The sequence below is a fragment of the Pinus tabuliformis genome, chromosome Q (genome assembly GCF_031772625.1).
Source record: "Pinus tabuliformis cultivar Carrire ecotype Pingquan chromosome Q, CPIR1, whole genome shotgun sequence".
Taxonomy (NCBI): domain Eukaryota; kingdom Viridiplantae; phylum Streptophyta; class Pinopsida; order Pinales; family Pinaceae; genus Pinus; species Pinus tabuliformis.
This window is the reverse complement of record NC_142296.1, coordinates 890,513,216-890,657,394: the sequence shown is the minus strand read 5'-3', so window position 1 is coordinate 890,657,394 and position 144,179 is coordinate 890,513,216.

Genomic DNA, 144,179 nt, shown 5'->3' with positions numbered 1-144,179 from the left:
TGAATTTTAAATCTCCAACCTCCACTGTTTGTCCATTAAATGACCTTGCAAAAGCTTTGGTCACCTCCTTGTTATAGCCTTTAAACTTCTAGATAAATCGTAGCCATCTGACTTTCTTCAGCAATTCCTTAACTTGAGGATAACCCTCCAAGTATTTCTGTCCTTCCGGCTCAGCTCTCAGTAATTTTCCCATCTTCTGTTTTAAATTGCACTGAGAGTTCTTCTGCGTGTGAGGGTTAAGGAAAAAAAATAGCTATGTTCAGGGTTTTGGATAGACTGTAATGACGGTAGTCAGGGTTTAGAGCAAACTGTAGTGACGACAGTTGGAAATAGAGAACAGTGAATGGTAAATACCCGAATTACGGGAGGAACAGTGAGTGAGCAGCGATAAACGAGTTCATAAAATGAAATGTGGACGCATGCAAGGAGTATGATATAAGTGGAGTATGAGTGGAGTGATAAGCGATGGAGTAACGAAAGGATTCTTTCGAGTTGGATGACTTTGTATGAGATTTTACACATCTCAACAGATCGCTGCGGAAATTACAGCTGGGAAGAGCCATAACACAATAGGTCACGTCTCAAGAGTACGAGTAATGACTAGAAGTGCAGTCACACTTGAGTTCAAACTCAGAGTAATCATGAGACCGTTAGAGAGATAAATGTGAGGTGTGTGGAGTGACATCGCGGAATAAGAGTGATAGTGGGTTAATATATCAAATCATTGCACATAGGAGAGCCTGTTATGGTTTAATAACTATACGTAATTATGACTTGAATTGTCATTTGATAAAGATTTTTGATCATACCTTTGGAAACTCTGTCAATTCTTGCTCAAGGCTTCTAACCAGTTACTCTTCTTTGATATCTTGGAGATGCCCCATGTCTTTAGCTCAATTACACCTGCATTTCATGATTATGGCACTAACAGTTGATTGTATTTTTAAAAACAGAGTGATGCTGGCTGCGGAAATCGTTTCTGGCTGCGGAAACTGCTTCTGGCTGCGGAAACGGTTCCCAGCTGCGGAAACTGAGACAACACCCCTTTAACTGCACAAAGATAGTTAGAGAAGAACTAACTGAATGAAAATAGTCCTGAAAGGGGTTTTTATTAATGAAATGAGATGGAATGAATGGAATGAAGTGAAAATGAAGTGGAATGAAGTGAAATGGAGATGAAAATGAGATGGAGGTGAAGTGAAATGACAAGTGAGATGAAGTGAAGATGGAAAGAGAAGGAGAGGAGATTTTTTTTAGAAAATATAGTGCCAGGTGTTCCTGATTTTCACTCTATATTTTCTGCATAAGACTGCCAATCTGGGATTGGTTTTCAGGCTTATACACATTTTTTTTCTTTTTTTTTTCAAAAACTGAAAAAACAAGATTAGGCTGGTGGGAGAGAAGGATTCTTCTCCACCAGCCTTATTGCAGAATTCTCTTGGAAAATTTTGAAAAACTCCTCTTTTGAAAGTGGCTTATGATAAATTTTCAATTGGTGGCCATTCACAATAAGAGGAGTCTGAAATTCATCAATGGTCTTGATTCTTACTGCTCCATTGTTAAAGACTTTATCAATCTCATATGGCCCAAGCCAATGAGTCTGAAACTTCCCTTTGAAGTCTTTAAACTTGGAATCAAACAGTAAAGCCCAATCTCCTTCTTGAAACTTTCTCTCTTTAATATATCTGTCATGCCACTTACCTCTTTGATGTTGAACTAGATCATTCCTTAAAATTGCATCTTGTCTGATCTCTTCTAGCTCATTCAGTTGCTTCATTTCGTGCTTTTGGGCTTCTGATAGATTCATCCCCAACTGAACTGCCATCTTGAAAGTCTTGACTTGAAACTCAATGGGGAGCAGGACTTCTTTCCCATAAACAAGTTCATAGGGAGAATGTCCTGTTGTGTTCCTCCATGTAGTTCTGTAGGCCCATAAGGCTTCAGGGAGCCTTTCTGCCCAATCTCTTCTGTGGAGATGAATAGTTTTGGTGATGATGCTCTCATGAACTTTGTTTGTAGATTCCACTTGACCATTTTCTTGAGGATGGTAAGGAGTAGATTTTCTGTGCTTGATTTTGTATTCTTCCATCAACTTCTCCATCAAGTTAGATGTGAATTGACTTCCTTGATCTGTCACAATTTCTCTTGGGACACCAAAACGAGTAAAAATATCCTCAAAAAGAAATTGAACAACTGAATTTTCAGTGGCAGAAGGCAATGCCTTGGCTTCTACCCATTTAGTGACATAATCAGTGCAAACCAATATATATTTCTTTTGTCTAGATGGTGGATTAATGGGTCCAATGAAATCTAAAGCCCATTTTTCAAAGGGTTCGATGAGTACCTGTGGCTGTAATGGCATTTCATTTGAAAGAGTCGGTCTCCCAACTCTCTGGCAGCTGTCACACCTTCTGACATATTGCTTTGCATCTTTGAAGAGAGAAGGCCAATAATATCCTAAAGAGAGGATTTTATAGGCCGTCCTCTTGTCAGCAAAGTGTCCACCACATGGTTCATCATGACATGCCTTGAGGATGTCAGGTATTTCATCTTCTCGAACGCATCTTCTGATCACACGATCTAGCCCTATCTTAAACAATTCATTAGAAATCCATGAATAATTTGAACTCTCCTGAATAATTTTCCTTTTCTCATTAGGAAATAAGTGTGGAGGTAGCTTCCCTGTAACCAAATAGTTAGCAATATCTGGATACCAAGGAGTCTTAGTAGTTACTGCAAACAAATATTCATCTGGAAACTTATCCTCTACAGGAGAATCTTCGTTAGTATTTTGGATTCTAGACAAGAAATCATCTACTGTATTTTGTTTCCCTGGTCTATCTAACACAGTAATATTGAATTCTTGTAAAAGTAAAAGCCATCTTGTAACTCTGCCATTAGTAACAGGTTTGTTCATGAGATATCTAATTGCAGAATGATCAGTATGGACAAAAGTTTCATAGCCTGTTATATAATGTTTAAACTTGTTGATTGCATGAACAACAGCTAAGAATTCTTTTTCAGTCACAGTGTAATTTAACTCAGTGGGAGTCAAATTTTTACTGGTGTAGTAAATGGCATAAGGAACTAAATCCTTTTGACCCAATACAACTCCTAGAGCTGTATCTGAAGCATCTGTAGAAATATGGAAAGGAAGTTTCCAATTTGGCCCTCTCAAAATGGGTGCTTCAGATATTCTTGTTTTTAAAGTTTCAAATGCAGATTGACAATCAGGATCCCATTTGAATTCACAGTCTTTTGTAAGTAATTTGAAGAGTGGAGATGCTATTTTGGTGAAGTTTTCAATAAATCTTCTATAATATCCAGTAAATCCAAGAAAACTTCTAACATATTTTTGATAATTTGGAATAGGCAACTTGGAGATGACTTCAACTTTTGATCTATCAACTTTAATCCCATCTCCTGAAATATGATGTCCTAAAACAATCCCTTCAGTAAACATCATAAAGCATTTCTCATGACTTAATGAAAGGTTTGTTTCTTTACATCTTATAAGGACTTTTTCCAAATTCTCTAATGCCTCTTCAAATGAATTACCATAAACTGTAAAATCATCCATATAAACCTCTACACAATCATGAATTAGATCAGAAAAGATTCCTAGTACTGCCCTTTGAAATGTTGCGGGTGCATTACATAATCCAAAAGGAAGTACTCACTAAGCAAAATTTCCCCATGGACAAGTAAATGTGGTCTTGTCCTGATCTTCAGGTGTTACCTGAATCTGATTGTAACCACTAAAACCATCCAAAAATGAGAAATACTTTTTTCCTGCTAAAGTATCTAATACCTGATCAATAAAGGGTAAAGGAAAGTGATCCTTCAAAGTTGCTTTGTTCAATTCTCTGTAATCAATGCAAACCCTCCATTTACCATTCTTTTTAGGTACTATAACCAAAGGAGAAACCCACCGGCTATCTGAAATTGGGTAAATGAAGTTTACATTGAGTAACTTTTGGAGCTCTTATTTCACTATCTCCCTAAGGTTTGGATTCATCCTTCTTTGAGGTTGTCTGATTGGTCTACTATTTTCCTCAATGTAGATGTGATGAATGCAAGTCTTAGGTTCAATACCTTTCATATCGGTATACTCCCATGCAAATGCAGTAGAATGTTTTTGCAAGATTTTGGTTAGCTCTTCCTGTTGTGATTTTTCCAAGTTTTTGTTGATATTCAATGTTTTTCCTGGAAAAATCTCAATGGTGGAACTACCAAACTCTTCCATAGAGAAAAGAGACATTTGTCTAGATGATAGACACTCAATGTCAGAATCCAATTGAAATTGTGTGTGGTCATATTCTGAAGATGGTTCAAAGTTTTCTAATGTGTTCAGAATTTGACTATCTTCACTGATCTCAGAAATGGTAAAGATAGGTTGTATAGTATCTTCATCGTCAACCCACTCATTATCTCCTATTTCTGTAATTGCTTTTGCTGGAGGATACAGATTGAACTTCTTTGTCGAATTACCATCAGAAATATACATATCCCCAGACCTACAACTGATAAAAGCATCAGCTGTGGCTAGCCAAGGTCTTCCTAAGATGAGAGGATGTCCTCCTAAATTACTCTTGGGAGTTAAAATCATGAAATCTACTGGATATTCCCAAGAGTCTAAGGAGACTGAAATGTCTTCTAATACACCCTCATGATGTTGATAGCAGCCCCTAAATAAATCAAAGTATTTGGTATTTCTACCCCATTGATATGTGTTTTGACAATTGGACTACCGGGATCTACATACTTCTGCATAGTAATTTTTCCCATCATGATATCTGCAATTTTTCCTACCAAGTGGATTCTTCTTGAATCTCTTGGTTTCCTTCCTGGTCTTTTAAGACTCAACTCCTTTATTGTTTTTTCTAGAATAGGAATCTCTTTAATGGCTTGTAACAAGGGAATCTTGATACAGACATTCTTCAATTCATCTAGAAAATCATAGTTAGGCAACAAGATTTGTTTTTCTACCCCTTTGTCAATTTGTAATCTTTCAGGAAAAGGAGGTGTGGATGAAGATGCAGGTTGCTCAACTATAGGAGTTGTGGGGGTTAACTCTTTTTCTTTTTCTTTTTGAGTGCTTGGGTTTTGAAGAGATACTTCAGAACCCTTATTGGCTTCAAGAGAATCTTCCTCAGAAATGCTTTGCTTTTGAGCATCTATAGAAGGCTTATCTAGGACTCTACCTGATCTGAGTTGTACATCATTGAGAGGAACAATCATATAGGCAGGAAATTGTTGACCTTCCATCATGTAAGCATTTTGAGGGTTTTTGTTATTGGGGTTTGGCAATGGCTGAGAAGGAAGTTGATTTGACTTTTGTTGGAATGGAAGCAAGAGTTGAGAATTTGAATTCTGTTGAGAAGGTTGTTGTTGTTGTGGAAATGGCAATGATAGTTGTGGGTTTTGATTTGGAAGTTGTGGAGCTTGTTGGTTTTGAAAAGATGGAGGATATTGATAAAATTGAGCAAATCTCCCATAAGGATTTTGCATACCTTGTACCCATGATTGAAAAGGATTTTGAGGTTGGGACCAAGGTTGTTGCCAAGGATTCCAATTTGGTGGGGGTTGAAAATTCATAGAGTTGTTAAACCCTTGATTTTGTTGCCCCTGCCAAGGTCTCCTTGCAACAAAACAGAGAGACTCGATTGTATTTGGATCTTCTTGAAAGACAGCTTTGAGCCCAGGAATTGAAGGACAATCCTTGGTCTCATGATTCTCTGAACAAATTACACATGTTTCTACAACTTTTGCATCCAAGGGACATTCCCTTAGAGCATGTTTCTTTCTACACTTTGGGCAAAAGATGGCCAAAGCCTCAGCTTCTGCTTTCTGCTTATTGTGAATCTTAAGAGTGTCTAGTTGCTCACTAAGACTCCCTAAGATGTCAGTCTTGAATTCATCAAGCATGTTGCCAATCTCAGCCCTACTTACTGATCCAGTTGCAGATTTGTTTGCTCTGATGAGAGAAGGATCTCTAGGCCCTTTTTGAGTTTTAGACTTCCCCCTTGAGAGATGGACACATAACTCTGCTATATCATGAAGTGGAAGTTGAGATATGTCTCCTTTCCCCATCATGTTCAAAATATCTATCCATTCATCTCTAATGGCTTTTAATAGAAGGGATTTAAAGGTCTCCTCATCTAAGTTACTCATTTTTGCTCTTTTCAGGTTGTATTGAAATATTTCAAGTAAATCCTCCAAGTTTTCATCTTCTCTTTGCACCATTTTGAATACCTCATCCTTGTGATTGGTGGGCATACAATAGTCCAGGTAACTATCCAAAAATGTTTGTTTCATATCATTCCAAGTCCTAATGGATTGAGTGAGTAATCCCATGAACCATTTCAAGGCTTCTCCTTTCAATGTTGAAGGAAACAGTTTGAGTTTTTGAGAGTCTTCCAGATAATCATAAGTTCGACACACGACCTCAAACTCAAATAGAAATGTTTCAGGGTCCTCATTTCTTAACCCATGGAAATTTGGGAGAACAGATGGTGAGATGTTTTTCATTGTGGCTCGGGAGTCCTCATCGACTATAGGAAATCCGAATGAGTTATCTCCATCCCTATTTCTCCCAATGTTACCTCTACCTCCTCCATTATTTCCTTCTCCTCCCTCTACCAAATCCACTTGCTCCTTACTTTGTCATGGTAGTTTCCCTGGAGACTTCAGAGTCCTATGGTTCCTCTACTAAGGGTGAACGAGAAGGAATTTCTCCCTCTTCTTCTTCAGATGATTCTACTTCTTCAATTACAATTTGTCTCTCTGTAGAAGGAAGGAAAGGATCTCTTTCTAATTCAGATTTGATGGAAGGTGTGGGAGAGTCAACTACTACCTCTTGAATTCCAAGAATCCTAGGGCTAGGAGTGTAAGTTGGAGATGATGGAGGTGTCTCTTGACTATTCCTTGAAGTAGATGGAGTTGTAAAAATTGAACTCTTGGCTCTAGCTAAAAACCTTCCCCTAGAATCTCTTGCTCTATGCATGTCATTTTTCTTCAAGTCGGGCTAATAATTCTCTTGCTGATCTTCCAGGTCACTCTAGGTGCAAGAAGAGAGCATACTCAAGAAACTATTAAACCAATAACTTTCTCTTTTCTGATCCTCCAGATCACACTAAGTGCAAGAGGAGAGCATACTTTGAGAGGTTATCAATTTTCCTTCCTTGAAATTTTCTTGTTTTTTTTTTAAGAAATTGGCTACCTAGTTTCACTTCCCCGGCAACGGTGCCAAAATGTTTGGTAAATTTAGTGTGATCTAAATTGCTATTTATAATGTCAATCCGGGGTTCGTAAACTAACGAAGTGAAGTGTACTATATGTACTAGATAACCATTTCCTTAATCTTTTGTCGTTTTTGAGTTTTTTTAGTTTATTTTTGGATTTATCTTTCCCTAATGTGTGATGGTGAGAGTGAAAGTGAAGTATGAAGTATGGATGGTGATGGTGGTTTCTACGGTGATTTTCTCAAACTTGAAAGTGCTCAAGAAGAAAGCTTTAAAACAACTAAACTGAAATGAATTCTTAAGAGAAAGTAAATGCATCAAAAAGTGAACTAATGACAATGGCCCAGTATCCTTGCTGCTGAATGAAAAGAAAGTAAAAACTGAACTTAAAGAAACTCAAACCAAATGCAAAGCAACTAATTCACACTACTTAAACTCTTCAGATCCTTTACCCTTCAGCTCAATCTACCTTGTGGGAAGTAATCATGAATAAGTCAAGAAATATGCTATCTAAATGGCAAGAAATTAAATTGCATAAAAGAAACTAGTCACACTACTTTAACTCTTCTGGTCCTTTACCCTTCAGCTCAATCTACCTTGTGGGAAGCAACCATGAATAAGTTTAAGCAATATGATAACTAAATTGCAAGAAATTAAATTGCAGAATGGAAACTAATCACACTACTTCAACTCTTCTGATCCTTTACCCTTCAGCTCAATCTACCTTGTGGGAAGCAATCATGAATAAGTTTAAGCAATATGATAACTAAATTGCAAGAAATTAAATTGCAGAAAGGAAACTAATCACACTACTTCAACTCTTCTGATCCTTTACCCTTCAGCTCAATCTACCTTGTGGGAAGCAATCATGAATAAGTTTAAGCAATATGATAACTAAATCACACTACAGTTAGTGATATTCTGATTTCTTGCTAATAGAGTCACTTCACTATAGAAAGAAATCATAAATTGATGAGCAGTATGATATCTAAATAACAAAAAAATAAGTAAGAGAATCACAACTTGAAAAAGACAGTGCTGAAATTAAACTTCAGAAAATGAAAGTTAGCAGGAAGGAAAAGATGATCTCATATGTCAATAGTTATCAAAAAGATGAAAATTTGCCCGGGCTGCCTAAGAAAACCTGCAGAAAAGCACTGATCAGTTGACAGTTATAAGAAAACAAAGGTGAAAATCTAAACAACAGTGAGTTAAGAAACATCAAACAGTGTGTTATGTACAAGCTAATGATACAAGAACATAATAAAACCAAATGAAAACTTTACAAGGCTTCAGCGCGCATGGGCCCTCTGCCACTTCAGCCGGTCAACAAGTAGTCACACGAATAATGCTCAGAAAAGTCTTCTCATATATTAAAACAACAACATGTATAAACAGTGGGGTGACAACAGTTTAGAATTTACATATCAAGGAAAAAAATTCTTTACAACGTTCATCGACACGTTATTTATAATGACAAAATGCTGAAACTATCTAACTAACTCCTACGCTATTGACTGTGTTGCCAAAGACACGTAGATCCCTTCAGCCAAGATCTAGCGTAACTGTCATCATGTCTATTAAATCTCTGGAGTGGTTGTTGTTAGATTCCAGTTACAGAAGTGATCTCCAGGTGTGCTGGTGTCTTCGTGAGCTGAGGACTATGCCACGTAACGTTCACGTGCTCAAAACAGAGACGTGCCACCACTGAACTCTTTGGTTGGCTCTACCTTTGACCTTCGTTGACCGTGACCTTCTATGGATGATTTGGCTGCTTCGAAGGGACACGTTCCATGTATCCGTCACCTGGAGCTTGCCCATATGGCTCGTTTCTTCATAGGATGCCTGTAGCACAAATTTTAACAAAATAGTTGCGAAATCCTGTGCTGGCTGCGGAAACCTGTGCTGGCTGCGGAAATTGACAAGTTTCCGCAGCTGCATGAACAAAAAAAACTAAACCAAACAACAGTCATAAGTATAGTCAGAAAACCATGTAAAGAGCTCTTTTTAAACTACAATGCAATGATTTAACAGCTGGGTGGATGCAATAAGTGGAATAGGAAGGTTGAGAGGGTGTATAGGAAGGTGCAGGTTTGAGACTCAACACTTATCTGAGAATTGATATGAACCATTTTTCCCTCATGCCATTTGCTACATATTCATATATTATGTCATAGAAACATTATCCATTCATATACAAGTAAAAACATGTTGAGAGCCATACATAACTATTGTCATAAAATGTGCATATAACTAGCATAATAGGAACATAAATACAATAAATATATCAGCCATCAAAATCCATATATACATCTGTACCTTTACACATGAAATTCAAGGGAATGAATTTCTCATAAATGAATGCAATGAATGAACCAAAGATGGGACTACCATGTTCACCCAATCATAGAATGGGTCAACCAAACCTATCTTCATTCATTCATCCTCGTGCCATATTCCAAGAATGAATGTGGGATCTCATAGAAAACATCAATCAAAACTCATACAGGGCTTGAAGAGGCCATCCACCTCAACCCATCAAACAATGATTCCACCTCACAATCAGACATCACAAAACCATCATCAGATTTGTCTACATCCAAGCCTTCCAAGGCTTTGAGATAATTTGTCCAACCAAGGCTTCTAGAACTAGTAACACAACCCACAACTTATATAGGGCTTCCAGAGCGTTTGTCCAACCAAGGCTTCCAAGACTAGTAACTCAACTCATAAGGGCTTCCAAAGCATTTTTCCAATGAAGGCTTCTAGGACTGGTAACTCAACCCAAGCTATTACAGGGCTTCCAGAGCATTTTTTCAACCAGGGCTTCTAGGACTAATAACTCAACCCAAGCTAAGGAAACATGAGAAACAACCAAAATAAAATAAAATAAAGTAACCCACAATCACCATGGCTATCCAAGAAATGTAAAGGCTAGGAAATCCACTATAGATCCAGACAAGCCTCCATGCCAATGACATATCACAACCAAGAAGCCACATGCATATGCCATGCATGCCAAAAGTAGTGAAGAAATCATACATGCAACTTAGTACTTGCAAGAAAATCTGATGTAGTTGTTGATACCGATGCCTTCTTGCACTTTCATGATCTTCCTTTGCCTTCTTTCTCCAAGAATCCAAGTATGCCACACCCTACAAGAGTGCTCCAAGAAAACTCTAAATATTCAAGAGTATGAGAGAGAGAGAGAGAATAATGAGAGAGTTCCAACACTGAACTGACAAAAACATAATCTAAAAAAGGGTTACCAAATGATCCTTAGAAACCTTTTTATGGATGAGGCCTCTATTTTCTTCATTTTCCATTATTTTCCTTCATTTTCCTCCTCACTTGCAACCTGTGACCTTTCACCTCCTTTTTCTCCTATTTTTCATTATTTTCATAAATAAATGTGCCAAACATGCCTTTTTTCCTTTTAATTCCTTAGTCATTGCCTTCGCTAATTTCCTTAGCCATAAACAACCAAATGAACATACCCTAGGATGTCTTGCTCAACATTCATCTTGGAATAAGTGTCCCATCGACTGCGTTATTTTCTTTAACTTTTATTACATGGAATTTTCATCAGGGCTGTTACAGAACCCTACCCCTTGGGGGACATCATCCTCATTATTTAATCACAAATATAACTCAACAACCTACTGAAAGAATACATACTGCTTATGGAGCTTTATAACATAGCTCGATGCAATATTTACAATGAAAGAACTACTCAAGACATAACATCATGACAACATGACAACATATCGCATAATGGAGCTTTTAACAAAACTCATCATGGTATTTACAATGATCATCCTGCTGAGTGCCAACTTCTATGACATCATAACATCAAGATAACATAACCACATGATAACATAATAATATGACACCCATACTGCATAGTGGAGCTTTATAACGTAGCTCATTACGTTTTTTACATCCTTACATGGGTGTACATATAACAACATCATTAAAAATATAGATATCAAAACATATACCAAAGCATAGATCAAAACATATACTAAACACCATGTCTAAGAATATATCAAACCATCATAAAGCATATATCAACCACCATAAATAAAATACCAAACCATCATAAAGAAAATACCAAATGACCATAAGAAAATACCAAACCACCATAAGGAATTACCAAACCACCATATCAAGTTGCTTTGCCTCAACCGGAAAAGAAGGAAGGATACATGGCCTACATCTGATCTGCCATCTCCCATGTAGCTTCATTTGGCCCAAAGTGCTTCAGTGGCACTTTAACTTGCTCGATTGCTCAGTTTTGGAGCATGAGCACCTTTTTTCTATAATATACAATGAGGATTCGACTTTAATTCTCCATCTACTTCCACCCGCAATAAAGACCAATTAATCACATGATCAACATCCTTAAAATACTTTTTAAGAAAAGATACATGGAAAACATCATAGACTTTCACTGTCGGAGGCAGTGCAAGTTGATAGGCTACTGGCCCAATCCTCTCAATGATACTGAAGGGTCCACAAAACAGTGGTTCCATCTTGGCATATGATCCAATCTGCAAGGAGCTATTCTTCGGTTTGATGCACAAGTACACCTATTCCCCAACTTGGAACTCCTTGAACAACCTGTTCCTATCTGCATAACTTTTCTGCCTATCTTGTGTTACCTTTAGATTCTTCTTGATCACCTGCATTTCTTGTTCTATGTTTGCTAACATATCTAGTCCAATCAATACCTTGTTAACTGGATCACTTCAGCTGATGGGAGTGTTACAACTCCCCCATACAATGCCTCAAAAGGACTCATCCTCAATGACTCATGATAACCATTGTTGTATGCAAACAATACCAAAGGGAGATAAATTCCCACTTCCATTTTTGATGCATCACATACATCCTCAACATGTCCTCTAATATCTTATTGATCCTCTCTATCTGTCCATTTGTCTGTGGATGATAAGTTGTGATGAAGGCCAAATCTGTGCCTAAACCTGCAAATAACTCCTTCCAAAACTTGGAAGTGAACTTCACAGCTCTGTTTGATGCAATATTATTTGGAACACCATGTAATCTAACCACATCTATGATGAATACCTATGCCACATCACTAGCTGATAACATAGACTTCACTGGAATGGAGTGCACAACCTTTTTTAACCTGTCCACAATGACAATGATGGAATCATGCTGCTTCATTGTCTTTGGCAACTCTATGATGAATTCCATGGAAATAATCTCCCATTTCCATTCTGGAATTGTAATCGGCTATAGCAGTCCACCTGGATGTTCACACTCTACTTTCACTTGCTGACAGTCAAAACACCTCACCACAAACTCTACTACATCCCTCTTCAAATTCGACCAAAAGTAAAATCTCTTCATCGTTGTCAGTGTCTCCTATTAACTTGGGTGACCTAAATATGGTTTCACATGAAACTCCCTCAAGATCACCTTCTTGAGTTCACTGCTATCCGGTACATATATCCTATCTCAATCTGTCTGATGTAAGACAATAGTCCATGCCCTGTGCACCTGCACCTGTACTTGTATTGCCACCTATACCTATACAACTACACATACATGTACCTGCACCTATACATATACATGTACCATGACCTGTACATGTACCTGTACTATCAACCTGTGCACAATCTCCATATACCTGATATCCTGCTGACTTGCTTGCAAGATCCTATCCTATAAGTCTATCCCATAGGAGCTCATAGCTACCAAGTGATTTACCTATATCCATCTACTAAGAGAATTTGCCACCCTATTCTTTTTACCTTTGATGTACCTGATCTTGAAATAAAAATCACTGATCATGGCCAAACATCTAGCCTGCCTGGAATTCATATTCGGTTGGGAAAAATAAATACCTCAATCCAATGTGATCACTCATAAGTATAAACCTCCTTCCGAGAAGATAATGTCTCCACATATTCAATGGATGTATAATTGCTGCTTACTCAAGATCATGTGTCGGGTAGTTTTGCTCGTGCTCATTTAGTTTTAGGGACTCATATCATACCACTTGTCCATCCTACATAAGGTCTTCACCAAGCCCTCTCTTGCAAGCATTTGTACATACCACAAATTCCTTGTTTGGATATGTAATTTGTAGTATTGGTGCATGTGTCAACAACTGTTTAAGCTGCTTAGGTCTAGCCTCAAACTCAGTTCATTCAAACTTCTTAACTTTCCTCTGCAAGGATGTAATGGGATAAGCAATCTATGAGAATTTCTTGATGAACCTCCTGTAATATCCTACTAGACCCATGAAAGATCTAACATCATCCACACCCTTAGGAGCTACGCACTCCATGATGGCCCTTATCTTCTCTGGATCTACTACAATTCCTTCCTTGGAGACAACATGTCTTAAGTAGTGCACCTCAGTCTGAAAGAAACTACACTTGCTAAGCTTAGCATCCAATTAATGCTCCCTCAACAACCTCAACACTGCTGCTAAATGTTGGGAATTCTCTTCCTCATTTTAAAATATACCAGTATATCATCAATGAACACAATAATAAATTTATCTTAATATGGACACAACATACTATTCATTGAACACATGAATGTAGCTAGAGCATTAGTTAAGCCAAATGGAATAAAAAGAAACTCATAATGCCCTTACCTGGTCCTGAATGCAGTCTTGTAATTGTCCTCCTCTTTGATGCGTAACTAATGATATTCGGATCTCAAGTCAATCTTCGAGAACATTGCTACTCCCTTCAGCTGATTGAACGAGTCATCAATCCTCAGCTAAGGGTGCCTGTTCTTGATAGCCACTTTTTTCAACTTCTTGTAATCAATGCATAATATGAGAGTACCATCTTTCTTCCTCACAAACAATATTGGTGTGCCCCATGGTGATACACTTGGCCTAATGTATCCCTTTTCCAAAATTTCCTTCAGCTGCAATTTTAACTTGACCAACTCAAGTGTGCTCATCTTGTAAGGTGCTTTAGATTCCGGAGCTGCCCTTGGCACTAACTCAAATGGAAATTCTACCTCCCCGTGAGGTGGAAACTATGTAATTTCCTCATGAAATATATCATGAAACTACTGCAATACTAGATATCTATTTAGCACATATGCATCCTCAACCTCCTTACCCTTATCACTAGAAATGTGTACTACAAATAGCTTGCACCCCTTCCTGTAGCTACGCTTTTCTTGCAAATTTGTCACTATCCTAACTAGTGTGGCCTTCTTCTTACCATGTAAGACTCTTGGTTTTCCATTATCATCAACACACTCAATAAATTTATCATAGAAGTCTACCTTGTTCTATGAAGATACAACTAATCCATTCCCAACAAAATAACGTATGAACCAAATGGTAAAACATTCAAATGTGTTGTTGTAGGAATACCATTTAAGTCAAATGTGCAAGCTTTTACCCAATGATGCACTCGCTTCTTTGTACATGTAGCCAACTTCACTAACCAAGAATCTACATGCACCTCCTTATTCAAACCACACTTATCAATCAAGTAAGGATTAACATAGCTATAATTAGATCCAAGGTTAATCAAACTAGAAATAACTTGATCACAAAGTTTACCGTCCATCTCAATGATAGATGCATGGTGTTTTGCCTACCTGTTTTCTACGACCACATAGATATGAGGAATACTTTGGCCTACATCTCCAATGGTTTGCACCTCCTGTGCACCATATATTTGAGGTCTACCACCCTGATTCTATAGATATCTCTCCTGCGATGATCTTTTCCACAAGTCCAACGCTTTATAGGCTTCCAACCTCCATCCTTAGTCTTTTCTTCAGAGTGATTTCCTTGCCCTCTATCTGATGCATTGAACCTCTTAGGTGGTGCAACATTATCCTTATTATGTGTACCATGTGGCATTGCTCGCTTTTTATCCCATTTTCCTTTTTTATTTACATTACCTCTCTAGTCTGGCTTAGCCTCAGTTCTGTACTTCGATTGTTCATAGAAATGCTTTAGCTTTTGGATGGCCTCCTCCAATGATATGGGCTAATTGAATTCAATATTATTTTTGAATGCAACCGATAGTCCATTAAGTAATCTCTAAATCTTAGCCTTCTCCTTCTTGAGGTAAGGCACATACCTCAACAGTTACAAGAACTTACTGGTGTACTCATCATCTGTCATGGATCCCATCTTTAGTTCATAGAATTATTTTTCCCTGTCATCAAAGTATCTCTCTGACAGATACCTTTTCTTGGATAACCACTCAAATTCCCTCCAAGTTAGATCTTCCTCATTTATGTCCCTGACAATCTTCACGTCTTCCCACGAGATGTCTTCTTTACCTTTAAGACTGAAGTAGCTACTCTAGCATTCATGTTCTCTGAGTAATCATGCAACTTGAATAACTTCTTCATACCAAGCAACCATACCTTTGCATCCTATGATCTCTTTTCCTCTCCATCAAAAGTAGGTTACTTTACTTTCTTAAAATCATCGAGCAAGTATCCCCTATCATTCCTCCTGTAAGGATGATAACAATGACGATCATAGTGCCTAGTTGAATCAGAACTAGAATCATACATATGTCTATCCCTTCTCCTCTCTGGAGTGTCCAACAATATGCCATCTTAGATTGTGTCATCTTTATCTAATCGGTGACCACCATGTGCTCTACTACCATATGCCCCATTAGTCTTGTCCTCCTGCTCATGACTGACCTGAAGTGGTCCTTGTCGCTGCAAATCTAACAAGATCCGGAGTATCACTGCATTTACCTCTGCTAGCTTTTCCTGTGTCTGTATGATTTTGTCATTATCTTCCTTACAACTCCTTATCTCTTCCTTTAAATTTCTCATTGTTACTGCCAAATCGGAAGAGTTTCCAACACCATACCGATCTTCGGATTCATAGGGAGAGTCTCTATAGTCAATCATCTTGCTATCCATTTGATATTTCTTCTTGCAAGGCATAATATGTTAGATAAACCAAACCACAATAAATCAATGTAACTTAGTATAGCACGGGGAGGATACCTTGTCTACAATATCACCAAATCAATGTGATACATGTATAACATAATCATAAAATCATATTGACATATGTAAGTAAATGTATCAACTCATAAACATCATTCTAACTAGGGTCCAGTCACTAATGCAAGTCCATATCAACAATGCATGCTATGACCTCATGCATGACAATGTCCATTACTCCATTGTACACATTTCCACATGAAACCAACCATATGCATAAGCAATGCCAAATCAACTACATGTACGCATAAATGCATGTAGTCAAACATAAGTGATAAAATCTTGTAATTAGCCTACAATATTGATACATGTAATCAAAATAGTCAAAACATAACCTAACATACAAGGATGTAAGTAGGTGACACAAAATCAACATATAAGCGACATATAACCATATGCAACCAGTCACATGCTCATGAAAAATATGTTTCATGAAATCAATATCAAGTTTTCTGTGATAACCATACTACAACCCTAATCAATCATCAAGCAAATGTAACAAGTATATAAGTGTAAGAGACACAAATGCAATTGACATGCATATATGACCAACATATTCAACCCATCCAGTCCGAGAGTTGAACCATGCTCTAATACCACTCTATAACACCCTCCTCCTAGGCATACCCAAAGTAACCATGTCAACCAGGGTAAACTTGAGACAAGAGGCTACTACGATCAAATTCGACCTACTATGTGACCTTGAGTAAGTGGAATCGATGGGACATCACATACATTCATCTAACACCATCAAGAGAACTCTCAAGAGATAAGTCAGCCACTTAGATAGCCTGTCCTTGGGTCCCACTATTGTTTTGGACCTCTTAGGCCATAGTTATTCTCATGCTATGGGCAAGGGAGTGACCAGAGACCTAAATTTGCTCTAATAGGCCTGCATGCCAATGAATGTGGACCAAACTCACTTGTTTTTTGCGAGCGACCCCGTGATTTAAGCCACTTTTTCAGGCCAAGAGCCTAGGCCAATGCCCAGAATGGAATGATAGCTTGAAATCAAGGAAAGTACAGGGAAAAAATGAAGAAAAATAAATAAGATCAACAAGACCTTAACTAGAGCCCTACTAGACATGTCATACATTTCATCAAACATATCATCGACATGAAACCTACAAGTCTAAACAACAGAATTAAGTGTAGGGATCTGATACTTATCCGAGAATCACTATGAACCATTATTCCCTCATGCCATTTGATGCATATTCATCTATTAGTTCATAGACACATTATCCATTCATATACAAGTAAAAACATGTTGAGATCCATACATAGTTGATGTCATAAAATGTGCATATAACTAGAATAATAGGAAGAAAAATACAGTAAACATTTCAGCCATCAAAATCCATATATACGTCATTAAATTTACACGTGAAATTCAAGGGAATGGATTTATCATCAATATATTCAATGAACCAACCTGATATGGGACTACCACGTTCCACATGACCATAGAATGGCTGAGCCAAATCTCTCTTCAGACATTCACCCTCGTGCCATATTCCAAGCATGAATGTGGGATCTGATAGAACACATCAATCAAAATTCATCTAGGGCTTCCAGAGGCCATCCACCTCAATCCATAAAACAATGATTCCACCTCACAACCTACACCTGCACCTGTACCACTACCTCTACCTATACCATCACCTGCATCTATACCTCTACCTGTACCATCACATATACCTATACCTGTGCTCTGCTGCAACCTGTGAAAAATCGCCATATGTATGACATACTACTTAAATACCTGCAAGATCATATCCTATAGATTTGTCCCATAGGAGCTCATAGCTACTAAGTGATTTACCTATATCCACCTACTAAGAGCATCTGGCACTATGTTCTCTTTACCTTTGATATACCTGATCTCAAAATCAAACTCACTAATTATGTTATCGTTCTGTATTTTTTAGGTTGTGGGAGTAAATACATTGGACAACGTCGAACCACTTTTGAAGCTGGGATCTAACCTTGGTAGCTTCAAAGAGAGATCTCTCTTTATGATTTAACTTGGTTTTTAAGTCGATTTTAGGCTAGTTATGATTATGCTTGGTTATTTGTTTGAATTTGTTTGATTGGTTTGGTTGGTTGATCTGATCAAATTACTTTCTTTTCATTGGGCTATGGAGTCAAATAAAGCTAGGTGTTGCACCAAATGCTTAAAAGAGTAATCACAGGGCAAGATAGTTACATTTACTGGATCCTTTAAATTGAATTATGAAATGGAGAAAAAGTGTGTTTCAGTAGTGATTGAAAAACATTTAAGAATTTTTCAGTCAAACTTCCGCAGAAAACATACAGATTGTAAAACCAGTTCGAATACGATGTTCAATTAACATATATTATTTTTCACATCTCCTATTTTACTATTAGATTTCATATGATAAACATATAGAGAATAACAGTGGAAACAATAGTTACAATAAGAAAAACATCACCAGTAAATTGCAACACAAGAATCCTGTAAATAGTCTTTGTATTAATGGTGCTCCAGCAACATGGAAAAATGCAGTACTTGATAAAAAGAGTTACAATGATCAGGAACTGACCCTCAATACTTTGAATGAATGAAGTATTTAAACATAATTTACAAAAAAGATTAGAATTATTGCCTCATCGACATCTGCTTCGATAATTGGGATATCTTAACATTTGCAAATCTCTTCCTCTCCTTGAATAAATTCTTCCAATCTCTTGGTAGCATCAGTTTTTTATTTTGAAATGGCACATCCATTATAGGAATTTGATAGATTGTTTCCTTTTGAAGTCAATGCTACACGCATATAACTTGTCTTTATTTAAGTGAACCAGCATTCCCTACTTTGGGAGAAATAATTCCATCTCATACATGAATTTTTCCAAAGGACCTTCATTCAACTCAACCATTTTTGTTGCAAGTGATTCCATCCTTGCAAAATCACACTCTACATTTAATGACCCTTCACCATTGAACATTGTTGAGCAGTTGCAATGCATTGTAACCTGTAAAGAAGATTTTGTCCCGCTCTTTGTTTGAACATTACTGCAAGAATATCCTTTAAAGAAAAGGCTTTGTAAATGAAATGTATAATTTGATGACAAATAATCAATGTTTTTCCTGACCCCTCTTTGTGAGTATTGTCATATATTGCATCTGTAGCAAATCTAACCCCCATGTAATCCATACTATTAATTTAAACTTGAATAGGAATTTGACGGGGGAAATTGAAAATTGGGTATAAAAGTCATTTTTTTTTGTAATACCCTCATAAATGAGCTTGAAACTATGCATACCAAGCATGTCAGGGCATACATTTGGCTAAAATTTATCATGTTCTAACACCTCATAAGGGTGGAATTTTTACCATTAAGCAACTCACCATTTTCGCCTCCGATTCTCATTTTACTAGAAGTGTCCCGCTTGTAGGGAAAACTCTACATTCTTATCAGCATGTTGGGTTTGGATTGCTAAGGATTCCTCACTCATGGGAACCTTTTCAAATTTTCCGCCTCCTATTCTTGAAAAATCATATTCGGTTGCTTATGTCAATATGATATCATCTTATACTATCCAGAATGATCCATGGATTGTACCACATGAAACTATCATCCATAGTTTTGCTGATCAAATGTTGGAATTATGACTAATGTGTTGTCCTTGATAGAAACCTACTTGTAGAAGGATGTGTATGTGTTGTCCTTGATGGAAACCTACTTGGTAAAAGATATCAATGTAATGGTAGCATGATGAACAAAGGCATAGCAGTCATAGGATAGAACAATGATGAAGGTGATGTTTTGAGAAATACATGCAGGTTACAAGAAGCAAAGATGCATATATAGGAGGGTATGGAGAAGAAAAAGTGCATACAATTTCCGCACCATGGTATCCTAAATACTAGTGATCTTTACCATGTTATTGGCCCATAGTAATGAGCACGGCAACGAATATTTGATCTCGTCTAATAATATCATCAGCATTACTAAGGATTTGACCTGTGGTATTGGATAAGGCTTAAGATATATAAGGAGATGGAGATAAAAGTGATTAGTATGCATGTAATGGGTTATTGATGAGTGTTTGATATGAAATAAGTGTGCACCTGGTAATATGATGATGGATCAAATCTAATAGATCTGAAATGACTATGTATTGAATAATCTGCTTATGGGTTGATTTGGTCTATGATGATAATGTTTTGATGTGTGATTATTATGTGTATGTTGAGATATGGGTATGTTTGAAGTTTTTTTGTGCAGCAAAGGGTTGTATCAATAATTACATATCTCTACACAAGTTTGTTTCAAGAAAGGTGCGTACATATGCATATCTGATTTTGTGTACTCGTGTGTTGATTTTGCAGTTTGAATAGATCTGTACGCGGGTATTCTTCCTGAAAGGTGCATATACATGCGGAAGTGATTTGTAAGAAGCATGTACATATGCTAGGGTTTTGCTGAATATGATGTTTGATCAGTTGTTCATGATGATCTGGGTTTAACAGTGATGGCTGAGGTTGAATGATTTGTGGAATGGTTTGTTGGATAGTAATGATGATGTTATCTGTATGTGGTTCAGACATCTATGATTGATTCTGTAAGTGATTCAGTGAGTATTTCAGTATGACAGTGATTCAGTTTAGGGGCTCAATGTTTTGAGATCTGTACGGAGGAAAGCTTCATGGAAAGCACGTATATACACTGATATGTGTAATAACAATAGTGTATATATTTTGATATATGGTTGATCATGGTTTGTAATGAAAGAATCTGGTTTCTGTGATGAACAATATATGGATTGGTATTATCGTGAATGGATTTACAACAATCTAACTACTTTGATCATTTGATATTTATTTGGGTCTTAGTTGGCACAGTGATTAAGTGATTTGATATGATGATTGGTTTCCATTTTATTATTTGATATTGAGCTTAAATGATGGTGGTGGGTCTAGGCTGAAATTTTGATGAAATGTGGCCTATAAATTTAATGTTTTGGTTCAGGTGCATCCAGTATGAAAATTTATGAAACATGGTCCACGAAGGTGTTGAGGGTTGGAGCCTTTAGTGAGCAAGTCGAAGCTTTCTTCCAGTGGTAGTTGGTGAATATGATTAGGGTTTTGGAGCTCCCTTCGTGTGGGTGCCGGTAAACAAGATCAGGGGGTTGGAGCTCCCTTCCAGTGGGTGCTAGAGAATGATAGAAGGTTGTAGCCTTTTGAAGGTGGGTGCTTGCATGCTGGTATGAGTCTAAGCTAGTACAATATTTTAAGATGTTTTCTTTATAATAAAATATAAAGACAAAGATGACAACAATGGCGGTTTTCTCCCACATTGAGTTTTCACCTAAAATCCTGGTGTTCATTTGTATTGATGTGTTTCTTATGTGTGATGGTTTATTCTATTCTTGCTACACATGGTTACAATTTAATTAATTCCTATTGAAGTATTGATACACTAGTTCAAGTTAAACATATGATGAATTAACTAGAAAAATAATTTAACTAGATATACGCTAGTTGTTTGCATATTTGTCACATACATACATAGGTTTACTTCAGTACAGACGTGCATAGAAATATGAATAACAAAAGAAAATTTTAGGTGAGTTTTAAAATATTGAATCACCCCCCACCCCCTCAGTATTTTTCCCAACAATTGGTATCAGAGTAGGTCCTTTAGAAGAATCTTGATTGCTTGAAAGATATTCATCAAGATGAGTATTCAAGAAGGAGTATTTTCTATCAGGTCACCTTTATTTATTGGAACTAACTATTTCTTTTGGAAATTTAGGATGAGAGCATACTTGTAGGAACTAGGAGATGATGTAAGGGAAATCGTTGAAAGTGGATATCAATATCCAACCTCCATTCCCACAGATACTACTAGAAAGAAATAATATGAAATCAATGCAAAGGTTGTAAATTCCATCTTGGGAAGTTTGGTCGAGTCCAAGTTCATGAAATTAATGTAGCTGAACACAACAGAGGGAGTGTGGGATAAGATTATCCAAATTTATGAAGGTGACACAAAGGTAAAAAGTGCTAAACTTCAATCATTTAGAATACAGTATGAGACACTGAAAATGCATGATGATGAAAGCATTGCAACATTTTTTCTTAGAGTAGATGAAATTGTTAATTCCATGAGAAATCTTGGATATTAAATCAAATATGCGATTGTTGTTGAGAATATTTTGAGATCACTAACTCCAAAGTTCAATTCCAATGTAACGACTATTGAAAAAATTCAAGATCTGAAAAGTCTCACACTTGATCAACTCCATGGAATATTGATAGCATTTTAGATGAGGAAAGGTGGTCCTTCAGACATGAGAGAAGCAACCTTCAAAGCCACATATAAAGGGAAACAAAAGGAAGCACCCAAAGACACAAGCTACATATCAGATGAGGAAGAAGAAAACTTCGTAAGAAAGTTGCAAGTGGGAACTGGAAAATTCAGAGGTAAGCTTCCCTTTAAATGTTTTTCTTGTAGAAGAGTAGGCCATTATGAATCCAAATGTCCTTATAGAGAAAATCATAAAGAAAATGGAAAGAATGTTGCTACAAAGAAGTTCTCTGATAATAAAATCTTTTACTCTAATGAAGATAGTCATAGCACATTCGATGACCAAGAAAATTTAGATTTAGACTATCTTGTACTTATGGCTCTTGAAGATAAGACAATAGATGATTCAAAAAGGTGTGAGATAGATGATTTAATGAAAGATATAAAGGAGAATCATAAACTCAAGAATTCTAACAAATAGTTGGAATTAAAAGAAAATAGTACGATTGAAGAAATAAAAATGTTGAAAATGGAATTAAAAGGTACCAATAGAAGGATTGAAAGCATAAGAAAACAACTTCAAGAAAAGGAAAAGCATTGTGAAACATTATAAATTGAAATTATGACCTTAAAGGAATATTATGAGAAAATCAACAACTGGGAAAAGACATCTGAGTCTCTAGAAAAAATTATTAATGAACAATGCTCTCCTTTGATCAAGACAAGCATTGGGTATACACAATGTGATGAAAAAAATAGCACATTGTTATTCCAAGGAAATTTGAATCAAGTCACACATTTCCTAGATCAAGGAACAGATCTATTCCTAGGCACAAAGGATGGTTTTATGAATATTGTTTCTCTTGTAACTCATTTGGGCATAAGGCCACTGATTTCAGGTCAAGTATGCAAAACAAAACCAATAGATGGGATAATTTCCAACAAATAATTAGAAATTGCAAGAAGATTTGGAAGAAGAAGGAATCTTAGTCAGAAACATAGGGAATATTGACCCTACTGCATTCCATTGGTTCTTAAATCCTACTTATCATAGTGACTGCAAAACTGATGTGAGGTACATAACCTCATAAGAGCATAAAATGACTATCAAGCCCTCAACATCAATAATGTGTAATATCAAGGGGGAGTAATACATATGATGTATTAATGATAACTCCCATGGTTGTTTTTGATATTCATGTTTCTTATATTACTGACAATGCATCTGATGTAGTAAAAGTGGACAAATACATACATAACAAGTTCAAGGGGAGCTGTAGTTATGAAAATTCAACATTTCACCTTTTTTACGTGGATACTATTAAAGACAATCATGTATGTACACGAGTTATGATTTAAAAAATCGCGTATGTTTCTCTACGATGAAGAAATAGTGGGGCAAGCTCAAGAAATTTTTTGATATACTTCAGTTAGGTCTTATTTGGCTTTCTAATTATGAATTGATTGATTACAGTCTACTTGATGTTATTTAGAAGCAGTTTTGGATTTTATGAGTTGTTGATGCTTTGATGGATCTCTGATTGATAAATTTTCTTTGATGTCCTTACTAGTGGATGACTTGATATGATTAGACTTGACAATAAACAATTGGCACAGGTTCAGGGGGGGTCATTTTCTATACTTCTAATAATGCATTGCTGGAATTATGATTGCTTGAGAATTCCTTGGTACATAATGATGTTGCTAAAGATACTCATGTTATTGAAGTTTTTGAATGATGTTATTATGCTGTCATAATGCATGAGTTTCTTTTGGTGAAGTGATGGATGATGCTTAAATATTGTTTGAGCCACTGATGAAATTTTTTATGATAGAATAATTTATGGTGATGATATGGATTGTTATTTTCTTAGTAGAAATAACATGTAGATCTCCTTAACTCATGCTATGATTATTTAATGATAATGTTCTTGTCATAGATGAAACCTATGGGATGAGTAGTTGATAATGATGAATGGCAGAAAGGTATTGTTGTCTAGGTAAATCCTCTCTGTGGACATAGATGATCCCTCTAGCCCAATGAGTGGGTCTAGCAACTGAAGTGACAATCTACAAGACACTTTCCTAAGTTACAAATGAAAATAGAGATGAAGAATATGGCCTACCTCGTTCTGATGCTATCTTGATCTCCTTTGTTGAAGACTTTGGATCACTTGTGCCATGGGCTCGTTCTTTTTGCTCTCAGCATTTATGCACCTGCAGGAGAGATCAAATCACAACAAGGCATGCAAATACACATAGCATATTCAAAAGAAACCTACTTAACTGATCAAGGAATGTTAAGATAAATGATACATGAGCATACACATTTAGGGAAAATGAACCCGCAGTTGTATATTAATAGAAAATAAGGGGAAGCATACAACGAAGCCTTGATGTTGATAGGCTCTCCTTGAATGAACATCCAAGTCCAAGATAAGCTCTCCAAGAACTCCTTATCCAAGAGAAATAAATAGAATATAGGCACAATATTAGCATAAGGGTGAAAATAGGCATAGACCAACCATTTAGGAATTGGAGAGGATGAATATATAGGTTGGTAAAGGGAGTTAAGACCTATCCAAAAGATAGGATTAGGCCCTCATATCAAGGAGGTAGCTCATAGGGATAAGACCAAGAGGCCAAGCTAGGAGAATTCGACCTCATCTATGCCAAACAACCTCTAGCTCGCCACTCTGGAAGCTTCTAGATCACGAAGCTTCTCATCCTCTTAAGGAGAGTTTTCTTTTTGGGATCATTGTGGGTAACAAGGGAAAAGAGTGATGCCATCATGGGTCAAGTTCAGTGCAATAGGTGATCATCATTGTTTTGAGTCTCATAAGCATGATGATGTTCAAATTAGGATTTTAGATCTATTCCTTCTAGGGAAATCTCAAGGCATTTTCCAATCAATGACTTAGGAAGCATACGAGCTGCATATATGAATGAGTACACTACATAATGGTCATGTTTCAGGCACTTCGGGGTATGTTAGGGGAAGTGCAGGAGGTGTGCCAAAATAATATGTAACAGAAGCCCCCTAAAGCATGAAGGTAGAACGAGGAGTGATGGCTGAGATGCTTTACGAGATTTTGCAAGGACGAGGACAATCACCATTCGGAGACCTGCAAATCAAGGACGTATACAAATATACATATATGATATCATGAATCCACGGTATGGATGCAACCATCTGAATGATAAGTACTATATGGAAAGACCAATGGTATGGGTGCAACCATCCAAATGAGAAGGATCATCTATGAATCTAAGATCCAAGGTATGGGTGCAACCATCTGATATAACAGGATCATCATAAATGTAAAGTCCCAAGGTATGATCACAACCATCTGTATAACAGAAAAATGTGCACAATCATGAATAAAATATAACTCCACACATCCTGAGTCACATTGAACAAGACTCAGGCTCTTGCACTCCATCCCAACCCGATCAAAGTATGAATTCTTAACATGCAAATAAATGTGTTGAAGTCAAACATGCTAGAAAATCACCTGATTACCAACTAATGATGTGGACTGTTAACAGGCATGATAGAAACCAAAATAATGAAAATGGCTCTCAAGTTATGACAATACAATCTGTGAATATGATAATGAAACTGAAGTTGAACACTCGTGGAATCACCCAATCGAAGGCCAATGATGAAAACCTAATGTCATATGCAAAGAACTTTCAATTAGGGCATGCAAGCTCTAGGGTACTGAAAGGGAGTTTCTAAGTCGTCTTCCTAGATAACGAGTTGAAGTTGACAGGAAGCGACCCATCGAAGGAGGGTAATGATGAGTCCCCCATCATCGATATGAAACAAGAAATAAAGTGGAATGAAATGAATAAGATCCAAGACTATAACAATGGTTCAAACAATGTATAGGTAAATAACTGTAGATAGAACTTCTCTTGAACACTGGTGACATGACTCCAGAATGTGGCAGCATTTGACTCAACATAGGACTAAAGGTCATGATGAAAAAATGGAATAGTGAAGTGAGAGGAAAATGGATCACCCAAACCCGGGAGGATAGGTGATTGAGTGAGGATATCCCAAACCCGACACGAAAGTAGAAGAGTGTCATGTTCAAGAGCGACATGCTACCTATACAAAGGATGTTTCATCTTCATTTGTTCCCTCGCTATTTATAACGAGTACCCCAATTATTTTTATCAAAAGCTTGAAGGGGATAACATATGGTTGTCATGTAAGTTCATTATGTGAATGAATCCATCCTAGTGAGTTTTATGAGCCCTAGGAAGGAGAAACTCAGTCTGATCATGGTGATGAGTCTTTCGTCGTAAAATTTTAATGATTCTGTCATAAGAATAACTCGGCGTCTTTTTCATATTTAGAGAGTTTGAAAAAGATATGAAAATGAAAACTCCATCATGTCCCTTTTTGTAATTTGTCTCTCGAACCCAAAAAGGTAGAAAACAATATCTGAGAGAACCTCTTGACCATGTGGACCAAGGTGTACCTTTATTGTAAATAGTGAATCTCACCCCGAAAAAATGGGTAAATGTATACTGCGGTGATGTCGATTCAATTGATTTAACAAGTTTGAAATGACAAGTACTTGATGATATTTTCAATTTTTGAGAGTTAGAAAAGGGCTTAAATATTACTCCAGGGGGGTTCCTTTTTCATTTATTTTTAAATGAGTTTGAAAAAGAGATAACAAAACAACTCGTGAGAATCAGTAAAAAATAATCACTATCCACCGAAAGCACCTGTAACTACACAAATAAATGCACCCATCACTGATATCGAGATATAATAATAAAAACTATTATTAAGATATTTACAAAAATTACTTCAAAACTTATAAATAACCAAAAATGACATTATTTTTACCATTTTACCATAGTAAGTTTTGAAAGTGCATTTGTGCCCTAATTTTCTCAATTTTCAAGTGACCATTGCGGGAGATCCAGCATGCCATTTCGCGAACCATTTGCATTAGGTAAGTGTGTTGGCTTAGTGGGGCCTGACCCAGGTTCAGAAGTGATTTAGCTAAGCAAATCCCGATACTACTAGCCCTTTCGACAATAGTCTGTGGAGCACGGATTGAGCTCTCACCCGAAGTAGTATGGGAGGGTGCTGGAACCAGGTTTCCACACCCTAGGGATGTGTTGATGAAGTTTTTGGAGGTTCGCGGTCCGACTCTGCGCGCTTGTGCTACTCTGCGCAATTGTTTATCCTTCGTGACCTATGCCACTACCTCCACGCACCTCTATAAGGGAACGAAGAAAGTACTACCCTTATCACTATTCTTACTATGCGATTATATTAGTGCTTAAATTAACTTGTGAGGGCCCAATATTCTTGTTACTTCATTCCAAATTCAGGTAAATGCGCGTAATCATAAAAAATATAAATGCATAAAGATAAACAGAAACATAGATGCACAATATTCTGAATCAAACTTATCTTTATTAGTATTCTCTTTCAAGTACAATCCCACTTACAGACCCGACTCTGCCCATCGCACTCAGCTGTAGGGGTTCTCACACTTAACTACGGGCTCTACTAGGCCTCTGCACACTCAGCTGCAGAGCCTCTTCCTACTACTATGACCCGGTAAACTTTAACTTTTCCTTTATGCTCTAACCATGCCTTCGCATCTATCTATTACCTGCTAAAAATTACTATCTTTACACTTAGAGCCTTGCTCTATTTATACAATCCCATGGTCCACGGACCATGGGTAGGCTGACAAAACTTTACATTATTCTACAATTCTTAGGGTAGATAGCCGTATGACTCATCCTAGACTTTCACGCTCTGTGCCCATACTTTTTGGAATCTTACAATACAATTGACCAAAACGCGGAATTTAAGCCCCAAAACTTGCTGCGGGGGATCCCATGCCCAACAGGCCCCCAACACAATCATCATGAATTGTCCCGAGTCACTCTATTTGTGCGAAAATATTGGCACAGATCCCTTCCAATTGTGCCCGTGTTGCACGAAGGTCTGCAGCGCACTGTTCTGCCATCTGCTGGATCTGCTCTACTCTTTCCGCTAAATGCTCACTTTCAGGGGAAAATCCTTGTCTTAAAGCATGCATCACCTTCATTTGTGCGAGCTTTCATTTGATATCAACTATGATGTGGAAAGCCTCATCAACCCAAGTTTGGATGTGCGCTTTAAGTACTGCTTCTTTCTGTCACACGACATCCACTTGTTCCTTGAATGCCTTCGCCTGCTGTAGCTTCACCAGCTACTGGGTCAGGACAACTGTCTACATCGTTCCACGCACACTGTCATACTATTCTTGAAGCTCTTGCACCTTTGTTTCTAGGCACTATATGGTGGGGTCCTCCTGTAAGGAAGTGAGGACCGTGAAGGATTCTTCCAACATACCCATACAAGTTTGCACTGCCAGTCCTATTTCCTCCATCCCTTTTTGGATAACATCAACACATTGTTCCCTAAATTTTGGGGGTGTGGATGACTGTGCCTTTAATTGCAGTTCGATAATCTGGAGGTTGAGGTACATCTGTATCCTCATTGCTTCCTCCTTTGCCTCGCGGAATCCACTAGCTAATCTGTGAATTCACATTCCAACTGGTAGGTCGGTTGCAATCTCTAACTCTAGAGCATGGCGACATGCTTCCTCTACTATCTGCTCCAGCTGTTGATTCTGCGCCAGTACTTCCTCGTGTTGTAGACTAACTTGCTCAATGTTGATTCAGTGTTCATTGAGCATTTTTACCACGTGTCCTTCCATCACACAGATTTCTGCTGTCGGTCCATCCTGTAGCTGGTACAATATATCCCGCGGAAGGGCAGCCAAGTTTCGGCCAAGTCCCTTGATTCGGCCCACTGCGGCTTTGTCCTCCGTGCTATCTGCTGTCAGTGCTCCTACTGGTAGTGCGACGGTGTTAGCCATTTTGGCTCGCAGACCCTACTCCATTGCTGATGTACCTGCGGCATCATAGGTGGCTACCATTCCCTCTTGTGGGGGCCACACCTAAAGTTGTTGCAACTGCACCCTGAGATCCCCCAACACATTCTGCTACTTTGTCATCGTTTCCTAGAGTGATTCCCTGGTGACCTCACAAACTGTGTCGCCAATGTCATATAGGTCACCCTTTGTCAGTGTAATGGTTTCGCCATCTAGTTTGGAAGCCTTAGTATTCTTCCATGGGCCTGTTCATTCCATTCTGCGCCGCTGTTTTAGTTTTGTAGATGTCGTGCGTGGGTCGTCGCCTTCCACCATGTCCTCTGTCCCCTGTCCTGTGGTTAGGTCCACGTCTCCTTTCTCTTGCATTATGGTGGCCTTGGTTGTTGATGCTGCTGCTGCTTTTTCAGTAGCCTTGGTCTGCTCTGCGGTGGCCTTCGCTACCTCGCGGGAAGCCCTTACTTCCTCGACCAACTGCTTGTTGCGCTTCTGCTGTGCCAGCAGCTTGGTGTCATCCTTCTATTTTTGTATAGCTGTCTCATCGTGTGTCACCAGATCTAGGGTGTGCCAATCAGGTGGCCATGAGTCGAGCACAGCGAAAACGGCATCATCAATTGTGATGAAAGGAAGTTTGGTCCAAGTCTATGTCGGATCCTTACACACCTTGATATACACATTGTGCATATCCGCCTTGAATTCTGCAAAGTTTCGTAAACTGTTGTACATTATGGGGGATAAGCTTGGCCTTTTGTTGATCCACATCTAGTTGCTCGCTTCCATGAGCACCCAAAAAATCTTGGTCTCGTGGATTCGCGTGGTGTTCTTCATTGCCTAGAGCAATGCGTATTTTGCCGGCTTTGGCAAGTCTTGTTCAAGGGGAGGGAATTGACTGTCCTCAGGCAGTTCCCTTGCCACCAATAAAATAGACAAGAACAACCACGCGTAGTGGAAGGTCTTGCCCTGCTCCTAAGCTTCTTTGCAGTTGGTTAGGAATTCCTCACAGAGGAATTTGGCCCAATTGAATTGGACTCCCTCTACGCATTGTTCGGCTAGCACGACGACTATCACTGGTACCTCGATGCTGCAACATTTTCTCATCACATTCCCGGTAAGCAGCTAGGTGGCTACGCACACCCCTTTGTCTTGAATGCTACTAATTACGTAGCCTCTCTACTTCTTTTCCAACTTGTATTTCTTCTTCATGGCCTCTACGAGCGTTAAATCTCTGAATTTTCTAGTTATTTCTGTGGGGTCCCTTCCCTTATAAGGAAGCTGAGAAATCCTGTGAATAAGATCTGCCGTGATGGGAATAGGCTCCTCCAGCCACAACTACCCATCGTGCACCAGGAAAAGTAGTTTCCTGATGACAAAGATCATGATTGATGCCTGGTGAAAGTGTGGAATCCATAGTAGGTGGAGTAGCTTGGCCTCCTCCACACCGCGCAACCATTTCCATGGCTCTAGCACTGTAATTGACCCTTCCTTGCTATGTTTCATGAGTTTGCTAATCTCCAAATGTGGGAAATTTTCGCTGTCCATGAGGTCCCAATATTCAAATTTCATTGTGGGCACGCAACCCAGAATCGAACCTTCAAACAGAATTCCATCTGGGAGGAGCGGGGTTTGGAGTGCGCTCTTAACAGTATCCAAATCCTTGGGTACTTTTTCTTTCCCTCTCCGCAGAGGGACATACTTGGGAAGTTTTGCTGCAGCACGCACTAGCTAAATGTCTTCCTCCATTTCTTCATCCACCTCAATTTCTTCTATGAAAGCTCGGAGATCCTCCTCCTCATCATCTATCTCAAGATTAACATTCTTGCCCTTGTCTTCCATAGATAGTTTACCAAATCACATATTTCGTGGATATTGTTAGTGTCAGTCTTTCCAGCCTTCCTCCCGTGATCAAATATGCTCTCACAAAGTGATTTTAAAGTGTCAAGGTCAAATTTTGTCATTTCAGTGAGTCTTCAAGCAAAATTTGGTCACTAGGCATTAGGTCTAGGGTTTGCTTTCACTCTTTTCAAAATTGCCCAAATTCCAATCTATGTCACTATTCAGCTGATTCTATCATCATTCACAGGGTTTTCATTATCATGTCAGTGTCTAATGAGTCATTTTACACCTTGTTCATGCTTCAGTTGCGCCTAGGTAAGGTCATTTCCCTCTCCTAGGGTTTTGAAGGCAATTTCTCTTGGGCGGTCAAATCATCGGCAAAACTTGTATCCAGATGTTCATACACCTTCCCCTATCCTTCATGTACCTTATCAAATGCTTCCCATCACTGAGATCCGCAAAATTCCTCATTTTCGCACAAACCCTAGTTTCTTGCTACAACTTGGCAATTTTCTAGGTTGGACCTGTGTTTTGCCCTTTTTGACCCCTTCCCCTCACTCGATCTCCGTGATTCCACTTTCCCCTGCTTCCTAACATTCCTCCCTACTCCCAAAAATTTCCTCAAGAATTTAGAAGCCCCTTATCCCCTTCATTTCGCTTCATTTCGGCAAAATCCCTTGTTCCACACATCGGGATAAGTTTCACTCAAAAGATGTTTCAGAGCAATCAAAGATGAATTTGGAAAAACTGAGAGAGGTTTTTGTCCACAACATGCCAACGAAGAAAACCCTCCTTCACTTTTTGCACAGGTGTCATGGTTTTAGAGAAATGTCAAAATTACAATCGCTAGATCCAAGGAGGTGGGCCAAGGCACTAAAACGACGGAAAAGGCCCGATCCACTCCAAATTTTGGCCAAAGCCTCTTTGACTGAGCATGGTACTTGATTTGGGATTCCCAGCCCAAATTTCAAGAAATTTGGAGAAAATTTTGTCAATTGTGAATTTTTTGTGCCAAACACAGGTTTTTGCCCCCAACACGTCGCGCGCCGCGCGCGACCCTTTCGATGGGCAACTCCTTTTCAAGAAAACTCAGCATTTTTGGATTTTTCATGCAAATATACACCTGCTCAGCAATTACCAAGAGATTTCACCAAGTTTTGAGCCTCCAGAAGGTCGAAAAACAAGCAGAAAATGACTTTCTGCCACCTTTTTGACACACAGGAAGCAGTCTTGGGAGATTGCAATTTTGGAGGGGAAATGGCCACCAAATTCAGAAATTCCACTTGGGTTGGAAATTAGACATTCAGACCTTTCCAAAAAGCCCACTTTTGCCTCATTTGGACACCTGGAAGTGCCTCAAAAGCAGCTCCAAAGGCGCGCGATGTGTTTAGGATCAGGACGCGACGTGTTGGGCAGTTTTCATAGAAATTCACCTACAGCTCAGCAAAACGTAGTTTTGACTGGATTTGACTTTTTGGAGTATATTTTGATCCTCCTTGTTGTAAATGATGTAATTTTATGATATTTTGACACTCATTTATCTCTTATAGAAGATTCATTCATGAAATAGGCAAAAATTTAATGAATGAATTGGTTTCCTAGCTTATAGAGGCAAGTTGTTTTGACTGCCTAGATTGTAGTGCTTTGTTTAGAATTGGTTGAAACAGCTCCTAGGATAGTGAGATAGACCTTAGAGGCAAGGAAAGGTGTTATATTACCTATATTATGTATTTTCTTAGTCATTTTCAGGGGTTGGAGAGGTTGGACTCTTGAGGGAGAAAGCTTCTATTGTATTACTCATTGTATCTCTGCAATTTTGGCAAAGGAAGAAAGACCAGGGTTTTGCAGTCCTTTTTGGCATTCCTGTGGTTACATGTATTGATGGTGTGTTTCTCTTTTTACTTGTAAGTTTGTTATGTGAATCATCTTCTTACTTTTCCTTCTGCAAATTAGGTAAATGAAGTGTTAAAGTAGAATTCATGATTGCCATGCTCTGCTTTTAAGTTTGCTTAATATCAATGTTTTCACCTGTTTAAGGAGAACTCAAGGTGTTTACTTGCTCTCCTTATCTCCTCACCAGTCATTCTTGACCATATGACTCTTTCAAAGGCATCAATATAGTCTCCTACCTTGCCCCAAAGAACCCCCTGCAAAAACTGTGTCCAATCCCCGCACCCAAAATTGCCTTTCCCCGATTTTCCACCAAAATCCCAAAAATCTCAAATCAAACCTTTTATCAGTTTACTAGCCTAAAATCAGTGTTCTTTATTGGTTATCTCCGCCCTTTGAAGATCTTTTTCGAGATATACCGGAGAGAGCCCTCTCCTGCCCCGTAGGGCTAGCTACGAGGCTAAGTGGTTTGATGTTGCCTTGGAGTTTGCCTTTCTCGGCCTGAGGTGAAATTTCAAGCGCTAACAGAGACATTCGGATTGGTCCTGCTGCTTGTGGATCCTTTTTGGGCCTCAGCGTCTAGGGCGATTTTGGAATTTCCGGTGCATCCCCCACCAGCAGCGTAGGGCTCTGCATGACTTCCTTGGTTGTCAACATCATTCTATTCAGGAATTCCATCATTCTATTCAGGAAGTCCTATGTCTCCTTTGGCAATGTCTCAAACACTGAACTTGCTCTCAAAGCCTCCAAATTGGTAAGGTCCATACCCACTTGATAGCACAACAACTGAATTCTCAAAACGCAAAGGGTTGTTCGCTGGATAGCCACCTATGATTTATAGGCCTTTTTGAATTCAAATTCAACCGTTCTCCCCACATTCGGCCCATTAATGCTAGATTGGCAGTAGATCATCCCAAATCTAGTTCTGACTGTGTGTCTTAATTTCCCACTGCCCACTCCTCATAGTCTTAAATTGGACATATTGTCATGAACAGTGACACCAATGGTCACTTCCCAGCCTACTCATGTGATAGCATAGCCCCCTATGTGTGGGCGCGACCCTTGTGACATATTGATGCTACACGCAACCTTCTTATCGCGCAGTTCCCATACAGACTCTATTATAGTCCCACACTCTCTTTTAATTGCTTGGAGCAATGAGAATGTGCTCCCTATGGATAGTTAGGTGGTTGCACCACCTATGCAAGGCTTCAACTCACCTTCTAGCCTAGTCCGTGGGTACTCCTCAATTACCCTCGTGACAATTAGCGCAGCGTAGTCTCCCTTATGCAGTGCGCTCCCTTGGTTACTTTGTCTGGTAAGGTGCGGTCGCAGCCATGGTAGAAGAGACAAAAATTCTCAGTGGGAATCTTCTAATGCAGTAGCATGGTTGCCCATATCTTCTCCTGTCATTCTATCGATGTGACATTCTTGCACAATTTGGGTTTCCAGTTTTCTGATTTTTGTGTCTTGTAACATGCTTTTCTGCCTCAGTCGTACCCGATCTTCTTCAAGTTTGTGAAGCATAAGGTTCCCTCGCTAAATGGATTTCTAAATATGCATATGTTCATCCTCACACAGCTGCAAAATGCCTTAGTCCTGGTTCTCGCGTACTTTCCCAACTGTGGGAGCTATTGCGTGAGGATTTCTTTCCTCTAAAACTATGGTCTTGACTTTGCTCTTCAGCTTCGAAATCACTTTTGTGCTTAGGTTTTTGCACATGGCCCTATAGGCCTTGGACTGCTAGTACCCACAGGTCCCAATGAGTTTGTCTTGCCTGGTGAACTCTGTTCATGATTCCACATACCTTCTTGAATGCTTCTACGTGGAAAGTTTGTGGTGCGTGTCGCCTTCCATGCTGCTGTGTCTTGTTCCAATTTTCGATCTTTAGTTTGGGGTGTGCTTGTGTGGACTACACAACACACGTCTGTACCCATCGACATAGGTGGGTGCCTAAGCTGCTCCATCTTGGCTGCCTGACTCTCGTTCGAAGCTGGGGGCTTCCAAACCATAGGTGCATCATCCTTCTACATCCACACCAGTCCTCAAAGTTTTCTTGATGTGTACCCCACCATCGTGTGGGTGTTACACGCAGTGCCGATTTTAATGCATTGAACCACTACTGTTCCAGTACTGCGCTCTCAAATTTGCTCAAGAATTCGTCCACCACTGTCAATCCATCATATGTCAGCAGCTCTCGTGCCTCTGTTGCCATGCAACGCAGTGATCTAATCATCATGTTGAAATTCATCATTGTCACTTCGTGCAACCGATTTTGCCAGCACTCGTTTGTCTGAATCCAAAGTGCAGGAGCTTTCGCGCTCCCAGGAGATCCTCCCATCTGCTGTCGGATTCACCCAATCCTGGTCTCGGCAGTTATCTTGTAAATATAATCAAGATCATCGTTGCTTTCATCGTTGTGCACTGATTTAGTGTAGCGTGCTCCTTTGGCTAGGTCCAATGGGACTACTACGCATAGCGGCTTTTTCTCGAAGACCATTTTGCACTTCTTCTGATGCAGGAGCATCAAGGATATTTTTCATTTGTAAATATGTGATAAAAGGGGGGTGTGACATTTTATTATTTTATTAATTAATTTTTTATTTTTAATAAAATAGGAGATAATTTGGAAAAGTGAGGATTTTGTAAATATTCTTTTGTTAAATAAAAGGATATGAGAGAAATAGTTTAGGAGAAAAATTAGAGATTAGGAATTCTATGTATAGGACTTTGTTGAGTCCACACCTAAAATATAGATTAGTTGAGGATTAGGTGGAGAGATATTTTGAGTGAATTAAATGCATTATCTATGTATAAATATGAGGGGTTTTTGAGAGGAGAAGGACACTTGAATAGTTGAAGAGTGTGAGAAGTGAGCAAGGGTTTCTCCTTGGAAGCCTTCGGGCAGTTTGTAAGGGCCAATGAATTGTAAATCAGGCCACGGAAAAATGTTACTGTAAGTAAGTTCATTTTTATGAAAGTGTTGGGTTTGAGTTATGAGCCTTAACTTGGTTGATTCGTGTATGGGTCAATTTCTGTGTTAAGAGTTGAAATGATGAATTTTCTAGGATTCAATTTGCTGGTTAATTAGTGTGTTAATTCCTGTGGAATAATAATGGTGGCGCATGGATCAATTGTAATGTGGAAACATTGTATGCGAGAATTACAATATTAGTCAGTGAACCTTCTAGAGAACACTGAAAAATGAAAGCGCCTTCACTGAAATTGACCTTCAGATATTAGATATTTGGTATCACAGTTATAAACCCATATAATACGGTGATGTGGGGTGATAGTTGAATGTGTTAATCTCCTTATGGTAAATTCAGATTCTTGGTATGTCAAATAGTGGATCGATTGCAGAACGCGTGTAGCCACAAGAACTTAATCTTGTGCATAACTGAATAGTGGATATTATACCCAACATTATAAAATTAAAGACTTCATTTCATTATGACATATGTTTGAAGGTTTATAAGTCGCAGGTTGGGATCGGTCGACTGGAGAATCGAGATTTGAAATAGAATCCAAGTTAAATTGTGTTGATCCACTACATGTGAGCGAGCCATTGTGCTAGAAAGATACCCAACAACACTCAAGCGGTTGGATTGTCAAAGATTGTTGAACGCAGACTCAGAATTTGTCAGGATTCTGTCTGTCCTGAATCAATGAAACAATAATTGTTTAATGCGGATGTGCAGAGGGGAGTTTTCAAAAGTCGACTTGTGTTTCAGCTGAGATGTAGAAAACGTAAGGCATTGTTTCAAACACTGGTTATTCTATTTGGAATTCAAATAAAACGAATTTAATTGTTGGGTTCCAGATTCACGTGAAGGAATCGATTGAATGTTTTAATGAAGGATGCAGGGTATTGCCAGAGGTAATTTGAATCTGTTGAATTGGATTCAGAAGTTTTTTGAAGCTTAGCTCTAATATGCCCAGAAATCGTGAATTAAAGTAATAGGAAATTGCAGAAATCTGTGGGTGTTTTCATGAATTGTCTTGCAGAGTAGAACTGCTCTGGAATGGAGATGGAATGACATTTCCAGCATTGGTAAGAATAATCGTACTTGACAGAGGTGATTTAAATCGATTCATAAGTTATGAAAACCCAATTCTATTGTGTTCAGAAATTGGGGTTTTTTTTGTTATGTTTGCCTGATTGCTACAGCTGAATATCTGTGAGGTGGTGGATGGTCAGAGTCTGGAAACGAAGTACATGAAATACAGTGTTTGTAGGATTGATAAAAGATTGTCGGTTGATGTAATAAATCTGAATTCGATAGCGTAGATTGAGAAGTGTTAACCAGCGACACTGAAAGTCGATGTATTGGCAGCGTTAAAAGCTGAGTTGGACATTCGTTGCAGGAGTTCGGATGGATGGAGAAGCTGGGTAAGCAAAGAGAGATAGGCGCAGTCTCTTCAGAAACATGGAAGCTTTGGATGAGCGGTGCAATTAAATATCTGTGAGGAAGGTAAGTGACTGTATGGGTCAGCGTTGAGGTTTGATGAAAATGTTAAAGTCAGAGCTTGAGCTGGAGAATGGACAGCGTTTTGATAACACAGGCATTGAAATAATTCAAATGGAAAGTGATGGGTGAGTTTATGGGATTTATGTTGAAGGGCTTCCGCATGATAATGGTATTGTGTGAATTTGCTAACTGTTGAGGTTTTGATTTGGGAAAATGCTGAGATCATTTGTATATGCATAGAACAGGAAAGATTTTGGGGTTTGCAGGTCCTACTTGCATCATCTTCAGATTGATGACTCTGTTGATATTGGTGGCCTAGTCTATTCCTAACAACGCAGGATAGAGATTGTTGTCATCAACAATCTCTATCACTTCAAAATCCATTTGTGTTCTCGTGCCTTCAATATCAACTATTACCCCTTGCAACCTTCCAATGGGAAAAATCTTCTGTTGGTTCGCCATTCATAATTGAATATGGGACCACTGTAATGCGGGCCTACCCATATGTTCCCATGTTTGCTTCGGTAATACATTCACGTTTGAACCTAGATCTAAGATTACCTAATCCATTTCATATTCCCCAATCTGTGCAGTCAACCTCATTTCTCTTCTAGTGCGAAATGCATGCTTCCCCAATGTCCGGATGACGTGTGGTTCCCCTGACCCCACGCACCTGGTGATCAGTTCCTGTAGTCCTTTAACCACCTTTTTCTCATGCAGCAATTTCATGCATGTCTCTAGAAAGGTAGTAAGCATTGAAGGATCCATTCCTGGCTTTGGTTAATCCTTGCTACTTGAAGTGGAGGCCTTCGCGAAGCTCTTCTTAGCTTCCATGAATGTCTCCCTTGCACATTCTAATTCAAACTCAGGTTCCTTTACATGAGCCTTGCAAACCCACGTACTTTCCTCTGGCTGCTTTCCTTTATCCTCTCTCATGGCCACACCACTTCTGAGCATCATATTTGCATTCAGGTCCTCTTCGCGTGGTTCAGACCTCATCATTTGTATATTTTGAGTTGGGGGAGGCTGGAATACCCCTTTTTCATGCATCTTTGTGATTAACGTAGGATAGTCTATTTTTTCATGATCAAACTGAGCACAATACGTACAGGATATCCTCGTCGGTTGGTACATTCACGGGAAAAGTGCCCTGGTCCTTTGCAATTGTAGCAAATTAACTGTCTGCGGCCCCTTCATGGTCCCATTCCACCTCGTCCTCGACCTCGCCCCTAAAATCCAGCACCCTCCATCCTCACATCTGGGTCGAGGGCTCATGTTTTGGTCTGCATTCTATAGGCTGGGTCTAATCCATCATTAGATCGTCACTACAACAAGTGTGCTCATTGTGTCCTACCGACATGTAGAAATTATAAAACAATTGCTGGGGTGTTTGTATATTTCTGCAGCAAATGACAATTGTATGTCGTGTGTTTCCCTCCTATCTGAAAGATCACACACCATAAAGGGGGTGTCGCGCTTGGCCCTGCCTGTGCCTCTAGTATCAACGGCATTTGCCCTCCTCCTGTCAAGTAGTTCACGAACACTGGATAGTGATCCTTGTCATGACCCTGGCCTTTGCATTTTATGCACCATACTTCCTCGCGTGCCTCTGGCCATGGTGCCCTATCTTGCTTCAAGCTTTGCATTTCCAAACACAGATTCTGTAGTTGCGCGTGGATTTGCTGAACTCCCAACCTAGGGTCCTGTATCGGGGTCTCATGTAATCTCATCGCCATCTCCAACGCTTCGGCTTGGGTAGAAAGTTTCTGTTGTGACAGTGCCGTCCTCAAGTGTGGTGTCAGAGATGCTACAAACCATGCGTGATGTTGTGCATCCGTTAGTGTCATATTGGCCTCATGGATCGTACTCTTCATCCTTTGGTCCAGATCCCAGGGGTCTCACCTAGAAGCATCGCGATCTCTTTAAACCCGATGATTGACTGTGTCTCTAATTTTGGCCTGCTAAATTCTCTGTTCAATGCATTCTGGATCTCTGCTATCCCTACATTTGGGTGGTCGTTAGAGTGCTTGATGTACCATGTTAATGCGCGATCCTATAATGCACTCACCAATGTAGCCTTATGAATTTTTTCGTCTATGACACCTTGTGCTTCCCATACTGCTCTTACCATGAACCAAAATTGGTCCGGATCCTCATTCCATACTCCTTTGAATACTGGTAGTTTGATCGTGCTCGCCATACTGAATCATAGAGGTGGTAGAGGTGGAGTGGGTGGAGATGGAGGTGAAGGAGGTGAAGTGGGTGGCGGTGTGGGAGGTAACCGCGGAAACCACTGCCTTATCAAACTGGCCGCACTTCTTAGAGAAACTTTCGCGAGCTCGTCCTCGCTCTCCCGCGAGGGTGAAATTAAGGGTCTATTTTCTAATTATTCACTACTTCCACTTTTGTAGATTCTTCTGCTCTGCGTAGTCCCCAACATTAATTTATTCGCCTAACCCTCTTTTCACATAACAACATCTTAATTCAGGTATTCAAAGATTTAATATACTTACCTCGTGGTCCCTTGAGAAAATGTCGCTTTGCCTTGCTATAACTGATGGTCGTGTCTACCGCGAACTCAGTGATAAATCTGACTATTATTTAGTCGAGCCAGTGGTCCACAACTCTCGCTATCTTATCTTCTGAGCCTTCCAGTCTGTGCACTAATTCTGGAGTCCACACTATCAGTTGGTTGAGCCTACACCTTCCTTGGTTGTCGGCTAACCTTGTGATCCACTCATACAGTTCAGAAGGAAGGGATGCAAAGAAAATATCATGGATTTCCATATACACGTAGCGATCCAACCAATTTTTCTCAGATAATTGCGAAGTTCTATTTTCCTATGTCGCGAACTCGTGAATCTTCTTGTCCAACCACTCTTCAATTTCCTTCTTTTTTGGGTTCCAGTGGCACGACATCAAACATCCCTTATGTAGATCCCAGTCCCGGAAATAGAACCATTTTTTGCCTTAGTGGGGCTTGACCCAGGTTCAAAAGTGATTTAGCCAAGCAAATCCCGGTACTACTGGCCCTTTCGGCAACAGTCCGTAGAGTGCGGACTTAGGTCTCACCCGAAGTAGTATGGGAGGGTGCTAGAACTAGGTTTCCTCACCCTAGGGATGTATTGATGAAGTTTCTAGAGGTTCACGGTCCGACTCTACGTGCTTGTGCTACTCTGCACAATTGTTTATCCTTCGTGACTTGTGCCACTACCTCCACACACCTCAGTAAGGGCACGAAGAAAGTACTACCTTGATCGCTATTCTTACTGCGCGATTATATTAGTGCTTAACTTAACCTATGAGGGCCTGTTAAGATATGGTATGTTCTATGCTTATAATAGTTTACTTCTTTTTCTTATTATATTCCACCGATTAGCAATCACATGTACATAAAGTAAAGTGCAGATAGAACATTAAACGATCGACAGAAAACAAGCCAAGACAAGAGACACAAGATGTGGCGGCTAGCCAGGGACAAACCCCACAATGTGTGGGGAAAACCTTTGATCAAATATTCTTTTATCTTTAATAATTCAGCAGAGAGAAATAGTACAATAAATCTGATTCATATCAGCAGTAGCAAACCCTAGATCAATAGCATCAGCATTAGCGGCTTCATTATCAAACTAGGGCAGACGATATCTTGCAAACCGTTTGTCGGATTGACTTCATTCCACCACCAAAAGTTTCGGCTTCTAGAGGAGGTACAGATGAACCTAAAGTGTAGTTCAGATGAGGAGATCTTCTAGGCCACAGAAGTCAATCTTTACTTCTGCAGTTGCAGCTTCAGTTTCAATAGTTTCCGGCTTCAAACTAGGGCAGTCGATATCTTGCAAACCGTTCGTCGGATTGACTTCATTCCACCACCAAAAGTTTCGGCTTTCAAAGGAGGTTCATATGAACCTACAACGCAGTTCCAAAGAGGAGATCTTCTAGGCCACACAAGTCAATCTTTACTTCTGAAGTTGCAGCTTCAGTTTCAGCAGTTTCCGGCTTCACATGTGTGAGAGAGAGAGACCCATTTCAGCGCAGTAGAGAAGAGACTCATATCTGCGCAGTAGAGAGAGAGAGATGTGATGAGATGAGTGAGTCCAAATGAGGAAAAGTCCTCTTATATTTATACACAACGTTGGTGGGTGAATAGATGCGACTGTTGGGCTTCTGAGCCTACATGAGTTGTAGGCCGGCTTGATAATAATTCCATAATCAAAATAAATTCATATCTTCATGAATACTTATCGGAATTGGATGATATTTATATCAATCCTACACCTCTCGATGAGAGAAATCTAATAAAAATATTATTAGGCATGAATAAGATGACCCACATGAAGTTTTTCCCTGGTTGCCAATTTTAACACTCCCTCTCAACCATGGAGAACTTCATCTGCAATCTGTCTATCGGTCGTTACTATTCATCCATCAAATGCACTGCCTTGTACAGCCTGACCCTTGCCCTGCCCTGCTCTATTTTTCCTGTTTTGCTTTGTCTTGTTCTGACCTGCACTAATCTGTACTGTTTTGTTCTGTTCTGCTCTGCTCTTGCATTGTTCTGTTCTACTCTACTTTTGTCTGAATTATGAAGAAGAAGAAATGATTGAGGATGTATCATACTGACTCAAAGTCAGTCTCAGAGTATGTACCACTGGTGTCAGACCAGTCTCAACCAACCCAAAGTTAGTGTCATAGTGAGTACAACTCCAATGGTCCCAAACCAATATCGTCCTCCACTGACTCAATGTCAGTCTCAGAGTATGTACCACTGATCCCAGACTAGTCTCAACCGACCTGAAGTCAGTGTCATAGTATGGTACAACTCCTACCACTGGTCCCAGACCAGTATCATTGATCCCAGATCAATGGAGGTCATCCTAACGTAGGGAGTACGGTAGTTACAACGATGCATCCATCGGTACTACTATGGTCCCTAACTTCATTTCCCTGCTCATTGATCAGATGATAGGTACTTCCACTGCATGGGTAGGATGCCTCGACAGGAGAACTAATCAATCCTTTCCTCATAGGAGAACACATCAATCCTGCTACAATTTCCATGGAGAACACATCAATCCAGGCCTCACAGGAGAACACATCAATCCTGCTACAATGTCGCCACGGGGTGTACATGTATACCACCAGGGGATAGTGAATAATCCTGTGGTCATATGCTGCTCCAAAAAGCACCCCGCACCCCCCTGGAGCTCTCAGAGCTCAATGCATCATACATGACCCTCATTGGAGGGTCTTTGAACAACTCCAAGTTGTTCACGGAAAGTCAGAAATTTTACTTTCCCAAGGGGTTTTGTCAGAATGTTGGTGACCTGTTCATCTGTACCGATATGATGGAGCCTTATAGCTCCCCATTGCACCATATCTCGAATATAATGGTATCTGATATCAATATGCTTGGAGCGATCATGGAATACAAGATTATTTGACAAACGAATCCCACTTTGGTTGTCACAAAGGATCATAGTGGTATCCAATGTGAATCCAAACAACTCACTGAAGAGCTTTCGCAACCAAACTACCTCACAAGAAGCCATGCTAGTAGCAATATACTTTGCTTCGGCGGTGCTCAAAGCCACCGACTTTTGTTTCCTGCTCATCGAGGATATCGAAGCAGATCCCAAGGAGAAACAACACCCAGAAGTGCTCTTACGGTCCTCCACATTGCCTGCCCAGTCAGCATCTGTGTATCCAAATAGTCTCACATCTCTGGCAATGTATCTTAACCCATAAGTGATAGTGCCACGAAGATGTCTCAGCAGATTCTTGGCACCAATCTAGTGTATGTGGTGGGGTTCAACCATATGCTGGCTCAACGTGTTGACTGCAAAGCATATATCTGGACGGGAGTTCACTAAGAACATTAATGCTCTGACGAGTTACCAATACTCGGTAGCATTTCGTAAAACAGGTCCAACAACACTACCGCTTAACTTCTTGAAGTCAAGCTCCATCGGAGTAGTTACAGGCTTGCAGTCCACCATTCTGAATCTTTCCAATATCTTCACCACATATTTTCCTTGAAATAGGAAAATTTCTCTTGGCTTTTGCCACACTTCAAGTCCTAGGAAGTAGTGCATCAGTCCTAGGCCTTTCATTTCAAATTCAGAGGCCAGCTCCCTCTTAAATTTGTGAATGAGAGGTTCTGCACCTGTTAGAAAGAGGTCATCCACATACAACACCCGTATGAGAGGCTTGTCATCTTCAACCTTAAAGTAAAGTTTAGGATCAACTTCACTCCTAGTGAATCCCAACTTCATCAAGTAGCTATCGATCCTCTCATACCATGCTCGGGGTGCTTGCTTCAGCCCATAGAGAGCTTTCTTCAACCTGCATACATGAGATTTTCGATCATAAATCTCAAATCCTTCGGGTTGCTCCACGTAGACCTATTCTTTGATCGAGCCATGCAAGAACGCAGTCTTGACATCCATCTGATGTAGGTTCCATCCTTGTGAAGCGGCAAGGGCTATGATCGAGCGGATGGTCGTATATCTGGCAACAGGTGCAAATATCTCATCATAGTCTATACCTTCCTTTTGGGAGAAACCTCGAGCAACAAAATGAGCCTTATACTTTTCCGTGCTTCCATCTGCTGCATGTTTTATCTTGTAAATCCATTTGGAAGTAACAACAGTCTTGTCCTGGGGTCTAGGAACTACTTCCCAAACATCATTCTTTATGATAGACTCATATTCTTCGGTCATAGCATCCTTCCATACTTTATGCTTGACGGAATCTGAGAATGACGAAGGCTCATTTTATATGATCGTGCTTATGATGGTCAGGTATCCTTGATACCTATTAGGTTTCTTACTTTCATGAAAGGTTCCTCGGGGTGCAGCATGTCCTTCAGCATCATCAAGTAACCCCTTAAGCCATGAAGGCCTCTTCCTAGAAGAGGAAGGCTCATATGGAGGAGGATCAATCGGATCCATGGGTTCTTCTACATCAGGAATTGATTCATCATCCTTTTCTTTCGGTTCCCTCGTGTCGGCTTCTTGAGAGCTCCTCAAAGTCGGAAGATTGATCACCTTGCTGAGAGCCATATCTTCGTCAAAGGTGACATCATGACTAATTATGACTTCCCTTTGACCGGCTACATAGATTCTATAGCCTTTAGTATTTTCACCATAGCCCACAAAAATTCCCTTCTTTCCAGATGCTCCCAATTTATTTCTTTTCTTACCAGTGAATTTTTCTTCAGGAGTCTTAGAACCCAAGGCTTGATGAGGGCATCGATTTTGTACATATACGGCAGTGTTTGCAGCTTCAACCCATAGAAATTTAGGAAGACTTTGATCATGTAGCATGGCCCGGACATCTTCCATAATTGTGCGGTTCTTCCTTTCTGCCACACCATTTTGTTCAGGAGTATATGGTGTAGTAGTCTCCCTCTTGATGCCAGCCTCTTTACAAAAATCATGGAACTCATTAGATTCATATTCAGTCCCATTGTCAGTTCTTAAGATCTTGATCTTCTTTTCGGTTTGATTGTCAATTATGGCTTTGAAGTGTCGGAACCAAGGGAACACTTCATCCTTCTTTTTCAAGAAGTATATCCAGGTCTTTCGAGAATGGTCATCTGTAAAAGTGAGATAATATGAGTATCCTCCCAAGGAGTTCACAGGCATCATACCGGATATGTCCGAGTGAACTAGTTGTAATATATCAGAGGTCTTACTTTGACTTGAAGGGAATGGTCCCCTTTTGAGCTTTCCTTCGGCACATCCCGGACATACACCTTCTTTCTCTACTTGGAATTCAGGCATCCCTGTTACCATCTGTCTTACATCGGGTAGAGCTTTGTAATGAAGGTGGGCAAACCTCCGATGCCAAAGTTCGGACTGAAGTGTTGTGTCACAAGACATGACACCTAGCAGACTTCCACTGACTTGATATAAAGAATCAACTCGAAACCCAAGAGTGAAAGCATCTTCAACATTATTTTTCCATATGCGTACCTTACCATCGCTGAAGGTTACCTTATAGCCTTTGTCTTCCATTGCCGAGATGGATACCAGGTTCTTTTTGAGATCAGGTACATATAATACATCTTGTAAGTGAATCGTATTACCTTGATACAGTTTAAGAGAAACATTGTCCTTTTCTTCCACCCTTAAATCCAGCCTTTTTTTTCGATTTAGACCCAAAATTATTTCTTTTCTTAGCATGAGAAGAAAAAGAAGTAGGAGGACCTTTAGGCATGGGCATTTCTTGCTCTTCTACCCTTGATTGTTCTTGAATGCATCTAGCCATTAATTCCTCGAAACTAGGAATTACATTATTGTTCAGAGGAGTAGTCCTGAACACATACCATTCAAATGGTAATCCTCCGAGAGTTGTGAGTGCCATTTCTCTGTCAGTAATGGTTTCCCCAATAGATAGGAGATCGTTCTTGATCTCGGTGATTCTTAAGAAGTATGCTTGCATACTTTCATCTTTACCCTTCTTGATTTCCCTCAACTTATTTCTATGAAACAAAACTTGATTTGCATCATTAACTTTAAATAAACTCACCAGTCTGTCGTAGATTTCCTTGGAGGTGTCTAGATCAGAGATGTAGGCCACCAAGTGCTTGTCGATAGAGTCCCGGATGATCTTCTTTGTTTTGACTTCTCCATTTTTCATTTGTTCCAGGCAGCAGCAGATGCATTTGACGAAGGCTCAACAATATTACCTCTTACATGGTCCAACACTCCTTGATCTCAAGGGTTAGATCGATAGACATTTTCCATCTGTGATAGTCAGCTTTCTCACGAAGTTTGTCTTTGGCAGGAAAGAGTGTTGAGGACCCCATAGTTCTTTTAGGATAGCCTTGCCAATCTTTTCTTCAATGATTGCTCTTGCTCTTGCTCGGGCTTTGTCTTCACCTCGGCTCTGATACCATGTTAAAATATAGTATGTTCTATGCTTATAACAGTTTACTTCTTTTTATTATTATATTCCACCGATTAGCAATCACATGTACATAAAGTAAAGTGCAGATAGAACATTAAACGATCGATAGAAAACAAGCCAAGACAAGAGACACAAGATGTGGCGGCTAGCTAGGGACAAACCCCACAATGTGTGGGGAAACCCTTTGATCAAATCTTATTTTATCTTCAATAATTCAGCAGAGAGAAATAGTACAATAAATCTGATTCATACCAGCAGTAGCAAACCCTAGATCAATAGCATCAGCATTAGCGGCTTCATTATCAAACTAGGGCAGACGATATCTTGCAAACCGTTTGTCGGATTGACTTCATTCCACCACCAAAAGTTTCAACTTCCAGAGGAGGTCAGATGAACCTACAGTGCAGTTCAGATGAGGAGATCTTCTAGGCCACGCAAGTCAATCTTTACTTCTGCAATTGCAGCTCCAGTTTCAGCAGTTTCCGGCTTCAAACTAGGGCAGTCAATATCTTGCAAACCGTTCGTCGGATTGACTTCATTCCACCACCAAAAGTTTCGGCTTTCAAAGGAGGTTCAGATGAACCTACAACGCAGTTCCAAAGAGGATATCTTCTAGGCCACGCAAGTCAATCTTTACTTCTACAGTTGTAGCTTCAGTTTCAGCAGTTTCCGGCTTCACATGTGTGAGAGAGAGAGACCCATTTCAACGCAGTAGAGAAGAGACTCATATCTACGCAGTAGAGAGAGAGAGAGAGAGAGAGAGAGAGATGTGATGAGATGAGTGAGTCCAAATGAGGAAAAGTCCTCTTATATTTATACACAACGTTGGTGGGTGAATAGATGCGACTGTTGGGCTTCTAAACCTACATGAGTTGTAGGTCGGCTTGATAATAATTCCATAATCAAAATAAATTCATATCTTCATGAATACTTATCGGAATTGGATGATGTTTATATCAATCCTACACCTCTCGACGAGAGGAATCTAATAAAAATATTATTAGCCTTGAATAAGATGACCCACATGAAGTTTTTCCCTAGTTTCCAATTTTAACAGGGCCCAATATTCTTGTTAGTTCATTCCACATTCATGTAAATACGCGTAATCATAAACAGTATAAATGCATAAAGATAAACAAAAACATAGATGCACAATATTCTGAATCAAACTTATCTTTATTAGTATTCTCTTTCAAGTACAATACCACTTACAGACCCGACTCCACCCTACACACTCTGTTGCAGGGGTCTGCGCACTCAGTTTCGGACTCTACTAGGCCTCTTCACACTCAGTTGCAGAGCCTCTTCCTACTACTACAAACCAGTACACTTCAACTTTTCCTCTATGCTCTGATCATGCCTTTGTATCTATCTATTACCCGCTAAAAATTACTATCTTTACACTTAGAGCCTTGCTCTATTTATACAATCCCATGGTCCGTGGACCATGGGTAGGCCGACACAACTTTACATTATTCTACAATTCTTAGGGTGTACAACCCTATGACTCATCCTAGACTTTTGCGCTCTGCTCCCGTACTTCGCAGAGTCTTACAATACAATTGACCAAAACACCAGCTTTAAGCCCCAAAACTTGTTGCAAGGGATCCCATGCCCAACAAAGTGGTATTTCTTTGTTCTTGCATTTCATCACATTTTCATGCATTTAATGGAATTTTATGTGCTAAAAGGGAAGATTTTAAATTTTTTGAGCATCAAAGATCATCCGGGTTTGGTCATCGTACCCACGATAATCGCTCTTGCTCTCAGAAGTGCCCGCAATGAAATCACTCTATTTGTAAAAATAGGTGCCATGGCAATGAGGAATTTTTTTTTGAAGAAAAAACCCTTTTTTAAAGAAAAATTTCTTGATTTCAATCCATTAAAATGGTTCTAATTGTTGTTAAATGATTTTTTGTAGGAGATCATGGTTCTGGAGTGGAAAGAATGAGGCCATGAAGCTGAATATCATGAAGCAGCTTAGAATCTAGAATGCATCAATGCCTTGAGAGATTGTGGTTTGCTAAAGTTATTCAGGACAACAGGACTAAGGGCTCTGGTGGAATTACTACCTTATTTGATCAGTTTTTGGGACGTGGATCAAGAGATCTTTATCATCAAAGGCCAGGAACTGGAAATAGAAGAATCAAACATATATTTTATCAAAGGATTGTTCCAAATAGGAGAAAGAGTCCATCTATTTGGATCTTTCCCACGTGGTGAGAGTACTAGTCCTCTGATTAGGAGGCATTTCCCAAGTGGAGATACGACGAGGGGTGGGAAGGTGAAGATCGCCACAATCACCAACAACCTTCCTTTATGAATCATCCTATTCACCATAGCTCGTTGATTTGTGATGCAAGCCCTGCATGAGAGTTCAAAATCCCAATTAGAGTATGGAGTAGACTGTCTGACCCCCGCCATATTCAACTGGTGTGGAGGCCTCCTGGTGAATATGAAATGACAACTGACCAAAGGGAAGCAAGGAAACCTAAGACAATTTGGGTTTGACTCGATACTGGTGACTTTCTTCCTAGAGCAGATACCCCTATTATGGTATCAGTGGGCGGAGGTACCAGATCCTTCCCCCCAAGACTCCAGGTTAGTGAGGTGGAGTCAACTCATGCCTCGAGGAGGGACAGGTCAAAATATGCACTACCCTCCATAGTTATTTATTTGGCTACAACGCCAATTACTCGTGGTGGATGTTATGCATATATTGGCAAATATTTCCGATGGGATCCAGATCTACCTCTGCCACTGGGAGAACAGTGGACTAATGTAGGTAAAGACCTGTGTTTTTGGATTTTTTCAAGTCTTATGATTTATTTTTGTAAAAGTGTAAACTGAAGCTTGACTTATAATAAATGTGCATATGTAGGACCTGAAAGACCACTTGTAATGTCACCAATAGCACAATGGGTTGCTCATCAGATAGTGGGTGCTAACTATGAGGAAGGGGCAGACCCCTTAACTGAGATGGAGCACAACCTAGAAGTGATTACTCAGGGGGTTCCAGAGTATGATATTATAGATGAGGTGCCACTACGCTGAAAGAGAGACACATAGTGGGAGTGTCTACGAGACTATGTCGGCTGTTAGGCCGAGTGATCAGAGCATCCTCGTGTTGTCATGAGCACTTGTAGGCTGATAGCCTTTCTAGCTCTTTTACACATTTTGTAGGCTTTGAAAGCCAAGTGTCCCAGAACACCTTATTTTTTGAGATTTTGATGTAAAAACTTCGACAGACTCGATATATATATATATATATATATATATATATATATATATATATATATATATATATATATATATATATATATATATATATATATATATATATATATATATATATATATATATATATATATATATATATATATATATATATCTATATATATATATATATATATATATATATATATATATATATATATATATATATGCATGCTTTATTTCCTACTTATGTGTTTAGAATATGATCAGTTTTATAAATGATGCAAATGTCGATCAAGAAAATACTTGGCTAATGTATCTGTTAGTGTATTAAAATTGCGTGGAATGAGTTGATATGTGATAAAATCAAAATTTCTTTCCAGTAATTAAACACATAGATACATACAAAAAATTTGTGTATTTCTCACTGAATAATGATTGTTTAACTGTAACACAATGAGCTGTGAATCTATCTTGAAAACTAAATCTCTAATGCTAAGAGCAACTGATTTTGGCAATAGTTCAATGACTGCACTATATTTGAGAATATTTTTAGTTGTCAGTCCGAGGCATATACCTTGTAAGTCAATCAACTCACCATCAGGGGCAAATATTACCCAAGCTGTAGAGGACAAATTCCATGTGCTACGACAAGCACCATCAGTAAAATTGACATAATGACTTGACGACATTTTCAAACCAAGTGGAACACAAGGTAAGCAGAAAAACACATTTCTGCAAAGATAAAAACACCAAAAATAAAAAAGTGCACACTAATGAATTCACACACTAATGTACAAAAACCACACGAATTTCACGCATAATATTTCTTCAAGTACAACCCATTTTAGGGTTTTGACAATGCATTTCCTTTGTAATCAACTATCTCATAGGTGCCTTTCTACAAAACACGTTTGACAATATATGGCCCATGCTACATAGGTTTGAACTTTCCAATGCCTAACTTATTGTTACCGTGATCATAAAGGAGGACCAGGTCACCTTCAGAAAAAGTGCGGGGAGAAACAGTTTGATCAAAATGAGCTTTGACACGTTTCTTTTAGGCTTTGATTACCATCACGGAAATGTGATAGGTTTCATCAAGCCTCTCATGGTAGAGTAACCGCTCCTCTTCAGGCAAGGTGTTAGGAAGGAGTTAGATAACTAATTTGAGTGAAGGGATCTCGCATTGAATTAGAACACTTGCCTCTAAACCATAAACTGACTGGAATGGAGTGAATCTAATGGCCATCTTAGTGGAAGTTTTGTAAGCCGAGAGAGCTGAGAATAGCATCAAATGCTAGTCCTTTTTTTGCTTCCCAATGGTGCGTTGAAGCATAGTAATCAAAACCTTATTAATTGCTTCAACTTGGCCATTGGCTTGTGGATAATAAGGAGTTGGACTATCATGACGAAGGCCTAACTGAGTAGTCAACTCTGCCATCATGTACTGACGAAAATGTGATCCATGGTCATTTATAATGGCTTGAGGAACACCAAACCGTGTTATGATGTGGTTAAAGAGGAATTGAGCAATAGTAATACCGTCAGCATTGTATGTGGGCATTGCGTCAGCCCATTTAGTGAAATATTCAATGGCGATGATAATATAGCCATGCCCCCCCACCAAGCGAGGGTTACATGTATTAAAATCTATGCCCCATTTAGAAAATGGGCCAATGGTAACTACTGGGTGTAAGGCTGTTGGTAGGGTGTGTTGCTTAAGGTTAAAAATATGGCACTCATGGCATTTCTGAACAGCCATAATACAATCCTTAAAGATAGAAGGCTAAAAATAATTGGCGTGAAGGATTTTCTAAGCAGTGTCATAGCCAGACATGTGATCACCACAGGCACCAGAGTGGCAGTCATTCAAAACCTATTCAACCTGTTATGAAACCAGCTCAAGAAAAGATAGAAAAGATAGATCAACGCCTTAGAATTCAGCCTCTTCGAGGGGGCAACCTCCTTTACATTAAATAAATGAACAATTCTTCGATGATACAAATGACAAAACCTCCTTTCTATATATAGGAGTCTAAGGAGTAATAATATAATCCAGTCGACCTAACAATAATAATATAAAGCCATACAAATAACAATATAGGGATTCTATGGGGCACAGAAATAACAACATGGGGGTAATAGGGGCACAACAATATAAATAAGGGGTATAACTACAATAGTAATGGGGTAATCACTAGTATTATAGGGACCCAACATGCCCCTCTCCTTCAAAAAAGTGTTGTCCTCAACGCTTGAGTAGTTCTGGATACTTCTGCATAAAATTCTCATCCTCCCATGTGGAATCTTCAGTGGATAAGTTCTTCCACTTGATAAGATACTCTGAAATTGATCGATTTCGTAGCTGTCGAGTTCTTGTTTCTGTGACTGCTTCCGATTCCAATATAATTTTTCCTTCCTCGTCAAGTTCTGGCAATATTGTTTGAACTGGGAGCTTGTCGCCTATAACCTTCTTTAAACATGAAACATGGAAAACTGGGTGCAATCGAGAAGCTGCAGGAAGCTCCAATTTGTATGCCATAGTACCAATCTTTTGCAACACCTTGTACGGACCATAATACTTTGGTGATAATTTATTATCCTTCTTAGCTTTCTTTAGGGACATTTGCTTATATGGTTGTAGCCGTAGGAATACGCAATCACCTACATCAAAACTTCTTTCACTGCGATGTTGATCTGCCTGTTGTTTCATTCTATTTTGTGCCAACACGAGGTTATCCTTTAAGAGTTGGAGGACTTGTTGTTGATGTTTGATGTGATGTTCCACTGCCTGAACCTTAGAATTTTCTCTTAAATATGATGTGATGGATGGTGGTTGATACCCATAAAGTGCCATAAATGGGGTCATTTTTGTTGCTGTATGGAAGGAAGTGTTATACCACCATTCAGCCAGAGGCAACCATTTGACTCATTGTGTATGTTTATCAGATACAAAGCAACGAAGATATCCTTCCAAACATTTGTTTACTATCTCAGTTTTCCCATCAGATTGAGGATGATAAGATGAGCTATGAGCTAACTGAGTACCAAGACAAGAAAATAATTCTGTCCAAAAATTTCCAGTGAAAATGGGATCTCTGTCACTTACAATAATCTTTGGGTTTCCATGTAGCTTTTGAATTGTTTCCATAAATGCAGTAGAAATTGTAATGGATTTAAATGGATGTGATAATGCACAAAAGTGTGCATACTTGGTAAGTCTATCAACTACCACCATGATGACACTCTTTCCCTCAGACTTGGGTAAACCTGTGATAAAATCCATTGAAACCTCCTCCCAACGTTGGCTTGGAATGGATAAAGGTTGTAATAGACCCGGTGTCTTAATTGTTTCAACTTTATTTTGTTGGCAAACCAAACATTTCGCCACAAACTTTTGAATATTTGATTTAAGGCCATCCCAAAAAAATTCCTTCTTAACCCTGTGGTAAGTTTTTAAAAATCCCGAGTGCCCTCCTAAGGGAGAAGTGTGCAATTCCATAAGAATATTTTGTTTTAGCTGGGAATTCTTACAGAGGTATAAGCGATCTTTGTACCATAATGAATCATTTTGCTAGCTAAATGTATCAGAGGTACTGGAATCTTGTTGTAGCTTTCGAATAAGTGCCCACACTTCTTCATCATTCTTCCATTCCTCCCTTGCTTTGTTTATCTAATCTGGTTGGATAATAGAAATGGCGCACAACAATGCTTCCACATCCTCATCCTTTCTTGAGAGTGCATCTGCCACCACATTTTGCTTCCCTTTTTTGTAGATGATTTCAAAGTCATAACCCAACATCTTTGTGACCCACTTTTGTTGCTCTTCAGAGGATAATCTTTGTTCTAAAAAGTATTTAAGGCTATCATGATCCGTTTTTACCTTAAAGTGTCTTCCCATTAGGTAGGGTCGCCATTTCTTAAGTGCATGGAGTATTGCCAACATTTCCTTCTCATAAATAGCTTTTCTTAAAAACTTTCCCTTGATTGGACGAATTTCAAAAGCAATGGGTCTTTCATCTTTCATTAGAACAACACCAATTCCATTTCTTGAAGCATCACATTCCACAATAAAGGTTTTTGTGAAGTCCGGTGTAGCTAAGACCGATGCTTGGCACATTGCCTCTTTAAGATGTTCAAAGGCCTTTGTTGCTTCCGGATCCATGAAAATACATCTTTCTTCAATAATGTTGTTAGAGGTGCTGCTATTCTCCCATAATTCTTAACAAAATTGCGATAATACCCTGTCAACCCAAGAAATCCTCGCAGATGCTTTATGGATGTGGGGATTTTCCATTCCTTAATGGCTTTAATTTTGCTAGGGTCTACCTTAACTCCTTCATGAGATACAATATGACCCAAATATTCCACCTCCTGGACTCCAAAGAAACATTTGGATCTTTTTGCATATAATTGTTTCTCCTTCAATAGTTGTAGCACCCTGTCAACATGTTCAACATGATCCTTCCAAGACTTGCTGTCGATTAGTATATCATCAAAAAATACTAACACAAATTTTCTAAGGGTTGGTTTGAAAATTGAATTCATCAAACCTTGAAATGTTGAAGGTGCATTAGTAAGGCCAAAAGGCATGACCAAAAATTCATAATGACCCTCATGAGTTCTAAATTCCATTTTCGGAATGTCTTCAATCTTCATTCTGATTTGATGATATCCTGAATGAAGATCCAACTTGGTGAAGTAAATTGATCCATGAAATTCATCCAGTAATTCATCAATGACAGGAATGGGGAACTTATCTTTAATAGTGAGCTTGTTGAGCTCCCTATAATCCGGACACATGTGCCATGATCCATCCTTCTTGTGCACCAATACTACTAGAGCAGAGAAGAACTTTGACTTGGTTGAATTATACCAGCCTCTAGCATTTCTGCAACCATACGTTCAATTTCACTTTTTTGGACATAGGGATATCTGTACGGCCTGATGTTTGGAGGAACACTTCCTGGAATCAGATGAATAGCATGATCATGATCACGCATAGGTGGGAGACCTTTGGGATTCTCAAATACCTTGGAACAATCGTCCAGGACTTTTTGGAGATCTAGAGAAATAGATGATTCTGACATGGAAACATCTAGTGAACATAATTGTGCAATTACACCTCTTTGCTCCTTTTCTTCTTCCTTTTCACAATCTATGTAGAATAATTTCTTCTCAGCACACTTATGACCTTTAGTGTATTTTCTATCACAACTGTAACAAAGCCATTTTGGTATTTTTTCTTCCAATTGTTGTGGTGTCAACCTTATAGGTTGTGGAAGACTAGGGGAAACAACACTTCCGTCTTTATAGTTGTGAGTGGTATGCTTCCTGGTTGCCATAATTTTTCTTTCCATTTTTCTTGCTAACCTGAATGCCTTCTCTAATGAATCAGGTTCCCAAAGGCGAACATCATGTTGGATATTATCCTTTAAAGACCCTATGAACACATCAATACTATGCTCCTTTGGAATATCTTTTACCCTTATGTTCAATTTTTGGAACTCCTCAATGTGCTCCATTACTGAACCCTTTTGTTTGAGACTTATCAATTGGCTAAAAAAAGTGTTGCATTTTGTATCTTCATAATGTGCTATCAATTCTTCCGTAAAAATTGCCCAAGTGATAAATTTTTTACGAGAGAAAAGCCATTGATACCATACAAAATGATTTGGTTCCAAATATACAGTTGCCATACGTACCTTTTGCATGTTTTGCACATTATTGAGATCGAAGAACTGCTCCATCTGTAATATCCATGTGGCGGGATCCTTGCCATCAAACTTCCTCATATCAATTTTTGGAATATGGTGGGTCTTCGATCCAACATTAGAGTCTATGGAATCATGATTAACATTACTTTTGTTCACATCATGAGTTTCCTTTACAACCTTTTCACCATTAGTAAGTATTTCTTGTAGAAAATTTGTCAAATCTGTCTTCAAATCTGCCATGTCTGTCTTCAAATCTGTCTTCAAATCTACCATGTCTCTCTTCAAATTTGCCTTCGAATTATCCATATTAGCTTCCATGCACTTTATCTTAAATTCCACACCATTTATCTTAGATTACACGCCATTTATCTTAGCTTCTGTTAGCTTTTGTGAGCATGACATTTGTTGCACTTGTTCTTGCAATTTTGATATATCATGTAGCATTTCTTCCTCTTCTTCATGAGTCATGCTAGAGCTTTTAGGTTCCTTACTAGGTGTTTGCATTTTATTTCCTCGGGGCATCAGTTACCAATAATAATGCTTTACTATGCCCTTTGAATTCCGTTAAACCAAGCTTACACAAAAATTAAAAAAAAACTACACACCTTTTCTCACTTTATAGAAGCCTGATATTGAATCTGATGTATCTATGTAATTTCAGATCATCTAGTTTTGAAATTGTGATCTATAGTAGCCTTCTATGTCCTCTTTCTAATGCCACAAGTCTGACCCAAATTGGATTCTCCAATGAAGCGCTATGTGAAATCTCCCACAGTGACTTGCTTTTATACTAGTTCAGTAGAGAAAACTTGTACGATGTGCCAAGCGTCAGTGTTTCAACCTTTGGATCTGAAACCCACATAAAAGAAACTACAGTCCGTCCTCTTTCTATACCTTCTTAAAAAATTTCAATCCGATCCCCAGAGAGAAATTTATGATGATTTTCCCCAGGTCACCTGTTTTGAATGTAATTTAGGAGTCTGCAAAAAGACCAACTTCCTCAGATAATATCTCCACAAATGTCATGCGGAAATCTCTGAAATTCGGAACCACGGTTCAGCGCAATTTCATCTCAAATGGGTTTTTTTTGCAACTTCTAAAACTTCACAGAAAAAAAGTTATAGCGAAAATTCCACGATGACCTGTTTGGAGCAGCGAAACCCTAAAATCCAAAGCTCTGATACCAAATGTTATGAAACCAGCTCAAGAAAAGATAGAAAAGATAGATCAACGCCTTAGAATTCAGCCTCTTCGAGGGGGAAACCTCCTTTACATTACATAAATGAACAATTTTTCGATGATACAAATGACAAAACCTCCTTTCTATATATAGGAGTCTAAAGAGTCACAATATAATCCAGCCGACCTAACAATAATAATATAAAGCCACAAAAATAACAATAGAGGATCCTATGGGGCACAGAAATAACAACATGGGGGTAATAGGGGCACAAAAATATAAATAAGGGGTATAACTACAATAGTAATGGGGTAATCACTAGTATTATAGGGACCCAACACAACCTCTTCAACAATTAGACGTCTACAAAGAATAGAGTCCACACCAACTCGGTATAATACAACACCAAGAATCTGACAGGGTTGGGACTGATGTCGAATGCGGTGTCAGTCGGATCGAGACAACTCAAATCAATAGGTTTGAGTTTGATGATAAATGATAATATCCCCATACCACAGGTCAAGAGTGTTGATGAGAAACATAGTTTCATCGGGAATCTGCTAAGCAAAACCAGTAGGAGTGCTTGCAGATGGAAGGGAACATATTAATTCAACAAAAACAAGTGATTTATTTGATTTGGTGGCAATAAAATCCAAATCAAAATCATGTAGGATAACAATCCACTTAGAGTATTTTCCCCCCAGTAATTGATGAGTCAATATATAGGTCAGGGGCTTGCAATCAGAAATCACTGTGGTTTTCGTAAAAGGATATAATGTTGAAATATTTAGACAACATGACTGCCAAGGCAAGCTTCTCAACATGGGCATATCGAGACTCAGCATCAAGAAGATTTTAGCTTAAATAATAAACCACATGTTCATTTCTATCGTCGTCATCCTGAACTAATACCATAGCAATGGCAGTATCAGTTGTAACCAAGTATAGGAAATAATTGCATCGATAATCAGGGGGATGCAAAAGAGGAGCACTGATAAGCATGTCTTTCAAAGCATCAAAGGATTTCTGGGCAACTTTGTCCCAAATGAAAGGGACCCCCTTCTTAAGCAAGTGAGTAAAACCCTTGGTGAGTTTAGTGTAATTAGGAATGGATCGACGAATAAAGTTATCCTTTCCTTGCAGGCTTTGCAATTGCTGCAATGAGGTAGGGGGTAAGTTGACAATAGACTCAACTTTTAAAGGATCAATTCGAATACCTTCATGGGATACCACAAAACCCAAGAGTCGACTAGATTCAACGTAAAAAATGAACTTATGGGGATTGAGATGGATGCTATAATGTCGACATCGCAGAAAGTTGGATCTTAAGTGATCCAGATGGTCATGACGCTTAGCAGAAGGGGCTGGTAAGTCATCAACGTAAGGCCGAACAATGTGTTGAATATCGTGAAATGCATAATACATTTCTCTCTCGAAGGTAGTGCCAACATTTTTTAAACCGAAAGGAAGCTTCTTGTAGGAAAAAGTTCCCCATGGAAAAATAAAGGCCATCTTATGTTTATCATGTGGTGAAATGTTGATTTGGTTGTAGCCAGTAAAACCATCCATGAATAAGAAAATCTCACTCCTATCATAATCGTCGATGATTTGATCGATAAACCGAGTGGGATAATTGTCTTTTGAACATGCACGATTGATATCGCAATAATCAACACAGAGATGGATCGTGCCCTACTTTTTAGCAACAGGGACAATGTTGGACACCCAATCTGTCAATGGGATTGGATAGATAAAACCAGATTTCAAAAGATTTTCCACTTCTACTTTAATAGCAGTAGCCTTTCGAGGATGCATGAGGTGAAGTTGTTGGCAAACGTGCTTTGCACTAGGATAGGTAGGTATTTCATGCACCACTATTGCTGGATCAATACTAGGCATTTCCTCGTATGACCATGTGAAGACATCTCGAAATTCTTTGAAAAGTTGAGTGTAAACCCTGATCTCATTGGGAGAACAGGACACCCCAATATGAATGTTCTCAACAATTCTAGGTTTAATGGAAATGTCAAGAGGCATAGTAGTAGTAATGTTTCCCATATTACCCTATGATAGGACTTCATGCTCCAGGACAGGTGTTTGAAGTGGATGCGTGGGGGAGTGAGAAACAAATGCTTCAATACATGAAGAGATCTCATTGAGGCTAGGAAGAAGTGAAGAATGATGATGGAGACTGTTCCAAGGAGTTTCGTCCAGAGAAATAACCTCAATGATATTCTCATCGGTGGGGAATGTCTCATTTAGAGCGTCCAGAGAATCCCAAGAACCAAGCCAAGGAGATGGCACATAAGTATCTAGGTTCATACTGAAGATAGTATGACTTTCTGAAGTAGCCATTGAACCCAAGACAATTTCTTGATAATTCCACTCCAATGGACTTAAAGGAATATAATTGCCAAACGAATCAATTTGATCTGCAGTAGGAATAATCCAAGGATCTGTAGAGATCGAGATCATATTGATTGAACTAACATTTGGAGGTGGGAATGTAAAAGTACCCATTAAAGCAAAGTCTTTGAAAACACCTGCTCCCACACTCTCATAAGGAACTTTGGTATTTCCCACACAAGGGACATTGTCGTTCGTGAGGAAAATGAAGCACCCAGAACAAAGAAGAAACCACAAAAATGTAGTGTGGGTTCAACTGTGCCCAAGAAGAAGGTTGTAGTTGAGATTCACATCTACAACTTCCACTTCTATCTCAACAGTCTTTCCTTCCAACGTAATCAAAAATTTTGTGAGAATTTTGTATGGACGAGAGCCTCTGCCATCAAAGGCCTCTAAATTGTTCGAGGACTGGTTAAGAGAAGTAGAGCCAATGGCCTTCCAACACGAAATAGACATGATGCAGGTGGAAGCACCTTCATCAATAACAATCCGATGAATCATCTTTCCTTTAATTAAAACCTGTATCAGAAAAGTAATCTGATGAGGAAGACGAGGAACATGGTTTTCAAGATCGAATGTAATTAAACTTGAATCGATAGGATGAATAGTGCCAATAGTAGAAAACAATGATTTCTGCTGCATTGGACAGGTTTGAAGAACCTCCAAAGCAAACATCGTTGAAGGTGCTTGAGCTAAATCCTAAACAATATTATAATGTTGTGCAGCTCTAACATTCATATTATAAGATGATTTCCAAAGTACACCTTTTGGAGGTGGTCAGATTATGGACTCACTCTTAGGGCGCTCAATATGGAGCTGATTAGAACTGGATGGAGTGGAAGTAGAAGGTATATTAGTGACTTCTTTCTCGATCATCTGCTTGTGTAAGGTTTGATAGTCCTTTGTTTGAGTAGCAATCAAACTATGCGATGAACCTTGCATCATGAAAACTTGGGAACCAGAGGAGGCAGAGGATTGTGGTTGGTCTACCAGCTGCGTTTTCTGAGATGGAAAAGGTTCTTTCAAATATCTGGAGTCCCTTTCAATAAATGGTTAACTTTAGAACGTTGGGGACAATCCTTGGTGTAATGTTCTTCCTCACAGATGAGGCAATGATATTTTGTCTTTCTCTTAGAAATGTCATCAATAGATGATTTAGGTGGGTCCTATTTTGGGGTATCGGTTTTGGCTTTATCTTTACCCTTTCTCTTACCTTTGGAGGCCTTATCTATTGCGATAGACTGAAGAACATGCACCTCAAAGGTTTTACCAGGATTTGATGATTTTTTCGAAGGATTATTGGAACCAGTGTTTGAAACCGATTTCTGCTTCAAGGAAGCCTTTGCGGAATTATGAGACACATAACCAATTACACCATAAACAAGTGGGACATCGGGAGACTTTGAGGCTGTTAGCTCCGAAGATGGTCTTGGAGCATTAGACAACATCTCATATAACGTGCCAGATTGTGAATAGAATAATTCTAGATATTGAGCATGGGAAATAGCTTGTTCTTCAGTAACACATCCACCCATAGCTATATCCTTAGCAATCTTGTTAACGAATGATTTTGTGAACCATTTAGTCAACAACTCACCCGAAATCTCAAATTTGACAAGGCAATGCCGACGTCTCCATCCATGTATATGATCTGAGATGTGGATCATAGTATCTTGCTTAAGGGATGTGAGAAAATGAGTACGAGTTTGATACTGAACTGATAATTGGAAGTGAGTGAGGCAGGCCATAGCTAGAGAGTTAAAGTAAACATAGGTAGCTCGAGGCAACTCGATATACCATTCGGCAACACCTGTTAAAGTTCTCTGAAAAAGGTGAAGATGTATAGAATCATCAACATATGAATTTGAAGGGCACCATAGGTGATATGTCATCACATGGGCTTGTGGGTCCTCTTTAGATTTTCCTTCGAATTTATGGAAATCGCTTGGAATTTTAGTTGGAACTGGAGGCCAGTAAGGTGAATGAAGAATATGATCATTTGTGAGCCTCAAGATGTCAGGCAGTTCCAACCTAGCCAATGTTGGAATATAATCCTAACATCCACATTTATTTTTTAGCCTAAGTATCCTTGACTTAGCCACATGCACTAAAAATCATGTTCACACTTGGTTTTTGGTAAATTAGCTCGGTGGACCAACTTTCCCTTTTTTTTTACCTTTAAAGGCTTAATATTATGGAAATATTGGTCCAACCACTTTCCTAAACCATTTAGACATATAAGTTCATGTTCACACCTAACCACACCTCATGCACTTGAGTTATTTGAGGATTGGCGCCCCACATGAAGGTTCCCCCTTAAATCAAGGGATTTGGTCCCCCAGACCATTTTAGCATGTTTTAAAGTTGCCTTCCTTGGGAAATGCACCCCTCCTCATGCTTTCCTCGTGTTTGATAGTTGGAATAGGTTGTCTTGAGTCACTGTTGCTATTTTAGGCATCCATTTATCTTTTCTTAGCCTTTTCTAGTTTTTTGCTAATTTTTTCCTAGTTTTCTAGATTCGAAAATTTCTATATAACCACCTCCATTTGGGATTAGAGATTTTGTTTCTCATGTATTACTATTGTTCATTAATTTAATACATTGATTTTATGGAGCAAATTCTTTCTCTCCTCTCTTGAATATCAACAAATTACTTGTGTTTAATTTAACTAGAATTCTAGATCTATCGGAGTTTCTGCAGGAATTCTACATGGTATCGGAGCTAGTTCGAATCTAGTGGATTGCACATGGTTTTATTTGCAGGTATAGATCATCAGGAGGTGCATCAAAAATAAATGTATCATCTCTCTCATCCCATAAAACTAATTCTAGATCCTTTCAATTACTTCGAATGGAAGACAAAGCTTACTCTACTCCTCTGAGGCAAAGGGCTTTAAAGGGTAACAATGGGAACAGAGATTGAACCGACTTCTGCAGCGGAGAAGATCAAGTATTTTAATAAATTAGATGAAGAAATTGGGCTGATATGCCTATCAATTTCCAGATAACTCCTATTTCATGTCAGTGGAGCCACTACTCCCGATGCGGTCTGGACCACATTGGAAGAACTATTCGACAAGCAGGATGAAATGAGAGTGCATCAACTGGAGAATGAACTCATATCCCTCAGTCCAACTAATTTCAGCAACTTGCAAGAATACTTCACCAATTTTAAATCCCTCTTCATTGAACTTGATGCATGTGGAGTCAAGAAAGAGGAAGATCAACTCATCCTTTCGATTCTCTCGAAATTAGGCCCTGAATATTTTGTATTTGTATCGTCTTTTCAAGCATCTAAATTGACTCAGGAAAAATAGAAAATGCCTCCATTGGATGACTTCATTGCAGCATTAAATCAATATAAAGCTAAGTTAGTCCAAATGGGTGCCATTAAACATTCAAATAACCAAGCACTTGCGGCTACTGATGCTCCAAAGAGCAGTGGAAAAGACAAGCAAAAAGGGAAGGGTAAATTTAATGAATCGAAGAGGGAGAGACACGTATAATCTTCAGAGATCTCTTCTTTGCCGAAGGGTAAGAAGAAGAAGGAAATAACACTTTTCAGCTACTGTTCCAAAGGTTTTAATCCCGAAGAAAATTTCATGAGGAAAACAATCGATGAGATGGCTAAGCAATTGCAATAGCACAATCTCACCATGCCCGAGAATGCAAAGAAGAATGATGATAACAGAACGGGAGATGGGAGAGGGAGAGCACAAGATGGTCATGATTTAATGGCTGTCACATCCACTCCATCAGATTGGATCCTTGATCAGGTGCATTGAACCATATGGCTGCATCAAAATATGAATTTTGCTCCATCGAAGAAAGCACCATATCCCCAATTTACTTGGGAGATGCCACACCTGCAAAGGTGTGCAGAGAAGGAATTCTAGACTTTGTAGGGGGTTGCTTAACAAATGTGCTTCATGTTCCCTTGTTGTCTACAAATATTCTCTCGATATATTAGATCACTCATTATGGCTCTGGAAGGAAGGTGGAGTTCACTCCAGACTCCGCAGTGATTACTAACATTTCCACGGGCTCACAGCTTGCACATGGAATTGCAAATCATGGTTCTCGTTTGTATTTCTTCTCCCACTTTGTTCCTAAATATATTAGCACTATATTTCTGTCACAATCTAATGATATCAGTAGGTTATGGCATGAAATATTTGGCCATCTAAACTATAAGTACTTGCATCAACTCAGCAAGGAAAACATGGTAGAAGGATTTCTCGCTATTCAATTCCCAAGCAGTGTATGTCAATGATGCATTCTTGGCAAGCATCCGGAGCAAAAGTTTGACAAAGGGAAGGCACATAAAGCTTCTTCACCTCTTGGTATGATTCACAGTGACATCACGGGCCCACTCCCATGGCCTTCAATCAGTAAGGCTCGATATGTACTCACCTTCATAGATGATTTCTCTTGCTTTACTTGGGTATTTTTTCTAAAATTAAAATCGAAAGTATTTGAATGCCTTATAGAATTTAAAGCACTTGCTGAGAATGGGTCTGGGTGTAATATTAAGATACTCTGTACTAATAATGGGGGGGATTATGTCAACAAATATGTGCAACAAATTTGTATTGATGCAGGTATATAGCTACAACACACACTGCCATATACACCACAACAGAATGGTGTCACGGAGAGGAAAAATCAGTTGTTAAAAGAGATGGCCAATTGTATGCTACAATCCAAATCATTAGCTCCTAAGCTATGGGCTGAAGCTATTAATTGTGTAGCATACATTCAGAACTACATTCCTCATGAAGCACTCAAAGGCACCACTTCATTTGAATGTTGGACTGGTAAGAAACCGAAAGTGTCGCACTTTCACATTTTTTTGTTCATGAGAATGGGCTCACATTCCGACAGATAAGAGGAATTCTTTGGAGCCTCAAAGTGTTGAATGTATCTTTTTTGGATATCTTAACAGTTTCAAAGGATATATATTGCTAGACTCTCACACTAAAAAGTCCATTGTAGCTCGAAGTGTGAAGTTTGAAGAAGAATCATTACATGATTTTTTAGCAGACCCTGCTGAGGAAGCACTTGTTGCCACTGATGAGGAGGAGTTAGAAACTTCTTCAAGCACCTCAGATCATACATCATAGAAGCCTATTGGGTCTGATTTAGAGGATGAGGAGCAGGTCATGGCTTCTCCAACTCAGCTGCCAACTTGGGCAGAGAAAACCCTGCAAGATGCGGGTGAACTAGTAGGTGATCCTGTGGATGCAAGAAGGACTAGATCACAGTTTTTTGGGGCTCCTCAAGCCCTCGATACCACTGAACCATTGATTCCCATACATTTCTATATGACACTTGGTTCAGACCCACAGTCACACTCTGAGGCTGTTGGAAACCCACTTTGGGAGGCTACCATGGATGAAGAGTACTCTACTCTCATGGAAAACAACACATGGGACTTGGTTCCACTTCCGAAAGGAAGAAAATTGTTCAATGCCAATGGATATATGGAACAAAGATTGTTGTAGATGATGAGATCAGCAAGTACAAAGCTCAACTTGTTAAAAAAGGATACTCATGGGTACATGGCATAGACTACACATAGACATTTGCACCTGTTGCAAAAATGGACTCCATTTGACTAGTTTTAGCCATTGTTGTTTCTCGCAGATGGGAAGTTCATCACATGGATGTGAAGAGTGAATTTATTCATGGAGATCTCAAGGAGGAGATATATGTGGAGCATCCATAGGGATACATTCATAACTCTTCCCTCATTTGCAAATTAAAGAAATCTTTGTATGGCTTAAACAGGGTCCCAGAACCTGGTATGCAAAGATGGATTTTTTCTTGCTTTCCATTAGATTCATTCAATGCAAATCTGATCTGAATGTTTATTTGCTGCAACATGATAATTCCATTTTTTTGATATTACTTTATGTAGATGATCCACTAATGACATAGAACCTTACCTCAGCTATTGATTCGGAAAAATCAGCATTGCACGATCGATTTTCCATGACAGATTTGGGACTGTTGCACTACTTTCTTAGTCTTGAAGTTTCTCAGTCTACTTCAGGTATCAAGATGGAACAGTATCTACCTTTCCACTTTCAGATGAGAAAATGCAAGCCAGCAACATCTCCCTTTCTTTTTGGGATCAGATTTAAGGATGCGGGTACTACACCTTTGGTGGACAGTACACTGTATCGACAGTTGGTTAGGAGTTTGTTGTATCTTACTCACACCCGACTTGATATATCTTTTGCAGTAGGAGTTTGTTCCAGCTATATCCAGGAGCCCCATGAGATTCACTAGAAAGATGCAAAGAGAATCCTTAATATGTGAAAGGTACTTCCAGTTTGGTATCTTTTATGTTGTAGATTGAACACTTTCACTGATTCGGTACACAGATTCTGATTGGGTTGGCGATGGTACAAACTGCAAGTCCACCTATGGTTATGTTTTTAGCTTTGGTTCAGGGCCTTTTTTCTGGTCTAGCAAGAAGCAATCCACGATTTCTTTATCTACAGCCGAGGCAGAGTATAGAGGTGCAGTGAATGAAGCTACACAGGTTGTTTGGTTGCAGGGGCTTCTCTCTGAGTTTGGTATTTAGTATCAACTTCCAACTATCATATTTTGTGACAATTAGGGGTCCATTCAGATATCAATTGATCCAGTTTAGAGGTAGAGGACCAAGCACATCTAGATTCACATGCATTACATCTGTGAGTTGATCTGTGATCGAGTCATATCACTTCAGTACTGCCCCACTGAGCAACATGTTGCGACATCTTCACCAAGTCTTTCACTGAAAATAAATTTTCAAAACTGAGAGCTTTGCTTAGAGTGATGGAGATAGGTGAGTATGCCCTTCTGGCCACTTAGCCCTTTTTTTTTCCTCTTTTGGTGGGGCTTTTTCCCACGAGGTTTTCCCTCTTTCTTATGAGGATCTTTTATTTATTGTACATGAGTACCTAAGATGGAATCTTGGCCAGGACTCAGTTTAGATAAGTGATTCAGGATGAAGGGGGGGTGTTGGAATATAATCCTAACATCTACATTTATTTTTTAGCCTAAGTATCCTTGACTTAGCCACATGCACTAAAAATCATGTTCACACTTGGTTTTTGGTAAACTAGCTTGGTGGACAACCTTTCCCTTATTTTTTTCCTTTAAAGGCTTAATATTATGGAAATATTTGTCCAACCACTTTCCTAAACAATTTATACATCTAAGTGCATGTTCACACCTAACCACACCTCATCCACTTGAGTTATTTGAGGATTGGCGCCCCGGTGAAGATTACCCCTTAAATCAAGGGATTTGGTCCCCTGGACCATTTTAGCATGTTTTAAAGTTGCCTTCCTTGCAAAATGCACCCCTCCTCATGCCTTCCTTGTGGCTGATAGTTGGCATAGGTTTTCTTGAGTCATCGTTGCTATTTTAGACCTCCCTTTAGCTTTTCTTAGCCTTTTCTAGGTTTTTACTGGTTTTTTCCTAGTTTTCTAAATTAGGAAATTTGTATATAACCACCTCCCTTTGGGATTAGAGTTTTGGTTGCTCATGTATTACTATTGTTCGTTAATTTAATACATTGATTTTATGGAGAAAATTCTTTCTCTCCTCTCTTGAATATCAAAAAATTACTTGTGTTTAATTTAACTAGAATTTTAGATCTATCAGAGTTTCTGCAGGAATTCTACAGCTAGGAAAGTAAATTGCGTATTGAATGGAATGTAGGGCCTTTGAGGAGACCCAAACTGGGGGCTCCACCCTTTCTGGTAAGGATTTTTCCTCCACAGTGGAGGATTTCGTCCATACGGGATTTGATTTTTCCCCCGTTGACGGTTACCTTGACCATAAGGCGGATGTTGTCCAGGGTAGGTTTGATATTGACCTACCATAGGCTTTGGATAAGCATTATACGTGCATATGGATTGTAAGGTTGTTGAACATGTTGATCTTGAACCTAAAGAGATTGTCCCTGCTGCTGCAGGGACTGACCTTGTGCTTGTAAGGGCCAACCTTGTTGATATGAATATGAAGCTTGTTGTTGCAGAGGTTGACCTTGTTACTGCAAAGATTGGCTTTGCTGCTGTAAAGGTTGACCTTGCTACTGCAAAGGTTGGCCTTGCGAGTCCAAAGGTTGAGTAGATTGCTGAAAAAACTAAGGTTGCTACTGCAAAGGCTATTGATACGGCGGCAAAGGTTGCCCCTTCTGCTATAATAGTTGCCCTTGCTACTACAATGTTTGCCCTGCTGCAATGGTTTCCCTTTTTGCTGCAATGGTTTCCCTTTTTGCTGCAAAGTTTGTCCTTGCTGCTACAATAGTAATTGGATAGTTCCTTGGGACATACCCTGTGGGTATTGGTAATTTCTGAATTGAATCTGACCATATCCACTAGGAATAGAAAATTGACCAGGTTGGACATAAGCTAATGCTTGAGGAATGTAAGACGATTGACCAAGCCTTGCGAACCATATGGGACATAAGCCTCTTGGAGCGGTGTCTGAGCCATATAATTTTGTTGATACTGGATGTTACGTGACTTGGATGGATCAATTGGATTAGGAATATTGCCAGAATAAGGTTGATTAACTCCAACCATGTGAGTTTGCAATCCACTCATAGTGGTCTCACTTGATACAAGAGGAATATTCAGATTTCCCCCCCAGGTTATGGCACATTCTGTCCACTTGACAGAGTGGTAGAAGAACTAACTGAAACCTAACCTGAAATAGTCGGCTGTACCAGAAGAGTCAGTTGAAATGAAGATATACACTGTGATGGAATCATAGGTTGAATAAGAACTGACATGACAATAGTTTGCACAGAAGTTTGAGAGGTCGCGCTTGGAATGAATGGACCAAATGTAGGAAAATAATTTGAAGACCAAATGGGATTTTGATACAACGATGAAGCACTAGGAGTACCTGAAACTAACTGAGCTAAGGTTGTATAACCAGTTGGAAACATGGGTCCACTAGTTTCAGGAAGGGTGAGAGATGGGACTCTTCCTATAAAAGGAAAGCCTTCTGGAGGAAATTCATACCCTTGTTCATCATTGACATGAGGAGTATGAGTCGCGGAAACTTCTAAATTACCCAGAGAAGAGGTTGTAATTTCAACCTCTGACTCCATATATGGAAACAACTAGTGTCGAGGAATCCGAGATGTGCGGGGACATAACTCCAAAGGAATACCATGCCGATCATAAGGATTGTAAGGACGCTAAGGAGATATCACAATATAATAAAATAATGGATTTGACAGATGAATAACATGCCTATGCAAACTCTCAGGGGTCTGTGGACTCTCAAGGGTTTGTATAGGATTGTCTGGAGTCTCAGGATTAGATTCTTGAGGTGACCATGAATCCGATGGAGGTGGATGAGAAGACAGGGGTTGGATATTTGGAATAATCCCAAGTTCAAAACCTTGATCTTCAAGTGACTAAGGAAGCTCCAGATGAACTCCTTGGGAGGACCCTTCAATATTAAACAATGAAGGGGAATTGTGAGATGAACTCAATGGTTCAGCCACGATGACTTCCTCTCAAGAGAAGAAAAGGAAAGGAGATTCGTTGAGGGCTTATTAAACATCTTGAAATTAACAAGGATTTACTCAATATCGGTCCAAGAAGCAACTGCTTGGGTTCAACATGTTTATTGTGGGTAGTTATTTTTAGAAACAAAAACTTTTCCTTTTCATCTTTTAAGAGTCGAGAAAAGGATGAAAAGGTGACTCTAATCACTTTCAATAGTTTATGAGCTTGAAAGGACAAGTGTTCGATGATCTCTTCAAATTTAAGGGGTTAGAAAATATGGAAATGACCACTCAGGTAACTCTAGGAAAAAAGGAGTACCAAGTAACTATGAACTGCAATATACACCTCAGCGAATAAATTTACCAAGGACTTGACGTGCGTGCAGGAAATCTCCCCGAATACTGTGTTCAGTGTATCACGTTTACAGGGTGGTAGACTCGACTTCCTATGGATAATGGTTTTCAACCTATGAAGGTCTCCCTTTATATACTCAATGGTATAGGGAGCACAAATCCATGCTAGCATTGTCTAATGCAAGAGGGAATGACAACTGCTATTATTTATAGATGCCAGAACACATATCTAGCCTAGACCACTAAGTATTAGCATTAATGCTTCAAATTCTCCTTAGATTAATTGATAGATTTTAAAGCTAATCTTGGAATTATGTTTCGATTTCAAGGCCTTAACAATGTCACCTGTTCCGAAAATGCATCTAAATGATGAAATTGAAATCCTTTCATTCGATGAAAACTACCTATTTAGGGAAGAGAAACACCCAAATCATGCACCATTGACAATTTTCAAATACTAAATGAAAAACATGAAATATAATCTTTCATATCATAAGAAAATGATATGCCAAAACAAAATCCTAAAGAATACTACTTTAAGATATAATGATGATTTATTTTTCATTTTAATGCAATCAATGTAATCTAGTGCAAAGAGAAAAAGAAAGCAAACAACTTCAATAATCATGAAAATCTCTTTCACATTAATGATTTTGAATTCAACAAATGCTTCAAAAACTACTTAAAAGATAAATACTTTTGTTTTTGTTTTTCGAAACAAAAAATTCAAAGAAAATATTTCCTTTTTATTTCAATTGAAACAAGCAATTTTGTAATCTATGGCTTGCCAAAGGGAACTAAAGCAAATTTCAAAGCATCTAATAAATTCGACGCTAGTGAAAACAACTTAATACCCAAGAACCAAAAGTAATTTGCAAAATATGTCCAAACACAAAATGACTCTTTGAACAAGGGAAATTGATCCTTGAAGAGAAGACCAATGAGCGAATGAAGGATGACCTAAATGACCTAAAATCCTAGAAGGAAGACCAAGCTCCAAACACACTTAAACCCAATCAAGAGGCAATTTTAATCATACAAACATGTCAAGCAAGACAAGGACACTAAAATCACATTGGTAAGCCATTGACAGAAGGCAAAAATCTAAAAACAAGAAGAGAAACCCTAATTTTCTTTAACCTCTATTATCATCGCACCTGTTTAAAGAAAATAAGCGATCATCGCTACTGTAATCAACATATATGCAATGTCATCGCAACTGTGACGGCTAAAACTGTGATGGTCGAGAAAGATAAAGAAAAAACACATAATCTTCAAGTGAATCACAAATCAAGAACCCTCAAGCAATTACCAGGAATTGAAAATAGTTACACACAAGAAAGAAAGTCTGGGATTGGATGGTTGGTCAAGCTCATCACAAAAACAAGGTGAGGGATTTGATGGAAAGGATCATAGGCTCCCCAGCGGAGTCGCCTTTTTTTGTCTAGGTAAATCCTCTCTGTGGATAGAGATGATCCCTCTAGCCCAATGAGTGGGTCTAGCAACTGAAGTGACAATCTACAAGACACTTTCCTAAGTTTCAATTGAAAAGAGAGATGAAGAATATGGCCTACCTTGTTCTGATGCTATATCGATCTCCTTTGTTGAATACTTTGGATAACTCATGCCATGGGCTCATTTTTGTTGCTCTCAACATTTATGCACCTACACAAGAGATCAAGACACAACAAGGCATGAAAATACACATAGAATATTCAAAAGCAACCTTCTTAATTGATCAATGAATGTTAAGCTAAATGATACATGAGCATACACGTTTAGGGAAAATGAACCCACAGTTATATATTAATAGAAAATAAGGGGACACATACAACGAAGCCTTGATGTTGATAGGCTCTCCTTGAATGAATATCCAAGTCCAAGCTAAGCTATCCAAGAACTCCTTCTCCAAGCCAAATGAATAGAATATAGGCACAATCTTAGCATAAGGGTGCAAATAGGCATAGAACAACCATTTGGGAATGAGAGAGGATGAATACATAGGTTGGGAAAGGGAGTTAGGACCTCTCCAAAGATAGGATTAGGCCCTCATCTCAAGGAGGTAGCTCATAGGGATAAGACAAAGAGGCCAAGCTAGGAGAATTCAACCTCATTTATGCCAAACAACCTCCAGCTCACCACTCTAGAAGCTTCTAGATCACGAAGATTCTCAACCTCTTAAGGAAAGTTTCCTTTTTGGGATCATCGTGGGTATACAAGGGAACATAGCGATACCATCACGGGTCAAGTTTAGTGCAATAGGTGATCATCGTTGTTTTGAGTCTCATAAGCGCAATGCGGTTCAAATTAGGATTTTAGAGCTATTTCTTCCAGGGAAATCTCAAGGAATTTTCAAATCAATGACTTAGGAAGGATTTGAGCTGCATATATGAATGAGTACACTGCATAATGGTCATGTTTCGAGCACTTTCAGGTATGTCACAGGGAAGTACAGGAGGTGTGCCAAAATAATGTATAACAGGGATCTTATGGATGATAAAGAAGTAGTCTTTCTTCTTGCATGAATAATTCGGGTTGAATGATGTTGCTGAAGGTTTCATAAAGATATGGTTATTAATATACTACTGCTACATCTGCTGGATGATACTTGGAGACATGGCATATTGATGATGTTGATGAATGATGTTACATTTCATTATCTTACTTTATGTGATATGCTTAATTCTCACATATTTTGTTAAGATATTTTGTTGTGCTGGAAAATATCTATATGACCTTGATGAGGTCAAGGGGACGAGTTCTATGGAACAATATTATGTTGTTGATGATGCATACTTGGTCACAAGTTGATGATATTACATTGCCTCTTGATGATGTACATGGTGCTTCTGTCAGATTCTTATGGTGTATATCATATATATATGAGTATTGAAGACTATTATGGTCTTGTTACCTCACTATTGAGGTCTTTGGTCTTGATTATAAATGTAATATCTATCATTATATGTAAAGGTCATGTAAAGACCTATGATGTAATAATTGTAATATTCAATCATGAATGGACTATTGGGGTCAAGTCAATTATGTATGTCATCCCATGTTGGGAATTTGATGTAATATGTAACCCCATTGTATTGGGAGATTGGTCAATATAATTTATTGGTGATAAGTCATGTCTTGTTACTTCTTTGTATATATTCAGATAATTCAGCATGTACTCAGGGGGAGCATGATCAATATTCAATGTTCATACTTAGCAGATTAGATCTACAATGTTCATGTCAACATAGGGAGAAAAGCCTTCATTCATCATTGGTCAGCCCTTTGCCCGTGATGTTAAAGGATGAGAGAAGCTTGGCATTTGGAGAATGCTTGATGTGTTTACCGGTATCTACAGGTGGTGGTGACCAAACACCAAATTGGTTGCCATCAAGTCCAAAGGGGGAGATTATTGACATTATAACTAATGTGTTGTCCTCGATGGACACCTACTTGGTACAATATGTCAACATAATGGTAGCAGGATGAAAAAAGGTATAAAAATATAGAGATAGAAGAATGATGAAGGTGATGTTTTGATAAATACACACAAGTTCTAAGAAAAAAATATGTGTACATACGTGGGTATGGAGAAGAAAATGTGCATACATTTTCTGCACCATGGTATCCTAAATACTCGGGATCTTTACCATGGTATTGGCCCATAGTAATGAGTGCGACAATGAATATTTGATCCTATCTAAGAATACCATCAACATTACTAAGGATTTGACCTGTGGTATTGGATAAGGTCTAAGCTATATAAGGAGATGGAGATGAAAGTGATTAGTGTGCATGTAATGGGTTATTGATGAGTGTTTGATATGAAATAAGTGTGCACCCAAGAATATGATGATGGATCAGATCCAATAGATCTGAAATGACTATGTATTGAATAATCTTCTATTGGTTGATTTGATCTATGATGATAATGTTTTGATGTGTAAGTATTCTGTGTATGACGAGATATGGGTATGTCTAAAGTTTTGTTGTGCAGAAAAGGGTTGCATTAATAATTACATATATGTATGTAGGTTTGTTTCAAGAAAGGCGTGTACAAACAAATATATGCTTATGGGTAGTCGTGTGTCGATTTTGCAGTTTGAGCATATCTATATGCAAGTATGCTTCTTGAAAGGCGGGTATATACATAGAAGTGATTTGGAAGAAGCGCATACATATGCTACATTTTTGCTGAATATGATGTTTGATCAATATTTCATGACGATTTGGGTTTAACATTGATGGTTGAGGTTAAATGATTTGTGGAATGATTTGTTAAATAGTAATGATGCTTCTATCTATATTTGGTTGATTCTGTAAGTGATTTAGTGAGTATTTTGGTATGACAGTGATTTAATTTCAAGGTTCAGTGTTTTGAGATCTGTATGTAGGAATGCTTCTTAGAAAGCGCATGTATACATGGATATGATTGAGAATAGTAGTGTATATATTCTAATATATGGTTGATCAAGGTTTGCAGTGATAGAATTTGGTTTCTGTGATGAACAATATGTGGATGGGTATTCTGGTGAATGGATTTACAACGATCTAACTGCTTTGGTTGTTTGAGATTGATTTGGGTCTCAGTTGTTATAGTGATTAAGTGATTTAATATGATGATTGGTTTCAGTCTTATTATTTGATATTGAGCTTAAATGATGGTAATGGGTCCAGTCTGAAAAATTTGATGAAACGTGGCCTATAGATTTGATGTTTTGGTTCAGGTGGATCTAGTATGAAAATTTATGAAACTTGTTCCACGAATGTGTTGAGGGTTGTGTTGTACTCCAAATATCACCCTTGGTATTTTTGATGCTTGGTTTCTGGCCTAGGGAAACCCCTCCTTCCAGACTTGGTCCAAATATTTTAAAAATAGTGTTTTACTCCCTGTACGCTACTTTGCCTTGTGATAAAAGCGTGTACACATGGGTTAGTCAATACCCAACTCACATATATGTGTTAAAACACTTAAAAAAAAATAAATTTCCTTAACTATGAGGGGAGTTCACGGGTTTTACCTGTTTATTACCTCCTAGTGCTCGTGGCCCAATTATTTCCCAACTGTTTCCCAACCAAAAAACTAATTGGGAGAAGTATAAAAAGACTTCTATGGGAAGGCCTTAAGGAGGAGAGAAGAGATAGAATTACTATATTGAGATTATCCTTTGACCAAGTCTGAAGTATCCCTATGCTTCAAGAACTTCCCCAAGTTCAAGAAACCCTTGTTTCCTTGAGTGTTGATATTCTTCCACTTTCTTGAGATATCATGGTATTGGTTATGGAAGGAGGCTGTTGAAGACTGGGACTAGATGGACCTGGAGGACGGTTCTGCTTAGAGCCAGAAGAAGAAGACTCAGGTGAACTCTTTCCATGTTTATTATAGTTTTCTACAATAAAAAGAAGCGTTGTCTTGTTCTTGAGATTGACCTTGTTTATGCATAAGATGTTGTTGTAATTCATGTATGAATGATTATTTTGATGTATAACTAATCATCTTACTTATATGATATAAATTTGATTTCATTAAAATGCTTTATCTATATGTTGTTATGTATGTTCAGATTGGTTGATTTGCAGATTCGAAGATCATTAGGAGTTGTAGAGGGTTTGAACCCTGTTGGAACTACCCAAACGAAGGACATCGGGTATGTTCATCCATACATATTTTGTTTATTTAAGCATGTTTCCTGAGTTGTATGGATGTTTCTTGCTGTAGATTACTCTTGCTCTGTTGGGGTTCTAACCCAAAGCCCTAGGGTAGTTATTCCCGTAACAAAATTAGCGACTCCACTGGGGATAACAATCTTGTTATTCTTAGTTTGGGTTGTTCAGTGTCAATCAGGGCTAAGTTCTTGGTTTGCTTGCTGTGGCATTATTGCCTACTCCTGTAGGAACTCAGACCTCAAGTCTGATCTTTTTGATGAGGCCTTGTTTTTTATTTTTCTTGCAAAACTTAGTATACGCACCTTTGTCTGCTTACAGAAGCATACACACGCTCATTTCTGTGAACTGAAACCGCATATACACGAGTTTCTTTTTTCAAAAGTTTGTGTACACACACCTGTGCTGGAACACAATCGCGTATACAATTTTTTACATGTTTTTTTTCAAATCTTTCTGGCCAGAAATATTTGTTTCTTGGTCTGTTTGGTTTCTGAGTGGTCAGTTTCTGTCTTTAGAATTTAATTATTCAGTGAGCTTACTGTTTTGAATTCTCTCCTGCTTTGAAAAGTTTTTGGCCTAGGTTTGCTTTTGAGTGAGTTTTATGATTTGTGTTTGAACACACAAGACTTCTTATAGAGGTTCTTGATTGTTCTAGTCTTTCGGAACAATAGATTGTTTTCAATATTTGTGTCAAACTTCATTATTGGTCTACTCGCTTTGCTTTTCGTCATTTCATGGCCTTACACCTTTTCTTGCTTTTTGAAAGTTTCTTTTTGATGAATTTGAAAGTGTTTCTTTCTTGACTTAGTCAGTTTCTCAAAGCTATTTTGCTGCTTTTGGATCGTTTAGTGCAAGTGAAGCCCTTTTTGTTCAAGTTTTCATTCGTATTGAATTGGTAACTTACAAAGTTTCATTGTGCTTTGCTTTCGGTCTTTGAGTCTTTGGTGGCATTTTGAGTGCTTTTGAAAAAAAAAATTCATTGTTTTTTGAAAAAGAAGAGTTCTTAAAAAATATTGTTTTTGTTTTCTTTTGCGGAGTTTGATTTTGGTTTCTTTGGTTTTGTGAAAGTGAATTGTGATTTTTCGAAATTTGCCTTGCTTATTTGGAGGAAAGTTTGTATTTGGAACTTTCATTCTTTTCAAACACTTAAGTTGGTTTATTAAAAGTTATAAACAATTGCTTTCATTTATTTTTAGAGTAATATAGAATCTTGCATTATCATGTACACCTTGCATTAGGGTAGTTTTGCATTATTAAAGCATCAATAGTCTTCTAGTTTTTGTGAGTGTGAAGCCTGCTATAAGAAAAGAAAAGGAATTTTTTTTTCTTTATAAAAGTTTCTTAGAACCCAAGTAGAAATTGCTTTTCTCGAAGAACAAACAAGTGATTTTTTTTTTTTGGTAGGTAAGCACCCACGGGGGATTTGAACTAGTGAACTATCGCAAGGAGTGCCTTAAAAGTGCACCCATTCACCGTCAATCCAGAGCCCCATGGGCTAAACAAGTGCATTTCATATAAGTTAGTTTTTCATTAATTTCTTTTGCGTCATACAAACACCATCGATTTAATTTCCATATTGTCCCTTTGACTTAAAAGAACAACCACTTAAAATCAAGCGCTTAATAAAATAAACTAGAAATTTCAGTATTGTCATCAGAATACACCAACAAGTTTTAGGTTTATTTAGGGCCTTGGATTAGGCGAGAGGAGAGTAAACTCTCCAAGGCCACTCTAAAATGTAAAACATAGAAGTCTGATTAAAGAGTGAAATCCAATAGCGTTAGGGAGATCGGGAAAGCTCTGCGACTGGGAGTTAAGCACGAGGGTTCGTGAACATAAGGACGAGAGACATCCCCTCTCTTACTTGTCGGATCTTACCTCACGATTTTTCTGCCTAGCTTCTGATACAATTTGGTGTCTTTAGTTGCCTATCCTAGGGATCTACACAAGTGGCTGCGGAGGGGAATCCCGTGGCACCTAAGGTTGATGTTGCATCACGTTCAGTAGTACTTCTGGAGGGCACCCTTGCGAAGCTTGGGGGCTTGCACCAGAAAAGGCTATTATTTGGAGGTCATCGTAACTACCTCTGATACCTTCACTAGTAGACGTGGGGCGTAATTACCCTAGTGTATTTTCGGAAGGCCCTTATTATTAACTTTCTTGTATTTTGGTGTCTGGTCCTAATCACCTGGAGTGGAAATACTTGGAAGTTGTTTGATTGCTGATCTCTTTAGGGACATTTTTAGTGTTTGTTCCGTGCTCCTAGTCAACCTAGCTTTCAATTTTCTTGAGTCTTTAAGTAGATCTTATAAAAATAATTCAAAGTGGTTGACCGACCACCTAGATGGTTCTATAGACTTCGTGGGCTTTCACCTGCGAGTCCAGAGCCTTCTCCTAGAAGGCGTAGGAGCAATTCTACCAGTGGTTTTCAACCAGTGGCAGAAGGCACATCAGAGATTGATCCTCTGCTCGGGGGCATTAGTTTACAAGATAGACCTGGTACTACTACAGAGTTAGGGAGGAACACACTGGTTCTTTCTCGAGTACTCTTCTAGTCGGAATATAGTATTGAAGTGGAAGAGCTTTCAGAGTCGGTTACGGCTTCGAATTCTCCTCTCCCTCCTGATCATCCAGACGTATTGTTATACATTGGAACTTCGACTCACAGGCCTTCGAGCCTAGGTCCACACACATCTATCCCTTCGATGACCACTGTTGGAAGCATGACGTCCACCACGAGTGTTGCGAGCATGCATACTCCCCTATCTATGCAAGGGGGAGGAACTATTTCCATCCCTTATAACACTCCCAGCACATCCTTATTTGGGTCTACTTCTATTCCATCGATGAGTGGAAGTTCTCAAGCTAATGCATCCAGTTTTGGATTTTTCCCTTTTGGAATGCCCTCTTAAGGTATTCCTTCAGTTCCATTGAATGTACCATCAACCGCCTCCACATCCATGATGAGTGGATTGGCTTCTTTTCAAGGTTTCCCATTTGGAAGTGGTCATATACCACATTATAATCTGAAAGTAGGGTCTATGCCTTTTCCTTTTACAAGTCAAGGTAGTGATCCCTTTCAGAGTTGGACAAACCCTGTGGTTAGTGAGATAGGAGCTAGGAATCAGTTTTTTGGCCAGCAAGGGAATGTGCCATATTCCTTAGTTAATTCATTTCAAAGTTTTCCACCCTTAGCTAATGCTTGGAACCCTTACCAGGGGTTTTCAGCTCCTTACAATACTTCGTTAGGGGGAAACTTTACCGGTTATGGAGGATTTTCAGCTGGAGTTGGTCAAACTCCGAATTTTGCTGGACCACAAGGGTCACCTTTTGGTCCAGTAGATTCTACCAGTTACTTCAGGCAACCTGGTGCCTTTCAAAACCCAGGTCATTTTTTTCAAACTTTTGGGAACCCCACCCCATCTGGGTGGAATCCCCAAGGTCCTCCACGACTTCCTTTTCTGGCCATGCTTAATATGCCAGACAAAACAAAGTTGACAAACGATTCAATTAAGTACAATCTAGCTTGGCCTCTGGTCCCAACCAAACTTCCATCGAATATTCCAAAATTCGAAGGGAAGAATGGTGAAGACCCGGGCGACCATGTAACCATGTTCCATTTATGTTGCTTGTCCAACTCCCTAATCGATGATTCAATCAGGTTGAGGTTATTTCAGTGCATCTTAACCGACAATGCGGCTAAGTGATATATAGAGTTTCTAGGGAGAACCTTTACTTCTTTCACTGATTTGGCTAACATTTTCTTAAACCATTTTCAATTGCCTGCCTGTTATGAAGCCGGAACTGAGCTTCTGGCCAATTTTCATCAGGACACTACTACTCACATTTCAGATCATATCTAGGAATTGAGACAGAGAAAAGGCTTATCAAAGCTGAAATTCCATCAGAATTCCGTCTTAAATGGTTTTTAAAATAATTACAACCTGAGATCTCCAAGGATGTTTCTATGTCCGGTGTTTATTCAAAATAGTAGGCTATCTTTCGTGCCTAGCAGTTAGAACTGATATATTCTCACTCTGGGACTCTTCAGAAAATCTTACCTGATGCTCATAGATCCATGGTTGATGTAGCCAAACCGAAGCCGAGCCCTCATGCTGATGGTGTAGTTGGATCAGTTGATGCAAATATGGTGAACCTTTTGAACCAATTGCAGGAGTTGTCTCTAAAAACTGCTTCTTCTAATCAGGGTACACTATCTACTCCTTCGCCTTCCCAAACTTCTTCCATAAACACCATCTAGGCCTCTAACCCCAAAGGAAATAAAAAATTTGATGGGAAGAAGAAGGGACGAGTTAAAAAGAAGAATTAGGAAGGGAAGGGTAATGCGAACAAGCCCGTCAATGATGCTGGTGAGGGTAGAAAAGAGTCTAAGAAAAAGGTTAAATTTCCATGCAAATTATGCAGTGGAGATCATTTGACTTATCTCTGCTCGAAAATTCAGGATGCTCAGTGCTTGTTAGTGCAGCCAGGGTCTTCTAGCTCCCAAGCTGTCTTAACTAACCCTTTCCCCCAAGGGTAGCAGTTGATTGTTGGCGTGAACTCAAACCCTGGTACCTCTGTAGGGGGCAACCAGGAGGGGGACAATTCCTCAAATGTTTTCATGATGAATTCTCATGTCAATGTGACTACATGGTCACGTGATTATGGTGAAGTAGAAACATCTAAGGATAAATCTGTTCCCGGAACTATGGATCCACTTCATATTGAGCGACCCTCTGTCGAGTCTATACCTTGGATATCGAAAGGTTCTGCCAAGTGCGCGACTATTAACCCTAATGCTAGGGTAGCCCAGAACTACTCGATAATAGACGATCTGGTTTAAATTCCTTGTGTTATGTCTACTTTAGAGGTACTCTAGTCGTGTCCTGCTTAGCGAAGTGCTTTGCTTTCAGTGATCGAGGTAGTAGATCCAAAAAAAAAATTAGTGTTCACTTTTGATATGATCAATGTCAAAAAGAGACTTCCTCACCATATGGCTTTTCAAATAAAGTCTACTTACCAGAAAACTAATATTTTTTGAACAGTTATAGATGAGGGAGCTTCCACATGCGTAATGTCTATGTCATGTTGGAAGGCCATTGGATCACCTTTAGTTGTTCCTTCACCCACTCTCTTGACAAAATTAAATGGACATTCTCATAGGCCACACGGGATTATCCCGACCTTTCCTATATGTGTTGGAGGAAATGTGGTTAATATCAAAGTATAAATCGTTGATGCCAACATGGATTAAAATATCCTCTTAGGAAGGAATTGGATTTATGAAATGGGTGCCATAGTGTCATCTTTATTCCACATCCTCTATTTTCCTCATGAGGGGAAAATTGTTAAAGTTGATCAATTGGATTATTCTCCAGGTGATCCTCGTGCAAATTCGGATTCTATGGTTCCATTGGTCAATAACCCCCGTCAACCTATCGAGAATTTTGGAGTTGGGATGTACTCTTCATTAATGGGTATACTTGATCTTCCCACTCCTATAGCTAGAATCAATGCCATTTCTTCCTCCAAAGAGTCTTCACAGGAAGAGTTCTTTCGAACTCATTATTTTCCAGACCCTTAGACCTTACCTTTACCTACAACCACATTAGATGAAGGGCAGGTTGGTGGAATGTCATTCCCTATGTCTACAACAGAGCTTAGATATCAATCTATCATAACTCTGCAGATGACCATTCTACTCCTTTTTCAGAGGAGGAGTTAGATGGTGATGTGGATCTTGCTTGGATGCTTGACTCTACTTCTGCTATGGATTGCTTAGATACGGTTTTACCATCCGAGGAAGAAATTTTAGAAGTAATGACGGGTGTAGATCGACCATGGGAAGATTTACATCATCGTTCATATTTTCTTCCTCCATTGAAGGAAGTTGAAGCCAGGTTCTCCAATCTGCTTACTAGCAATGTTTGTATGGTTTCAAATCCTTTGGCTCTAGAACACATACGTGTCAAAGGTAATATGTCAATTATTTCAAAAACCATACCAATAAACATCTATAGGAACCCTAATGTGATAGAAAATGTCTTCATCGAAGCTGAGTGTTCCCCTGAAGATATTCAAATTTACACCGATCTCTTTAAAGAGTTTCAAGATGTATTCGCTTGGTCTTATGAAGAAATGCCTGGTATTGATCCATCCATCGTTCAACATGAGATCAAGACGTATGAAAATGCCAAGCCGATTCGTCAGAAGCTTCAGCTGGTTAATCCTAGGAAAGCAACAACTATTAACGCTGAAGTAGAAATGCTGCTCAAGGTGGGTTTCATATACCCCGTTCCTCTAATGGAGTGGGTTTCTAATCTAGTACCAGTTGATAAAAAACAAGGAACGATCCGAGTGTTCATTGACTTTAGGGATTTGAACAAAGCTTGTCCAAAAGACAATTACTCCACACTGTTTATCGATCAGATAGTTGATGAATGTGCGGGTAATGAGATTTTCTCTTTCATGGACGGATTCTCCGGTTATAATCAAATATCTATCCGTCTAGAAGACTAGCATAAGACAACTTTCATTTGTCCCTGGGGTACCTTTGCATACAAAAAGATGCCTTTTGGACTTAAAAATTTTGGAGCTACGTTTTAGTGGGCCATGTCTTATGCTTTCCACGACATCAAGCATGTCATCGAAGAATACTTGGATGATTTAGCTACTCGTTCTCAAAAGAGAATCGATCATCCCAATCACCTTCAGTTAGTTTTTGAGAGATGTCGATTTTACAAGATCCGGTTGAATCCAAATAAGTGTGTTTTCATGGTTACATCTGGTCGATTGTTAGGGTTCATTGTATCAACTGAAGGGATTCAAGTTGATCCCTTCAAGGTTGAGGCAATAATTCAGTTGCCTCCCCCATCTTCCATCCAACAAATTCAAAGTCTCCAAGGAAAGGCAAATTTCTTGAGACGGTTTATAGAAAACTATGCTGAGATAACTAAAGGATTTATGTGTTTGTTGAAGAAAGGAGTTCCATTTTTATGGGATGAATTTGCACAAAAATATTTTTATGCCTTGAAGCATGCATTAATCTCTGCCCCGCTTTTGAGTCCACCAGATTATGGTAGATATTTCCTTTTATATCTTGCAGCAACAAAATCAACCATAGGTATGGTTCTGGTTCAAGAAGATGATGCTTTCACGGAGCATGTGATTTACTACTTGAGTCGAGGCTTGGTAGGCCTTGAAATATGCTATTCTCCGATTGAGAAATTGGCCTTGGTAGTTGTCCATGTTGTCCAGCTGCTTCGTCATTATATTCTGCTATGCAAAATGTTTGTCTTAGTGGCAGTCAATTTTTTCCAATTTTTCCTCAGTAGGCAAGTGATTGGGTGCAAATACAATCGATGGATTGTTATTTTACAAGAATTCAATCTCAATTTCTTGTCAGCCAAGTCTAAAAAGTCACTGGTTTTTACGGAATTAATTTCCGAGCTGCCTTGTGAAGAAGATATTCTTTATGAGGAAAGTTTCCTAGAAAAACATCTATTCCTCATCTCTTCACAAGATCCTTGGTATGGAGATATCATCATCTATCTCCAGACTTCGAAGTTCCCCCCGTCTTCCTCCAAGGATGAACGTCGAAAATTATGTCACCTTGCTAAGAACTATGTTATCATTGGTGATACATTATATCGCTGAGGGGTTGATTCAATCCTTAGGTGTTGTTTAACTTTAGAGGAAGTAGAGTCTGTGCTCAATGATTACCACAGTGGAGCTTGTGGTGGTCATCTATCAGGGCTTGCTACAGCCTAGAAAATCTTGCATGCCGACTACTTTTGGCCTTATATTTTCAAAGATTGTATTGAAGCGGTCAAACTTTTCCACCCTTGTCAAGTCTATACTCGAAAGATGTGCATGCATCCAGCTCCTCTTTTCCCTGTTATCACTGTCGGTCCTTTTACAAAGTGGGGCATTGACTTTACCACTTGTAATCCGCCTTCAGCAGTGAATCACAAGTACATTATAGTGGCCGCAAACTACTTTACAAAGTGGGTTGAGGCCATGCCTACTTACAAAAATGATAGTGAGACAACAGAATTGTTCCTCTTCAATTAGATTATTTCACATTTTGGTATCCCAAGAGAGATTGTCACTGATCATGGTAGTCATTTCTATAACCAAATGATGTCTGAATTGGCTCTTAAGTTGGGCTTCCGACAGGAGCATTCATCTCCATATTATCCTCAGGCCAATGGGCAAGTCAAAGCCATGAATAAGTCCCTGAAGATGATCCTGCAAAGGATAATTGACAAAAATCACTCCAATTAGCACATCATGTTGTATCCGGCTCTCTGGGCATACCAAACCACAGTAAAGACTGCCACCGATTTTACACCTTTTTAGTTAGTTTACGGGCTGGAATCTATTTTTCCTATTGAATGAAAAATTTCATCCCTTAAGCTAGCTATTGATCTTCTTCCAGAGACCTATAGTCTCGAAGAGCGCCTCGTTCATTTGGAACATCTCGATGAGCAGCGTCGAGATGTCGCCATAATAAACGAGGCCCATAAGAAAAGGGTTAAAACTCAGTATGATAAATCTGTCCATCCTCGAGTCTTTTCTGAAGGCGACCTTGTCTTGGTCTATGACCAAGATAAAGACGCCTTGGGAGCATGCAAATTCAAGTCTATGTGGTATGGTCCCTTTATAGTGAAACAAATTTTAGGAAAAGGGGCTTATGAATTAGTCGATTTTGAAGGGAACAAGTTGGAGGAGCCCCGAAATGGGCTCTACCTCAAGAAGTATTTTGCTTAGGTTATGGCCGAGCAATGGCTTCTTTGTATATTTTGTATTTTTGTACATATTTTGCCAGGATTTTTTGTGATATCGACACCTTTTTTATCTGCTTTGGTAGTTGTTGATGGATGACTTGGTCTATTTCGGATTCACCAATGGTGCTAGTCAGTACACTCAGAATCTCACTTCCATAGCTTGGGTGATTTATTATCCATCTAGTCAATTGATGGTGTCAAGGGGAGTATGTATTGGTTCTGCTTCAAATAATATTGCCCAATATACTACCGTTATTAATTTACTATCCAAAGCTATTTCTTATGGAATTGATTTGTTGGTAGTGTATCTTGACTCATAGTTCGTAGTGCCACAATTAAATAAAATTTATCGAGTTCGGGATCCTTATTTATATCGCCAATTTTTGAGATTGAGGGTGTTGTAATGGTCATTTGTTTATATTACTTATTTACACATTCCACGATCTAAAAATTCATTATCGAATTCTATCGCTAATCAAGCATTAGATTGGCATATCAATCATTCATCAAATTAAAAACAAACATCAAAAAATTGGAACTGTATATATATATATCATAAAACTTCCTGTGTGTACATAAAGTGTTCAAAAATAATATACAAAATCGGGACTGATGCCCATAATCATGTCTAGTCTATCTATTGACCTAGCTCAGGATGAGCAGCCAAGAAGGTGACTACTGCATTGGCCACATGCCAAAGTATGCGAACCCAGTCTCATGGAACTCCTACCATGCGGCGCTGCATCTCCTCAGGTAGGTCCTCTATGGCCACCATCGGTACCTGATGAGTTAATCTCACCAAGTTTCTTTGGACTGCATATAAGACCCTCTCTGTCTCCACAGTCACCTCTTCCGCAACGCCTATGCTACGTGAATCTGTCTGGTCTTATCGAACCCACATCTGGAACATGATCATTATGTCAGTATTTTAATCCCATCAAAAATATTTCTAAGTTCATTTTCATATTTAAAAAACATAAAAAATCTTAAAAATTGATAAAAACTTAAAAAATTGTTACCTATCTCTCCCCATGCTACGTTTGGTGGTAGCACCAAGTCAGGATCTCCTTGGAAATCCATGCTAGCATAGGGATAGTCATCCACAGCAATGATTTGTTGTTCCCACCAGGAGAAGAACTCATCATCAAAAGTAGTCCTCAGCACGTCCCCGCCTCCAAGGTGTTTCATCAAATTGGCCCACCTACCCATCCGAGGATCTCAGGGGCTACTGATAGAGATTGATACCTTGGGACATAGCCCAGGCACCTTCTCGAAGAAGGAGCATAAAATAGTCCCATATCCAAAATTTTTGGTCTTCCCTTTCTGAATAGAGGACAACTGGCTCTTCATATTGGTAAGAAGAGGTGTACACCAGTCAAAAATAGTGGTGAGGCACTCCACGAACAAGCTCATGGATACTCATGAAGCTTGGTGCAATGAGGCTGATCCATTTATCCTGGCTATGGTGAATAGTAGAATCGTCAGGGATATGCTCTTCACATGTTTTATTGGAATCTGACTTCCAATTTTTTCCGGATGCCCAGGACAGTAAATGTGTATGTAGTCTTCCATTGAAAGACTACCTCATGTTCGGCCGGTCGAATGTACAACTTCTCCTCTCAAAGAGAGACCAATGATAAAGTAAATATCCTCCACCTTTATCCACAACGACATCTAATCAATCATAAATGCATCATCTTCGACACTCCATTAGTGGATTAGCATTTCAAGCAGACGAGTGTTGGCTTTCATGTTGGGCATTTTGAAAAATTTCAACAAGCCACATCCCCTCAATGCATCTAATGCTTGTTGATCATTCATAACTTCATTATCAATTATGGTATGCTCCCTCTCTCTCCATGTGATTGTCATCTTGAAAAAAAATTGAGTTTCAACCGTTAGATTTTTGTATTTAAATTTCAAACCGTGATATGCGGGTTCCTTTTACACACAGTCGAGTGTAGGGCCATCATATATGTGGGTTGATAACATCCAACCCACGTATACGCCGAGTTGAAATTTTTAACATAAATTCCTACGGTCAAACCTTAATAAAAATTTCTAAAAACAATCACAAAGTAATGCAAGCTTGAATTGGGGGTTACCTGATGATTTTGATCCAATTTGAATGGTCCAATTCTTTGGGGGGCAAGTTTGCTCTTTTTTCTCCATAGCTTTTGCTCTCAACACAAATGGTACAAATGGTGAGTCAAAAGGTCATTTTATAGCTTTGAAATTCCCAATTTTTTCAAGACCTGGTTTTTTTTTGTCTCATGAATCTTTTAACTTGTGAGCTTGGATTATCGAGAATAGGTTGTTTTTCAGGGTATTTTGGATGCTTCTTCAAGATTTCATATCGATTCCATGACCACTGTTAGGACTCAGAATTGACCATTTTTGACCTTATATTTTTGCTATAATATTACCCTTTTTTAGTTCATAAGTTGAAAGCTTTGATTACATAGTGACCTAATTACCCCTAGGTATGAAGTAACTCTCCGCATGACTATGTGTTTAATTATTCATTACATATTCATGTTATCTTTATATTTATCTTTGGAAAAGTTAACCAAGTTGCTAAGTTGAACTGTCTAAAGTCTGCAGGAATTATAATTCATAGTTGTTGTAACACTAGAAACAGCAACTACGCAGTTGCTGCAACACCAGAAGCAGCAACTACGCAGTTGCTACAGCCAGCAACAACAACTATCTAAAGCAGGGAAATGCTATTTTGCAACAACTGGAATACCGGAAATAACAAATGGCAACTATCAGAAGATCGCCAGAAGTCCATGCGGACACAACACGATCAGCAACTGTCCAAAAAGGGCAAAACACGGTTACAGTGGCTAAAAACATCGGAAACAGCATGAGTTTACTAAATAAGCAACAATGGGGAAGCGACAAAGGATAGTGCGAGGATTCCAAGAAGATGGTTGAAGTTCAGTTACCAGCTGTGTAACAGTAAGAGACCCAAGAAAGAATACACTGTCACACTGTTGTAACAGCATCCTGTAACAAGGATGGATTTCTTATTTTTGAAAGAAAGGTTTAATTGAATGAACTATGACAGTCTATTGTAATAGATGTCTCCTCTATAAAGAGGAGACATCTACATTAGAAGGGGTGGGGGGGGAAGAAAAGCAGTCTGTAAGGGAAATTTTGAAAGACAACAGCAAGGTCTGAACTTTTATTGTAACTGGATCTTTTGATAGATGAATAGAAGATTGTTCTGAGCACCTAATATAGCATTTGTGTTCTGGAGAATCTTGTGAGAGGGACAGGGCCCACCTTCCTCACAAGATTCACCCATTTACTTTTTTGTCAAGCGTGTAAGTGTGTTTGGTAATTTCTTTTTGCTGGTACTCTGTTTTGGATTCTTTAGCATTACCTCTGATGATTTCCTTTTTGCTGGTACTTTGTTTTGTTAATTGCTTGAAGCTGTAAAAGGATATTTCACCGGTGAATTAGAGTTGCAGTGTGTATTAGCAATCTGGTTACAGGGGAAGGTGCTGAACGTCCTTACCTGGAGGATAGGGTCCTGATCCTCTACTAACAGAGCATCCATCACTTCTCTTTTTAGATTTGTATTCTTAGTTAACTTCTTTCATTTTACTTTTGCAATGCACTATTATAGCATAGAGTGAGAAACAGAATCGTGTATACTACAACTATTTAATGCTTTTAAAAATTAAGTATATACAACACGCGGTAGCCTTTGAAACAAAAGACTTTCCCAGGTTGAAAAATTAATGTGATACTTGACTGTTTAATTAATAAACAATTCAACTAGCCAACATTTTGGCGCCGTTGCCGGGGAAGGCGACTAGAGATTTCTAAAAGCATTAATGATTTATTTTTAAGAATAACAAGTGCATGAGAGGACGCAGGAAACCTAATTTCACATGCGGCAAGGGCGGAGGAGGAAGAAAAACCTTTATTGACGAAATTATCTCCAAGGTCGATACATCACAGAGGACGAGTTCCCGGAGGCCTTAGATCCAGCATTCCTCACAAACAGATCGACAGACGGAGGAGGTACTAGGCCCTGAAAGGAAGCTGGAAGTACCAGAATATACTGAGGAACCGGTAGAAGAACCTGAAGAAACAGAAGATACAGAAGATAAAGCAAGTGATTCAGGAAAAAGACCAATGGAGGATAACAGAGTATAAGGAAGAGGGGAAAACTCACTCTCTACCCTGGAGTTCCCTATTGGGGAGCTCCCGAGAGGAGCAACCCCCATGAAGAACATTCCACTCTCAGCATTACACAACTTTCATGGGTTATCCTCTGAAGACCCGGATGAATTCCTCTTTGAATTCGATATACTATGTAGAAGTTATGATTATGTGAGCCCTAATCAGAAACTAAAACTGTTTCCAGCAACACTGAAAGGGAATGCGTTAAGGTGGTTTATGAGCTTAGGAGCTCAAGCAATCACTACCCGGGATCAGATGAAAGAAATCTTTCTGGCCAAATATTAGGATTACTGCCGGACAAGAGAAAGGAAAGAAGAATTGTTTAAAATGGTTCAGAAAGAGGACGAGAATCTGGAAGACTTTGTGGAAAGACTGCAGTATAATCTGCAGCGGTCTGACCACCCTAACATGAGTAAAGATATTCTGAAAACAATATTGCTGAAAGGGGTACAAGATGACTGCTTGGACATGTTGAATATGTTAGGAAAAGGGGACATTTCTAAAGAACCATTTGATGAAATTGTCAACCTGTGCATGAGATGTTCAAGAGGAGCAGTGAGCAGATCAAAAAGCAGGGACAATGTATATTCAAGAGTCCAGAAGTCAGCAAGTGGAGGAGCAACAAGGGCTGAAATAGGTAATTTGTTAGAAGAATTTAAAACTGAGATGTTAAGCTCTTTTGCTTCACAAATTGATGCTCTGCAGGTAAAGAAGAAACAGGCAAAAGCAGAAGCTGCCCTAGCTATTTTTTGTTCCAAATGCAGAGAAAATCACCCACTCAGGGAATGTCCACTAGATAAGGTACCAATCTGCATGATCTGCGAAAAGGACCATGAGACCCAGCAATGCCCCTCTCTGCCTGGAATTAAAGCAGCATTGCAGTCAACTGAAGAAGAGGCTGAGGCAGTGTACCTGATGACACAGAGGAGGCAATGGCCACAAAGACAAGGTATGAATTCTAACACAACATTTAGTCATTGGAATAATCACTCTCCTTTTCAAACAAATTACCCACCCATGAACCAAATGCAGTACCCACCCTTTAACACAATGAATTTTCCACCTATGTAGCAACCAAATCTCCCTTTTCCTGATCCTACCATATGGAATCCTTGGGCTCCCTAGCAACCGTATTTTAATCAATGGAATCCAAACTGGGCCGCCCAGCAGATGCCATTTCCTCAACATCAACAGTCTCTTTCCTTACCATCCAATACTCCTCCAAATAACCAGGCAATTAGACTGCAGCTGCCTGTGCAACCCAACCCCAACCCAAATAATAATAAAGCCTTTCAAGCAATTGATATTCAAAATCAGCCTGTCTCCCCCATGAAATGTAACGATATCCACCTTCACTTAGGGAGAATTGTTGAACCAATCATTGATGACATTACTGACTCTGATAAAGAGGAAGTTACAAAAGAGAAACCAGCTAACAATAATGCTGAAAAAGTGGAATCAACATCTAACAACAATGATCAAACAACAGATCCGCCATTTCCTGAACGACTGGCTCTCACTAAAACACTTGAGCAACCTGCTTTTAACCTTTTAGGCGAACTACAGAATTTATATGTTAAAATCCCATTATTGAAAGCATTAAGAGATGTTCCCATTTATGCTAGGACTGTTAGAGATATTTGCATAAAAAAACCTGGAAGAAAAGCTAAGGACCCCCTCACAGTTCATGTGATGGGAGAAATGACTGCTTTAATGACAAAAAAAGATCATCCTGTGAAATATGGTGACCCTGGTCACCCTACAGTAACAGTTCAGGTTGGAAAAACCTTTATCTCTAAAGTTCTAGTAGATTTAGGTGTTGCAATAAATATTATGACACTTGAAACAACACAATTGCTTCAGTTAAAAAACTTTATTAGGGAAACTCCAACCATCCTAGAATTGGTTGATCGCTCTACAATTAAACCGGAAGGGGTTATTGAAGATTTAATAATTTCTGTAGAATCCTGGAATTACCCAGCTGACTTTGTGGTGTTACAAACTAAAACAAAGTTGGGGGGTCATCTGTTGATTCTAGGAAGACCTTAGCTGGCTACAATAGATGCTTTCATGAGCTGTAGATCAGGATCAATGACCATCTCTAATGGGCAGGAAACCAAACAGCTTACCCTTTATCCTCATGCTACACCCATGATTAATAATGAAAATTCTGTATGGGTAGATTATGAGGATGAAGAAACCCAACCTATATTGACTATCGGACAAGCTTTAACTTTCAAAGACTCTACCGAAGATGAATTAATCAACAACTTTATTTCTGAACCTTCTTCGGTCAGCCAGAAAATGTATAATCACTTCACTGCAATCTTGGAATCTGAATCTCAGCAGAACCTGAAAGATAAAAATTTATTTCAGACAACAGTAGGTAGCCCCTCCAAAAGTACAACAATAGAAATTGAGCCTGGCAAAACATTAAATATAAATCCTAACTTAACTGATAACGAAAAACAATAGTTAATAAAGTTACTCCAGGAAAATAAAGAAGCATTTGCATGGGACTATACAGACATGAAGGGGATCTCTCCTGAGCTATGCACTCACCGTATTTATATTAAAGAGGGATCCCGCCCAGTCTGTCAACCCCAACGGCGGATGAATCCCAACCTAAGAGAAATTGTGAAGGAGGAACTTCAAAAACTGTTGAATGCAGGATTTATATACCCTATATCTGATAGTGAGTGGGTTTCCCCACTTGTAATTGTAACCAAGAAAAATGGCAAATGGAGAGTATGTGTGGATTACAGAGCACTGAATAAAGCCACCCAGAAAGACCATTTCCCTTTACCATTCATTGATCAGGTATTAGATAATTTGGCAGGTAAGAAATTCTTTTCATTTTTGGATGGATTTAGTGGATATAATCAGATTAAGATTGCACCCCAAGACCAGGACAAGACCACGTTTACTAGCCCATGGGGGACCTTTGCTTACAAGGTACTTCCATTTGGGCTATGTAATGCTCCAGCAACATTTCAAAGAGTAGTGATAGGGATATTTTCTGATATGCTAAATGATTCATTAGAAATATTTATGGATGACTTTACTCCTTATGGAGTGACTTTTGAGGATGCACTGCAGAATCTTGAAAAAGTACTTAAGCGATGTATAGAAGCACACCTTGCCTTAAGCACTGAAAAGTGTCATATGATGATGAATCAAGGTATTGTATTGGGTCACTTCATCTCATTCTTATGATTTCAAGTCGATCCAGCTAAAATACAGGTAATTCAGACCCTCCCTATCCCCAAAACACAAACTGATGTAAGAAGCTTTTTAGGACATGCTTGTTATAGCTCCAAATCTCACTCTTATGGTTTGTGATGTTGTACTCATGGCCTAGGGCAACCCCTCCTTCCAGACTTGGTCCTAAAGTTTAAAAAACAGTGTTTTATCCCTTATACGTGACATTGCCCTGAGTTAAACGCGTGTATACGCGGGTCTGTGTATATCCAACCCACATGTATGTATTAAAACACTTAAAAAAATATAAAATTCCTTCTTTTCGGGCGGAGATCGCGGGTTTTACCTGCTAATCACCTGTTAGTGCCCGTGGCCCAACTGTTCCCAACCAACTCCTAACTAAAAAACTACTTTGGAGATGGTATAAAAAGACCTCAAAGGGAAGGCCTAGGAGGAGAGAAGAGAGAGAAAGGTTATTATGCTGAGATTTTTCCCTTGACCAGGTCTGAAGTCCCTTGTGCCTTCTGCACTTCCCCCATTTTGTACAGGAAACCTTTGTTTCCTTGTGTGTTGATGTTCATCCACCATTTATGACATCATGGAGAGAGTCGTGGAAGGAGTTTTCTTAGAGGCTTGAGGCTGGAACGGATCCGGAAGGAAGCTTTGCTTGGAGCCTGCTGAAGGTGACTTAGGTGAACATATTCCTTTTTATGTACTTTATTTGTCTATAATAAAAGAAACACATGTCTTGGTTCCCGAAATGAATCTTCTTTATGTTAATGATATTCATGTTTTGAATTCATGTGTAAATGGTTGTTTGGATTTCATAACTAACTACCTTTCTTTATAACATGAAGATGGTTTCTTTATAAGTTTTTGTCCATGTACTGCTGTGTTCTTTGAATTGTTTGTTTTGCAGGACAAAAGAGAAGAAGGGAACTCCAAGAAGGGTTTGGACCCTAAAGGCCTTCTCAAACGTAGGACCGAAGGTACGTACCCTTATCATAGAATTTGCTTATAATAGCATAATGGCTGTATGAATGCATGTTTCTTTGAATAGACAACTTTCAGTCTGCTAGGGTTTCACCCAAAAAACCCTAGGGGAGTAATTCCCTCTACCAGAATTGGTGACTCCGCTGGGGACAACACTCTTGTTGTTCCTAGTTTGGGTGTTTTTCAAGCCAATCAGGGCTCAGCTGCCTTGTCTGCTTGATGTTACTGTCTGGTCTGTTCTTTAACTTTAAGCTTTGCCAGTTTCTTCAGTTTGTCTTTTTTATTTTTCTTGAAGCTTTTCATATACGCTGTTTTTCTTAGATACAGAGGCGTATATACGCTTATTTATTTGAGTGAACCCGCGTATACGCAGGTTTCCTCAAACACACTCGCGTATACACGCAATCTGTACTATAGTACAGTCGCGTATATATTCCAATTTTCAAGATTTGTAAATCTTTTTGGCCTCTGAAGGTTTGTCTGGTGGTTTGAGTCAGTCTGAAACAGTCATTTTCCAGTATCAGTTATTTGTTTTACAGCGAGCATCTCGTTCTGCATTCTCTCTGATTATAAGGAGTGTTGGTCTTGTTTTTTTGTTGATTGCAAGCGTCATCGTTTTTGGCTAAAGCACGCAAGATTTCTTGCTAGGAATCTTGGCTGCTTTGTTTCATCAGGGTAGGAAGATTGAATTCAATCTTTGTGTTAATCTTGTTTTTGGTGAATTTTTGTTTGCTTGACAAAATCGCTTTTTGTGACCATCTACTTCTTTGTTTCATGAAAGTTGTTTGACACTTTCTTGGAATTTGTCTTTTTGATCTTTTCGGTTTTCATTGCCAAGGCTTTCATTGCTTCTTTTGATTGCTAAGAGCGATTTTAAACACATTTATTTTTGTTGGGTTTTCATCCATCAGGTGGTGTTGATTCGCAAAAGTGTTTAATTGCCTATTCTTCAATCACAAGTTTCAGTGTTGTTGAGAGCATTTTTTGAAAAGACTTTTTTTTGTTTGTTGCTTTGAAGAAAATCTTTTGAAAATCTTAGTTTTGCTTTCTTGAACTTGCTTTTCATTTGGTTTCCTTTTAGAGAAGTGAAAGTGCATTATGTTTGTCTTAGAACTTGTTTTTAGTGTTTAGACGAAATGAATGGAAACATCTCATATTCCATCTAGGCATCTTAAGTGGCAAGATAAAGTTTGATAAGCAAGCAACTTTCATTTTTGTTTTTAGAGTAGTTTTGAATCTTGCATCCACATATAGTTGTTGCATTAGGGTAGATTTGCATCCCCTTTTAGGCATACATAGCTTTGTTAGATTTTGTGAGTGTGAAGTGTGCATTAACGAAAAGAAAAGGAAAATTTGTTTTATTACAAGTACCTATGAACCCTATAGAAATTTCTCTTCATCGAAAAACGAAAAAGTGCATGTGCATGTAGTTAAGTTTTTATTAAATTCTTTTGCGTCAAAAAACACCACTAGTTTCACTTCCGTTACCTTGTGACTTAAAGAACAGCCTAATAAAATCAAGCGCTAACTAAAATTCACTGGAACTTTTTGTTTTAGTCAGTTACACCAACAAGATTAGGATTTTAGGGCCTTGGATTAGGCGAGTGGAGAGTTAACTCTCCAAGGCCATATAAACGTCAAACGTAGGAGTTTGAATAACGAGAGAAAATCCAATAGCGTTAGGAAGACCAGGAAAGCTCCGGATCTGGGAGTTAAGCACGAGGGTCTGTGAAGACGGGGAAGAGAGATACCCCCTCTCCTACTTGTCCGAACTTACCTCACGACTGTTCCGCCTGGCTTCTGCGACCAGTTGGTATCCATAGTTGCTTCTCCTAGGGAACTACACAGGTGGCTGCGGAGGGGAATCCCGTGGCACCTGAGGTTGACGTTGCATCACTCTCGATAGTACTACTGGAGGGCACCCTTGCGAAGCTTGGGGGCTTGCACCGGCACAGGCTGTTGTTAGGAGGTCAGCGTAACTTCCTCTGGTACCTTCGCTGATAGGACTGGGCCCTCATCATCCCAGACTATCTTCGGAAGGCCCCTTATTTCACTTTCTCGTATTTTGGTGTCTGGCCTTAATCACCCAGAGCATAAATACTTGGAAGTTGTTTGACTGGCTGTATCTTTAGGGACTTTATAGTGTGTGCTCTATGCTCCTAGTTGGCCTAGCTTTCAATTTTTTGAGTCTTTAGTTAGATCATAACAAAAAATTCAAAGTGGCTGACCGATCTCCAAGACGGTCTCGAAGACTTCGTGGTCTCTCGCCACCAAGTTTAGAGCCTTCTCCTAGAAGGCGCAGAGGCAATACTACCGGTGGGTTTCGTCCCACGTCGGTTGACGCATCGGGGATTGATCCTCCTCTCGGGGGCATTAGCGGCCAAGCAAGGCCTGGCACTTCTGAGCAAGAGAGGGACTCTCCAGTCCTTTCTCGAGTTCTCTTTCAAGCGGAGAATAACATAGAGGTAGAAGAACTTTCAGAGTCATTAGTGGCTCCAAATTCTCCACTACCATCTAGTCATCCAGACGTATTACAATACGTTGGGACTCCGATGCATAGACCGTTAAGTCTAGGTTACGCTACATGCTTACCATCGATGACCACTACTGGAAGCATGACTTCTACGAGTGCTACAACTATGCAAACCCCAACATCGGTGCAAGGGGGAGGAACCATTTCCATCCCCTTCGCTTCCTTGTTCGGATCTTTTGCTAGCACATCTTTAGTTGGGTCTACCTCCATTCCGTCCACGAGTGGAAATGCCCAAACCAATGCTTTTGGTACTGGATTCTTCCCTTTTGGCACCCAATCACAGGGTATTCCATCGATTCCGTTTAGTGCCGCTACGTCCATGATGGGCGGATCGGATTCATTCCAGGGTTTTCCTTTCGGAAGTGGTCATATACCACATTCCAACCTGACGGTAGGATCCATGCCTTTTTCTTCTGTAGGACAAAGCAGCAATCCTTTCCAAGGTTGGAATAACCCTGGGTTTAGTAGCGTGGGAACTGGGAATCCGTTTATCGGCCAACAAGGGAATAGGCCGTACTCCACGATTAACATGTTTCAAAGTATTCCTCCCCTTGCTTCGGCTTGGAATCCGTATCAGGGGTTATCAACTCCCTACAATCCTTTAGGAGGAAACTTTGCTGATTATGGAGGTTATACGGCCGGAGTTGGTCAAACTCCGAATTTTGCTAGACCATAAGGCTTGCCTTTTGGTTTGGCTGGTTCTACTGGTAACTTCGGGCAGCCTGGTGCCTCCCAAATTCCAGGACAATCTTTTCAGAGCTTTGGGAGTTCTGCCCAGTCTGGGTGGAATCCCCAAGGTCCTCCTAGGCTTCCATTTCTGGCAACGTTAAACTTGCCAGATCTCACTAAGTTAACAAATGACCCAATCAAGTACAATCCGGCCTGGCCTCCGGTCCCAACCAAACTCCCTTCGGACATTCCAAAATTCGAAGGGAAGAGTGGTGAAGACCCAGGCGACCATGTAACCACATTCCATTTGTGGTGCTCATCTAACTCCCTTATCGATGACTCGATTAGGTTGAGACTCTTTCAGTACACCTTGACTGGTAATGCGGAAAATGGTATATAGAGTTGCCAGGGCGCAGCTTTACATCGTTTGCTGACTTAGCCAATATTTTCTTAAATCACTTCCAGTTGCCTGTCCGCTATGATGCCGGAACTGAACTTCTGGCCACCTTTCATCAGGATAAGGCAACCCACATTTCTGACCATATTCAGGAATGGAGACGGAGAAAGAGGCTCATTAAAGTCGAAATCCCTCTGGAGTACCGTCTCGAGTGGTTTTTGAAGTCTTTACAACCCGATATCTCCAAAGATGTCTCCATGTCTGGGGTCTATTCTGAGGAGCAAGCCATTTTTAGGGCCCAACAATTAGAATTGATCTACTCTCAATCTGGGATCCTACAAAAGTACTTGCCAGATGCTCCTGGATCTAAGGTTGATGTAGCTAAGTCGAAGCCAGGTCCGCACGCGGATGGTATCATCGGGTCAGTAGACACAACTACCGTGAACTTGTTGAATCAATTGCAGAAGTTGTCCTTGCAAACTGCTTCTAACAACCAAGTCACATCGTCTAATCCCCCGCTTCCCAAACTTCTTCAATCAATGCCATCCAATCTGATAATCCCAAAGGAAATCAAAATTCAAATGGGAAAAATAAAGGATGAGGTAAGAAAAAGAACCAGGATGGGAAGCCCGATGCAAATAAATCCGGCAACAACGCTGGTGGTGGTAGAAATGAGTCGAGAAAGAAAGTTAAGTTTCCATGCAAGTTGTGCAGTGGAGACCATCTAACTCATCTCTGCCCTAAGATTGAAGATGCTCAGCACTTGTTAGGACAGCAAGGGACTTCTAGTTCTCAAGCTGTGTTAACCAACCCGTTTCCCCAAGGGTAGCAACTTCTTGCTGGCGCGAGTTCGAACCCTGGAACCTCCGCTGGGGGCAACCAGGAAGGGGAAAATCGTCAAATGTTTTCATGATGGGTTCTAACGTCCATGTGGCTACTCGGTCACGTGATTATGGTGAAGCCGAAACTTCCAAGGACAAGACTGTTCCCGGAAGTACTGACCTTCATATTGAGCGACCCCCTGTCGAGACTATACCACGGATACCGAAAGGTTCCGCTAAACACGCGACGATTAATCCTAATGCTAGGGCCGCCCAGAATTACTCCATTGTGGAGGATCTGGCTCAGAGTCCGTGCGCCATGTTCGCTTTAGAGGTTCTCCAGTCGTGTCCAGCTCAGAGAAGCGCTTTACTCTCCGCGATTGGAGCAGTCGATCCAGCTAACTCTTTAGTGCTCACTTTTGACATGTTAAATGTTAAAAAGCGACTCCCTCATCATATGGATTTTCAAATAAAGTCTACATACCAGAAAATCAATATTTTTTTCACCGTAGTAGATGAAGGAGCTTCCACATGCGTTATGTCGATGTCATGCTGGAAGGCTATTGGATCACAATCGGCTATTCCTTCACCCACCGTCTTGACTGCATTTGACGGTCATTCTCACAAGCCGCATGGGATTATCCCAGCCTTTCCTATATGTGTTGGGGGAAAGGTCGTCAATATTGAAGTAGAGGTCATAGACGCTAACCTAGACTATAATCTCCTATTAGGAAGGAACTGGGTATACGAGATGGATGTCGTTGTTTCGACTCTGTTTCGTGTTATTTGCTTTCCTCATGAGGGGAAAATCGTTAAGGTTGATCAATTGGACTATTGTCCAGTTGATCCTCAAGCAAGCTCTGACTCTACTGTCCCTTTAGTGGATAACCCTCGCCCGCCGACTGAGAATTTAGGAGTAGGGATGTATTCCTCATTGATGGGTACATTTGATCTTCCCTCTCCTTTCGCTAAAATTAATGCTATTTCATCATCTAAGGAGTCTCCTCGAGAAGAGTTCTTCCGAACTCATTATTTTTCAGACCCTTGGACCTTGCCTTCACCTATGACCACATTAGTTGAAGGACAAGTAAATGGAATGGCATTCCCTATATCTGTAGCTGAGCTTAGATATCAGTCTATCGTAGACTCTGCAGACAACCATTCTACTCCTTTTTCCGAAGAGGAGTTAGATGGTCATGTGGCCCCGGCTTGGAGCCTTGATTCTACCTCTGCCTTGGACTGCTTAGATTCGGTTCTGCATTCTGAAGAAGCAATCCTCGAAGTAATGATGGGTATAGATCAACCTTGGGAAGACTTACACCATCGTTCATACTTTCTTCCTCCATTGCAGGAAGTAGAATCTAGATTCTCTGAGCTCTTCACTAGTGATGTTTGTACGGTGTCGAACCCTTTGGCTCCAACACACGTTCGTGCCGAAGGTAATATGTCGGTAATTTCAAAAACGATACCTATAAACATCTCTAGGGACCCTAACGTCATCGAGAATATCTTCATCGGAATTGAGTGTTCCCCTGAAGAAATTCAAATTTACACCGACCTATTCAAGGAATATCGCGATGTATTTGCTTGGTCTTATGAGGAAATGCCTGGCATTGATCCTTCTATAGTTCAACATGAGATCAAGACGTACGAAAAATGCAAAACCGGTTCGTCAAAGGCTTCAGCCGGTTAACCCTAGGAAAGCAGCGGCTATCAAAGCTGAGGTTGAGAAGCTGCTAAGGGTGGGTTTTATATACCCTGTTCCTCTTACTGATTGGGTTTCTAATCCAGTCCCTGTGGACAAAAAGCAAGGAACAATCCGAGTATGCATCGATTTTAGGGACCTAAACAAGGCTTGTCCGAAAGACAATTACCCCACGCCATTCATTGATCAGTTTATCGACGAGTGTGTGGGTAATGAAATTTTTTCCTTCATGGACGGTTTTTCGGGTTATAATCAAATCTCTATCCGTCCTGAAGATCAACATAAGACAACTTTTATATGTCCCTGGGGTACCTTTGCATATAGAAAGATGCCTTTTGGTCTTAAAAATGCTGGAGCCACTTTTCAGCGGGCCATGTCATACGCTTTCCACGACATCAAACATATCATTGAGGCATACTTGGATGATCTCACTGCTTGTTCTCGAAAGAGAACTGATCATCCTAGTCATCTTCGATTGGTTTTTGAACGTTGTCGTTTTTATAAAATCCGGCTGAATCCCAACAAGTGCGTTTTCGCGGTTACATCTTGTCGGTTGTTAGGGTTCATAGTGTCCAATGAAGGGATTCGGGTTGATCCCTTCAAGGTTGAGGCAATAGTTCAGTTGCCTCCCCCGTCCTCAATTCGTCAACTTCAAAGTCTTCAAGGGAAGGCTAATTTCTTAAGACGGTTTATAGCAAACTATGCCGAGATCACTAAAGGGTTCATGCGTTTGCTACGAAAAGGAGTTCCCTTTGTGTGGGACGACTTTGCGCAGCGGTCGTTTGATGCTTTGAAAAAGGCATTAGTCTCTGCCCCGCTTTCGAGTCCACCGGATTATGGTAGAGACTTCCTTTTATATCTCGCCGCAGCAGAATCAACCATTGGTATGGTTCTAGTTCAGGAGGACGATGCTCTTGTCGAGCACGTGATTTATTATTTGAGCCGAGGCTTAATAGGTCCTGAACTCCGCTATTCTCCAGTTGAGAAGTTGGCCTTGGCAGCTGTCCATGCTGTCTAGAGGCTTCGTCATTATATCTTGCTATGCAAAAATTTTGTCTTAGCGGCGGTCAAGCCATTTCAATTTGTCCTCAGTAGGCGAGTGATTGGGGGAAAATATAATAGATGGATAGTCATTTTACAAGAATTCGATCTCGAGTTCTTGTCTGCCAAGTCTAAGAAATCTATGGTTTTCGCGGAGCTAATTTCTGAGCTTCCTTGTGGAGAGGATACTATTTATGAGGAAAGTTTTCCTGACGAACATTTATTCCTCATCTCTTCACTCGACCCTTGGTATGGAGATATCATTGTTTATCTCCAGACTTCGAAGTTTCCCTCTACTTTCTCCAAGGATGAATGTCGCAAATTACGTCACCTGGCTAAAAACTATGTTATCTTTGGTGACACATTATACCGTCGAGGGATTGATTCAATCCTTCGGCGCTGTTTAACCTTAGAGGAAGCAGAGTCTGTGCTCAATTATTGCCACAGTGGAGCTTGTGGCAGTCATCTATCAGGGCTTGCTACAGCCCAACGCATCTTACGTGCCAGCTATTTTTGGCCTTCACTCTTTAAGGACTGTGTGGAAGCGGTAAAACGCTGTCACCCGTGTCAAATTTTTACTCGCAAGATGCGCGCGCATCCAACTCCCCTTTTTCCCGTTGTCACCGTCGGTCCCTTTACTAAGTGGGGTATTGATTTTACAACTTGTAATCCGCCTTCATCGGCGAATCACAAGTACATTATCGTGGCTGTAGACTACTTTACGAAGTGGGCTGAAGCCATGCCCACTTATAAGAACGATAGTGACACGACAGCTTTGTTTCTTTTCAATCAGGTTATCTCAAGATTCGGTATCCCAAGAGAGATTGTCACTGACCATGGCAGTCATTTCCAGAATCAACTAATGACCGAATTGGCTCTTAAATTAGGTTTCCGTCAGGAACATTCGTCCCCTTATTATCCTCAGGCCAATGGACAGGTCGAGGCAGTCAATAAAACTCTTAAGACGATACTCCAATGGACAATCGATAAAAATTGGTCCAATTGGCACATTATGTTGTATTCGGCTCTTTGGGCATATCGAACCTCCGTCAAAACGGCTACTGGTTTTACTCCTTTTCAGTTGGTTTATGGGATGGAATCTATCTTTCCGGTCGAATGTGAAATTCCATCTCTGAAGTTGGCTATTGAGCTTCTTCCTGAGACTTCGAGTCTCAAGGAGCGCCTAGTTCACTTGGAACATCTTGATGAGCAGCGTCGAGATGCCGCCACGATGAATGAGGTCCATAAGAAAAGGGTTAAAACGCAGTATGATAAGTCTGTCTGTCCTCGAGTCTTTTCTGAAGGTGACCTTGTCCTGGTCTATGACCAAGATAAGGACACCATGGGGGTAGGCAAATTTAAGCCTATGTGGTACGGTCCTTTCATTATTAAACGAGTTTTAGAAAAAGGATCGTATGAGTTAATTGATTTCGAGGGAAACAAGCTGGCGGAGCCCCGAAATGGGCTCTACCTAAAGAAGTACTTTGCTTAGTTTTGGCTAGGCAATGGCTTCTTTGTATTTTATGTATATTTGTACATATATCATCGAGATTTTTCTGATATCAACACTTTTTGGTCTGCTTTGGCAGGTGTTGATGGATGATTTGGTTTATTTTGGGTTCGCCGATGGTGCTAGTCGGCACACTCGGAATCTTGCTTCAGCAGCTTGGGTATTCTATTATCCAACTGGTCAATTAATGGCATCAAGAGGCGTGTGCATCGGTCCTGCTTCAAACAATATGGCCGTATACTGCTGTTATTAATTTATTATCCGAGGCAATCTCTCATGGGATTGACTCGTTGGTAGTTTATCTTGATTCTCAATTGATAGTGTCTCAATTAAATAACATTTATCGGGTACGGGATCCATCTTTATATCGCCAGTATTTAAGGGTGAGGTTGTTGCAAAGATCATTTACTTATATTAATTATTTGCATATTCCAAGATCTCATAATTGGTTAGCTGATTCTATCGCTAATCAAGCATTAGACTGGCATATTAATCATTCATCACAATAAAATCAAGCATCAAAAAGTCAAACTGTATATATATATATATATATATATATATATATATATATATATATATAGATCGTAAAGAATCTTGAGTGTACATATGAGTGTCCAAAAAATATACAAAATTGGGACTCAAATGCCCATAATCATGTCCGGCATATCTAATGCCTCGGCTCAGGATGAGTGTCTAAATATGTCACTATAGCATTGGCCACGCGCCGAAAGATGCGAACCCAGTCACGTGGCATGCCAACCACATGACACTGCATATCCTCGGCAAGGTCCTCTATGACGGCCATCGGTACTCGGCAGCTCAGTCTCGCCAAGTGTCGTTGGACGTTGTTTAGAGTTCGTTCTGTATCAGCAGCCGCCTCTTCAACTCCTCGGCCACGCCGTCCATGCCGCGGGAATCCATCTGGTCATACAGGTGATCCGGATTTAAACAAGAACGCAACAAATCACAGAGATAACCATATACACAAAGATGTAGCGGAAATAATACTTCATTTCATTAATGGAAAATACTGAAATATGCTTACAACCAGAAATGGAAATAAACCAGCTAGGGCGATGGTAGCTTATCTCTGAGAAGAGATGTGATGGCTACATGCCTCCGAACTGTGTTACAATGAGGCTCGAAGGCCTATTTATTGTTGAGAAACAATGGAAAACCCTTAACATCCCGAAACCTAACCCTAGAAGATGAAACGCCAAATTGTGGGCCCCGTTTGGGTAAATTGGTACATCAATTTCCCAGGGTCATAACTTTGGCATACGATCTCCGTTTGACGCGTACGATAGCTCGTTAGAAAGATCTATTCGAGTACTACCACTTTGGGAGGCAACATCGATCCATGGACCCATGTTGCCCCAGAATCCCAAAAAAACGTCGTTTAGGACCTCAAAACGGCTCCGGAAGTTCGGGACCCGAAAAACTGCTAAAAATAGTAAGTTGTGCTACAATTAAGGAAACTGAAAATGCTGAGAAAGACAATGGTGGGGGTCCAGGTGGACTTGGCAGGTGGCCACCAATATCCATCTGGATCATTCCTCCCCCCTTAGGAAGCAATGGTACCCATTGCGTTGAGCTCCTCCATGAGATGAGGAAACTTCTGCTGAACTTGTTCCTTGGTGAGCCACTTGCCCTGCTGAAGGAGTTGGCCTGCTTTGACAACTCGATACAGTTGGATATTCTGTTGGCGAGTGTTCTTGATCTGTGTGTCCATGATCCGATCAGTTGCAGCTTGTTCCATGCAATCTGGATTTAATTCTGTAGGTTGGAGCTGTTCTGCAATGTCGGATGTGTCTAGCAATGGTGGAAAGTATGGCCGAACGTGGTCCACATTGAACACTGGGTGCAGGCCAAGGAATGGGGGAATGCTGAGCTCAAATGCATTGTCTCCCATAGCCTTAGTAATGGTGTAAGGACCATATCGGAGTGGTCTCAATTTCCGATAGGCTCCAGTAAGGCATTCCTTTTGCAAATGCAACCAGACTTTGTCGCCCACCTAAAACTTGTGTGGCACCCGGTGTTGATCATGTCGCTGCTTGTACTTGGCATTTGATTTCTCAAGAATGTCATGGACCTGCTGGCGAATATGTTGGATGCGCTCAATGAATCTGGTGGCCTTATCTGTTTTAGACTGGACATGAGATGAATTCATGTGAGTAGCTGCAAGGGGCATGGCCACATCAATGGGGCATAGTGGCTGGAATCCCAAACCCACCTGAAAAGGGCTATGGCCAGTGGAGCTGTGAAGAGCTCGGTTGTAGCTGTGCTAAACATAGGGGAGGCTCTCGTCCCATGTGCGTGGATGCTTTGAGTTATACATGTGCAGAATGTGCGCAATCATCCTGTTGACAACCTCTGTCTGGCCATCAGTTTGAGGATGGAAGGCTGTGGACTTCGTGAGTTTGGTGTCCAGCATTGACCAGAGACTGGACCAAAATGTGCTGAGAAACCGACTATCCCGATCTGAGATGATAGACTGTGGGATCCCAAAGTGCACCCACACTCGTTCAAAGAAGAGTTTAGCAGTGGCTTCTGCTGTGATATTCTTCTTGCAGGCCATCATAATGGCCATCTTCGAGAACCTGTCGACGACCACAAAAACACAGTCATTTCCATGCTTAGTGGAAGGAAGGCCTGACATGTAATCCATGGAGATGGATTCCCAAGGTCGACTAGGGGTAGGCAACGGGGTATAGAGGCCGTGCTTCTTAATGGTCGGTTTGGCAATGGCACAGGCAGTACATGATCGGATGTACTTCCCAACATCCTGTCGAAGATTCGGCCAATAGAAATAATTTTGCAGTACTGCCACTGTTTTCTCGACCCCGAAATGCCCAGCAACCCGACTGTAGTGTGCTTCCCAAATCATCTTGGCACGCTCGCTTGAAGGAACACAAAGGTGACTGAGGTGGCATAATAGGGCGTCCTGGAGGTGAAAATTTGCAACATGTTGACCCTCCAAGAGTGTCTGGTATGTGTGGCCGAATTCTGGGTCGCTTTTGTAGAGAAGTGGCCAATCAGCAGTCTCGTGCCCACAAGAGTTGAGCACGGTGGTTAGTGCCATGATCAGTGGCCGACTGAGGCAATCTGCAACATTATTGGTGCTGCCCTTTTTATACTTGATATTCAAGTGAAACTGTTGCAGGTATGTAGACCACTTCTGATGGCGATCATTCTGCAATTTCCCTTGGGTCTGTATGAACTGCAGAGGTCAGTGGTCTATGTGGATGACCGTTTCCTTCCCCAAAATGTAATGCTTCCATTGTCGGCAGGCCTGTACAATGGAATACATCTCTTTATCATAAGCGGGGTACTTCTGGACTGTGTCTGAAAGTGTTTCACTGTGATATGCCACTGGATGTCCATGTTGAGTAAGGACTGCCCCAATAGCATAGTCAGAGGCATCTGTCTCGACCTCAAATGGTTGTTGTAAATCTGGTAACACGAGCACTGGTGCCGTGCAGAGGCGATCCTTCAATTCCCTGAATGCCTTCTGTTGAGATTCAAACCAAAAGAATTTTGCTTTCGCCCCGCCCTTGGTGACTTGACTCAAGGGCCAAGAAATATGAGAAAACCCCAACACAAACCTGCGGTAGAAGTTGGCAAGACCTAGAAAGCTGCGGAGCTCTGTTAGAGTGGTTGTAGAGGGCCAATCCCGAATGACTTGGATCTTGGCTGGATCGACATGCACCCCCTGTTCATCAATGATGTATCCCAGATTGGCACATAGCTTGTGTTGCCGCAGTGTTTGGAGAACTTGTTAGATGTGGTGGAGGTGCTCTTCCCAACTCTGGCTGAAGATCAGAATGTCATCCAAGTATACTACTACAAAGGAGTTGGTGAATGGCCGCAAGATGTCATCCATTAGCCTCATAAAGGTTGCAGGAGCATTCGTCAATCTGAAAGGCATGACCAACCATTCGAAGAGGCCCTCCTTGGATTTGAAGGCAGTCTTCCACACATCGGAGGGTTCGATTGGTACCTGGTGATATCCTGACTTCAGATCGATCTTGCTGAAATATTTTGCCCCCTTTAGTTGGTCTAGGAGGTCATCAATCTGCGGGATCGGGTACCTATTACGGACAGTGATCTTGTTCAGCGCCCGATAGTCAATACAGAGTCTCCACGTCCCATCCTTCCTCTGTACCAACACGATCAGGCTCCCACAGGGCGATGAACTTGGACGGATGTGACCTTTCTGTAGGAGCTCCTGAATCTGCCTCTTGATTTCATTGTTCTCCAGAACAGAGCGCCGATAAATTAGTCCATTGGGTAGCGGCGCACCTGGGGTCAGATCGATGGAGTGCTTGACCTGACAGTGCAGAGGAACCCCTGCCGGGGAGGTGAAGATGTCCTCGTACTCCTCCACAACCTTGTCCATCTGTAGTTGTCGTGGAGAGGGACCCCGTTTGGAGGCTGCGGCCACTGTCTTCTTCTTTCCTTGAGGGCGTATCATCAGGAAAACAAATTTCTTGGTTTTGGAAGTGATCTTACTGCATTGTTTTGCAGTAATCAAAGAGATGGCGGCAGGTGGTGCTACCTCTGGTATCCTGAACAACTTATTTCCCAATGTAATAATAACAGCACGGGGCCTTGATTCATACACAGCATGTTGCTTCCACAAGTATGGTTGTCCTAGTAATACATCACAAACTTCAAGGGGAGCAATGTCACACAATACCTCATCTGTGAAGGGCTTGATGTTGTATGGAAGGCGACACTGCTGGCTCACGCGAAGATCTCGTCCTTGGTGAAGCCACCCAATGGTGTATGGTTGTGGATGTGCTATGGTCGGTAAGCCCAACCGCTTCACGGCCTCTGCCGAAATGAGGTTCTTTTGACTCCCGCTATCAACAATGAACTGTATCGGGGAGCCCTTTACCCACATCTAGGAGTGGAAGAGACGCTCCTCCTCCTCTGGATCTTCGGGTTCATTTTTCTAGATCTTTGCGGTAGCAACAGTGGCGCTGGGATCCGCATCAATGATCTGCTTCCCTTTTTCATACCCCTTATCGGGTTCTGACTCAGAGTCGGAACATGCATCTGATTTTGAAACCTTTAGCTCAGCCACCAATGACTGCTTGGCCCGACACTCACTTGTGTTGTGAGTGGAGCTCTTATGGAACTCGCACCATTTTCCAGTGTCCTTTCTCGGTTTCGCGACGCTGTTCTTTGCTTGCGGCTTCGGCTGGTTGTCTTGGGCTGTCCCGCCTTGGCTTTGTCCTTTGTTCTGTGGTTTAGGGGCACCTTTCCCCTGCTTTGGATTCGCAGATCCAAAGTCTCGCTTCTTTTGTTTAAACTTCTGCTCGACCTTGACGGCATATCGGTATGCTGCGCCGAGCGAGGGGATGTTTAGGAATTGTATTTCTTCCTGGATGTACTTGTGCAGGCAGCCACGGTATTTGAGTATCAAATGTTGCTCCGAATCCTTGATACCCAACTTTGTGCGAAGGGTATGGAAAAGATTGGTGAACTCCGGCACGTCTTGGTCCCTTCCCTGCCGCAGCGTGGTCCACTTTATGTATTCATCCTCATAGCTTCCAACAGGGTAGTACTGCTCCTTGATGGCATCTCGGAACGAATCCCAGGTGGGTGCGGCTGAAAATAGTGAGCCAGTACTTTCATCCTTCTGCTCGCAGTAGGTTTCCCACCAATCCTTGACGTGGGGGGCTGCTTTGAGAAGAGCAAAAACAATCTTTTCTCGACTCAAAAATTCATGAACAGAAAAATAACCCTCTAGCAGATTTAACCATTTATCTACGGCATCTGCGTCTATCTGACCCTCGAATATGGGGATTTCAAAATTAACTTGTACCTTAAAGGGTGTGGCATTTCCAGAGTAGCTGCTGGAAGCCGATGCGTTGCTTCTGGGTAGCCGCTGAAGGATATGGGCAAAGCTGTCCATCATCGCGTTCCGTTGTCGCTTGAGGGCTTCTTCAAGCAATATTTTGATGGGATCTCCTGCCCCTCGTCTTTCTTCTCGTCCGCCATGGGAGGCCGTAGGGATTTGCGAGGCTGGTCTTGCAAAGGTTCAACCAGTTCAAGCCCTAACTCCTTATATCCCGACCTTGTTGGGGACATGCAAAGAAAAACAGAGAAAAAGCAGACCGCTCTGATACCACTGATCCGGATTTAAACAAGAACGCAACAAATCACAGAGATAACCATATACACAAAGATGCAGCGGAAATAATACTTCATTTCATTAATGGAAAATACTGAAATATGCTTACAACCAGAAATGGAAATAAACCAGCTAGGGCGATGGTAGCTTATGTCTGAGAAGAGATGTGATGGCTACATGCCTCCGAACTGTGTTACAATGAGGCTCAAAGGCCTATTTATTGTTGAGAAATAATGGAAAACCCTTAACATCCCGAAACCTAACCCTAGAAGATGAAACGCCAAATTGTGGGCCCCGTTTGGGTAAATTGGTACATCAATTTCCCGGGGTCATAACTTTGGCATACGATCTCCGTTTGACGCGTACGATAGCTCGTTAGAAAGATCTATCCGAGTACTACCACTTTGGGAGGCAACATCTGTCCATGGACCCATGTTGCCTCAGAATCCCAAAAAAACGTCGTTTAGGGCCTCAAAACGGCTCCGGAAGTTCGGGACCCGAAAAAATGCTAAAAATAGTAAGTTGTGCTACAATTAAGGAAACTGAAAATGCTGAGAAAGACAATGGTGGGGGTCCAGGTGGACTTGGCAGGTGGCCACCAATATCCACCTGGATCAACAGGCCCAATGTCTGGAACATGATCATCATATCAGTCATTTGAATCTCATCAAAAAATATTTTTCAAAATTCATCATTATATTTGAAAAATCCAAAAAATCAAAAAATCTTACCAATCTCGCCCCATGCTGCATTTGGTGGTAACACTAAATCAGGATCTCATCGAAAATCCAGTCCATCATAGGGGTAGTCATCCACGGCGATGATCTGCTGATCCCACCAGGTGAAGAAGTCATCATCGAAGGCAGTCCTTGGTACCTCCCCACCCCCCAGACGTTTCATCAGATCAGCCCACCGGCCCATGCGTGGATCGCGTGGGGTGCTGATGGAAACTGCTACCTTGGGGCGGAGTGCGGGAACCTTCTTGAAAAAGAAAGTACACAAGATGATTCCATATCCAAAGTTTTTAGTCTGACCCCTCCTGATAGAAGTGAGCTGGATCTTCATGTTGGCCAGAAGAGGAGTACACTAGTCGAACACAATAGTGAGACAGTCAACTGCCATGCTCATGTTTTTCCATGATGCCTGATGCAGAGAGGATGATCCGTTCACCTGAGCCATGGTGAACAAGATTATCCTAAGTGACAAACTCGCCACATGTGTGATGGAAATCTGGCTCCCAACCTTCCTGGGATGTCCAGGGCAGTATATCTGTACATAGTCCTCTATCGAGAGGGCACTCCGTGACCTGCCCCGGGACTATACTACCTCTCCCCTTCGGGAAAGGCCCGTGATAAAATAGATGTCCTCCACTTCTACCCTGAGCGGCATCTGATCGATCATAAAAGCTTCCTCATCGACATCCCAATAATCAATGAGCATCTCAAGCAATCGCGTGTTCACTTTCATATTTGGCAATTTGAAAAATTTAAGCAAACCGCATCCCCGGAGTGCATCTAATGCTTCTAGACTATTCATAACTTCATTGTCTACCGCTGCATGTTCTCTTTCACGCCATGTGATAGGCATCCTGAGAAAAAATCAAGTTTAAACCGTTAGTTTTTGTTTAAAAATGATTCGCGACATATACGCGGGTCCCTGTACACACAGTCGTGTATACACGGGTTCAATATTACCAACCCGCGTATACACCGCGAGCGAATTTTTGACAAAAGTTTAACGGTGAAACATCAATCATAAATCTTAAAACCTGTCACAATCAATTGCAAGCTAAGTATAAGGGTTACCTGGAGGTATTCGACGAATTTGAACGGTTGAATCTGGCTGTGGGAAGTTTGCTCCTTTTGCTCCAAATATTTTGCTCTCAAACTCAAATGGTAAAAATGGTGAGTCCAAAATGCTTTTTATAAGTTTTGAAAATGCAAAATTTTTTCAAAATTTTATTTTGTTTGGCCTCATGTGACTTTTAACTTGGGAGCTTGGAATGTCGAGATTGGTTTGTTTTTCAGGACATTTTGGATGTTTTTCGACAGTTCGAGACGGTTCCATGACTGTTGACCCGTCATGGCAGGTATCGTGTTCTCACTGGCATATAGGTTAGGGACACCATTTTTCCGTTGCATTATGCATGCTAGCCTCCATTTGACCTATACATCTGCCGTAGGGTCGATCCTATGGTGTTATGGTTCGCAAGCCATCTTCACTTGCCGATTCTTTAAATCATGACATGATGGTAGAGCCATCCTTTACATGGGCATCCTAGTTAGCACCTCACTAACATTTGTTGCCCATGCTGCTCTGATTTGAGTAGGCTCAGGAGTCCTCTGTAGTCCCGCCATGACTTAAGCGTTGAAGACTCATTCCCCTTAGCTTCTCCGCTTTGTTCTGGCCTTTTACCCTAGAGGCTCCTTTGTGTTGAGTTGTACTACTGCATTGCATGTTGACCACTTGCACTTTTTGGCCTGGAGCCAGCTTCACTTGGACTCGTGTTTAAGCCAACTTTTGACCATGACGTCTGCAAAATCAACCTTGCATACCTTTGACTTCTGCAGCTTGACACACCTTGACTCGTGGAAGGAACATACCTTTGAGTGTCACTGACCAGTTTTCACCTCCCTGCATTGAGCATAGGAACGTTCCTTTTCCAGGAACTAGATCATCTGTTTCACCGACACTCGTTCTTTCCACTGTACCATAGCATCTTTTATTATTTTTCCGGCTTAACAGAAAAAGACAAAAAAATTAAATATTCCAAAAAGAGTGGGAACGGGACATTATTTCCATTTATTGTTGGCAGCTACAGTCAGTTGTGTCGCCCTTCAACAAAGCACTCAAAATAAAGTCTCCTCCGCATGGGCGGGATTTAGTTTGACTTAGGTACGCCATAACCTTGTTATTAAGTCAGTTCTCCCCCGATTGGTTATCTCTTCCAATCATATGGAGGGTTCGTTCGTGCCTCCTGCATGGCGAACTTATACAGAGTCATCATATGCTGCCACACAGTCACATTGAGTCGTGCTTTTGTTCAAGGGGAGTTAGCCTGAGTCGGCCTCTCTGCGGTGTCTCTTGACTCATTTTTCAGTCGGCCATCCCTGGTTGTCAGTGTCATGTCTATCATCACATCAGTTATATTGGTCCTTTAGTCGTGCCAGTTTGAGAAGGTCCCCATTGACTTCTTGCTGGCGGGTCCTGTCCTTATCGACGACGACACCTTGCTCTGAGGACAGGGCTAGAGCCGCACCCTGGCCCTATTTTCATTTATTGATAGGTCACCTTGTGCTCAGCATCGATCAGTATCATGGGTCTTTGACTGAGTGGTTTCCCTTGTGTTCGAAATCAGCTTACATTATCACACATTGGGATTCGTGCAGTACCTTGGTTTCCATTTGACCCTATTGGTGGATACCTTGCCTCTGTGTCAGCTTTCATTATTGGTTGGTTCAGAGGGTTTCTGCCGTGCGCTAGCCACATCTTGTGTATGCCGGAAACGTACTTTGGTTGGGTTACTACATCTTTTTCGTCCGATTCCTTCCACATTATTGGCCTACGGGTTACACTCGCACTAGATTGATGAAGGATGCCTTAATGCCTTCCTTCTAGCGGATCTTTCCCTATCGACTCCGACTCATTGCTCTGGGGCAAAGATCTAGAGTCCATTTGGTAGTACCTTGGGGTTTGCAGTTATTAGTGGCAGATCCTTCGCTATCGACAGTGGGAAACCATCATTGTCTCTTGATCGATAGATTCTTACAGGTGTTCGACTCCAACTCATTTATTCACACTTGTTAGATTGTACTGGGTACCTTGACGCTCATTATCATTATCGTTGAGTAGTCTCGCGTTTGTTAACGGTATACATCAATGACCGGTAATCAAACGATTTCTCACATGGTCGACTTCAGATCATTTATTCCCATGGTGTAGAAATGTACCACGACAGTCGGTGAAGACCTCAAGTTGTATCAGCATTCATTGGTTCACTTGACAGTTGCTCCTGTTGCTGCTAGTTGATACCACTCCACTTTATATGTTGCAGTTAGTCATGGCGACATTCTATATGCTGGCACCTAAGTTTGCAGTGTAGTACCATCCTATTCCATCATGTTCAGTTGGTACCTTTTGGGATCAGTTTTTGATATCAGTGATCCGTTGCATCTTTCAGCATCATTGACAGTCTTATATGTGATATTCAGACATCTACTTGTTCATTATGATCAGATGATCCATTATGTATCTTTCAGTCATTTATACTTGTATACTTAGTGGATCCACTTGTACTTGATATGCGGACATGCTTTACTTTTTCTGAGCATGGGTATGCCCACCTCAAACAGTGTTTCTTTCTGATCTCCTTTGGTGGCTTGGCAGGCTGAATTCTGGTGAAGTCCTCCTCAGTTTTTGACAGACTTCCTTTCCATGTATTCGCATAATATATTTCGGCCATCATGTACCCCTTCTGACCTCATATATTAGGGGGCATCTGTTATAGCTCCAAATCTCACTCTTATGGTTTGTAATGCTGTACTCATGGCCTAGGGCAACCCCTCCTTCCAGACCTGGTCCTAAAATTTAAAAAGCAGTGTTTTATCCCTTATACGCGACATTGCCCTAAGTTAAACACGTGTATACGCGGGTATGTGTATATCCAACCCGCGTGTATGTATTAAAACACTTAAAAAAATATAAAATTCCTTCTTTTCGGGCGGAGATCGCGGGTTTTACCTGCTGATCACCTGTTAGTGCCCGTGGCCCAACTGTTCCCAACCAACTCCTAACTAAAAAACTACTTTGGAGATGGTATAAAAAGACCTCAAAGGGAAGGTCTAGGAGGAGAGAAGAGAGAGAAAGGTTATTATGCTGAGATTTTTCCCTTGACCAGGTCTGAAGTCCCTTGTGCCTTCTGCACTTCCCCCATTTTGTACAAGAAACCTTTGTTTCCTTGTATGTTGATGTTCATCCACCATTTATGACATCATGGAGAGAGTCGTGGAAGGAGTTTTGTTAGAGGCTTGAGGCTAGAACGGATCCAGAAGGAAGCTTTGCTTGGAGCCTGCTGAAGGTGACTCAGGTGAACATATTCCTTTTTATGTACTTTATTTGTCTATAATAAAAGAAACACATGTCTTGGTTCCCGAAATGAATCTTCTTTATGTTAATGATATTCATGTTTTGAATTCATGTGTAAATGGTTGTCTGGATTTCATAACTAACTACCTTTCTTTATAACATGAAGTGGTTTCTTTATAAGTTTTTGTCCATGTACTGCTGTGTTCTTTGAATTGTTTGTTTTGCAGGACAAAAGAGAAGAAGGGAACTCCAAGAAGGGTTTGGACCCTAAAGGCCTTCTCAAACGTAGGACCGAAGGTACGTACCCTTAACATAGAATTTGCTTATAATAGCATAATGGTTGTATGAATGCATGTTTCTTTGAATAGACAACTTTCAGTCTGCTAGGGTTTCACCCAAAAAACCCTAGGGGAGTAATTCCCTCTACCAATGCTAGATACTATAGAAGATTTATTAAGAATTTTTCCAAAATAGCTTCTCCTCTATTTGTGTTATTAACAAAAAATGCTGAATTTAAGTGGACTGATGATTGTGAAAAAGCATTTAATGAACTTAAACATCAATTGTCTACAGCTCCCATTTTGAGAGGACCTGATTGGGCACTACCCTTTCATATATCCTTTGATGCCTCAGATACTGCAATTGGAGCTGTCTTGGGTCAGGAAGAAAATATTCTTCCCTATGCCATTTATTTTATCAGTAAGAATATGACACCAGCTGAATTGAATTATACAGTCACTGAGAAGGAATTCCTAGCAGTCATTTATGCTATCAATAAATTTCGACATTATATTACTGGCTACACTACTTTTGTGCATACTGATCACTCGACCATTAAATATTTGATGAATAAATCAGTTACAAATGCCCGAGTCACCAGATGGTTATTATTATTACAAGAATTTGACATCACAATTGTAGATAGGCCAGGAAAAGAAAATGTAGTTGCTGATTTCCTTTCTCGATTAAAAACTGATGAAAATGCTCCAGTAGATGATTCTTTTCCTGATGAATATTTATTTGCAGTATCTGCTCACTCACCTTGGTATGCAGACATTGCCAATTATCTAGTTGCAGGAAAATTACCGTCGCACCTATCACACAGGGAAAGAAGAAAGATCATCCATCAAAGTGCTAGGTACAGCTGGATAAGCGGGTGTCTTTTCCATACAGGAATTGACCAGGAAATCCGGAGGTGCATTGGTGAAGATGAAATTTATGATGTACTAAAAGCTTGTCACAATGGCCCTTGTGGAGGACATTTTGCAGATAAAAGAACAACACACAAGGTACTCAGAATGGGTTATTATTGGCCATCACTCTTCAAAGATGCCAGAAAATATGTGAAGACCTGTGATAGCTGTCAAAGAATGGGCCAGCCTAATCACAGGGATGAAATGCCACTCAATCCCCAGGTAATTCTTGAACCTTTTGAGAAATAGGCATTAGATTTTATAGGTCCCATTAATCCCCCATCCAATCAAAGAATGTACATATTAGTATGCACAGATTATATGACTAAATGGGTAGAAGCTAAGGCACTCCTTAAAGCTAATGAAGAAGCAGTACTAACATTTTTATTTGAAGAAATCTTTGTTAGATTTGGATTGCCCAGAGAATTAGTCACGGATGGAGGACCTCCTTTCAACTCTCATGGCTTCAAAAATACGCTTCAGAAATATCATATTAAGCACAAAATGACTACACCTTATCACCCCCAAGAAAATGGGCAGATAGAAAGCACCAATAAAGTCATAGAAGCCATCCTAACAAAAACAATAAAGGAGAATAGAAGGGACTGGTTTCAAAGGTTTCCCGAGGCATTATGGGCCTATAGAACTACTTGGAGGAATACTACAAGCTTTTCACCTTATGAATTGGTTTTTGGAAAGAACGCTATCTTCCCTGTAGAGTTTGAGATCAAAACTTTAAGAACTGCTTTAGCTGTTAACCTTGATTTAACTGATGCACAGACAACCAGGTTGCAGCAACTTCAAGAATTGGACGAGAAAAGACTGGATTCCATCCATCAAACAACCATGATACAAAAACAAAGAAGCAGGTGGCATGACAAAACCATCAAGCAAAAGCAGTTCCAGAAAGGTAACTGGGCTCTACTTTATGATTCCCGTTTCGAGAATTTCCAAGGTAAGTTAAGAACAAGGTGGTTAGGGCCTTATGAAGTGGATGTTGTTTTTCCAAATGGGGCAGTCAGACTTTTAACAATTGATGACAGCAGAACACCACTACTAGTGAATGGATATCGACTTTGTTTATATCACCGACCCGTTTCTAAAGAAGATTTAAAGCCACTTGCATGGCAATTAAACAGCATTCTTTTCCAGGGGAACTTGCTGTCCCTCAAGGCATTTAAATTTCTATTTATTTATGCATTCTTAGATTAGATATTCTTTTTATCTAATAATCCCTGCCAAGGGTTGCCATATTACATTTCAGTATTTTGCAGATTTGAGCTGTGGAAAATAGCTGAGAACAAAAGCTTCAAAGGAATCACTTTGCGGACTTGGGAGCCCTGTTGCTGCAACACCAATTCCTGTTGCTGCAACACCAATTCCCGTTGCTGCAACACCAATTCCTGTTGCTGCAACACCATTTCCCGTTGCTGCAACACCAATCCCCGTTGCTGCAACACCAATTCCCATTGATGTAACATCACTTCCAGTGGCTGCAACACCAATCCCGTTGCTGCAACACCACTTCCCGATCTCGTAATACCTTTTTCAGCAATTCTCTCATTTATAAAAGCACCAGTTTCTCCACTTCAGCCCCCAAGAAACGAATTTTTATAAAATAAACCATTTCTTATGATGATTACAATACTCCACTATCACTTCCCGTCATTATTATTAAAAATCGCCGGTATTCTCATACTTTTAGACCCGCTGTAATCATTATGATCCAGCAAAAGATAAGACAAGACTTTTCGACGCAGCAACCAAAAAGGTAAAACATAAAGGTACGCATGATTATGTATGGACATTAAATAATAGTTAATGTGGAGATGCTGATAGGACTACCGAATAATTGTACTTCCAATCATATCACTTACGCATAGCTTTTGGGGGGGGATTACCAAAGCGCTCTCATAATTGCATACTACGCCAACTGCCGCCGCCCTTAACTCTCCCGGCAATATGTAAAAGTCATCCCATCACGGCATGTTACCATTTGCAACGGTTTACTCTGAGCTGAACTCGGAAGCTCGGATCTGAACTGGGAATTTCACTGAAACAACAGCTATGGGAGGAAATCTCATCACATACGAACCTGGCACAACACCACTTCTTGAGCTCTATCCCGAGGTTTATCAAATTTTTCTGCAAGCGGGATGGCTAGATTATTTTAGGAAACTTCCAGACTTCGACGCACAGCAAGTCCTCGAGTTTGCATGCAATTTAACAGAGGGATTTTCTGTCGTTCAGGGAGTTCAAATCCCAGTCACGGAGGAAGTCATAGCCCAAGTTACCGGGCTACCAGCTAATGGCATACGATGGTTCAGTAGGAAGCACTTGATCCTTAATGCGCAGAAAGATTTTCTTCAACCGGGCGAGAAGGTGGAACCCAAGGGCAGAGGCGTAGCACTTCAGTCATTGCCTCAACCATGGTCGAAAGTTGCCGAATTTGTGAAGCAATACCTAACGTGCGAAGGCCGGTACCAGGTAATTTACCAGCACGATTTCATCTTGTTGAATCATTTGAGGAACGGTCAGTTGATAAATATGCCATATTATTTATTGGGATGTCTTAAAAATATGTCACGTTACACTGTCAACGCAAAGCGTCCACTTCTTTCTTTGAAACACCACCGTCTAGCTCAATTGTTGATAAATAAAGGCCTCGCCTTAAATAACCCTCCACCCCCCATTAATCCCCATCAAGAGGTAGAAATTCCCCAGCCAGAACATGAAATTCCTCATCAAGAAGAGGAAATTCTTCACCAAGCTGAAGACATACCTCAGCAAGATGAAGAAATCCCTCAGCAAACAGAGGACATTCCTGAGCAAATACCCGAAGAAATCCCTCAGCAAACAGAGGACATTCCTGAGCAAATACCCGAAGAAATCCCTCAGCAAATAGAGGACATTCCTGAGCAAATACTCAAATAAATCCCTCAGCAAACAGAGGACATTCCTGAGCAAATACCCGAAGAAATCCCTCAGCAAACAGAGGACATTCTTGAGCAAATACCCGAAGAAATCCCTCAGCAAGCAGATGACATTTAAGAACAAATGCCCAAAGAAGTCCTCCAGCAAACACCCCCACAAGTTGCTGAAAATGAACAATCAGCAGTAGAAATACCCACGAAAACAACTCCATCCCCCAATAGAACCAATCCATCCATTCCCATACTTGGTATTTCTACCGATGACTCTGATGATAACATCCCTATTACCCTGCTCAAACGAAAAATGCAGCAGAAAAATGAAACCCCACCAAAAAGAAGAAGAACTAGGGCTTCGGCTAAAGCAGCTGCTATTTCTGCCACTGTCCCTATCTTAAAGAAAGCCAGCCTGAAAAGAAAAATGTCTGAATTCCCTGCTTCTCTACCCAAGCAAAGGACTCAGTCATCTGTAATAGCTGAATCTCCTAGCCACACCCTCCCCAGCTCACCACCTATTACGTTAAAACCCCGCATTCCCACCAGCCATGGAAACTCCTCTCCCACACCCTCAGAGGCTAAGATGCAGAGTGTTCACAGTGTCGTGACATCATATTTTAAGGCAGCTGACACACAAGAACCAGCTGCCGACACCCAAGGTAATATTGGCCAAGAAGCTGCAACACAAGAAACAACCACTACCCTAGGTGACACACAAGAACCACCTGTTGAGGGTATAAGTGATCAAATCAATGTTGAAGCACAACCTCTGCCTCCACTGGAACCTGCCGCTCCACAAGCTCAACCTACCATATCTGCCTTGCAGGAAGAAATTGAATTTCTGAAGTCCCAAATTCAGGATTACTAGGAGGAAATAATAAGGGTCAAGGAAGCCTATCAAAATGAATTTAGCCTGCACATTTTAGCACGAGTAGCATCCGCAGCAGAGAAGAGTAAGGAGAATGAATATATGTGTGCCAATTGTGGTGAGATATATACTCAAGCATACAAAGTAGTTGCAGAACCAATGACTAAAGTCTCTGCTGTTATGGTTGGAACAAAAGAACCTGTTGTTACACAAACTATAGAAGCAAAAACAGAAACACCACAACCCTCTGCTCAAACAGAAGAACCTGCTGTCACACAAGAACCAGCAGGCTCTCCAGAAAAGGTGCAGGAGCAAAGAAGAGAACCTGCTGTCACACAAGAACCAGCAGGCTCTCCAGAAAAGGTGCAGGAGCAGACAGAAGAACCTGTTGTCACACAAGAACCAGCAGGCTCTCCAGAAAAGGTGCAGGAGCAGAAAGAAGAACCTGTTGTCACACAAGAACCAACAGGCTCTCCAAAAAAGGTGCAGGAGCAGACAGAAGAACCTGTTTTCACACAAGAACCAGCAAGCTCTCCAGAAAAGGTGCAGGAGTAGAAAGAAGAACCTGTTGTCACACAAGAACCAGCAGGCTCTCCAGAAAAGGTGCGGGAGCAGACAGAAGAACATGTTGTCACACAAGAACCAGTAGGCTCTCCAGAAAAGGTGCAGGAGCAGACATAAGAACCTGTTGTCACACAAGAACCAGCAGGCTCTCCAGAAAAGGTGCAGGAGCAGATAGAAGAACCGGCTGTCACACAAGAACCAGCAGGTTCTCCAGAAACTGCACAAGAGCAAACAGAAGAACTTGCTGAAACACAAGAACCAGCAAGTTCTCCAAAAGTTATACAGGTGAAAACAGAACAACCTGCTGTAACACAAGAACCAGCAGGATCTTTAAAAAGTGTGAAGAAAGAACTGGAAGGATTTGTTGTAATACAAAAATCAGTAGGGAATGAAGAGGAAGATATAAAGTCACCACGGCCCACCCAAACTATTGTTGAGAAAGAAAAAGAAGCAGTTACACAGGAAGTAACAGGGAATAAAGAAGAGGATATAAAGTCACCACGGCCTAACCAAACTGTTGTATTGGTTGTAACACAGGAATCAGGAGGAAATGAAGAAGAAGACATAGACTCACCCCGGCCTACCCAAATTGCTATGGAACAAGAGGAGGAAGTAGTTACATACGAATCAAGAGGAAATGAAGAAAAAGGCATAGACTCACCTAGGCCTACTCAAATTTCCATGGAACGAGAAGAAGAAGTAGTTACATAGGAATCAGTACAGAATATAGAACAAGAAGAAGAAACAGTAGCTGGAAATGGAAAGGAAGATATCGGATCATCCCGGCCTACTCCAATTATCACAGAGCAGATTATCCTTGTTGATGCCTTTACACAAACAGAACCTCCCTCTGTTAGTGATGCATGCACAGAAACCGATAGTTTTCAAGAATTAAAAGGAAAATGGTGGAGAGAATATGAGTTGTCACAAGGCAAAGCATTCCAACAGCAAAAGGGGATCTGGTTCAATTATGCATATAAGAACTAGGAAGCACTTGAGCAGTCTAGAGCTCAGTATAAAGAAATTAAGGAACTAAAAGCCAGATTGTCCCAGATGTTTGAGTTATTCCAAAGAATACTTGCCACAAGGAAACCTTCTTTCAATTATGCAACATTTTTGAGGGAACGTCTAACATTCTTACAGATAAAGGCAGTTAGAGAAGGTAGACCTCATCAGGTGGTTACATCAGAACAATTTATTCAAACTTTTGCAGAGGCACCTAAAAATGATCAAAATTTGTTATGCGAGCTTTATCTCCATAATGAAGCCATGTCCGAGGAAAGAAACATGAACATACTCCCTCTTTTTGGCGATATACAACTCAGAGCTTTCATTTCCTTTTTAGCCAACCAACTTACATGGAAAAACGCTTTTATCTCAGCACAACATAATGAACAGAATTGCCTTCTGTGGATTAGGGCTAAACCTCAAAACGCAGCCACCTTCATTGCACAGCATCAAAGAATGTTAAGTGATCCTAAAATGAAGGATCACATTAGGCAATTACAAACAATGGTCCTGCGAGATTGCCAACACTATGTGAGAACCAAGGCACCTTTGGCTATTAAGGCCAATAACTTATTCTCGGAAAACTACCCCAAGGAGAGGCAGGAATATCACCCATATAATCCACCTAATTTACAAGCAGCAATCTCAAGGGTACCTTACTATGTTAGATACATGCAACAATGTGCTGAAAACTGGATTGGCTACATATTTAAATTTCCACTTGTATGGTTATCTGGTCAGCAATACAAGGGCCAGTTTGGATTATCCAAAAAGGAAGAGGCAACAACATGGAGGCAAATACAGACTGTCTGTGGGTTCAGAGACAAGTTTGATACCACTTTCTATAACTATTGTCTCAGTAATTTACATTGTTCATCCCAGTACTCCGACTCAGATTCAGAGTAAGCATTGCATGAGGACATGCAATCTCTTCAGTTGGGGGGGATGTTAGGACTCAGAATTGACCATTTTTGACCTTATATTTTTGTTATAATATTACCCTTTTTCAGTTCATAAGTTGAAAGCTTTGATTACATAGTGACCTAATTACCCCAAGGTATGAAGTAACTCTCCGCATGACTATGTGTTTAATTATTCATTACATATTCATGTTATCTTTATATTTATCTTTGGAAAAGTTAACCAAGTTGCTAAGTTGAACTGTCTAAAGTCTGCAGGAATTATAATTCATAGTTGTTGTAACACTAGAAACAACAACTACGCAGTTGCTGCAACACCAAAAGAAGCAACTATGCAGTTGCTACAACCAGCAACAACAACTATCTAAAGCAGGGAAATGCTATTTTGCAACAACTGGAATACCGGAAATAACAAATGGAAACTATCAAAAGATCGCCAGAAGTCCATGCGGACACAACATGATCAGCAACTGTCCAAAAAGGGAAAAACACGGTTACAGTGGCTAAAAACATCGGAAACAACATGAGTTTACTAAATAAGCAATAATGGGGAAGCGACAAAGGATAGTATGAGGATTCCAAGAAGATGGTTGAAGTTCGGTTACCAGCTGTGTAACAGTAAGAGACCCAAGAAAGAATACACTGTCACACTGTTGTAACAACATCCTGTAACAAGGATGGATTTCTTATTTTTGAAAGAAAGGTTTAACTGAATGAACTATGACAGTCTATTGTAATAGATGTCTCCTCTATAAAGAGGAGACATCTACATTAGAAGGGGGGGGGGGGGGGGGGGGGGGCGGAAGAAAAGAAGTCTGTAAGGGAAATTTTGAAAGACAACAACAAGGTTTGAACTTTTATTGTAACTGGATCTTTTGACAGATGAATAGAAGATTGTTCTGAGCACCTAATCTAGCATTTGTGTTCTGGAGAATCTTGTGAGAGGGACATGGCCCACCTTCCTCACAAGATTCACCCATTTACTTTTCTGTCAAGTGTGTAAGTGTGTTTGGTAATTTATTTTTGCTGGTACTCTGTTTTGGATTCTGTAGCATTACCTCTGATGATTTCCTTTTTGCTGGTACTCTGTTTTTTTAATTGCTTGAAGTTTTAAAAGGATATTTCACCGGTGAATTAGAGTTGCAGTGTGTATTAGCAATCTGGTTATAGGGGCAGGTGCTGAACGTCCTTACCTGGAGGATAGGGTCCTGATCCTCTGCTAATAGAACATCCATCACTTCTCTTTTTAGATTTGTATTCTTAGTTAACTGCTTTCATTTTACTTTTGCAATGCACTGTTATAGCATAGAGTGAGAAACAGAATCATGTATACTACAGCTCTTTAATGCTTTTAAAAATTAAGTATATACAGTACGCGGTAGCCTTTGAAATAAAAGACTTTCCCAGGTTGACAAATTAATGTGGTACTTGACTGTTTAATTAATAAAAAATTCAACTAGCCAACAACCGCTGACCCATCATGGTAGGTATCATTTACTCATTGGCATATAGGTTAGGGAAACCATATTTTCCATTGCATTTTGCATGCTAGCCTCCATTTGTCGATACACTTGCCATAGGGTCGATCCCATCATGTCTTGGTTAGTAAACCATGTTCACTCGCCGATTTTTAAATCATGACATGATGGTAGAGCCATCCTTTACACGGGCATCGTAGTTAGCACCTCACTGACATTTGTTGCCCATGCTGTTATATTGAGTAGGCTTGGGAGTCCTCTTTAGTATCACCATGACTTGTGCGTTTAAGACACATTTCTCTTTGCTTCTTCACTTTGTTATGGCCTTATACCCTAGAGGCTCCTTTGTGTTGAGTTGTACTACTGCATTGCATTTTGACTATTTTCACCTTTTGGCCTTGAGCCGGCTTCACTTGGACTCGTGTTTAAGCCGCTTATTTGACCATGTCTTCTGCAAACTCAAACCTGCAATCACTTAGCTTATGCAACTTGACACACCCTTTGATCTGTGGAAGGTACATCTCTTTGAGTGTCCTTGACCAGCTTCGCCTCTTTGCATTGAGCATAGGATTGTTCCCATCCCGAGAAATAGATCATTTGTTTCACAAACACTCGTTCTTTCCACTGTACTATAGCATTCTTTTATTCTTTTTCTAGCTTAAAGAAAAAGACAAAAAAAAAATATATTCCAAAAAAGAGCAGGAACGGGACAACATTTCCATATATTGTTGGCAGCTAGAGTCAGTTGTGTCGACCTTGAACAAAGCACTCAAAAGAAAGTATCTCCTCCATTTTTGGGCAGGATTTAGTTTGACTTAGGTATGCCTTAACCTTGTTATTGAGTCAATTCTCCTGCGATTCGTTATCTCTTCCAATCATATGGAGAGTTTGTTCGTGCCTCCTACATGACGAACTTATACAAAGTTATCATACGCTACCACATAGTCATCATTGAGTTGTGCTTTTGTTCAAGGGAAGTAAGCCTGAGTCGACCTCTCTGTGGTGTCTCTTGACCTATTCTTTAGTCAGATATCCCTGGTTGTTAGTGTCTTTTTTGTCATCACATTAGTTATATTGGTCCTTTGCTCATGCCGGTTTGAGAAGGTCTCCACTAACTTCTTGCTGGCGGGTCTAGTCCTTATCAACAATGACATATTGCTCTGAGGGTAGGCCTAGAGCCACACCTTGGCCCTATTTTCATTATTGATAGGTCACCTTGTGCTCAGCATCGATCAATATCATGGGTCTTTGACTAAGTGGTTTCCCTTGTGTTTTACTTCAGCTTTCATTATCACACATTGGGATTCATGTAGTGCCTTGGTTTCCATTGGACCCTATTGGTGGATTCCTCGCCTCTGTGTTAGCTTTCATTATTGGTTGGTTCAGAGGGTTTCTATCGTGTGCTAGCTACATCTTGTGTATGTTGGAAACGTGCTTCGGTTGGGTTCCTACATATTTTTTCGTCTGATTCCTACCACATTATTGGCCTACGGGTTACACTCACGCTAGATTGATGAAGGATTCCTTAATTCCTTCCTTCTAGTGGATCTTTTCCTATCAACTACGACTCACTGCTCTAGGGCAAAGATCTCAAGTCCATTTGGCGGTACATTGGGGTTTGCAGTCATCAGTGGTAGATCCTTCGTTATTGACAGTGGGAAACCATCGTTGTCCCCTGATTGATAGATTCTTCCAGGTGTTCAACCTCAGCTCATTCATTCGCACTTGTTAGATTGTATTGGGTACGTTGACTCTCATTATCATTATCGATGAGTAGTCTTGCATTTGTTAACAATATACATCAATGACTGGTAATCAAATGATTTCTCACATGGTCGACTTTAGATCATTTATTCCCATTTTGCAGAAATGTACCACGGCGGTTGGTGAAGACCTCGGGTTGCATCAACATTCTTTGGTTCACTTGTCAGCTTTTCCTATTGCTGCTAGTTGGCACCATCCACATTATATGTTGCAATTCTTCATGGCGACATCTTATATGCTGGCATCCGAGTTGTGATGTAGTACCATCTTATTCCATCATGTTCATTTGGTACTATTGGGATCAGTTTTTGACATTAGTGATCAGCTTCATCTTTCAGCTTCATTGATCATCTTCTTATATGTGATATTCAGACATGTACTTGTTTGATCATGATCATATGATCCATTATGTACTTTCAGTTCTTTATACTTGTATACATAGTGGATCCACTTGTACTTGAAATGCGGTCATGCTTTACTTTCTCTGACCATGGGTATGCCCATCTCAGACAGTTGTTTCTTTTTTATCTTCTTTTGATAACTTGGCAGGCTGAAATCTAGTGAATTCCTTCTCAGTTTCGACAGGTTTCCTTTCCATATACTTAATACATTTCGGTCATCATGTACCCCTTCTGACCTCATATATTAGGGGCATCTGTTATAGCTCCAAATATCACCCTTAGTATTTTTGATGCTTGGTTTATGGCCTAGGGCAACCCCTCCTTCCAGACTTGGTCCAAATATTTTAAAAATAGTGTTTTACTCCCTGTACGCTACTTTTCCCTATGATAAAAGCGTGTACACATGAGTTAGTCAATACCCAACCTGTGTATATGTGTTAAAACACTTAAAAAAAATAAATTTCCTTAACTATGGGTGGAGTTCAAGGGTTTTACCTGTTGATTACCTCATAGTGCCCATAGCCCAACTGTTTCCCAACTAAAAAACTAATTGGAATAAGTATAAATAGACTTCTATGGGAAGGCATTAAGGAGGAGAGAAGAGATAGAATTACTATACTAAGATTATCCCCTGACCAAGTCTGAAGTATCCCTATGCTTCAAGCAGTTCCCCAAGTTCAGGAAACCCTTGTTTCCTTGAGTGTTGATATTCTCCCACTTGCTTGAGATATCATGGTATTGGTTATGGAAGGAGGCCATTGAAGACTAGGACTGGATGGACCTGGAGGACGATTCCACTTGGAGCCGGAAGAAGAAGACTCAGGTGAACTCTTTCCATGTTTATTATAGTTTTCTACAATAAAAATAAATGTTGTCTTGTTCTTGAGATTGACCTTGTTTATGCATCAGATGTTGTTGTAATTCATGTATGAATGATTATTTTGATGTATAACTAATCATCTTACTTATATGATATAAAGTTGATTTCATTAAAATGCTTTATCTGTATGCTGCTATGTATGTTCGGATTGGTTGATTTGCATATTCAAAGATCATTAGGAGTTGCAGAGGGTTTGAACCCTATTGGAACTGCCCAAACGAAGGACATTCAGGTATGTTCATCCATACATAGTTTGTTTATTTAAGAATTTTCCCTCAGTTGTATGCATGTTTCTTGCTGTAGATTAACCTTGCTCTGTTGGGGTTCTGACCCAAAGCCCTAGGGTACTTATTCTCGTAACGGGTTGGAGCCTTCAGTGAGGAAGTTGAAACTTCCTTCCAGTGGTAGTTGGTGAATCTCATCAGGGGGTTGGAGCTCCCTTTCGGTGGGTGCTAGTAAACGAGATCAGGGAGTTGGAGCTCCCTTCCAGTAGGTGTTGGAGAATGAAATAATGTTGTATCCTTTTGTAGGTGGGTGCCTACATGCTGGTATGAGTTTGTGCTAGCACAATATTGTAAGATGTTTTCTTTATAATAAAATATAGAGACACAGATGACAACAATAGTGGTTTTCTCCCACAATGGGTTTCCACCTAAAAATATTCGTGTTCATGTGTATTGATGTGTTACTTACGTGTGATGGTTTATTATATTCTTAATGCACATGGTTATTGTTTAATTAATGCCTATTGAGTACTGATACACTGGTTCAAGTTAAACATATGATGAATTAACTGGAAAAATAAGTTAACTAGATATACGCTAGTTGTTTTCATAATAGTTGTGTACATACACAGGTTTACTTCAGTATAGATGTGTACATAAATATGAATAAGAAAATACAAGTTTAAGTGAGTTTTAAAATACCGATTCATCCCACCTCCTCTTAGTATTTTCCCAACATTGAATGTTGCTTAGCCCCATTGAACTTGATTATGAAGCTATCTATTCATCTTGTGCAACTGCTACCTTATCTTCAATCAATTGGGTTGATTGATCATTGGATTATGGAACGTATTTTGATCCATTCTCTCATTGATTCTCTACCGATGAGAGCATAATGGACATCATGATGCCATATGATGCATCGTGGGATGATCATCACCATCGTTCCTCCTTATTAGATTCCATTGAAGATAATCTCAGTGATGTGTATCTACCCGATATTGTCGAGTCTTTTACAAGTTTTGTTTCTATCCACGGAGTCGATTCTAAGAAAAATATCTCGAATATCAAAGAGATGATACCTCTTGATATCTATATTAAACTGGGTATCATCGAAAATATACACATTTGTGCGTCTTGCTCTCCATCTGAGATTGAGACCTATAAAGCCCTGTTTCAGGAGTTTCATGATGTCTTTGCCTGGACCTCTGAGGAAATCCCAGGTATCAACCCAAATATAGTAGTGCATGAGATTAAAACATATCCTGATGCTAAACCAAACTGGTAGCGCCTTCGTTTGTGTTGGCATTATGATTCTGGTATGGCTCTATGTTACAGATGTTGTACTTCATGGCAACACCCACAAGTGGCAATGCTCTAGGCTCTCAAAATGTTGGAAGAGGTACGTAGGTGAATGGTTCAAAAGGTGCGCATCCACAGGTACGCCGGCCAGGAAGTGCGTTCATACCCGCAGGTTACCCGTTCATGAGGTGCGTACCCCCAGTTCACTCACTTCAAGGCAGAGAAGCGCGCTCACGTGGGGTTTCTTATGTTTGGCCCGTGGTATAGGATCTAATTTTGCCCCGGTTTGGATCCCTTGTATTGGTTATTGATGGTTTTGTCCCATGGTGTGAATAAGGGCTTGACTATAAATAGGGAAGGAGAACACTTGGCTAATGTATCTTTGGAAAATTGAATATCTTAAGATCTGAAATATTGGGTTATCGGTTTAAAAGCTTGATCTACATAAAAGTGAAGTTGAAAGTGAATCTATGAAGTGTGATCTCTCGGGCGCATGATCAGATCTGGGCATCTGACTATTTGTGGCACACTGGGGGACTGCCAATTCGGCCCTAATTAGAGGTACGAAGGTGATTAATAGTGCAAGTGCGTGGGTACGCACAACAGAAGAAGGCGCAGTGCGTGGGTACGCAGAGTAGAAGAAGGCGCAGTGCTACAGAGGTTCAGGTGCGGAGGCATAGTGAAAGTATGCGGCGCTACAGAAGCCGCAGGTGCGTAGATATGCGACGCGATAGCATCTGAGAGTGTGTGGCCACAGTAGTAGTACGTGGCGCGATAGAAGCAGTGGGTGCGTGGGCACAGTAAAGGTATGCGGCGCGGTTAAAGAAACAGTGCGTGGATACGCAGTGCAGCTCAAGGCTCTCTTCGGAGATATGCAGAGGTACAGAAGGTGAAGTGCGTAGCAACACATGCCAGATAAAGAAAAATTGTTTATCTGTCTTAAGGCATTTATTTGACTGTCTTTTCTCTGTTGATAAGGTGTTCTGGGTTTAGTTTACTGTTATTATTGATCTAGTTACTGCAGTTGACTAGGTGATTCACTTGTACTTGATGATCATTTGATGTTCATGGATCCAGTTTGAAAATTTATGAAAAGTGATCCTTGAAAGAAAAGAAGTAGGGGGTTGTAGCTCCCTTCCAGGAGAGATTGGAAAATGAGAGAGAGTTGTAGCTCTCTGCAGGTTGCAGCCTGCGTACTGGTAAAGGACTGCACCAGTACAAAATCATTGTAAAAGGAGTTTCTAATTTGAAAGAAGATAGAGACATATTGCAGCAGGTGGTTTTCACCCACATTGGGTTTCCACCTTATATCTGGTGTTCTTTGGTGTGACTATCTGTTTTTCTTGTTCATGTTCATTATTTCATGGTACTGACATACAAAAATAATTCAAAGTATAAATAAGGAAGATTTATTAAAAGAACTTGATAATACTGATTCACCCCCCCTCTCAGTATTATTTCCAACAATTGGTATCAGAGCAGGTCCTTTAGAGAAGCTTGATCGCTTGAAGGAAGATCATTCATCATGAGAAACTACGAGAGGGAAGCATCAATCAGGCCACCAATTTTTGATCGGAAAAACTTCAATTATTGGAAGGTAAGAGTTACTGCCTATCTTCAATCTCTTGGTACAAAATTTTGGGATATCATAGATACAGGCTACACTTTTCCTTCAGCTACTCCTACAGATCCGGCCGAGAAGAAGAAATATGAAACAAATGCTAAAGCAGTCAATACTCTGCTGGGATGCTTATCTCAAACAGAATTCGTGAAGGTTATGCAATATAAATCCGCAAAGGAAATATGGGACAAGATTGTCTTGAGCTACGAAGGAGATGAAGAGGTAAAGCGTGCTAAACTTTAAACCCTCAGGATTCAGTATGAGAATCTCAGAATGTATAATGATGAAAGTGTGGCTAACTATTTCCTTTGGGTAGACGAGATTGTTAATTGCATGAAAAACTTGGGTGAAGAAATAAAAGAGGCTATTGTGGTTGAAAAAGTTTTAAGATCATTGTCCCCCAAATTTGAATCTAAAGTGTCTGCAATAGAAGAAAAGGAAAATCTAAGAACTCTTACTATGTCTCAGCTACACGAAATTCTAACTGCCTATGAAATGAGAAAAGGAGGTCCATCGGACAGGAGAGAAGCTGCTTTCAAGGCTTCAGGCAAAGGAGACTACTATGAAGCAAGTCATGCGTCAGAAGAAGAAGAAGAATCAAATTTTGTCGGAAATCTTCAACGGGGTACTGGAAGGTTCAGAGGTAAGTTACCTTTTAAATGTTTTGCTTGTGGAAGAGTAGGTCATTATGCTGTGAAATGTCATCATAAGGATAAGATTGACAAAGGAAAGGAACCTGCTAGATGGAACAAGAAAAAGAATGCAAAAAGCTACTACACTCATGAAGATAGTGATGGTCTATCAAATACTGATGAAGATGAACGAGGTAATGACTATAAACTTTTAATGGCATTTGAAGATGATGATTACATGGATGCTATAGATGTGGATAGCCTTTATGAATAAATTTCTAGACTCAAGAGATGTATAGAAGAAAAGAATATGATCATTGATACTCTACAATTTCGAATTGATGAAAAAGAAAAATATTTTGAAAAATTAGAAGGTGAAATTGTTGGTCTTAGAAAAGAGATTGAGAAAACAAAGGTTATTAATCTTAAGTTTGTCAAAGGATCTGAAACTCTGGATGAGATCATCAATGTACAACGTTCTCCACTAAACAAGACAGGTCTAGGGTATAGTGGAGAAACTTCTCAAGCATCCACCTCAAAGAGTTATCTTGATGCAGCAAGAAGGAATGAGTAAAAGCACAATGGAGATCACCAGGTAAAGCAGGGACAAATTACATCAAGAACAAACAAAGACTATCAGGTAAACCAGGGGCAATCCATCTTAAGGATGAACAAAATCTACAACCGGCCACAGGTAAAATCCTCTCAATTTGCTTCAAGAATGGACGACAATAGAAATTACAATCATTTGGCCAGAAGATTTGATAACCGTAGAAGTTTCTTCAATGGACAATGCTTCTCTTGCCATAGCTTTGGTCGCAAAGCAGCTCAATGTGTTGCATATAAAACAATCATGACTAGAGAAGCTCAAAAACAAAGAAGTATGACCGGGATTACAAAAAGGACCTATAACAACTTTTCGACTCTTGAAAATGAAGTTTAATGTTCTATTTGCAATAACTTTGGTCATGAAGATTCTGAATGCAGGAGTAGGTTTCAGCAGACAAAGGAACAAGCCTCAAGCACCAAAACATGGAGAATAAAGGAACCACAAACATAAAGATGTGGGATAGCATTTTATGCAGAGGGACAGGAAAATCTATGGTACATTGACAGTGGATGTTCGAAGCATGTGACAGGTGATAAAGAAAAACTTGAATCATATTCTGCTTTAGAAAAGGGAAACAAAGTTTCTTTTGGAAATGATACTCCTGCAGCTATAAAAGGAAAAGGCACTGCTCAGTTAAAGGAAAAGGTCAAAGCTGGAAATGTTTTGTATGTTGATGGATTGAAGCATAATCTTCTGAGTGTCAGCCAGATGTGTGATCAAGGAACCGAGGTGATATTTAGATCAAATGGATGTCTTGTTCATGATCTTGATACAGGTAAAACGGTGATCAAAGGTGAAAGAACTCCAAATAATCTATACATATTTGAAGAAGGACAACAACAATGCTATCTAAGCAAGGATGATGAACACAAGTTATGACACCGGAGGTTGGGGCATCTAAGCTTTTCACAAATAAGGAAAGCATGAAAATATCAGGCAGTTCGCGGTCTTCCAGATATCAAAATTCCATACAACACCGTATGCAAATCATGTCAGTTTGGAAAGCAAACCAGAACTAACTTTCCAGAGAAGGAAGGATCAGCTAGCATGCCTCTTGAGCTTGTACATACAGATTTTTGTGGACCATTCAGGAAAAGGACACCTCGAGGAGAAGAATACTTGATATTATTCATTGACGATTTCTCCAGGTTTGTCTGGTTAGGACTTATGAAGCACAAAGATGAAGCATTCGAAAAATTCAAATCCTTTAAAGCCTTGGTTGAAAATGAATCAAGATACAAAATTAAGTGCCTCAGATCCGACAGAGATGGGGAATTTACCTCAAATGAATTTTTCGATTTCTATGAAGAACATGGGATAAGAAGAGAATTATCTACAGCTAGAACTCCTCAGCAAAATGGAGTGGTGGAAAGAATGAACAGAACAGTCCAACAAATGGCTCGTGCTATGCTTGATGAGTTTGGAACTCCCGCAACTTTCTGGGGTGAAGCTGCATATGCTGCGGTTGTTATTCTCAACAAAACAAATGTCCGGGTGAACAACACTCAAACCCCTCATGAGCTATGGTATGGTGAGACTCCTTCGGTAAAGCACTTCAAAATCTTTGGGAGCAAATGCTATATTAAGAATACTGATGAGCAACTTGGCAAACTTGAACCTAGAGCAGATGAAGGCATTCTTCTTGGTTATTCTCCACACAGCAAAGCATACAAGTGCTACAATAAAAGACTTGGAAGAATTGTTGACAGCATTGATGTAGTGGTTGATGAGAAGGGATACATTCCTAGGCAAGTAAATCATGAAGATATCGAAGAAGATGAAGACTACCCTCAAAGACAAAATGATGAAGAAGAAGAACCTCAAGAAGAACCAGAGGAGCAGATAAGGATAGAAGAGAAGACTCCATCCAGATATGTTCAGAAGAATCATCCAGAATCTCAGATTTTGGGGCAGAAAGAAGCAGGTGTACAAACAAGAAGAACAATTGCAGAAGCTTCAAGCTATTTGGCATTACTCTCTTCCACTGAACCACAAAATGTGAAAGAGGCATGCAAAGATGAATGTTGGGTCAAAGAAATGGATGAAGAACTTGAGCAGATCGAAAAGAACAACACTTGGGAGTTGGTTCCTAGACCAAAGGATAAGAATGTTATAGGGACAAAATGGGTCTTCAAAAATAAATTGAATGAAAATGGAGAAGTAATTAGAAACAAGGCCAGACTTGTTTGTAAAGGGTATGCGCAGCAAGAAGGAATAGATTTTGAAGAAACTTTTGCTCTTGTTGCAAGACTTGAGGCCATCCGAATGTTCCTTGCTCTCTCAAGCTTTCAAAACTTCAAAGTATTTCAAATGGACGTGAAATCAGCCTTTCTGAATGGAGACTTGGAAGAAGAAGTATACATTGAGCAGCGAGATGGTTTCATTCTTGGAAATGATCCAAATCTTGTATGTAGATTGAAAAAGGCTCTCTATGGTCTCAAACAAGCTCCAAGGGCTTGGTACTATCATTTGGACAAATATCTTCATCAACAAGGTTTTTCAAAAGGATCAACAGATAGCAATCTTTATATAAAAGTTGAAAACGACAAATTGCTAATACTTGTTGTGTATGTAGATGACATTATTTTTGGCAGCAATGAAGAAGCTATGAGTCAAAGATTTGCCTTGGTAATGCAGAAAGAATTCGAAATGTCCTTGCTGGGATAACTGACATATTTTCTTGGTTTGCAAATCCAACAAAAAGAAGGAGGGATCTTTTTGTCTCAAACCAAGTATCTCAAGCAGATTTTGAAGAAATATGGCATGGAATATGCAAAACCAGTATGTACACCCATGGTCATAGGATGTAACCTCAGTGTCAATGATGAATCAGTAGCAGTGCATCAACCAACCTACAGATCTATGATTGGAAGTCTACTTTATTTGACAGGTACCCGACCAGACATAATGCATGCAGTAGGAATAGTTGGAAGATTTCAGGCAAATCCAAAGGAAACTCATCTTCAGGCAGTAAAGAGAATCTTCAAATATCTTCAAGGAACTCAAAACTATGGCTTATGGTATCCTAGAGATATAGATCTCACACTTCATGCTTATACAGATGCAGATTGGGCCAGAAGCGTGGATGACAGGAAGAGCACAAGTGGTGGTGCATTCTTTATGGGTTCCAGATTAGTATCTTGGTTCAGTAAGAAACATAGTTCGATTGCCTTGTCTATAGCTAAAGCAGAATATGTTGCTGCTGCATCTTGCTGCACTCAACTCCTTTGGATGATGCAGACCTTGCAGGATTTTCAAATCACTTGTATACCACCCATCTCCATCTTATGTGATAATACAAGTGCAATCAGCATTTCAAAGAACCCAGTCATGCATTCAAAGACCAAGCACATACCGATCAAGTATCATTTTCTCCGGGAACAAGTACTTGAAAAAAAGTTCAACTTGGAATATGTTCCTTCTAAGGAACAAGTTGCTGATATAATCACCAAACCATTTCCCAGGGAGACCTTTGAATACCTCAGGCAAAAGCTGGGGGTTGTTGATGCATCATCTTGTTGTTGAATCTCTTCTGATGGTTGGTTGTACGCAAGGCTCATCTGGGGCATATGCGTACATGTGCTGGGTTGCGGATTGGTCGAAGATCAAATGGCACAGGTTCAGGGGGAGCATATAATGCATTGTTGGCATTATGGAGGACGTACAAAAGGAGATCATGGATGCTGGTCTGAATATTGCTGCAATATGTCTCTATCTCTATCATGGTCATTTATGGTGTTTTGGTGGATTATGGTTCTTCTTTGCAGATCTGGTTTATAGTTAGGGGGAGAATGTTCTTAGGGGGAGCATAACCCTTTGCCCTTGATGTCAAAGGGGGAGAATGACGTTGAGGATCTTGAGGTTGCCATCAAGTCCAAAGGGGGAGATTGTTGGCATTATGATTCTGGTATGGCTCTATGTTATAGATGTTGTACTTGATGGAAACACCAACAAGTGGCAATGCTCTAGGCTCTCAAAATGTTGGAAATTAAGAGGTACGCAGGTGAATGGTTCAAAAGGTGCGTACTCGCAGGTACGCGGGCCAGGAAGTGCGTTCATACCCGCAGGTTACCCGTTCATGAGGTGCGTACCCCCAGTTCACTCACTTCAAGGCAGAGAAGCACGCTCACGTGGGGTTTCTTATGTTTGGCCCGTGGTATTTAGCCCGCCATTCTTGATTCTATGGTTTTGGCCCATGGTATAGGATCTAATTTTGCCCCGGTTTGGATCCCTTGTATTGGTTATTGATGGTTTTGTCCCATGGTGTGAATAAGGGCTTGGCTATAAATAGGGAAGGAGAACACTTGGCTAATGTATCTTTTGCAAATTGAATATCTTAATATCTGAAATATTGGGTTATCGGTTTAAAAGCTTGATCTACATAAAAGTGAAGTTGAAAGTGAATCTATGAAGTGTGATCTCTCGAGCGCATGATCAGATCTGGGCATCTGACTATCTGTGGCACACTGGGGGACTGCCAATTCGGCCCTAATCAGAGGTACGCAAGTGATTAATAGTGCAAGTGCGTGGGTACGCACAAAACAAGAAGGTGTAGTGCGTGGGTACGCAGCGCGATAGAGGTTCAGGTGTGGAGGCACAGTGAAAGTACGCGACGCTACAGAAGCCGCAGGTGCGTAGATACGCGGCGCGATAGCGTCTGAGAGTGCGTGGCCACAGTAGTAGTACGCGGCGCGATAGAAGCAGTGGGTGCGTGGGCACAGTGAAGGTACACAGCGCGGTTAAAGAAACAGTGCGTGGATACGCAGTGCAGCTCAAGGCTCTCTGCGGAGATACGCAGAGGTACAGAAGGTGAAGTGCGTAGCAACGAATGCCAGATAAAGAAAAATTGCGTATCTGTCTTAAGGCATTTATTTGACTGTCTTTTCTCTGTTGATAAGGTGTTCTGGGTTTAGTTTACTGTTATTATTGATCTGGTTACTGCAGTTGACTGGGTGATTCATTTGTACTTGATGATCATTTGATGTTCATGGATCCAGTCTGAAAATTTATGAAAAGTGATCCTTGAAAGAAAAGAATTAGGGGGTTGTAGCTCCCTTCCAGGAGAGATTGGAAAACGAGAGAGAGTTGTAGCTCTCTGCAGGTTGCAGCCTACGTACTGGTAAAGGACTGCACCAATACAATATCATTGTAAAAGGAGTTTCTAATTTGAAAGAAGATAGAGACATATTGCAGCAGGTGGTTTTCACCCACATTGGGTTTCCACCTTATATCTGGTGTTCTTTGGTGTGACTATCTGTTTTTCTTGTTCATGCTCATTATTTTATGGCACTGACATACAAAAATAATTCAAAGTATAAATAAGGAAGATTTATTAAAAGAACTTGATAATACTGATTCACCCCCCCTCTCAGTATTATTTCCAACAGTTTGGTCCATCCAAAGAAGGTTGTTGCGATAAAGAGTGAATTTGAGAAACTCCTTTGTGCTAGTTTCATCTACCTTGTTCCTCTAACCGATTGGGTGTCAAATATTGTCCTTGTCTTGAAGAAACAGGGGAAAATCCATGTATGCGTTGATTATCGGGATGTAAATCGCTCTTGTCAAAAGGAAAATTACCTGACCCTGTTCATCGACAAGATTGTTGATGATTGCGTTGGCTGTGAAATCTATTCGTTCATGGATGGTTTCTCCGGATATAATCAAAACAAAATTCTCCTAATGGATCAACTTAAGATTACATTTATCTATCCCTCAGGTACATTTTCCTACTGAAAACTCCCATTTGATCTAAAGAATGCTAGGGTCACATTTCAATGGGAAATGGATTACTCTTTTCATGATATTAAACACATCGTGCAACCTTATTTGGACAATATATTGGTCTCATTCTAAGTATTGGGTTGATCACCCGATGCATCTTAGGGTCATTTTCTTATGGTGTAGACATTATAATATTCAACTAAGTCCACATAAATGTTGTTATGTGTTAGTTCTAGTTGATTTCCTAGTTTTTTTAATTTCAAAACATAGAATTCATATCAATCCTCTAAAAGTACAGGCAATCATCGACCTGCCTTCACCTTCTTCACTCGTTGATATTCAAAAAATTCAAGGGAAAGCTAACTTCTTGTGAAGATTCATCCATAATTATGCTGAGTTGACCAAATGATTCACTAGCTTGCTCAAGAAATAGCTTCCTTCCACTGGGATAGCGCAGCTCAAAAAGCGTTTGATGCCTTGAAAGATGTACTGGTTCAGGTATCTCTCTTATATCCCCCTGATTACCAGCACGATTATTTCCTATACCTCGCTCCTGGAATTTCTACTATAGTAATGGTATTGGTCCAAGAATATGATGTAGGGACATAACACCCTATATTATCTGAGTTAGAATCTCAATGATACCAAGGTCAGGTATACCCACATAGAAAAGTTGGCTTTGGTGGCCGTTCAAGCCATTCAAAGGTTCTACCATTACATCTTGCTCTGGAAAACTACGGTTGTTTCATATTGAAACCCTATGAAATACATTTTTTCACGTCAATTGTTTGGGGGTGGGGGAATAATCTAAATGGATCATCATCCTACAAGAGTTTGATTCATCAAATTAAAGTCAAATAAGTCCTTGGTTTTTGTTGAGCTTATCTGTGACCTTCCTTCCCTTGATTATGAATCGACATATGACGATTATATCCCTGACGAGATGTTGCTTTTTATTTCATCATATGACCTATGGTATGGAGACATTATGATTTATCTCCAGACCCAAACTTTTTGGTTTGATACCTTTCACTCCAAGGAACGATGTATTCGATACCAATGCAATAATTACATCATCATTGGCGACACTCTTTATTGTCACAATATTGATATGATTTTACGAATGTGCCTCACGCATGAGGAGACTGAGAAAGTCCTTAATGAATGAAAATTGGGGGCATGTGGTGGTCATTTATCTAGTTATGCTACCCTGCAGAAGATCTTACGTGTTGGTTACTTTTGGCCTACCATTTTTAGAAATTGTATTCTCATTGTCTAGAAGTGTCATGCATGCCAAATTTATGATCGTAAGACTCATGATCCACATGATTCATTACATCCCATTATCACCATTAGACCTTTTGCAAAATGGGGTATTGAATTCATGACATGTAACCCTCACTAAGCTGGGGGGCATGGTTATATCGTTGTCGCAATAGATTATTTTACTAAATGGGTCGAGGCGATGCCTACATTTAACAACACTGGTGAAATGACAAAATACTTCTTTTTAAATCATGTTATCGCGTGGTTTGGTGTTCCGCAAGCCATATTTATAGATCATGAAAATAATATCCAGAATCATATGATGACCAAACTAACTGCTAAGCTGGGACTTTCCCACGTAAGTTACAGTGCCTACTATCCTCAGGCTAATGTACAGGTTGAGGATATCAATAAAGTTCTCAAAACTATGCTTCAATGTATGGTTGAGGTCCATAAATCAGACTGGAATTCGCTTATTTATGCTGCCTTATGGGAATTCTGAACCTCAGTAAGGACTGCTACTAATTTTACACCCTTTTAGTTGGTTTATGGTCTGGAAGCAATCCTTCCAATCAAATGTGAAATTCTATCACTGAAACTAGATTTTGAACTTCTTCCTACCACTTATGTAGAAGAGGAATGTCTTTTACATCTGAGTCGATTAGATGAGACATGAAATGATGTCGCTATAGCTAATGAAGCTCATAAAATATGTATCAAGGCGCAATACGAAAAAAGTGCCAAGCCTCATGTCTTCTCAGAAAGAGACCTTGTTCTTTTATATGACCAAGAATATGATCAGTTAGGATCAGTAAAGTTCCAACCTATGTGGTTAGGTCCATATATTTTCAAGTGTGTTATTGCTAAAGGGGCCTATGAGTTAGTCAATTTTGATGGAATTCCATTGGCGCTGCCTAGGAATAGGATGTACCTAAAGCAATACTATGCTTGATCTCATACATAGTAACACTGTGTACTGTCTATTGGTGTGTTGAGTGTGTTTGTAGTGTGTCTCTTTAGAGTTTCCTAAGGTTTATGTTGATTCCTTTTACATTTGTTTGTAGATATCAACATACCTTGAACTATGTTTTGGTTCCGTTGATGGTGCTATTCATAGTACTTAGAACCTATTCTCCAAAGTGTGGGCTATCTTTGCTCCAAATCGCGAGTTAGTGAGTCTATAAGGGATTTGTATTGGTTTCTCTACCATAAGCATCGTTGAGTATATTGCAGTGGTCATGCTACTTTATGATGCTATTTGACATGGTATCCATCGTTTAGTCATGGGAATTGACTCACAACTCATGGTACTACAACTTGCTAATGTTTTTCGATTAGAATTTCTAGGTTCACCTTTTAGAAAGACATTTTTATTTCATTCAATATGAACACATTTCTAGAAAACTAAACACTAAACACATTGATAGATGCACTTGCTAATCATGTTTTTGATAGACACTTGCAACGAACGTAAATAAGTTTCAATACACATCAAATCATTGAAAGCACAATAGGAACACAAAAACACTATCTATCTATCTATATATATATATATATATATATATATATAGTTTGGTTTTACAAAATTTGTGCCCGAGACATATATGGCTACTCAACCAATATAAAAAAATATATGCAAATATCTAAGTAGAGTAATCAAAGTTCTCGTGATAACAATCCACTACAGGAGCTATATTGCGTAGTAACCAACCAATACAGTTAGACACTCCAATAGTGTGTTGCTAAAGTCACATTAGAATCTAGTCGATCGTGGTCTCATCTATGCCATGTGTCAACCCCTCCATGTAGAACTCCACCTCTGTCAAGATCTTGACTACATTAAGATCTCATAGTGCATATCATCCTACTGCAATAACCTGTGTTAGTTCTACTACTGCCTATGGTTGTCCTCCTACACGATGAAGATATGAAGAACCTATCGGTCGAACATGCCCAATATCTGCATGAAAAAATCAATAGTTTAAGTCTCGGAAACATAAAAAACACAAAAAAAATAATTGTAAAACTTCAAAAAATTCAAATGGTCGAAATATCGTACCTATAACATCCTATCGCTCACCCTCAGAAACCACGAGCTGAGGGTCGTCATGGAAATCCATCCCTATGTATGGATAATCAATGACCATAATGAATTGTCTATGAACCATCGAAAGAAGGATGGTGAAGAACTGATCACAAATAGAACTGCATGTCGGGACATATGATCTATCTACCTCCTCATTCGTGGTACCCTCAGATCATTGGGATTGAGTGTAATATGTTGAGGCTGTAGTAGTGGAATCTAATCTAGCAAAAAAGAGACCTTGATGGAATTGTATCCAAACTTTTTCAACTTTCCCTCTCTTTTTTTAGACAATTGTTCTTTCATATTGATGAACACTCCCTCACTCCAGTTGAATATCGTTGGCTCCAAACACTCCACACCATACTACATGTATGATATGCTAGCTACATGAAGTGTTGAGTTACCCACCAATTTGGAAATGATGAACAAGATTGTTCATAAGGGAAAATACGTTACATCTTTTATATTCATCTTTCGATCTCTAGTTGGATTTGATTTAGGTCTGCAGTACATAGTGATATAATCTTTCATTGTTTCTCCACCCCTTCTCCCACCTAGGATAGATATGGGGGCACCTCTCCTAGATAAATCAGTCATAAAATATATGTCCTCTATTGTTATCTCGAGTAGATTCTCCCTTAATTTGAATGCATGTGCTTGCATATCCCATGCATGAACATGATATGCTAGTAGTTCCATCTGTTGCCTCATACCCAGAATAATTTCAACAATCCATAATATTTTAGTGCTTGGATGGTAGTAGGATCATTATCTACATTTAAATATTGTTCTTCATGTTCTCTTTCTCTTCAGATAAAGTCCATTTTGTGCTAATGAAGACCTGAAACATCAAGAAGAGACCCATTATGATCCTTTCCATGCAACAAAACTCAAAATTTTGTAGGGAAATTGGCAAACAAATTTTTGATTTGTGCCCAATTCACCCCCAATAAGAGATATAGTGCATTGCACCCCTCCTTACAATATACCCTCACTTAGGTGCAACACACCTTTCAACTATCTAGGTGTAGTATACCTAGGGGGGATAGTATGGGGTATAGAGGGAGGTACCTAAAGGAATAATGTAATAATGGGATGGCCCGTAGTAATAAATAGAGTGGTTAACCCGTATCATGTAAGGGACCACAAGTAGTTAGCAATAATGTAATAAACCCATTATATTATATAGATGGTATTGAGGGAACCATGGTAATGACCCATGGTATTGTATGTATGAGGCCTATATAGAGGCTAGAGACTCCCCATGGAGAGATATCAAAGAATATTGTATGGAAAAGCACATGGCTTGTGGAGTGTTCTCCTTCCTTAAAAAGTGATTGTATGGTGTTGCCCTACTTCAAGGGTTTTGATTAATAAAGAGAAGTCTATCTAAAGTTATTTTTTCATCTCTTGTTATTTCTGGGTATATTTGTATTCTCATATATTTCTGGGTTAGATCTATAACAAGTGGTATTAGAGCACTTTCTTGGGCAAAGGGGAGAATTTTTTTATTTTTATTTTTGCAGGAATTTTTTGGGGCGGCGAGTTTGAAAATCATATCTGTAAGTTTTGGGGGAAAATTTGTAGAATATAATTTATTTGGGTTCTTTACGAAAACATACCCAATTTCAAAGAAAACTTCGGCTGAATCGGAGTTCAGATGAGGGAGATATCGTTGATTTAAAAATCAGTTGTGTTACAGAAATTGTTTGACGAAAATTCATGGACGACGAATCTCCAGTTAATTTTTGCCATTTTTGTGGGGAATTTTGAGAAACAAATTGAATATCTCAGATCCTCTTGAAAAATTACCCAATTTCAAAACAAAACTTTGGTCGAATCGGAGCTCGAATGAGGGAGATATCACTAATTTAAAATCAGTTTTTTTTTAGAATTTTTTGTGACGGCAGGACAGTTGCAGCGCGAATTTGGAATTCTAGTGCCTAGATCGGGATTTCCATCATATGGGAAGATGGATAATTGTCATTCCATTTCCGAAAATGGGTCATAATAAGGATTCCGAGCAATATTGATCGAATTGTGGCCATTTTATTTTTCGCCAAATAAGTGATTTTTTCAAAACCCTCTTCATGGCTTCTAGCAAGAAATATTTTATAGGGAAAGATAATGGTTCTATTATTTAAGAATTCATAACAGACCTTAAGAAAATTGGTTCAGAATGTTGGACATATTTCGTATGGACTTGGATGAAAGATGAGGTTGCCATATGGTGGAACTCACTTGACAAAAAGAAGTTGTTCAAACTTTCGGATGAAGAATTTGAAAAACTCCTTTCAGACAAATGGTCTCGTGTTAGAAAACAGGACAATGAGACATGTAAGGGGTTATTTTATGAAGGTATCTACTTATTACAGGTTCATGGATGTATTTAGAAGGAGAATATCATTATGTCTGTAAATCCTAGTTGTAGGCAAAATCTTATAAATGTTAATTTGGCAAAAAAATTGCAAGTTCTAGCAAAACACATGGAAAACACACAGGTTGATAATGCAAATGTTCAAGTTTATAAAGATTTGAAGATTTCTATGGACAATTATGGATTGCATTTTGCTTTTTATGCTTCAGATATGGCTAATGTGGATGTCGTTTTGGGATACCCTTGGATGGAATCTGTTGGTGCTATCAATATTAATGTGTAGAAGAAATTCCTGAAGCTATGGTATAAAAAGAAGAAAATTATATTACAGGATATTTCCATCAATAAAGAGGTAGAGTCAAAGAAGGCTAAAGAAGAAGATGTTACAGGGACTGACACATCAGATAATGAGCCCTTGATGGTCGACAACCAAACACAAACATCAAACTAGGTACCAGAAAAATAGGTAGAGTCCAAGGAAGCTGAAGCAAAAAATGTTACAGGTATGGATACATCAGACGAGGAATCCGCAGTTGAAGTAATATTGGAAGATAAGAAACAATAATAGATGCCACAACATGTACCAGATACCAATCAGGATCCATTAGGTGGTGAATTAAAGAAAGATACACTGTTGGTTAAAACTTCATCATATCACCACCCACATCACCCCGCAAGAAAACAACAAACACAATGGCAAAAAATTATCCACAAGGACAACAATCCCCGCATGATAGATAGAGAGGGGCGATGATCCACCCACTACAAATCAACACAAAAGAGCCACCAAGATCAACTTCCATCTCAAGTGAGTGAGGCACCAGCTAGATCGAGGGTTCACCTTTCTCTTGGATGGCTAGATGCACGTGCATGGTACCAGTGGACTACTCGTTTGAGTAGATCTTATTATTTGTGCTCTTCTTATGTTTTGAGGATGAAACATGTTTAAGGGGGGTGGAATGTAGTATACCTAGGGGGGATAGTATGGGGTACAGAGGGAGGTACCCAAGGGAATAATGTAATAATGGGATGGGCCATAGTAATAAATAAAGTGGGTAACCTATATCATGTAAGGGACCAAAAGTAGTTAGCGATAATTTAATAGGCCAATTGTATTAAATATATGGTATTCAGGGAACCATGGTAATGACCCATGGTATTCTATGTATGAGGCCTATATAGAGGCTAGAGACTCCCCGTGGAGAAATGTCAAGGAATATTGTATGGACAAGCATATGGCTTGTGGAGTGTTCTCCTTCCTTAAGGAGTGAATGTATGGTGTTACCCTACCTTAAGGGTTTTGATCAATAAAGAAGAATTTATCTATTTCTATCTTGTTATTTCTTAGGTATATTTGTATTCTCCTATATTTTTGGGTTAGATCTATTACACTGGACCTGCGTTAGTCCTAGCCCGAGTTTTTGAACCCTGAGGCCATAAAAACTGCCAAAAATTTTTGCATGAAATCACAAAATGGGACCATGAATTGAAATAGAATGGTCTTATCTCTTACCTGGAAGTGACGATGCTTGAAACGATCCACCGGATTGAGCATAATTAGCTATAGAAGATTGAGGGAAGAAATTACTTAGAACTCTCATTGTGGAAGGTAAATATGAAATGGTAAATATGAATAGTCATTTTGAATATTTATGGTTGTTTATTCCATTATTTTATTGACATTTAATGTCTTGGCCTAGTAAAAACCCATTTTTACCATGAAATAGGTATTTTTAATCCTTTTTGTGATGTTCTGAGCAGGTCGACAACTGTTTGATAGATTTTGTCATGTTTTAAGCAAATTATTTTCACTGAGCACACTTTTATCACTTTTTTGGGCTCCATAAACCTACGAAAAAGGAACCCTTTGGAGTCCTTTTTCAACTCTTTTTAGACTCCCAAAGTATGAAAATATTGCTGAGCACTTGTCTTTTTGAACTCGTTAAAGTAAATGAAAAGATGTTTACTCAGTCTAAGTTTAACCCTTTTCTGGACTGAGATAGACTACTTACAAAAAAGGAATACCTTAGTTGAACATGGCTAAGAGGTTCTCTTGGGCATTATTTTTTTATTTTTTTGGACCTAAGGGACTATCTACGAAAAGGAACATCTGGACTTTTCTTTTTCACTTTTTTTCAAACTCTCTAAACATGAAAAAGATGTCAAGTTATACCTTCGTTGGACTTGTTAAAACATCAAACAATGATGGAATCATCGTTCATGATGGAAAATAACCACTCCTTCTCTGGCTTCGTTAAATATTCTCTGAGGGATTCATCCGAAAGATGAACTTATAGATCAATAATTTGTTATTCTCCTCAAGCTTGTTAAAACATAAATACGTACTGATGAGTATGGTTGAATAAATTGGGAAAACAGAGTACTCCATTTGTTAATGGCAGTGAGTTGCTCTTGAAAACGACACTTTTCCACTTCATCTCCATGGTTCTTGGTTTGGGAAATCTTCTTTTCTTTTGGTTTATCATACCATTTCAAAGCCTTAATTTTTGGTTTTGGGTTAATGTTTCCAACTCCATTCGGTGTCGCTGTTGTTTTCAAGAGAATTCATTCAGTCAATATCTGCTACAATAATCTTAAGCCTTCATTCCATGTCTGCCTTTCCTTATCCAGTTTCATATTAACATCATTATGACCATTCTGTCTCAAATCATCATACATGTTTTGTGTCATTGATGGGAGATACATCAAGACCCTTTTGCGATGGGTCGCTTCCGGTCAACATTAGCTCATTATCCAGGAAGTTGACTTAGAAATATCCCTTGGTACCTTGGCGCTTGCATACATCAATGGAAAGTTTCCTCTCTCTCAGTGACAGGTTTACATCATTGGCTTTTGATTGAAATATTTTGTGTGGTTTTCAACATAAACTCATTTATTCACACCATATAGATTGTACTAGAGTACATTGAGAGCCATTAACATCATCAATGGTTTCTCTCGCATCTATTAATAACTTACATCGTTGGCCAGTAATCAGATGGTGTATACCATGTTTGACTCTAGCTCATTGATTCACATGGTTAGGCTCATACATTGGTTGGTTGTGTGAACAAGATAGAATACCCGAGATCTAGTTTCATCCATTCGGGCTGCAATTCCAAAAGTAGTACAAGATCACAATGTATGATGGCTATGATTATACATGCATGCATCCAGTCATGGGTCCACCATCAATCATTCATGGACATGTCTTTTGGTCATTGTACATGTAATGACTAGCTTGTGTGTTGGGTGTTGGGCAGAGGATCCCCCGCGTAACGGTTGTGGGGCTTGAAGTCCACAATGTTGGGTAAAAGTATGGTAATGTTTCTGCGAAGTGCACGAAGCACGAATTGTTATGAGTCAAGTCAAAGGGTTGTCGCTTCGAAAATAATGTAAGAAAATGCAAAGTGAGTTGGCCTACCCATGGTCCGCGAACCTTGGGAATGTATAAATAGAGTAAGGCTCTAAGGTTAGAAGTCAGTTTTTGGTTTTGGATTTGGAATGTTATGGGTTTATGAAGGTAGTATTCTCTTTGTATCTATAAGTCCGAGTTGAAGGTGTTGGTGGATAGATAGAGGCTCTACAGTTGTGTACGCAGAGGCTTGGTAGAGTCTGCAGCTGTGTTCACGAACCCCTGCAGCTGTGTGTGCAGGGCAGATTTGGTTGTACTAGAAAGGAAATAAATAAAGATAAGAATTTCTAAGTCATTGTGTGCTTTATCACGAATCTATCTATTGCTTATGTTATGAATTTATGCATATTTATGATTGCGTGCACTGGTTATAATTGTTAAATGATTGCTTAAAGACCTTAAGAAGTAGATTTGATCTATAACAAACTCATTAATAATAAAGCAAAACGGCCAGGATCTATGCGGAAGCCTGACAGTAGTGCAGAGTGGCATGAGGGCGCAGATCGGTTCGTGACCCCTCCAGACTACATCTAGACATCCCAAGGGTTTGTAAACCTAGTGCCAACACCCTCCCCTACTACGTCAGGTGAGACTTTAGTCTGTGCTCTGCAGATTATTTTCGAAAGGGCCGGTAGTGCAGGATTTGTTTGGCTAAATCACTTCTGAACCTGGGTCAGGGCCCAACAATCCAACAAATGGTTCCGTTGCTTAGACTGGGATCTGCCTAAGGGATGTCTGATGTCGGAACACTGGAACCCTACGAAGAAAGAACTTGAAGATTGGTTGGATCATAAGCTTCATGAGTTCGTGGTACAGGAAAACAAAAACCCACAGATATTTGAGGAGAGGTGGCTGGATCGCTACATATACAACGAAATCCATGAGATCTTCTTCGCGTCCTTCTCGACATAACAGTATGAGTGGATTGCAAGGCTAGCTAAGAGTCAAGGAAGGTGCAGACTAGAACAACTCATCATGTGGACTCCAGAGTTGGTGTGCAGACTAGAGACATCTGAAGATAAAATCACTCGAGAAATAGGTCACTAATTGGATCGGATAATAGGCGGGTTTATCACTGAGTTCGCGATAAATACAACTGTGAGCTACAACGAAGCAGAATGGCAGTTTCTCAAGGTACCGTGGGGTATGTACATCAAATCGTTGAATACTTGGATGAAAATGTTGTTATGTGAAAAACGGGTTATGTGAATCCATT